A 144,179-nucleotide genomic window follows, 5' to 3' on the forward strand; every position below is an offset into this window, starting at 1 on the left:
CAACCTTAGGGACGGTGAATCTTGTCATTTTCGGTCGCGTCGTCCCTTTTAATGTGGTCGAGGATGATTTTCCCCTTAAACCAAGCGGGATCCTCGGCTCCGGGTTCTGTATGGACGCAGAAATCTCTTTTCCAAATAAAATAATCAAATGGAATGGTAAGAGAATTCCTTTCGAAGACGATATCGAAGCACTCGAGGAACCGTCACCGGACTCGAAAATAAAGCCTCTCCTATCGCCGAAACGTAAACAAGCGCCGCGCACGGAATCTATTCCCCCTCCGCCGCCGCGCCCGCCGCGTAAATCATCGCCTCCGCTGAAACGCGATGCAGCAACGAAATCGAAGCTTCGAACGCAAGACAAAGCAGCTTCTCCGAAGTCAGGAGACCGTATCTCCATTCCGCCGAGATCAAATATCGGTATCAAGGTCCGCGTAGTTAATTCGAATCTCGCGGAAGGTATAATTCCTCGTATCGATCTTGCGCCGGGCATATTTTTCGGAAACGCTCTCGTCAGAGTAATTCGGGGCAAAGCGGTAACTCGAATAATTAATTCATCCGACCGCGCCGTCGAAATCGCGTTACCAGAAATCGTACTTGAGCCCGCGCAAATCATGACTCCCCTCCATAAGGAGGAAAGTCCATCGCTCTATCCGGTTTTTTCTAAATCCAACGTATCCGCCGTTCCGATCGGCTCATCCCAAAAGGGAAAAACTTCTATTTCTTTCTCGAGTCAGACACCATATTCGACACTCGAAACTCCTCCTTCGCGTTGCAAAATCGCGAATGTTCAACAAATCTCCTATGCTCAGGCGGTTAAAAATAATGTACAACAAGCGCCGTTAAAACAAACATCGAAATCCGCCAATCCTTCGAAATCTCGCCTAGACCGAATTCTTAGTCTCCTCCGTCTCGACCACCTCAACGCAGAGGAAAGAGAGCACGTCGTCCGTCTCGTTCAAAGCACGCAGGAGCTTTTTCACATTGAGGGGGATAAATTAGGGCATACGTCAGCAACCACGCACAAGATTCCAACCGTCGACGACCGCCCCGTCAATGTGAAACAATACCGTTTCCCACCAGCTCATAAGGAGGAGATTCGACGACAAGTCGACAAATTTTTACAAAATGGTGTCATCTCTCCGTCCAAATCGCCATATAATTCGCCATTGTGGGTTGTCCCAAAGAAACCGGACTCCTTGGGCAACAAGCAATGGCGCGTCGTCATCGACTACCGCGCACTCAATGAGAAATCTGTCGCCGATGCCTATCCCCTCCCTTGCATTACCGAGATACTTGATCAGCTCGGGAGTGCGAAGTATTTTAGTACATTCGATCTCGCGAGCGGATTTCACCAGATCCCAATGGAGCCCGCCGATGCTCCCAAAACCGCTTTTTCGACGCCTCACGGGCATTATGAATTTAAAAGAATGCCATTCGGATTAAAAAATGCGCCAGCAACGTTCCAACGACTTATGGACAATGTCCTGTCCGGTCTCCAGGGGAACGAAATTTTCGTCTATTTGGACGACATTGTTATCTACGCTAGCTCTCTTCAAGAACATCGACTTAAATTCGATAAATTAACTCAACGGCTCAAAGAAGCTAATTTAGTATTGCAGCCGGATAAGTGCGAATTCTTGAGGAGAGAAGTAAGCTATTTGGGTCATATTATCAGTGAGCACGGTGTAAAACCTGACCCTGCGAAAATTAGCGCCGTCAAAAATTTTCCGCGCCCGCGCAACGCGAAACAGATCAAACAATTCCTCGGGCTCGCGGGATACTACAGGCGGTTCATCGCAAATTTTTCCAATATTGCTAAGCCTCTAACGAATTTGTTAAAAAAGGACGCGCCCTTTGTATGGCGTAACGAGCATGAGAATTCATTCGTCAAACTCCGAGATTGCCTATGCGAAGCGCCTATCTTGCAGTACCCCAACTTCAAACAACCATTCGTGATAACGACCGACGCGTCCGCCGAAGCTATTGGTGCTATCTTGAGTCAAGGACCAATAGGCCGCGACTTGCCAATCGCGTACACGTCGCGACTGTTAAACGCTGCGGAGAAAAACTACTCCACGATCGAGAAGGAGTGTCTGGCGATTGTCTACGCCGTCCATTACTTTCGTCCATACATATACGGTAATCAATTCAAACTCGTCACCGACCATCGACCGTTAGTGTGGATGAATTCGGTCAAGGACCCGTCAAGTAGACTCGTACGGTGGAGGCTTAAGTTAGCGGAATTTGACTACGAGATGGTCTATAAAAGTGGAAAAACGAACCTTAATGCGGACGCATTGTCGCGGAATCCCGCTCAAATTTTTCCGCTCTCGTATTCAGAAAACTCGGAGGACGACATCTTCGATGTGCCTCCGGAAACCCGTAAAAAGTATACCACACTAGCGCCTCCTCCTACTCCGGTAACATCAGAACCTGAATTACCGACTCCAGGCACGTCCTTCCGTACCAACACAGCACCACCTCCGCAAGTCGCCAGCGACAGCACCGACTTCTATACTCCTGCTCCAAATGAATTTTTCCGACGCGAACCTCTATTTAATTTCAGCCGTGACGCATTATCAACGCGACGAGACAATGTAGTTGTCTTCGTCGCGCAATCTGGGCACCCCTATGACACGGGCGCCAAAGATCTAGCAAACGCTGAAAAATTCCTCCTAAACAAAAATCACGTCCTTACCAAAGCCAAAGTCATACAAATCGGAAACGAATTCCAAATCCAGCTTCCAATCATCGAACATTCCACCAGATCAATCAATTTCCAGACCGTAATAGAAACATTCAGATCCTTGTGCGACGTTGTAAACGAATTACAATTACAAACATTTAGTATCGCACAAACCTATCTAGACTCCGTATCCTGGTCCCGAATCCAGAAAATCCTTCAAGACCTGTTTTACGAAACAACTGTCCAGATTACGGTCTGCCAGGGCCTCATTAAAACCCCTTCGGTCGAAGAGCGACTGAAAATAATAAGAGAAAACCACGACTCCCCTGTGGGAGGTCACAAAGGGGTTAATAAAACTTATTCTCGCATCAGACAACAATACTTTTGGCCAAACATGAAAACACAAATACAAGAATATATTGGCAAATGTAAAAGTTGTCAGACAGAGAAACTGGTCCGGGTAAAGACCAGACAGCCTCTCACTTTAACCGACACCCCTGGCAGGGCATTCGATAAGATTTCAATGGACGTAATGGGTCCTCTTCCCGAAACTTCCGACGGTTATACGAGTATCCTCACGATCCAAGATCTCCTCACTAAATACTCAGTCGCAGTTCCTCTCAAAACCACCACCGCAGTAGACATTGCCGAAGCTTTAATAAAAGAATTCATTTGTAAGTTCGGATGCCCGAAAGGCATACTCACGGACCAAGGTTCGAACTTTATAAATAGCTTGATTAAAGCCATAGCAATCAAATTCCGTATTAAGCAATACAAGTCCACTGCGTTCCATCCACAAACAAACGGGTCCGTTGAACGATCTCACCACGTCCTGGCCGAATATCTGAAGCATTACATAGAGTCGAGTAACGATTGGGTGAATTGGTTACCGTATGCAATGTTTTCATACAACACCAGTGTGCACGAGGGTACATTATACACCCCACACGAACTAGTGTTCGGCAGGATAGCTAGGACGCCGTCAGCCACTCCTTTTCAGGACAGCTCTGATAACGAAACTTATAGCGACTATCTTATACAACTTCAGGAGAAAATCTCGAAATCTCAGGATTTGGCTAAAGCCAATCTAGACAATGCGAAACGCCGTTCTAAATATTATTATGACCGAAATCTCAATGTCCAAAACTTCGAGGTAGGCCAATGGGTCTATCTTTTAAAAGAGCCGAACAAACATAAGTTCCAGGCACAGTATTCTGGACCGTACCGTATCCTCGAAATTTTGGGCAATTGTAATGTTAAGCTGAATGTAAAAGGGCGCCATAAAATTGTTCATACGAACAAAATCAAAATTTGTAAACGAATGCATAGTATGCAGAGTGTGGATGCTAGTGAAAGAAAAGTGCGAAAAACTGAAAATGAATTCAGTGAGAGCAGTGATATTCAAACGAACGCTGAAAGTGAAAGCGACGAAAGTGCCTGTAATCCGAAGGAAGCCCGCAGCCACGGTCCAAACTCCAAACGTTATCGCCAGGATCAACCAGGCGAAAAACCTCAGATTCCGCAGCATCCAGCCGACAGGACCAAGAGAAGGATCCAGCATCCCGAAATCTACCCAACAGACAAGAGATCTCGGCATGGCCGAGATTCTTTTTCCAAGGGGGGTGGTGTAACGTCAGGCGTACCGCCTGCCACCCTCCGGCGTCCACCTCATCATCCCCAGCATCCGTATCCGGAGCCCCTGCACACGGGCCACCCGCCGACTCGCCGTCCCTACAGAAGGAGACAAAGGTACGAGAGGGAAGAGGGATGCAGCATGCCGCGCCCACGCGCGATCTCCACACACGAGGGGGAGGACTTCACCCCGTATTACGAGGGCGAGGAGCTCTCCGACACATACTGGGTCGAATCCCCAGCGATCACGAAGCCCTATACGTACTTCTCGTACATGTGGGATTAGAATAAGCACACTACTCATATATGTACATACACACCAACACACACCTAGATTTAAGTAAATATATGTATATATTTTATTCATGCACGGTTATGTTCCGTGCACTCGCGCGCACACTCGACGCTCGCGGCTCACGCTTAACGCGGGCCGCGCCCCACTCCGAACGGCCGCCCCACCACGAGGGCCGAGCGGCCGCCCTACTCCGACCGTCCGCCCCACCGCGAGGGCCCAGCGACTCGCGCGCCGCGCGACCCGAGGAGGTCGCGGACGCGAGATCCGAGAGTCAGTTGCTAACTCATCTCCGAACTGGAGAGTTCCAATCTCATCTCCGAACTGGAGAGTTCGTATCTCATCTCCGAACCGAGGAGTTCTAATCCAGCATCCGAACGATGCACTTCCGAGCAATAGGCTCATTCGCAACGAGCAATTAGCTCTAATGCATTCGTCTCTATCCATACTCCCATAGCGGAGTCCATTCAATACTTTATACTATTTCTAATTCTCATTGTAATCGCTAGTCAGTAACTTAGAATTTAGTCAAGTGTATCTAGTATAGTGAAATCATAGAATATAGTTTATTTTTACCAGATTCAAAGTATCTTTATTCAAGTTCAAATACAATTCCTTAATTCTACTCCACGGGTACGCTCGCGATTATTCTATTTCTATATCTCATCTGCGATAGTCTTGAGGCTCGACGACTAGAGCGAACCAGCGCTTAGTTGCTCCATCCTCACTTCTACCGTGTACAGAATATCTTGCGCCCAGGTTGATCCCGGTAAGCTAGAGCGAACCAACGCTTAGCCGCGCCGTACTCGACCGAAGTTCAAGTATTCTCGACGAGCCTTGCACCTCCGACAAAGCGTACACGACGCGCGGGGAGGAGAGAGTTTATTCGTCGTCTCGCTCGGGAATACGTGGGTGATGCACCAGAATATTCCATTTCCTACGTTCGAGTCCTGGTTCCTGTGAAAGAGGTTTCCTTCGCCGCACGACCCGTACGAGTCGCCAATCGTCAGGGCCCAACGCCGATACCTGCCAGCCGGAGTCAACCCGCCTGGACGCTTATTCCCGTAGACGTACCTCCGTTCCAGCCGTACGCCGCCGCCATCCCGGTTGCGGATCCAAGGCGCTCCAGGTACCTGGAAAGAGAAATCAGACAGCGGAATCAAGCCTTCGCAAGGTAAGTTTCGTGTTAATTACCGTTTTATCGAGTCCGAAACGCCAACGAACCCGGTCCGGACGCAATTCGCGTTATTTTCGGGAACGGTTACGACTTTGTGCCACTGTTGCGAGCGCAACCGCACCTCGGGACGTGACATAAGAACTCTATTGCTACGATACGTAGACATCTGCAAACGCCATTTCCTAGCGAGGAAGTGTCGCATTCACATTCATTTGAAGTGTAGGCGAGGAATACATAACACTTCGCTAATCATGTTATATCTTACCATGAAACATAGAATTGATATGCGATATCGCGTTTTAAGAATCATATGAACTCTATTGCTTCGATACGTAGACATCTGCAAACGCTATTTCCTTGCAAGAAAGTGTCGCATTTACATTCATTTGAATCGTAGACCAGGAATGCATAACACTTCGTAATGAATATTATATCTTATCATGAAACATAGATATGAGATGCAATATCTCGTTTTAAGAAGCATTTGAACTCTATTGCTTCGATACGTAGATATGTGCAAACGCTATTTCCTTGCAAGGAAGTGTCGCATTTACATTCATTTGAAGTGTAGACGAGGAATACATAACACTTCGCAAATCATATTATATCTTACCATGAAACATAGAAATGAGATGCGATATCGCGTTTTAAGAAGCATTAGAACTCTATTGCTACGATACGGAGACATCTGCAAACGCTATTTCCTTGCAAGCAAGTGTCGCATTTACATTCATTTGAAGTGCAGACGAGGAATACATGACACTTCGCAAATCATATTATATCTTACCATGAAACATAGAAATGAGATGCGATATCGCGTTTTAAGAAGCATTAGAACTCTATTGCTACGATACCTAGACATCTTCAGACGCTATTTCCTAGCAAGGAAGTGTCGCATTTACATTCATTTGAAGTGTAGACGAGGAATACATGACACTTCGCATATCATATTATATCTTACCATGAAACATAGAAATGATATGCGATATCGCGTTTTAAGAATCATAAGAACTCTATTGCTACGATACGTAGACATCTGCAAACGCTATTTCCTAGCAAGGAAGTGTCGCATTCACATTCATTTGAAGTGTAGACGAGGAATACATAACACTTCGCAAATCATGTTATATCTTACCATGAAACATAGAAATGAGATGCGATATCGCGTTTTAAAAATCATAAGAACTCTATTGCTACGATACGTAGACATCTGCAAACGCCATTTCCTAGCGAGGAAGTGTCGCATTCACATTCATTTGAAGTGTAGGCGAGGAATACATAACACTTCGCAAATCATGTTATATCTTACCATGAAACATAGAATTGATATGCGATATCGCGTTTTAAGATTCATATGAACTCTATTGCTTCGATACGTAGACATCTGCAAACGCTATTTCCTTGCAAGGAAGTGTCGCATTTACATTCATTTGAATCGTAGACCAGGAATGCATAACACTTCGTAATGAATATTATATCTTATCATGAAACATAGATATGAGATGCAATATCTCGTTTTAAGAAGCATTTGAACTCTATTGCTTCGATACGTAGATATGTGCAAACGCTATTTCCTTGCAAGGAAGTGTCGCATTTACATTCATTTGAAGTGTAGACGAGGAATACATAACACTTCGCAAATCATATTATATCTTACCATGAAACATAGAAATGAGATGCGATATCGCGTTTTAAGAAGCATTAGAACTCTATTGCTACGATACCTAGACATCTTCAGACGCTATTTCCTAGCAAGGAAGTGTCGCATTTACATTCATTTGAAGTGTAGACGAGGAATACATGACACTTCGCATATCATATTATATCTTACCATGAAACATAGAAATGATATGCGATATCGCGCTTTAAGAATCATAAGAACTCTATTGCTACGATACGGAGACATCTGCAAACGCTATTTCCTTGCAAGCAAGTGTCGCATTTACATTCATTTGAAGTGCAGACGAGGAATACATGACACTTCGCAAATCATATTATACCTTACCATGAAACATAGAAATGAGATGCAATATCGCGTTTTAAGAATCATAAGAACTCTATTGCTACGATACGTAGACATCTGCAAGCGCTATTTCCATGCAAGGAAGTGTCGCATTCACATTCATTTGAAGTGTAGACGAGGAATACATAACACTTCGCAAATCATATTATACCTTACCATGAAACATAGAAATGAGATGCAATATCGCGTTTTAAGAATCATAAGAACTCTATTGCTACGATACGTAGACATCTGCAAACGCTATTTCCTTGCAAGGAAGTGTCGCATTTACATTCATTTGTATCGTAGACGAGGAATGCATAACACTTCGCAATGAATATTATATCTTATTATGAAACATAGAAATGAGATGCGATATCGCGTTTTAAGAAGCATTAGAACTCTATTGCTACGATACCTAGACATCTTCAGACGCTATTTCTTAGCAAGGAAGTGTCGCATTTACATTCATTTGAAGTGTAGACGAGGAATACATGACACTTCGCATATCATATTATATCTTACCATGAAACATAGAAATGATATGCGATATCGCGTTTTAAGAATCATAAGAACTCTATTGCTACGATACGGAGACATCTGCAAACGCTATTTCCTTGCAAGCAAGTGTCGCATTTACATTCATTTGAAGTGCAGACGAGGAATACATGACACTTCGCAAATCATATTATACCTTACCATGAAACATAGAAATGAGATGCAATATCGCGTTTTAAGAATCATAAGAACTCTATTGCTACGATACGTAGACATCTGCAAACGCTATTTCCTAGCAAGGAAGTGTCGCATTCACATTCATTTGAAGTGTAGACGTGGAATACATAACACTTCGCAAATCATGTTATATCTTACCATGAAACATAGAAATGAGATGCGATATCGCGTTTTAAGAAGCATTAGAACTCTATTGCTACGATACCTAGACATCTTCAGACGCTATTTCCTAGCAAGGAAGTGTCGCATTTACATTCATTTGAAGTGTAGACGAGGAATACATGACACTTCGCATATCATATTATATCTTACCATGAAACATAGAAATGAGATGCGATATCGCGTTTTAAGAATCATAAGAACTCTATTGCTACGATACGGAGACATCTGCAAACGCTATTTCCTTGCAAGCAAGTGTCGCATTTACATTCATTTGAATCGTAGACGAGGAATGCATAACACTTCGCAATGAATATTATATCTTATTATGAAACATAGATATGAGATGCAATATCTCGTTTTAAGAAGCATTTGAACTCTACTGCTTCGATACGTAGATATGTGCAAACGCTATTTCCTTGCAAGGGAGTGTCGCATTTACATTCATTTGAAGTGTAGACGAGGAATACATAACACTTCGCAATGAATATTATATCTTATTATGAAACATAGATATGAGATGCAATATCTCGTTTTAAGAAGCATTTGAACTCTATTGCTTCGATACGTAGACATCTGCAAACGCTACTTCCTTGCAAGGAAGTGTCGCATTTACATTCATTTGAATCGTAGACCAGGAATGCATAACACTTCGTAATGAATATTATATCTTATCATGAAACATAGATATGAGATGCAATATCTCGTTTTAAGAAGCATTTGAACTCTATTGCTTCGATACGTAGGCATCTGCAAACGCTATTTCCTAGCAAGGAAGTGTCGCATTTACATTCATTTGAAGTGTAGACGAGGAATACATAACACTTCGCAAATCATATTATATCTTACCATGAAACATAGAAATGAGATGCGATATCGCGTTTTAAGAAGCATTAGAACTCTATTGCTACGATACCTAGACATCTTCAGACGCTATTTCCTAGCAAGGAAGTGTCGCATTTACATTCATTTGAAGTGTAGACGAGGAATACATGACACTTCGCATATCATATTATATCTTACCATGAAACATAGAAATGAGATGCGATATCGCGTTTTAAGAATCATAAGAACTCTATTGCTACGATACGGAGACATCTGCAAACGCTATTTCCTTGCAAGCAAGTGTCGCACTTACATTCATTTGAAGTGCAGACGAGGAATACATGACACTTCGCAAATCATATCATACCTTACCATGAAACATAGATATGAGATGCAATATCTCGTTTTAAGAAGCATTTGAACTCTATTGCTTCGATACGTAGGCATCTGCAAACGCTATTTCCTTGCAAGGAAGTGTCGCATTTACATTCATTTGAAGCGTAGACGAGGAATGCATAACACTTCGCAATGAATATTATATCTTACCATGAAACATAGAAATGAGATGCGATATCGCGTTTTAAGAAGCATTAGAAATCTATTGCTACGATACGTAGACATCTGCAAACGCTATTTCCTAGCAAGGAAGTGTCGCATTCACATTCATTTGAAGTGTAGACGAGGAATACATAACACTTCGCAAATCATGTTATATCTTACCATGAAACATAGAAATGAGATGCGATATCGCGTTTTAAGAATCATAAGAACTCTATTGCTACGATACGTAGACATCTGCAAACGCTATTTCCTTGCAAGGAAGTGTCGCATTTACATTCATTTGAATCGTAGACGAGGAATGCATAACACTTCGCAATGAATATTATATCTTATTATGAAACATAGATATGAGATGCAATATCTCGTTTTAAGAAGCATTTGAACTCTATTGCTTCGATACGTAGACATCTGCAAACGCTATTTCCTTGCAAGGAAGTGTCGCATTTACATTCATTTGAATCGTAGACCAGGAATGCATAGCACTTCGTAATGATTATTATATCTTATCATGAAACATAGATATGAGATGCAATATCTCGTTTTAAGAAGCATTTGAACTCTACTGCTTCGATACGTAGATATGTGCAAACGCTATTTCCTAGCAAGGAAGTGTCGCATTTACATTCATTTGAAGTGTAGACGAGGAATACATGACACTTCGCATATCATATTATATCTTACCATGAAACATAGAAATGAGATGCGATATCGCGTTTTAAGAATCATAAGAACTCTATTGCTACGATACGGAGACATCTGCTAACGCTATTTCCTTGCAAGCAAGTGTCGCATTTACATTCATTTGAAGTGCAGACGAGGAATACATGACACTTCGCAAATCATATTATACCTTACCATGAAACATAGAAATGAGATGCAATATCGCGTTTTAAGAATCATAAGAACTCTATTGCTTCGATACGTAGACATCTGCAAACGCTATTTCCTTGCAAGGAAGTGTCGCATTTACATTCATTTGAATCGTAGACCAGGAATGCATAACACTTCGTAATGAATATTATATCTTATCATGAAACATAGATATGAGATGCAATATCTCGTTTTAAGAAGCATTTGAACTCTATTGCTTCGATACGTAGGCATCTGCAAACGCTATTTCCTTGCAAGGAAGTGTCGCATTTACGTTGATTTGAAGCGTAGACGAGGAATGCATAACACTTCGCAATGAATATTATATCTTACCATGAAACATAGAAATGAGATGCGATATTGCGTTTTAAGAAGCATTAGAAATCTATTGCTACGATACGTAGACATCTGCAAACGCTATTTCCTAGCAAGGAAGTGTCGCATTTACATTCATTTGAAGTGTAGACGAGGAATACATAACACTTCGCAAATCATATTATATCTTACCATGAAACATAGAAATGAGATGCGATATCGCGTTTTAAGAAGCATTAGAACTCTATTGCTACGATACCTAGACATCTTCAGACGCTATTTCCTATCAAGGAAGTGTCGCATTTACATTCATTTGAAGTGTAGACGAGGAATACATGACACTTCGCATATCATATTATATCTTACCATGAAACATAGAAATGAGATGCGATATCGCGTTTTAAGAATCATAAGAACTCTATTGCTACGATACGGAGACATCTGCAAACGCTATTTCCTTGCAAGCAAGTGTCGCACTTACATTCATTTGAAGTGCAGACGAGGAATACATGACACTTCGCAAATCATATCATACCTTACCATGAAACATAGATATGAGATGCAATATCTCGTTTTAAGAAGCATTTGAACTCTATTGCTTCGATACGTAGGCATCTGCAAACGCTATTTCCTTGCAAGGAAGTGTCGCATTTACATTCATTTGAAGCGTAGACGAGGAATGCATAACACTTCGCAATGAATATTATATCTTACCATGAAACATAGAAATGAGATGCGATATCGCGTTTTAAGAAGCATTAGAAATCTATTGCTACGATACGTAGACATCTGCAAACGCTATTTCCTAGCAAGGAAGTGTCGCATTCACATTCATTTGAAGTGTAGACGAGGAATACATAACACTTCGCAAATCATGTTATATCTTACCATGAAACATAGAAATGAGATGCGATATCGCGTTTTAAGAATCATAAGAACTCTATTGCTACGATACGTAGACATCTGCAAACGCTATTTCCTTGCAAGGAAGTGTCGCATTTACATTCATTTGAATCGTAGACGAGGAATGCATAACACTTCGCAATGAATATTATATCTTATTATGAAACATAGATATGAGATGCAATATCTCGTTTTAAGAAGCATTTGAACTCTATTGCTTCGATACGTAGACATCTGCAAACGCTATTTCCTTGCAAGGAAGTGTCGCATTTACATTCATTTGAATCGTAGACCAGGAATGCATAGCACTTCGTAATGATTATTATATCTTATCATGAAACATAGATATGAGATGCAATATCTCGTTTTAAGAAGCATTTGAACTCTACTGCTTCGATACGTAGATATGTGCAAACGCAATTTCCTAGCAAGGAAGTGTCGCATTTACATTCATTTGAAGTGTAGACGAGGAATACATGACACTTCGCATATCATATTATATCTTACCATGAAACATAGAAATGAGATGCGATATCGCGTTTTAAGAATCATAAGAACTCTATTGCTACGATACGGAGACATCTGCTAACGCTATTTCCTTGCAAGCAAGTGTCGCATTTACATTCATTTGAAGTGCAGACGAGGAATACATGACACTTCGCAAATCATATTATACCTTACCATGAAACATAGAAATGAGATGCAATATCGCGTTTTAAGAATCATAAGAACTCTATTGCTACGATACGTAGACATCTGCAAACGCTATTTCCTTGCAAGGAAGTGTCGCATTTACATTCATTTGAATCGTAGACCAGGAATGCATAACACTTCGTAATGAATATTATATCTTATCATGAAACATAGATATGAGATGCAATATCTCGTTTTAAGAAGCATTTGAACTCTATTGCTTCGATACGCAGATATGAGCAAACGCTATTTCCTTGCAAGGAAGTGTCGCATTTACATTCATTTGAAGTGTAGACGAGGAATACATAACACTTCGCAAATCATATTATATCTTACCATGAAACATAGAAATGAGATGCGATATCGCGTTTTAAGAAGCATTAGAACTCTATTGCTACGATACCTAGACATCTTCAGACGCTATTTCCTAGCAAGGAAGTGTCGCATTTACATTCATTTGAAGTGTAGACGAGGAATACATGACACTTCGCATATCATATTATATCTTACCATGAAACATAGAAATGATATGCGATATCGCGTTTTAAGAATCATAAGAACTCTATTGCTACGATACGTAGACATCTGCAAACGCTATTTCCTTGCAAGGAAGTGTCGCATTTACATTCATTTGAATCGTAGACCAGGAATGCATAACACTTCGTAATGAATATTATATCTTATCATGAAACATAGATATGAGATGCAATATCTCGTTTTAAGAAGCATTTGAACTCTATTGCTTCGATACGTAGATATGTGCAAACGCTATTTCCTTGCAAGGAAGTGTCGCATTTACATTCATTTGAAGTGTAGACGAGGAATACATAACACTTCGCAAATCATATTATATCTTACCATGAAACATAGAAATGAGATGCGATATCGCGTTTTAAGAAGCATTAGAACTCTATTGCTACGATACCTAGACATCTTCAGACGCTATTTCTTAGCAAGGAAGTGTCGCATTTACATTCATTTGAAGTGTAGACGAGGAATACATGACACTTCGCATATCATATTATATCTTACCATGAAACATAGAAATGATATGCGATATCGCGTTTTAAGAATCATAAGAACTCTATTGCTACGATACGGAGACATCTGCAAACGCTATTTCCTTGCAAGCAAGTGTCGCATTTACATTCATTTGAAGTGCAGACGAGGAATACATGACACTTCGCATATCATATTATATCTTACCATGAAACATAGAAATGAGATGCGATATCGAGTTTTAAGAAGCATTAGAACTCTATTGCTACGATACCTAGACATCTTCAGACGCTATTTCCTAGCAAGGAAGTGTCGCATTTACATTCATTTGAAGTGTAGACGAGGAATACATGACACTTCGCATATCATATTATATCTTACCATGAAACATAGAAATGAGATGCGATATCGCGTTTTAAGAATCATAAGAACTCTTTTGCTACGATACGTAGACATCTGCAAACGCTATTTCCTTGCAAGGAAGTGTCGCATTTACATTCATTTGAATCGTAGACGAGGAATGCATAACACTTCGCAATGAATATTATATCTTATTATGAAACATAGATATGAGATGCAATATCTCGTTTTAAGAAGCATTTGAACTCTATTGCTTCGATACGTAGACATCTGCAAACGCTATTTCCTTGCAAGGAAGTGTCGCATTTACATTCATTTGAATCGTAGACCAGGAATGCATAGCACTTCGTAATGATTATTATATCTTATCATGAAACATAGATATGAGATGCAATATCTCGTTTTAAGAAGCATTTGAACTCTACTGCTTCGATACGTAGATATGTGCAAACGCAATTTCCTAGCAAGGAAGTGTCGCATTTACATTCATTTGAAGTGTAGACGAGGAATACATGACACTTCGCATATCATATTATATCTTACCATGAAACATAGAAATGAGATGCGATATCGCGTTTTAAGAATCATAAGAACTCTATTGCTACGATACGGAGACATCTGCTAACGCTATTTCCTTGCAAGCAAGTGTCGCATTTACATTCATTTGAAGTGCAGACGAGGAATACATGACACTTCGCAAATCATATTATACCTTACCATGAAACATAGAAATGAGATGCAATATCGCGTTTTAAGAATCATAAGAACTCTATTGCTACGATACGTAGACATCTGCAAACGCTATTTCCTAGCAAGGAAGTGTCGCATTCACATTCATTTGAAGTGTAGACGAGGAATACATAACACTTCGCAAATCATGTTATATCTTACCATGAAACATAGAAATGAGATGCGATATCGCGTTTTAAGAATCATAAGAACTCTATTGCTACGATACGTAGACATCTGCAAACGCCATTTCCTAGCGAGGAAGTGTCGCAGTCACATTCATTTGAAGTGTAGGCGAGGACTACATAACACTTCGCAAATCATGTTATATCTTACCATGAAACATAGAATTGAGATGCGATATCGCGTTTTAAGTATCATATGAACTCTATTGCTTCGATACGTAGACATCTGCAAACGCTATTTCCTTGCAAGGAAGTGTCGCATTTACATTCATTTGAATCGTAGACCAGGAATGCATAACACTTCGTAATGAATATTATATCTTATCATGAAACATAGATATGAGATGCAATATCTCGTTTTAAGAAGCATTTGAACTCTATTGCTTCGATACGTAGATATGAGCAAACGCTATTTCCTTGCAAGGAAGTGTCGCATTTACATTCATTTGAAGTGTAGACGAGGAATACATAACACTTCGCAAATCATATTATATCTTACCATGAAACATAGAAATGAGATGCGATATCGCGTTTTAAGAAGCATTAGAACTCTATTGCTACGATACCTAGACATCTTCAGACGCTATTTCCTAGCAAGGAAGTGTCGCATTTACATTCATTTGAAGTGTAGACGAGGAATACATGACACTTCGCATATCATATTATATCTTACCATGAAACATAGAAATGATATGCGATATCGCGTTTTAAGAATCATAAGAACTCTATTGCTACGATACGTAGACATCTGCAAACGCTATTTCCTTGCAAGGAAGTGTCGCATTTACATTCATTTGAATCGTAGACCAGGAATGCATAACACTTCGTAATGAATATTATATCTTATCATGAAACATAGATATGAGATGCAATATCTCGTTTTAAGAAGCATTTGAACTCTATTGCTTCGATACGTAGATATGTGCAAACGCTATTTCCTTGCAAGGAAGTGTCGCATTTACATTCATTTGAAGTGTAGACGAGGAATACATAACACTTCGCAAATCATATTATATCTTACCATGAAACATAGAAATGAGATGCGATATCGCGTTTTAAGAAGCATTAGAACTCTATTGCTACGATACCTAGACATCTTCAGACGCTATTTCTTAGCAAGGAAGTGTCGCATTTACATTCATTTGAAGTGTAGACGAGGAATACATGACACTTCGCATATCATATTATATCTTACCATGAAACATAGAAATGATATGCGATATCGCGTTTTAAGAATCATAAGAACTCTATTGCTACGATCCGGAGACATCTGCAAACGCTATTTCCTTGCAAGCAAGTGTCGCATTTACATTCATTTGAAGTGCAGACGAGGAATACATGACACTTCGCATATCATATTATATCTTACCATGAAACATAGAAATGAGATGCGATATCGAGTTTTAAGAAGCATTAGAACTCTATTGCTACGATACCTAGACATCTTCAGACGCTATTTCCTAGCAAGGAAGTGTCGCATTTACATTCATTTGAAGTGTAGACGAGGAATACATGACACTTCGCATATCATATTATATCTTACCATGAAACATAGAAATGAGATGCGATATCGCGTTTTAAGAATCATAAGAACTCTATTGCTACGATACGGAGACATCTGCAAACGCTATTTCCTTGCAAGCAAGTGTCGCACTTACATTCATTTGAAGTGCACACGAGGAATACATGACACTTCGCAAATCATATCATACCTTACCACGAAACATAGATATGAGATGCAATATCTCGTTTTAAGAAGCATTTGAACTCTATTGCTTCGATACGTAGGCATCTGCAAACGCTATTTCCTTGCAAGGAAGTGTCGCATTTACATTCATTTGAAGCGTAGACGAGGAATGCATAACACTTCGCAATGAATATTATATCTTACCATGAAACATAGAAATGAGATGCGATATCGCGTTTTAAGAAGCATTAGAAATCTATTGCTACGATACGTAGACATCTGCAAACGCTATTTCCTAGCAAGGAAGTGTCGCATTCACATTCATTTGAAGTGTAGACGTGGAATACATAACACTTCGCAAATCATGTTATATCTTACCATGAAACATAGAAATGAGATGCGATATCGTGTTTTAAGAATCATAAGAACTCTATTGCTACGATACGTAGACATCTGCAAACGCTATTTCCTTGCAAGGAAGTGTCGCATTTACATTCATTTGAATCGTAGACGAGGAATGCATAACACTTCGCAATGAATATTATATCTTATTATGAAACATAGATATGAGATGCAATATCTCGTTTTAAGAAGCATTTGAACTCTATTGCTTCGATACGTAGACATCTGCAAACGCTATTTCCTTGCAAGGAAGTGTCGCATTTACATTCATTTGAATCGTAGACCAGGAATGCATAACACTTCGTAATGAATATTATATCTTATCATGAAACATAGATATGAGATGCAATATCTCGTTTTAAGAAGCATTTGAACTCTACTGCTTCGATACGTAGATATGTGCAAACGCTATTTCCTAGCAAGGAAGTGTCGCATTTACATTCATTTGAAGTGTAGACGAGGAATACATGACACTTCGCATATCATATTATATCTTACCATGAAACATAGAAATGAGATGCGATATCGCGTTTTAAGAATCATAAGAACTCTATTGCTACGATACGGAGACATCTGCAAACGCTATTTCCTTGCAAGCAAGTGTCGCATTTACATTCATTTGAAGTGCAGACGAGGAATACATGACACTTCGCAAATCATATTATACCTTACCATGAAACATAGAAATGAGATGCAATATCGCGTTTTAAGAATCATAAGAACTCTATTGCTACGATACGTAGACATCTGCAAACGCTATTTCCTTGCAAGGAAGTGTCGCATTTACATTCATTTGTATCGTAGACGAGGAATGCATAACACTTCGCAATGAATATTATATCTTATTATGAAACATAGATATGAGATGCAATATCTCGTTTTAAGAAGCATTTGAACTCTATTGCTTCGATACGTAGGCATCTGCAAACGCCATTTCCATGCAAGGAAGTGTCGCATTTACGTTGATTTGAAGCGTAGACGAGGAATGCATAACACTTCGCAATGAATATTATATCTTACCATGAAACATAGAAATGAGATGCGATATCGCGTTTTAAGAAGCATTAGAAATCTATTGCTACGATACGTAGACATCTGCAAACGCTATTTCCTAGCAAGGAAGTGTCGCATTTACATTCATTTGAAGTGTAGACGAGGAATACATAAAACTTCGCAAATCATATTATATCTTACCATGAAACATAGAAATGAGATGCGATATCGCGTTTTAAGAAGCATTAGAACTCTATTGCTACGATACCTAGACATCTTCAGACGCTATTTCCTAGCAAGGAAGTGTCGCATTTACATTCATTTGAAGTGTAGACGAGGAATACATGACACTTCGCATATCATATTATATCTTACCATGAAACATAGAAATGAGATGCGATATCGCGTTTTAAGAATCATAAGAACTCTATTGCTACGATACGTAGACATCTGCAAACGCTATTTCCTTGCAAGGAAGTGTCGCATTTACATTCATTTGAATCGTAGACGAGGAATGCATAACACTTCCCAATGAATATTATATCTTATTATGAAACATAGATATGAGATGCAATATCTCGTTTTAAGAAGCATTTGAACTCTATTGCTTCGATACGTAGGCATCTGCAAACGCTATTTCCTTGCAAGGAAGTGTCGCATTTACATTCATTTGAAGTGCAGACGAGGAATACATGACACTTCGCAAATCATATTATACCTTACCATGAAACATAGAAATGAGATGCAATATCGCGTTTTAAGAATCATAAGAACTCTATTGCTACGATACGTAGACATCTGCAAACGCTATTTCCTTGCAAGGAAGTGTCGCATTTACATTCACTTGAATCGTAGACGAGGAATGCATAACACTTCGCAATGAATATTATATCTTATTATGAAACATAGATATGAGATGCAATATCTCGTTTTAAGAAGGATTTGAACTCTATTGCTTCGATACGTAGGCATCTGCAAACGCTATTTCCTTGCAAGGAAGTGTCGCATTTACATTCATTTGAATCGTAGACCAGGAATGCATAACACTTCGTAATGAATATTATATCTTATCATGAAACATAGATATGAGATGCAATATCTCGTTTTAAGAAGCATTTGAACTCTATTGCTTCGATACGTAGATATGTGCAAACGCTATTTCCTTGCAAGGAAGTGTCGCATTTACATTCATTTGAAGTGTAGACGAGGAATACATAACACTTCGCAAATCATATTATATCTTACCATGAAACATAGAAATGAGATGCGAAATCGCGTTTTAAGCAGCATTAGAACTCTATTGCTACGATACCTAGACATCTTCAGACGCTATTTCTTAGCAAGGAAGTGTCGCATTTACATTCATTTGAAGTGTAGACGAGGAATACATAAAACTTCGCAAATCATATTATATCTTACCATGAAATATAGAAATGAGATGCGATATCGCGTTTTAAGAAGCATTAGAACTCTATTGCTACGATACCTAGACATCTTCAGACGCTATTTCCTAGCAAGGAAGCGTCGCATTTACATTCATTTGAAGTGTAGACGAGGAATACATGACACTTCGCATATCATATTATATCTTACCATGAAACATAGAAATGAGATGCGATATCGCGTTTTAAGAATCATAAGAACTCTATTGCTACGATACGTAGACATCTGCAAACGCTATTTCCTTGCAAGGAAGTGTCGCATTTACATTCATTTGAATCGTAGACGAGGAATGCATAACACTTCCCAATGAATATTATATCTTATTATGAAACATAGATATGAGATGCAATATCTCGTTTTAAGAAGCATTTGAACTCTATTGCTTCGATACGTAGGCATCTGCAAACGCTATTTCCTTGCAAGGAAGTGTCGCATTTACATTCATTTGAAGCGTAGACGAGGAATGCATAACACTTCGCAAATCATGTTATATCTTACCATGAAACATAGAAATGAGATGCGTTATCGCGTTTTAAGAAGCATTAGAACTCTATTGCTACGATACCTAGACATCTGCAAACGCTATTTCCTAGCAAGGAAGTGTCGCATTTACATTCATTTGAAGTGTAGACGAGGAATACATGACACTTCGCATATCATATTATATCTTACCATGAAACATAGAAATGATATGCGATATCGCGTTTTAAGAATCATAAGAACTCTATTGCTACGATACGGAGACACCTGCAAACGCTATTTCCTTGCAAGGAAGTGTCGCATTTACATTCACTTGAATCGTAGACGAGGAATGCATAACACTTCGCAATGAATATTATATCTTATTATGAAACATAGATATGAGATGCAATATCTCGTTTTAAGAAGGATTTGAACTCTATTGCTTCGATACGTAGGCATCTGCAAACGCTATTTCCTTGCAAGGAAGTGTCGCATTTACATTCATTTGAAGCGTAGACGAGGAATGCATAACACTTCGCAATGAATATTATATCTTACCATGACACATAGAAATGAGATGCGATATCGCGTTTTAAGAATCATAAGAACTCTATTGCTACGATACGTAGACATCTGCAAACGCTATTTCCTAGCAAGGAAGTGTCGCATTCACATTCATTTGAAGTGTAGACGAGGAATACATAACACTTCGCAAATCATGTTATATCTTACCATGAAACATAGAAATGAGATGCGATATCGCGTTTTAAGAATCATAAGAACTCTATTGCTACGATACGTAGACATCTGCAAACGCCATTTCCTAGCGAGGAAGTGTCGCAGTCACATTCATTTGAAGTGTAGGCGAGGACTACATAACACTTCGCAAATCATGTTATATCTTACCATGAAACATAGAATTGAGATGCGATATCGCGTTTTAAGTATCATATGAACTCTATTGCTTCGATACGTAGACATCTGCAAACGCTATTTCCTTGCAAGGAAGTGTCGCATTTACATTCATTTGAATCGTAGACCAGGAATGCATAACACTTCGTAATGAATATTATATCTTATCATGAAACATAGATATGAGATGCAATATCTCGTTTTAAGAAGCATTTGAACTCTATTGCTTCGATACGTAGATATGAGCAAACGCTATTTCCTTGCAAGGAAGTGTCGCATTTACATTCATTTGAAGTGTAGACGAGGAATACATAACACTTCGCAAATCATATTATATCTTACCATGAAACATAGAAATGAGATGCGATATCGCGTTTTAAGAAGCATTAGAACTCTATTGCTACGATACCTAGACATCTTCAGACGCTATTTCCTAGCAAGGAAGTGTCGCATTTACATTCATTTGAAGTGTAGACGAGGAATACATGACACTTCGCATATCATATTATATCTTACCATGAAACATAGAAATGATATGCGATATCGCGTTTTAAGAATCATAAGAACTCTATTGCTACGATACGTAGACATCTGCAAACGCTATTTCCTTGCAAGGAAGTGTCGCATTTACATTCATTTGAATCGTAGACCAGGAATGCATAACACTTCGTAATGAATATTATATCTTATCATGAAACATAGATATGAGATGCAATATCTCGTTTTAAGAAGCATTTGAACTCTATTGCTTCGATACGTAGATATGTGCAAACGCTATTTCCTTGCAAGGAAGTGTCGCATTTACATTCATTTGAAGTGTAGACGAGGAATACATAACACTTCGCAAATCATATTATATCTTACCATGAAACATAGAAATGAGATGCGATATCGCGTTTTAAGAAGCATTAGAACTCTATTGCTACGATACCTAGACATCTTCAGACGCTATTTCTTAGCAAGGAAGTGTCGCATTTACATTCATTTGAAGTGTAGACGAGGAATACATGACACTTCGCATATCATATTATATCTTACCATGAAACATAGAAATGATATGCGATATCGCGTTTTAAGAATCATAAGAACTCTATTGCTACGATCCGGAGACATCTGCAAACGCTATTTCCTTGCAAGCAAGTGTCGCATTTACATTCATTTGAAGTGCACACGAGGAATACATGACACTTCGCAAATCATATCATACCTTACCACGAAACATAGATATGAGATGCAATATCTCGTTTTAAGAAGCATTTGAACTCTATTGCTTCGATACGTAGGCATCTGCAAACGCTATTTCCTTGCAAGGAAGTGTCGCATTTACATTCATTTGAAGCGTAGACGAGGAATGCATAACACTTCGCAATGAATATTATATCTTACCATGAAACATAGAAATGAGATGCGATATCGCGTTTTAAGAAGCATTAGAAATCTATTGCTACGATACGTAGACATCTGCAAACGCTATTTCCTAGCAAGGAAGTGTCGCATTCACATTCATTTGAAGTGTAGACGTGGAATACATAACACTTCGCAAATCATGTTATATCTTACCATGAAACATAGAAATGAGATGCGATATCGTGTTTTAAGAATCATAAGAACTCTATTGCTACGATACGTAGACATCTGCAAACGCTATTTCCTTGCAAGGAAGTGTCGCATTTACATTCATTTGAATCGTAGACGAGGAATGCATAACACTTCGCAATGAATATTATATCTTATTATGAAACATAGATATGAGATGCAATATCTCGTTTTAAGAAGCATTTGAACTCTATTGCTTCGATACGTAGACATCTGCAAACGCTATTTCCTTGCAAGGAAGTGTCGCATTTACATTCATTTGAATCGTAGACCAGGAATGCATAACACTTCGTAATGAATATTATATCTTATCATGAAACATAGATATGAGATGCAATATCTCGTTTTAAGAAGCATTTGAACTCTACTGCTTCGATACGTAGATATGTGCAAACGCTATTTCCTAGCAAGGAAGTGTCGCATTTACATTCATTTGAAGTGTAGACGAGGAATACATGACACTTCGCATATCATATTATATCTTACCATGAAACATAGAAATGAGATGCGATATCGCGTTTTAAGAATCATAAGAACTCTATTGCTACGATACGGAGACATCTGCAAACGCTATTTCCTTGCAAGCAAGTGTCGCATTTACATTCATTTGAAGTGCAGACGAGGAATACATGACACTTCGCAAATCATATTATACCTTACCATGAAACATAGAAATGAGATGCAATATCGCGTTTTAAGAATCATAAGAACTCTATTGCTACGATACGTAGACATCTGCAAACGCTATTTCCTTGCAAGGAAGTGTCGCATTTACATTCATTTGTATCGTAGACGAGGAATGCATAACACTTCGCAATGAATATTATATCTTATTATGAAACATAGATATGAGATGCAATATCTCGTTTTAAGAAGCATTTGAACTCTATTGCTTCGATACGTAGGCATCTGCAAACGCCATTTCCATGCAAGGAAGTGTCGCATTTACGTTGATTTGAAGCGTAGACGAGGAATGCATAACACTTCGCAATGAATATTATATCTTACCATGAAACATAGAAATGAGATGCGATATCGCGTTTTAAGAAGCATTAGAAATCTATTGCTACGATACGTAGACATCTGCAAACGCTATTTCCTAGCAAGGAAGTGTCGCATTTACATTCATTTGAAGTGTAGACGAGGAATACATAAAACTTCGCAAATCATATTATATCTTACCATGAAACATAGAAATGAGATGCGATATCGCGTTTTAAGAAGCATTAGAACTCTATTGCTACGATACCTAGACATCTTCAGACGCTATTTCCTAGCAAGGAAGTGTCGCATTTACATTCATTTGAAGTGTAGACGAGGAATACATGACACTTCGCATATCATATTATATCTTACCATGAAACATAGAAATGAGATGCGATATCGCGTTTTAAGAATCATAAGAACTCTATTGCTACGATACGTAGACATCTGCAAACGCTATTTCCTTGCAAGGAAGTGTCGCATTTACATTCATTTGAATCGTAGACGAGGAATGCATAACACTTCCCAATGAATATTATATCTTATTATGAAACATAGATATGAGATGCAATATCTCGTTTTAAGAAGCATTTGAACTCTATTGCTTCGATACGTAGGCATCTGCAAACGCTATTTCCTTGCAAGGAAGTGTCGCATTTACATTCATTTGAAGTGCAGACGAGGAATACATGACACTTCGCAAATCATATTATACCTTACCATGAAACATAGAAATGAGATGCATTATCGCGTTTTAAGAATCATAAGAACTCTATTGCTACGATACGTAGACATCTGCAAACGCTATTTCCTTGCAAGGAAGTGTCGCATTTACATTCACTTGAATCGTAGACGAGGAATGCATAACACTTCGCAATGAATATTATATCTTATTATGAAACATAGATATGAGATGCAATATCTCGTTTTAAGAAGGATTTGAACTCTATTGCTTCGATACGTAGGCATCTGCAAACGCTATTTCCTTGCAAGGAAGTGTCGCATTTACATTCATTTGAATCGTAGACCAGGAATGCATAACACTTCGTAATGAATATTATATCTTATCATGAAACATAGATATGAGATGCAATATCTCGTTTTAAGAAGCATTTGAACTCTATTGCTTCGATACGTAGATATGTGCAAACGCTATTTCCTTGCAAGGAAGTGTCGCATTTACATTCATTTGAAGTGTAGACGTGGAATACATAACACTTCGCAAATCATATTATATCTTACCATGAAACATAGAAATGAGATGCGAAATCGCGTTTTAAGCAGCATTAGAACTCTATTGCTACGATACCTAGACATCTTCAGACGCTATTTCTTAGCAAGGAAGTGTCGCATTTACATTCATTTGAAGTGTAGACGAGGAATACATAAAACTTCGCAAATCATATTATATCTTACCATGAAATATAGAAATGAGATGCGATATCGCGTTTTAAGAAGCATTAGAACTCTATTGCTACGATACCTAGACATCTTCAGACGCTATTTCCTAGCAAGGAAGCGTCGCATTTACATTCATTTGAAGTGTAGACGAGGAATACATGACACTTCGCATATCATATTATATCTTACCATGAAACATAGAAATGAGATGCGATATCGCGTTTTAAGAATCATAAGAACTCTATTGCTACGATACGTAGACATCTGCAAACGCTATTTCCTTGCAAGGAAGTGTCGCATTTACATTCATTTGAATCGTAGACGAGGAATGCATAACACTTCCCAATGAATATTATATCTTATTATGAAACATAGATATGAGATGCAATATCTCGTTTTAAGAAGCATTTGAACTCTATTGCTTCGATACGTAGGCATCTGCAAACGCTATTTCCTTGCAAGGAAGTGTCGCATTTACATTCATTTGAAGCGTAGACGAGGAATGCATAACACTTCGCAAATCATGTTATATCTTACCATGAAACATAGAAATGAGATGCGTTATCGCGTTTTAAGAAGCATTAGAACTCTATTGCTACGATACCTAGACATCTGCAAACGCTATTTCCTAGCAAGGAAGTGTCGCATTTACATTCATTTGAAGTGTAGACGAGGAATACATGACACTTCGCATATCATATTATATCTTACCATGAAACATAGAAATGATATGCGATATCGCGTTTTAAGAATCATAAGAACTCTATTGCTACGATACGGAGACACCTGCAAACGCTATTTCCTTGCAAGGAAGTGTCGCATTTACATTCACTTGAATCGTAGACGAGGAATGCATAACACTTCGCAATGAATATTATATCTTATTATGAAACATAGATATGAGATGCAATATCTCGTTTTAAGAAGGATTTGAACTCTATTGCTTCGATACGTAGGCATCTGCAAACGCTATTTCCTTGCAAGGAAGTGTCGCATTTACATTCATTTGAAGCGTAGACGAGGAATGCATAACACTTCGCAATGAATATTATATCTTACCATGAAACATAGAAATGAGATGCGATATCGCGTTTTAAGAAGCATTAGAAATCTATTGCTACGATACGTAGACATCTGCAAACGCTATTTCCTAGCAAGGAAGTGTCGCATTCACATTCATTTGAAGTGTAGACGAGGAATACATAACACTTCGCAAATCATGTTATATCTTACCATGAAACATAGAAATGAGATGCGATATCGCGTTTTAAGAATCATAAGAACTCTATTGCTACGATACGTAGACATCTGCAAACGCTATTTCCTTGCAAGGAAGTGTCGCATTTACATTCATTTGAATCGTAGACCAGGAATGCATAACACTTCGTAATGAATATTATATCTTATCATGAAACATAGATATGAGATGCAATATCTCGTTTTAAGAAGCATTTGAACTCTATTGCTTCGATACGTAGATATGTGCAAACGCTATTTCCTTGCAAGGAAGTGTCGCATTTACATTCATTTGAAGTGTAGACGAGGAATACATAAAACTTCGCAAATCATATTATATCTTACCATGAAACATAGAAATGAGATGCGATATCGCGTTTTAAGAAGCATTAGAACTCTATTGCCACGATACCTAGACATCTTCAGACGCTATTTCCTAGCAAGGAAGTGTCGCATTTACATTCATTTGAAGTGTAGACGAGGAATACATGACACTTCGCATATCATATTATATCTTACCATGAAACATAGAAATGAGATGCGATATCGCGTTTTAAGAATCATAAGAACTTTATTGCTACGATACGTAGACATCTGCAAACGCTATTTCCTTGCAAGGAAGTGTCGCATTTACATTCATTTGAATCGTAGACGAGGAATGCATAACACTTCCCAATGAATATTATATCTTATTATGAAACATAGATATGAGATGCAATATCTCGTTTTAAGAAGCATTTGAACTCTATTGCTTCGATACGTAGGCATCTGCAAACGCTATATCCTTGCAAGGAAGTGTCGCATTTACATTCATTTGAAGCGTAGACGAGGAATGCATAACACTTCGCAATGAATATTATATCTTACCATGAAACATAGAAATGAGATGCGATATCGCGTTTTAAGAAGCATTAGAAATCTATTGCTACGATACGTAGACATCTGCAAACGCTATTTCCTAGCAAGGAAGTGTCGCATTCACATTCATTTGAAGTGTAGACGAGGAATACATAACACTTCGCAAATCATGTTATATCTTACCATGAAACATAGAAATGAGATGCGATATCGCGTTTTAAGAATCATAAGAACTCTATTGCTACGATACGTAGACATCTGCAAACGCTATTTCCTTGCAAGGAAGTGTCGCATTTACATTCATTTGAATCGTAGACCAGGAATGCATAACACTTCGTAATGAATATTATATCTTATCATGAAACATAGATATGAGATGCAATATCTCGTTTTAAGAAGCATTTGAACTCTATTGCTTCGATACGTAGATATGTGCAAACGCTATTTCCTTGCAAGGAAGTGTCGCATTTACATTCATTTGAAGTGTAGACGAGGAATACATAAAACTTCGCAAATCATATTATATCTTACCATGAAACATAGAAATGAGATGCGATATCGCGTTTTAAGAAGCATTAGAACTCTATTGCCACGATACCTAGACATCTTCAGACGCTATTTCCTAGCAAGGAAGTGTCGCATTTACATTCATTTGAAGTGTAGACGAGGAATACATGACACTTCGCATATCATATTATATCTTACCATGAAACATAGAAATGAGATGCGATATCGCGTTTTAAGAATCATAAGAACTTTATTGCTACGATACGTAGACATCTGCAAACGCTATTTCCTAGCAAGGAAGTGTCGCATTCACATTCATTTGAAGTGTAGACGAGGAATACATAACACTTCGCAAATCATATTATATCTTACCATGAAACATAGAAATGAGATGCGAAATCGCGTTTTAAGAAGCATTAGAACTCTATTGCTACGATACCTAGACATCTTCAGACGCTATTTCTTAGCAAGGAAGTGTCGCATTTACATTCATTTGAAGTGTAGACGAGGAATACATGACACTTCGCATATCATATTATATCTTACCATGAAACATAGAAATGATATGCGATATCGCGTTTTAAGAATCATAAGAACTCTATTGCTACGATACGGAGACATCTGCAAACGCTATTTCCTTGCAAGCAAGTGTCGCATTTACATTCATTTGAAGTGCAGACGAGGAATACATGACACTTCGCAAATCATATTATACCTTACCATGAAACATAGAAATGAGATGCAATATCGCGTTTTAAGAATCATAAGAACTCTATTGCTACGATACGTAGACATCTGCAAGCGCTATTTCCATGCAAGGAAGTGTCGCATTCACAATCATTTGAAGTGTAGACGAGGAATACATAACACTTCGCAAATCATATTATATCTTACCATGAAACATAGAAATGAGATGCGATATCGCGTTTTAAGAATCATAAGAACTCTATTGCTACGATACGTAGACATCTGCAAACGCTATTTCCTTGCAAGGAAGTGTCGCATTTACATTCATTTGAATCGTAGACGAGGAATGCATAACACTTCGCAATGAATATTATATCTTATTATGAAACATAGATATGAGATGCAATATCTCGTTTTAAGAAGCATTTGAACTCTATTGCTTCGATACGTAGGCATCTGCAAACGCTATTTCCTTGCAAGGAAGTGTCGCATTTACATTCATTTGAATCGTAGACGAGGAATGCATAACACTTCGCAATGAATATTATATCTTATTATGAAACATAGATATGAGATGCAATATCTCGTTTTAAGAAGCATTTGGACTCTACTGCTTCGATACGTAGATATGTGCAAACGCTATTTCCTTGCAAGGGAGTGTCGCATTTACATTCATTTGAAGTGTAGACGAGGAATACATAACACTTCGCAATGAATATTATATCTTATTATGAAACATAGATATGAGATGCAATATCTCGTTTTAAGAAGCATTTGAACTCTATTGCTTCGATACGTAGACATCTGCAAACGCTATTTCCTTGCAAGGAAGTGTCGCATTTACGTTGATTTGAAGCGTAGACGAGGAATGCATAACACTTCGCAATGAATATTATATCTTACCATGAAACATTGAAATGAGATGCGATATCGCGTTTTAAGAAGCATTAGAAATCTATTGCTACGATACGTAGACATCTGCAAACGCTATTTCCTTGCAAGGAAGTGTCGCATTTACATTCATTTGAATCGTAGACCAGGAATGCATAACACTTCGTAATGAATATTATATCTTATCATGAAACATAGATATGAGATGCAATATCTCGTTTTAAGAAGCATTTGAACTCTATTGCTTCGATACGTAGGCATCTGCAAACGCTATTTCCTTGCAAGGAAGTGTCGCATTTACGTTGATTTGAAGCGTAGACGAGGAATGCATAACACTTCGCAATGAATATTATATCTTACCATGAAACATAGAAATGAGATGCGATATCGCGTTTTAAGAAGCATTAGAAATCTATTGCTTCGATACGTAGGCATCTGCAAACGCTATTTCCTTGCAAGGAAGTGTCGCATTTACATTCATTTGAATCGTAGACGAGGAATGCATAACACTTCGCAATGAATATTATATCTTATTATGAAACATAGATATGAGATGCAATATCTCGTTTTAAGAAGCATTTGGACTCTACTGCTTCGATACGTAGATATGTGCAAACGCTATTTCCTTGCAAGGGAGTGTCGCATTTACATTCATTTGAAGTGTAGACGAGGAATACATAACACTTCGCAATGAATATTATATCTTATTATGAAACATAGATATGAGATGCAATATCTCGTTTTAAGAAGCATTTGAACTCTATTGCTTCGATACGTAGGCATCTGCAAACGCTATTTCCTTGCAAGGAAGTGTCGCATTTACATTCATTTGAAGCGTAGACGAGGAATGCATAACACTTCGCAATGAATATTATATCTTACCATGAAACATAGAAATGAGATGCGATATCGCGTTTTAAGAAGCATTAGAAATCTATTGCTACGATACGTAGACATCTGCAAACGCTATTTCCTTGCAAGGAAGTGTCGCATTTACATTCATTTGAATCGTAGACGAGGAATGCATAACACTTCGCAATGAATATTATATCTTATTATGAAACATAGATATGAGATGCAATATCTCGTTTTAAGAAGCATTTGAACTCTATTGCTTCGATACGTAGGCATCTGCAAACGCTATTTCCTTGCAAGGAAGTGTCGCATTTACATTCATTTGAAGCGTAGACGAGGAATGCATAACACTTCGCAATGAATATTATATCTTACCATGAAACATAGAAATGAGATGCGATATCGCGTTTTAAGAAGCATTAGAAATCTGTTGCTACGATACGTAGACATCTGCAAACGCTATTTCCTAGCAAGGAAGTGTCGCATTCACATTCATTTGAAGTGTAGACGAGGAATACATAACACTTCGCAAATCATATTATATCTTACCATGAAACATAGAAATGAGATGCGAAATCGCGTTTTAAGAAGCATTAGAACTCTATTGCTACGATACCTAGACATCTTCAGACGCTATTTCTTAGCAAGGAAGTGTCGCATTTACATTCATTTGAAGTGTAGACGAGGAATACATGACACTTCGCATATCATATTATATCTTACCATGAAACATAGAAATGATATGCGATATCGCGTTTTAAGAATCATAAGAACTCTATTGCTACGATACGGAGACATCTGCAAACGCTATTTCCTTGCAAGCAAGTGTCGCATTTACATTCATTTGAAGTGCAGACGAGGAATACATGACACTTCGCAAATCATATTATACCTTACCATGAAACATAGAAATGAGATGCAATATCGCGTTTTAAGAATCATAAGAACTCTATTGCTACGATACGTAGACATCTGCAAGCGCTATTTCCATGCAAGGAAGTGTCGCATTCACAATCATTTGAAGTGTAGACGAGGAATACATAACACTTCGCAAATCATATTATATCTTACCATGAAACATAGAAATGAGATGCGATATCGCGTTTTAAGAATCATAAGAACTCTATTGCTACGATACGTAGACATCTGCAAACGCTATTTCCTTGCAAGGAAGTGTCGCATTTACATTCATTTGAATCGTAGACGAGGAATGCATAACACTTCGCAATGAATATTATATCTTATTATGAAACATAGATATGAGATGCAATATCTCGTTTTAAGAAGCATTTGAACTCTATTGCTTCGATACGTAGGCATCTACAAACGCTATTTCCTTGCAAGGAAGTGTCGCATTTACATTCATTTGAATCGTAGACGAGGAATGCATAACACTTCGCAATGAATATTATATCTTATTATGAAACATAGATATGAGATGCAATATCTCGTTTTAAGAAGCATTTGGACTCTACTGCTTCGATACGTAGATATGTGCAAACGCTATTTCCTTGCAAGGGAGTGTCGCATTTACATTCATTTGAATCGTAGACCAGGAATGCATAACACTTCGTAATGAATATTATATCTTATCATGAAACATAGATATGAGATGCAATATCTCGTTTTAAGAAGCATTTGAACTCTATTGCTTCGATACGTAGGCATCTGCAAACGCTATTTCCTTGCAAGGAAGTGTCGCATTTACATTCATTTGAATCGTAGACGAGGAATGCATAACACTTCGCAAATCATGTTATATCTTACCATGAAACATAGAAATGAGATGCGTTATCGCGTTTTAAGAAGCATTAGAACTCTATTGCTACGATACCTAGACATCTGCAAACGCTATTTCCTAGCAAGGAAGTGTCGCATTTACATTCATTTGAAGTGTAGACGAGGAATACATGACACTTCGCATATCATATTATATCTTACCATGAAACATAGAAATGATATGCGATATCGCGTTTTAAGAATCATAAGAACTCTATTGCTACGATACGGAGACATCTGCAAACGCTATTTCCTTGCAAGCAAGTGTCGCATTTACATTCATTTGAAGTGCAGACGAGGAATACATGACACTTCGCAAATCATATTATATCTTACCATGAAACATAGAAATGAGATGCGATATCGCGTTTTAAGAATCATAAGAACTCTATTGCTACGATACGTAGACATCTGCAAACGCTATTTCCTTGCAAGGAAGTGTCGCATTTACATTCATTTGAATCGTAGACGAGGAATGCATAACACTTCGCAATGAATATTATATCTTATTATGAAACATAGATATGAGATGCAATATCTCGTTTTAAGAAGCATTTGAACTCTATTGCTTCGATACGTAGGCATCTGCAAACGCTATTTCCTTGCAAGGATGTGTCGCATTTACATTCATTTGAAGCGTAGACGAGGAATGCATAACACTTCGCAATGAATATTATATCTTACCATGAAACATAGAAATGAGATGCGATATCGCGTTTTAAGAAGCATTAGAAATCTATTGCTGCGATACGTAGACATCTGCAAACGCTATTTCCTAGCAAGGAAGTGTCGCATTCACATTCATTTGAAGTGTAGACGAGGAATACATAACACTTCGCAATGAATATTATATCTTATTATGAAACATAGATATGAGATGCAATATCTCGTTTTAAGAAGCATTTGAACTCTATTGCTTCGATACGTAGGCATCTGCAAACGCTACTTCCTTGCAAGGAAGTGTCGCATTTACATTCATTTGAATCGTAGACGAGGAATGCATAACACTTCGCAATGAATATTATATCTTATTATGAAACATAGATATGAAATGCAATATCTCGTTTTAAGAAGCATTTGGACTCTACTGCTTCGATACGTAGATATGTGCAAACGCTATTTCCTTGCAAGGGAGTGTCGCATTTACATTCATTTGAAGTGTAGACGAGGAATACATAACACTTCGCAATGAATATTATATCTTATTATGAAACATAGATATGAGATGCAATATCTCGTTTTAAGAAGCATTTGAACTCTATTGCTTCGATACGTAGACATCTGCAAACGCTATTTCCTTGCAAGGAAGTGTCGCATTTACATTCATTTGAATCGTAGACCAGGAATGCATAACACTTCGTAATGAATATTATATCTTATCATGAAACATAGATATGAGATGCAATATCTCGTTTTAAGAAGCATTTGAACTCTATTGCTTCGATACGTAGGCATCTGCAAACGCTATTTCCTTGCAAGGAAGTGTCGCATTTACGTTGATTTGAAGCGTAGACGAGGAATGCATAACACTTCGCAATGAATATTATATCTTACCATGAAACATAGAAATGAGATGCGATATCGGGTTTTAAGAAGCATTAGAAATCTATTGCTACGATACGTAGACATCTGCATACGCTATTTCCTAGCAAGGAAGTGTCGCATTTACATTCATTTGAAGTGTAGACGATGAATACATAACACTTCGCAAATCATATTATATCTTACCATGAAACATAGAAATGAGATGCGATATCGCGTTTTAAGAAGCATTAGAACTCTATTGCTACGATACCTAGACATCTTCAGACGCTATTTCCTAGCAAGGAAATGTCGCATTTACATTCATTTGAAGTGTAGACGAGGAATACATGACACTTCGCATATCATATTATATCTTACCATGAAACATAGAAATGAGATGCGATATCGCGTTTTAAGAATCATAAGAACTCTATTGCTACGATACGTAGACATCTGCAAACGCTATTTCCTTGCAAGGAAGTGTCGCATTTACATTCATTTGAATCGTAGACGAGGAATGCATAACACTTCGCAATGAATATTATATCTTATTATGAAACATAGATATGAGATGCAATATCTCGTTTTAAGAAGCATTTGAACTCTATTGCTTCGATACGTAGGCATCTGCAAACGCTATTTCCTTGCAAGGAAGTGTCGCATTTACATTCATTTGAATCGTAGACGAGGAATGCATAACACTTCGCAAATCATGTTATATCTTACCATGAAACATAGAAATGAGATGCGTTATCGCGTTTTAAGAAGCATTAGAACTCTATTGCTACGATACCTAGACATCAGCAAACGCTATTTCCTAGCAAGGAAGTGTCGCATTTACATTCATTTGAAGTGTAGACGAGGAATACATGACACTTCGCATATCATATTATATCTTACCATGAAACATAGAAATGATATGCGATATCGCGTTTTAAGAATCATAAGAACTCTTTTGCTACGATACGGAGACATCTGCAAACGCTATTTCCTTGCAAGCAAGTGTCGCATTTACATTCATTTGAAGTGCAGACGAGGAATACATGACACTTCGCAAATCATATTATATCTTACCATGAAACATAGAAATGAGATGCGATATCGCGTTTTAAGAATCATAAGAACTCTATTGCTACGATACGTAGACATCTGCAAACGCTATTTCCTTGCAAGGAAGTGTCGCATTTACATTCATTTGAATCGTAGACGAGGAATGCATAACACTTCGCAATGAATATTATATCTTATTATGAAACATAGATATGAGATGCAATATCTCGTTTTAAGAAGCATTTGAACTCTATTGCTTCGATACGTAGGCATCTGCAAACGCTATTTCCTTGCAAGGATGTGTCGCATTTACATTCATTTGAAGCGTAGACGAGGAATGCATAACACTTCGCAATGAATATTATATCTTACCATGAAACATAGAAATGAGATGCGATATCGCGTTTTAAGAAGCATTAGAAATCTATTGCTACGATACGTAGACATCTGCAAACGCTATTTCCTAGCAAGGAAGTGTCGCATTCACATTCATTTGAAGTGTAGACGAGGAATACATAACACTTCGCAATGAATATTATATCTTATTATGAAACATAGATATGAGATGCAATATCTCGTTTTAAGAAGCATTTGAACTCTATTGCTTCGATACGTAGGCATCTGCAAACGCTATTTCCTTGCAAGGAAGTGTCGCATTTACATTCATTTGAATCGTAGACGAGGAATGCATAACACTTCGCAATGAATATTATATCTTATTATGAAACATAGATATGAGATGCAATATCTCGTTTTAAGAAGCATTTGGACTCTACTGCTTCGATACGTAGATATGTGCAAACGCTATTTCCTTGCAAGGGAGTGTCGCATTTACATTCATTTGAAGTGTAGACGAGGAATACATAACACTTCGCAATGAATATTATATCTTATTATGAAACATAGATATGAGATGCAATATCTCGTTTTAAGAAGCATTTGAACTCTATTGCTTCGATACGTAGGCATCTGCAAACGCTATTTCCTTGCAAGGAAGTGTCGCATTTACATTCATTTGAATCGTAGACGAGGAATGCATAACACTTCGCAAATCATGTTATATCTTACCATGAAACATAGAAATGAGATGCGTTATCGCGTTTTAAGAAGCATTAGAACTCTATTGCTACGATACCTAGACATCTGCAAACGCTATTTCCTAGCAAGGAAGTGTCGCATTTACATTCATTTGAAGTGTAGACGAGGAATACATGACACTTCGCATATCATATTATATCTTACCATGAAACATAGAAATGATATGCGATATCGCGTTTTAAGAATCATAAGAACTCTATTGCTACGATACGGAGACATCTGCAAACGCTATTTCCTTGCAAGCAAGTGTCGCATTTACATTCATTTGAAGTGCAGACGAGGAATACATGACACTTCGCAAATCATATTATATCTTACCATGAAACATAGAAATGAGATGCGATATCGCGTTTTAAGAATCATAAGAACTCTATTGCTACGATACGTAGACATCTGCAAACGCTATTTCCTTGCAAGGAAGTGTCGCATTTACATTCATTTGAATCGTAGACGAGGAATGCATAACACTTCGCAATGAATATTATATCTTATTATGAAACATAGATATGAGATGCAATATCTCGTTTTAAGAAGCATTTGAACTCTATTGCTTCGATACGTAGGCATCTGCAAACGCTATTTCCTTGCAAGGAAGTGTCGCATTTACATTCATTTGAAGCGTAGACGAGGAATGCATAACACTTCGCAATGAATATTATATCTTACCATGAAACATAGAAATGAGATGCGATATCGCGTTTTAAGAAGCATTAGAAATCTATTGCTACGATACGTAGACATCTGCAAACGCTATTTCCTAGCAAGGAAGTGTCGCATTCACATTCATTTGAAGTGTAGACGAGGAATACATAACACTTCGCAAATCATGTTATATCTTACCATGAAACATAGAAATGAGATGCGATATCGCGTTTTAAGAATCATAAGAACTCTATTGCTACGATACGTAGACATCTGCAAACGCTATTTCCTTGCAAGGAAGTGTCGCATTTACATTCATTTGAATCGTAGACGAGGAATGCATAACACTTCGCAATGAATATTATATCTTATTATGAAACATAGATATGAGATGCAATATCTCGTTTTAAGAAGCATTTGAACTCTACTGCTTCGATACGTAGATATGTGCAAACGCTATTTCCTTGCAAGGGAGTGTCGCATTTACATTCATTTGAAGTGTAGACGAGGAATACATAACACTTCGCAATGAATATTATATCTTATTATGAAACATAGATATGAGATGCAATATCTCGTTTTAAGAAGCATTTGAACTCTATTGCTTCGATACGTAGGCATCTGCAAACGCTACTTCCTTGCAAGGAAGTGTCGCATTTACATTCATTTGAATCGTAGACGAGGAATGCATAACACTTCGCAATGAATATTATATCTTATTATGAAACATAGATATGAGATGCAATATCTCGTTTTAAGAAGCATTTGGACTCTACTGCTTCGATACGTAGATATGTGCAAACGCTATTTCCTTGCAAGGGAGTGTCGCATTTACATTCATTTGAAGTGTAGACGAGGAATACATAACACTTCGCAATGAATATTATATCTTATTATGAAACATAGATATGAGATGCAATATCTCGTTTTAAGAAGCATTTGAACTCTATTGCTTCGATACGTAGACATCTGCAAACGCTATTTCCTTGCAAGGAAGTGTCGCATTTACATTCATTTGAATCGTAGACCAGGAATGCATAACACTTCGTAATGAATATTATATCTTATCATGAAACATAGATATGAGATGCAATATCTCGTTTTAAGAAGCATTTGAACTCTATTGCTTCGATACGTAGGCATCTGCAAACGCTATTTCCTTGCAAGGAAGTGTCGCATTTACGTTGATTTGAAGCGTAGACGAGGAATGCATAACACTTCGCAATGAATATTATATCTTACCATGAAACATAGAAATGAGATGCGATATCGCGTTTTAAGAAGCATTAGAAATCTATTGCTACGATACGTAGACATCTGCAAACGCTATTTCCTAGCAAGGAAGTGTCGCATTTACATTCATTTGAAGTGTAGACGAGGAATACATGACACTTCGCATATCATATTATATCTTACCATGAAACATAGAAATGATATGCGATATCGCGTTTTAAGAATCATAAGAACTCTATTGCTACGATACGGAGACATCTGCAAACGCTATTTCCTTGCAAGCAAGTGTCGCATTTACATTCATTTGAAGTGCAGACGAGGAATACATGACACTTCGCAAATCATATTATATCTTACCATGAAACATAGAAATGAGATGCGATATCGCGTTTTAAGAATCATAAGAACTCTATTGCTACGATACGTAGACATCTGCAAACGCTATTTCCTTGCAAGGAAGTGTCGCATTCACATTCATTTGAAGTGTAGACGAGGAATACATAACACTTCGCAAATCATGTTATATCTTACCATGAAACATAGAAATGAGATGCGATATCGCGTTTTAAGAATCATAAGAACTCTATTGCTACGATACGTAGACATCTGCAAACGCTATTTCCTTGCAAGGAAGTGTCGCATTTACATTCATTTGAATCGTAGACGAGGAATGCATAACACTTCGCAATGAATATTATATCTTATTATGAAACATAGATATGAGATGCAATATCTCGTTTTAAGAAGCATTTGAACTCTATTGCTTCGATACGTAGGCATCTGCAAACGCTATTTCCTTGCAAGGAAGTGTCGCATTTACATTCATTTGAAGCGTAGACGAGGAATGCATAACACTTCGCAATGAATATTATATCTTACCATGAAACATAGAAATGAGATGCGATATCGCGTTTTAAGAAGCATTAGAAATCTATTGCTACGATACGTAGACATCTGCAAACGCTATTTCCTAGCAAGGAAGTGTCGCATTCACATTCATTTGAAGTGTAGACGAGGAATACATAACACTTCGCAAATCATGTTATATCTTACCATGAAACATAGAAATGAGATGCGATATCGCGTTTTAAGAATCATAAGAACTCTATTGCTACGATACGTAGACATCTGCAAACGCTATTTCCTTGCAAGGAAGTGTCGCATTTACATTCATTTGAATCGTAGACGAGGAATGCATAACACTTCGCAATGAATATTATATCTTATTATGAAACATAGATATGAGATGCAATATCTCGTTTTAAGAAGCATTTGAACTCTACTGCTTCGATACGTAGATATGTGCAAACGCTATTTCCTTGCAAGGGAGTGTCGCATTTACATTCATTTGAAGTGTAGACGAGGAATACATAACACTTCGCAATGAATATTATATCTTATTATGAAACATAGATATGAGATGCAATATCTCGTTTTAAGAAGCATTTGAACTCTATTGCTTCGATACGTAGGCATCTGCAAACGCTACTTCCTTGCAAGGAAGTGTCGCATTTACATTCATTTGAATCGTAGACGAGGAATGCATAACACTTCGCAATGAATATTATATCTTATTATGAAACATAGATATGAGATGCAATATCTCGTTTTAAGAAGCATTTGGACTCTACTGCTTCGATACGTAGATATGTGCAAACGCTATTTCCTTGCAAGGGAGTGTCGCATTTACATTCATTTGAAGTGTAGACGAGGAATACATAACACTTCGCAATGAATATTATATCTTATTATGAAACATAGATATGAGATGCAATATCTCGTTTTAAGAAGCATTTGAACTCTATTGCTTCGATACGTAGACATCTGCAAACGCTATTTCCTTGCAAGGAAGTGTCGCATTTACATTCATTTGAATCGTAGACCAGGAATGCATAACACTTCGTAATGAATATTATATCTTATCATGAAACATAGATATGAGATGCAATATCTCGTTTTAAGAAGCATTTGAACTCTATTGCTTCGATACGTAGGCATCTGCAAACGCTATTTCCTTGCAAGGAAGTGTCGCATTTACGTTGATTTGAAGCGTAGACGAGGAATGCATAACACTTCGCAATGAATATTATATCTTACCATGAAACATAGAAATGAGATGCGATATCGCGTTTTAAGAAGCATTAGAAATCTATTGCTACGATACGTAGACATCTGCAAACGCTATTTCCTAGCAAGGAAGTGTCGCATTTACATTCATTTGAAGTGTAGACGAGGAATACATAACACTTCGCAAATCATATTATATCTTACCATGAAACATAGAAATGAGATGCGATATCGCGTTTTAAGAAGCATTAGAACTCTATTGCTACGATACCTAGACATCTTCAGACGCTATTTCCTAGCAAGGAAGTGTCGCATTTACATTCATTTGAAGTGTAGACGAGGAATACATGACACTTCGCATATCATATTATATCTTACCATGAAACATAGAAATGATATGCGATATCGCGCTTTAAGAATCATAAGATCTCTATTGCTACGATACGGAGACATCTGCAAACGCTATTTCCTTGCAAGCAAGTGTCGCATTTACATTCATTTGAAGTGCAGACGAGGAATACATGACACTTCGCAAATCATATTATACCTTACCATGAAACATAGAAATGAGATGCAATATCGCGTTTTAAGAATCATAAGAACTCTATTGCTACGATACGTAGACATCTGCAAGCGCTATTTCCATGCAAGGAAGTGTCGCATTCACATTCATTTGAAGTGTAGACGAGGAATACATAACACTTCGCAAATCATATTATATCTTACCATGAAACATAGAAATGAGATGCGATATCGCGTTTTAAGAATCATAAGAACTCTATTGCTACGACACGTAGACATCTGCAAACGCTATTTCCTTGCAAGGAAGTGTCGCATTTACATTCATTTGAATCGTAGACCAGGAATGCATAACACTTCGTAATGAATATTATATCTTATCATGAAACATAGATATGAGATGCAATATCTCGTTTTAAGAAGCATTTGAACTCTATTGCTTCGATACGTAGATATGTGCAAACGCTATTTCCTTGCAAGGAAGTGTCGCATTTACATTCATTTGAAGTGTAGACGAGGAATACATAACACTTCGCAATGAATATTATATCTTATTATGAAACATAGATATGAGATGCAATATCTCGTTTTAAGAAGCATTTGAACTCTATTGCTTCGATACGTAGGCATCTGCAAACGCTATTTCCTTGCAAGGAAGTGTCGCATTTACATTCATTTGAATCGTAGACGAGGAATGCATAACACTTCGCAATGAATATTATATCTTATTATGAAACATAGATATGAGATGCAATATCTCGTTTTAAGAAGCATTTGAACTCTATTGCTTCGATACGTAGGCATCTGCAAACGCTATTTCCTTGCAAGGAAGTGTCGCATTTACATTCATTTGAATCGTAGACGAGGAATGCATAACACTTCGCAAATCATGTTATATCTTACCATGAAACATAGAAATGAGATGCGTTATCGCGTTTTTAGAAGCATTAGAACTCTATTGCTACGATACCTAGACATCTGCAAACGCTATTTCCTAGCAAGGAAGTGTCGCATTTACATTCATTTGAAGTGTAGACGAGGAATACATGACACTTCGCATATCATATTATATCTTACCATGAAACATAGAAATGATATGCGATATCGCGTTTTAAGAATCATAAGAACTCTATTGCTACGATACGGAGACATCTGCAAACGCTATTTCCTTGCAAGCAAGTGTCGCATTTACATTCATTTGAAGTGCAGACGAGGAATACATGACACTTCGCAAATCATATTATATCTTACCATGAAACATAGAAATGAGATGCGATATCGCGTTTTAAGAATCATAAGAACTCTATTGCTACGATACGTAGACATCTGCAAACGCTATTTCCTTGCAAGGAAGTGTCGCATTTACATTCATTTGAATCGTAGACGAGGAATGCATAACACTTCGCAATGAATATTATATCTTATTATGAAACATAGATATGAGATGCAATATCTCGTTTTAAGAAGCATTTGAACTCTATTGCTTCGATACGTAGGCATCTGCAAACGCTATTTCCTTGCAAGGAAGTGTCGCATTTACATTCATTTGAAGCGTAGACGAGGAATGCATAACACTTCGCAATGAATATTATATCTTACCATGAAACATAGAAATGAGATGCGATATCGCGTTTTAAGAAGCATTAGAAATCTATTGCTACGATACATAGACATCTGCAAACGCTATTTCCTAGCAAGGAAGTGTCGCATTCACATTCATTTGAAGTGTAGACGAGGAATACATAACACTTCGCAAATCATGTTATATCTTACCATGAAACATAGAAATGAGATGCGATATCGCGTTTTAAGAATCATAAGAACTCTATTGCTACGATACGTAGACATCTGCAAACGCTATTTCCTTGCAAGGAAGTGTCGCATTTACATTCATTTGAATCGTAGACGAGGAATGCATAACACTTCGCAATGAATATTATATCTTATTATGAAACATAGATATGAGATGCAATATCTCGTTTTAAGAAGCATTTGAACTCTACTGCTTCGATACGTAGATATGTGCAAACGCTATTTCCTTGCAAGGGAGTGTCGCATTTGCATTCATTTGAAGTGTAGACGAGGAATACATAACACTTCGCAATGAATATTATATCTTATTATGAAACATAGATATGAGATGCAATATCTCGTTTTAAGAAGCATTTGAACTCTATTGCTTCGATACGTAGGCATCTGCAAACGCTACTTCCTTGCAAGGAAGTGTCGCATTTACATTCATTTGAATCGTAGACGAGGAATGCATAACACTTCGCAATGAATATTATATCTTATTATGAAACATAGATATGAGATGCAATATCTCGTTTTAAGAAGCATTTGGACTCTACTGCTTCGATACGTAGATATGTGCAAACGCTATTTCCTTGCAAGGGAGTGTCGCATTTACATTCATTTGAAGTGTAGACGAGGAATACATAACACTTCGCAATGAATATTATATCTTATTATGAAACATAGATATGAGATGCAATATCTCGTTTTAAGAAGCATTTGAACTCTATTGCTTCGATACGTAGACATCTGCAAACGCTATTTCCTTGCAAGGAAGTGTCGCATTTACATTCATTTGAATCGTAGACCAGGAATGCATAACACTTCGTAATGAATATTATATCTTATCATGAAACATAGATATGAGATGCAATATCTCGTTTTAAGAAGCATTTGAACTCTATTGCTTCGATACGTAGGCATCTGCAAACGCTATTTCCTTGCAAGGAAGTGTCGCATTTACGTTGATTTGAAGCGTAGACGAGGAATGCATAACACTTCGCAATGAATATTATATCTTACCATGAAACATAGAAATGAGATGCGATATCGCGTTTTAAGAAGCATTAGAAATCTATTGCTACGATACGTAGACATCTGCAAACGCTATTTCCTAGCAAGGAAGTGTCGCATTTACATTCATTTGAAGTGTAGACGAGGAATACATAACACTTCGCAAATCATATTATATCTTACCATGAAACATAGAAATGAGATGCGATATCGCGTTTTAAGAAGCATTAGAACTCTATTGCTACGATACCTAGACATCTTCAGACGCTATTTCCTAGCAAGGAAGTGTCGCATTTACATTCATTTGAAGTGTAGACGAGGAATACATGACACTTCGCATATCATATTATATCTTACCATGAAACATAGAAATGATATGCGATATCGCGCTTTAAGAATCATAAGATCTCTATTGCTACGATACGGAGACATCTGCAAACGCTATTTCCTTGCAAGCAAGTGTCGCATTTACATTCATTTGAAGTGCAGACGAGGAATACATGACACTTCGCAAATCATATTATATCTTACCATGAAACATAGAAATGAGATGCGATATCGCGTTTTAAGAATCATAAGAACTCTATTGCTACGATACGTAGACATCTGCAAACGCTATTTCCTTGCAAGGAAGTGTCGCATTTACATTCATTTGAATCGTAGACGAGGAATGCATAACACTTCGCAATGAATATTATATCTTATTATGAAACATAGATATGAGATGCAATATCTCGTTTTAAGAAGCATTTGAACTCTATTGCTTCGATACGTAGGCATCTGCAAACGCTATTTCCTTGCAAGGAAGTGTCGCATTTACATTCATTTGAAGCGTAGACGAGGAATGCATAACACTTCGCAATGAATATTATATCTTACCATGAAACATAGAAATGAGATGCGATATCGCGTTTTAAGAAGCATTAGAAATCTATTGCTACGATACGTAGACATCTGCAAACGCTATTTCCTAGCAAGGAAGTGTCGCATTCACATTCATTTGAAGTGTAGACGAGGAATACATAACACTTCGCAAATCATGTTATATCTTACCATGAAACATAGAAATGAGATGCGATATCGCGTTTTAAGAATCATAAGAACTCTATTGCTACGATACGTAGACATCTGCAAACGCTATTTCCTTGCAAGGAAGTGTCGCATTTACATTCATTTGAATCGTAGACGAGGAATGCATAACACTTCGCAATGAATATTATATCTTATTATGAAACATAGATATGAGATGCAATATCTCGTTTTAAGAAGCATTTGAACTCTACTGCTTCGATACGTAGATATGTGCAAACGCTATTTCCTTGCAAGGGAGTGTCGCATTTACATTCATTTGAAGTGTAGACGAGGAATACATAACACTTCGCAATGAATATTATATCTTATTATGAAACATAGATATGAGATGCAATATCTCGTTTTAAGAAGCATTTGAACTCTATTGCTTCGATACGTAGGCATCTGCAAACGCTATTTCCTTGCAAGGATGTGTCGCATTTACATTCATTTGAAGCGTAGACGAGGAATGCATAACACTTCGCAATGAATATTATATCTTACCATGAAACATAGAAATGAGATGCGATATCGCGTTTTAAGAAGCATTAGAAATCTATTGCTACGATACGTAGACATCTGCAAACGCTATTTCCTAGCAAGGAAGTGTCGCATTTACATTCATTTGAAGTGTAGACGAGGAATACCTAACACTTCGCAAATCATATTATATCTTACCATGAAACATAGAAATGAGATGCGATATCGCGTTTTAAGAAGCATTAGAACTCTATTGCTACGATACCTAGACATCTTCAGACGCTATTTCCTAGCAAGGAAGTGTCGCATTTACATTCATTTGAAGTGTAGACGAGGAATACATGACACTTCGCATTTCATATTATATCTTACCATGAAACATAGAAATGAGATGCGATATCGCGTTTTAAGAATCATAAGAACTCTATTGCTACGATACGTAGACATCTGCAAACGCTATTTCCTTGCAAGGAAGTGTCGCATTTACATTCACTTGAATCGTAGACGAGGAATGCATAACACTTCGCAATGAATATTATATCTTATTATGAAACATAGATATGAGATGCAATATCTCGTTTTAAGAAGGATTTGAACTCTATTGCTTCGATACGTAGGCATCTGCAAACGCTATTTCCTTGCAAGGAAGTGTCGCATTTACATTCATTTGAAGCGTAGACGAGGAATGCATAACACTTCGCAAATCATGTTATATCTTACCATGAAACATAGAAATGAGATGCGTTATCGCGTTTTAAGAAGCATTAGAACTCTATTGCTACGATACCTAGACATCTGCAAACGCTATTTCCTAGCAAGGAAGTGTCGCATTTACATTCATTTGAAGTGTAGACGAGGAATACATGACACTTCGCATATCATATTATATCTTACCATGAAACATAGAAATGATATGCGATATCGCGTTTTAAGAATCATAAGAACTCTATTGCTACGATACGTAGACATCTGCAAACGCTATTTCCTTGCAAGGAAGTGTCGCATTTACATTCATTTGAATCGTAGACGAGGAATGCATAACACTTCGCAATGAATATTATATCTTATTATGAAACATAGATATGAGATTCAATATCTCGTTTTAAGAAGCATTTGAACTCTACTGCTTCGATACGTAGATATGTGCAAACGCTATTTCCTTGCAAGGGAGTGTCGCATTTACATTCATTTGAAGTGTAGACGAGGAATACATAACACTTCGCAATGAATATTATATCTTATTATGAAACATAGATATGAGATGCAATATCTCGTTTTAAGAAGCATTTGAACTCTATTGCTTCGATACGTAGACATCTGCAAACGCTATTTCCTTGCAAGGAAGTGTCGCATTTACATTCATTTGAATCGTAGACCAGGAATGCATAACACTTCGTAATGAATATTATATCTTATCATGAAACATAGATATGAGATGCAATATCTCGTTTTAAGAAGCATTTGAACTCTATTGCTTCGATACGTAGGCATCTGCAAACGCTATTTCCTTGCAAGGAAGTGTCGCATTTACGTTGATTTGAAGCGTAGACGAGGAATGCATAACACTTCGCAATGAATATTATATCTTACCATGAAACATAGAAATGAGATGCGATATCTCGTTTTAAGAAGCATTTGAACTCTATTGCTTCGATACGTAGACATCTGCAAACGCTATTTCCTTGCAAGGAAGTGTCGCGTTTACATTGTCACGTCCGGCGAAACTATTTTCCGTTGCTCCGGAGGCTTTACGACACGAGCCTATTTTTCGGTAATTCGGTCCGCGGGAACGCGTTAAGACCGGGTCCGACAATTTCGGCTGACGCGACACTAGCGAAAACACTCGCGATAATAAGAGAATGACCCTACCTTTCGATGATTTCTCTCTCGATCTGTACGTAGAAGCGGCGTCGAGGATCGTTCGCTGGGATCGTAGCGGAGCTCGGTCGGTTGGCTGCTACGGAAATCTCGATCAGTCGCCAGTGAAGAGAAGGACGGCAGTCGGAATTCAGCGGTGATGCAGAGGCTCCGGCGGTAATTGTAGCAGCTTCGGCTGCGAAAGTGGCAGAATCGGCGTGATGCGTCGTGGTGTCTGGATCGAAAGCGTTGACGGTCGCTTCGGAAAGCGGCGGCTGGGCTGGTGCGAAGGCCGGTCGCTGGTATACGAGGATTCTCGGAACGTCCTCCAAATATTCACGTACAAGTGATCGTAAGAAATTCTTCCTACCCGCACGTCGCGTTCTTCGCAAACCGGAAGCACGATTCATTCACCAGGTTTTTCTGTACTTTCGACTAAGATCTGAAGGATAAGCGGCGGTCCGCTCTATCTCAACGTCACCAAGCCGATTTCTATACTCCTTCAAGGTGATGAAGAGCAACCCCAGTTGTATGGAAGAACCCGTGGAAGAATTCGTAGTTAAATGTAATGTTAAAAGTAGAACTAGTATTATAAACACTTGATAAAATTAAAGGATATGGAAATAGTAAACTTGGTAAAAGAACTTGTACTTGGATATAGTAAAAATAAAAATAAAATATATTCTAAGTTTAAAGTATACAAGAATTGGAATTATTCTAAGACTAAGACTAAGTTAAAATGGAAATAGAAACGCGATGCCTGAACCCCACATTGAGGCGGCTAATGATCTAGAACTAGAAGTTTCGACTAATCGGTAGGAGATCTCGAGTCAGAGTGTCGCTCTGGAGACGCGTCTCGGACCTCCTCGGTTCGCGAGGCGCTACGGTCGCGGACGCTTGTGGTAGGGAGATCGCGGTCCCGCGAGTGGGGGACTCGCGTCTCGTGGAGGGGAGCTCGCGGTCCAGCGAGTGGGGACTCGCGGCTCGTGGTGGGGCTAGCGGCGCATGTCGCTGGCCGGACGCATCTTACGCGTTTGACTTATGAGCTAATACAATATGGACTTAGAATTATGTGTGTGTTGTTTGTGTCTTACATTCGTGTCGTGTATAACTTAGATCTAGGAATTCTTATATAAAGATATATGCGTCATGATATAGTATGTATGTACTAGCTTAGAAGTAATATACAGGTTCTAGCAGATCCTGTTCCCGGAATTGGAAAAGTCCCCATTCAGGTGATGGGCTGCGGCTACGTCTTCCTGCAGGACGGAATCCTCGGTGCGAGGGAGATAGGGCTGCCTGTCCTTGGTGCGGGCGAGACAGGTATACTCGGCGGTGCGAGTGAGACAATGGTGCCTGGTGCGAGCGAGACAGGTATACTCGGCGGTGCGAGTGAGACAATGGTGCCTGGTGCGAGCGAGACAGGTATACCCGGCGGTGCGAGTGAGGCAGCGGAACTTGGTGAGCGCGTGCAGGTATGCGCGCGCGAACACTTCCAGTTGCTGGTTCTGCAGACCAGTTTGGCTGGTTGCATGCGTCCAGGGGTTGATGCTGGGGGGTGCGAGGAGGTTGATGGGTGGCAGGCGGTACGCCTGACGTCACACCTCCCCCCATTGAGAAAGAATTTCGGCAATGCCGAAATCTCTGGACTGTAGCTGGATCGTTGCGTTGTCTCGTTCGAATGGCGAATTGTGGGTGGATGCCTTCCTTTCCATGGCCCTTGTCCTGCCTTTGTTCTCGTAATTTCTCTGGATACGGAGAGTGCGGTGGATGCTGCGGTTGCAGCGGATGCTGTGCTGCTGATGTGCTGGCCCTGTTGCATGGCACTACACTGGGGGCACTTGTTTCACTTTGCTCTTTTGACGAGTCTTTAGGGGTATCTTTTACATATAGTTTATCATGATTTTCAGTTTTTGTGTTTGGGGTGCACTGTACACTACTACTGCTTTCATTGTTCGTACTTTCGATCATGCTTACAGTGTTTTTCTGCAAACGCTTGCAGATTTTCAACTTATTACTATGTACTACCTTAGGTCTACCTTTTACATTAATCTTAACATTATGGTTGCTTAGAACTTCCAAGACTTTGTATGGGCCTGTGTACTGGGACTGAAATTTGTGTTTCAGTGGTTCTCGAAGTAAGTACACCCATTGTCCTACTTGGAATTTCTGTACATTCAACTTCTTATCATAATAGAATTTAGCACGGACTTTCGCTCCGTCGAGATTTTGTTTTGCGATTTCTTGTGACGTTCTTATTCGGTCTGTTAATTCGTCGAGGTAATTGGCATATGATTCATTTTCTGATGTATCGCGGAACGGTATTGATGAGGGGAGTCTGGCGACCTTACCGTATACGAGCTCGTACGGAGTGTATCGTGTACCTTCGTGCGTGCTCGTGTTATATGAGAGCATCGCGAATGGGAGCCATTTCTCCCAGTTGTTACGATTCCCGATAAATTGCTTTAAGTACTCTGCGAGTACGTGATGTGACCTTTCGACAGAGCCATTGGTCTGAGGGTGAAATGCTGTTGTCTTAAATTGTTGGATTTTGAACCTTTTCGCGATCGTTTTCATCAGTGAATTAATAAAGTTTGATCCCTGGTCCGTAAGGATACCTTTGGGACATCCGAATTGACATATGAATTGTGTTATAAAGGCGTCGGCGATGTCTACGGCTGTGGTCCGTTTGAGTGGAATGGCCAGGGAATATTTAGTTAGGAGGCATTGTATGGTGAGAATGTTATTGAATCCGTCTGGAGTTGGGGGTAAGGGACCCATAACATCCATAGATATTTTCTCGAAAGCGGTGCCGGGAGTGTCTGTAAGCGTAAGGGGTTGTCGTGTCTTTACTCGTGTTAGTTTTTGTTTTTGACATTGGTCGCAGTTTTCTATGTGTGTTTGTATGTCCGTTTTCATGTTAGGCCAAAAATGTCTTTCGCGTATTCTAGAGTAAGTTTTATTTATTCCTTTATGTCCACCGATTGGCGTGTCATGATTCTCCCGGATTATTTGCTGTCTTTGCTCCGGTGGTGGGATTTGTACTAAACCTTGACAAACGGTTATTTGTACGTTTGACTCGAAAAATAGATCTAGTAAGATTCTTTTAATTTGTAAAAATGCTACGGTTCCTATTGCACCCTGAGAGATACTAAATGTTTGAATTTGGAGCTCTGTAACAACATCATATAGTGATCTCAATGCTTCTAATAGTATTTCATTGTCTATTCCTTTTTTCTCATGTTCGGTTACTGGTAATGAGATTTGGTAATAACCACCGTTTTCGTTCACTTTAGCTCTCGCTAGTGTGATGTGGTCCCTATGTTGAAAGAATTTGTCCAATTTTTGAAGTTCTAGGGCGCCTCGATCATATGGGCGGCCTCCCTTGGTTATGAAAATGACTAAGTTATCGCGACGTGCTGCAATGGGGTCCCTAGTCGGTACAAACAGTGGGCGTTGACGTACGTTCGGGTCGTTATCAGTTGTCGGTAATTCCGCGGGTGATGTCGATAAAGTAGGCTGTCTTTCTTCTGTCGGTCGGTAAGAAGTACTGATGTTTTCGGAAGAGGATACTGGCGTTGGAGGTGGTGCAAGAAGATTTGAGGATGAGGATGGTCGACGGATATCGAAAAGATCGTCTTCGGAATCTATAGGATTGGAAATTGGTTGGACTGTGACGGGATTGCGAGACAACGCGTCAGCGTTCATGTTGATCTTTCCCGGTTTATAAACAATTTCGTATTCATATTCAGCTAATTTAAGACGCCAACGAATTAATCTGCTTGATGGATCCTTTACCGAATTCATCCAAACTAGTGGCCTGTGATCGGTCACCAGCTTGAATGACTTACCGTATATGTATGGCCTGAAGAAATGTACCGCGTATATAATCGCCAGACACTCCTTTTCAATTGTTGAGTAATTCCTCTCGGCGCTATTTAATAATCGAGAAGTATAGGCGATTGGTAGATCTCTTCCTATTGGGCCTTGACTTAACACGGCGCCAATTGCGTCGGCGGATGCATCTGATGTTATTATAAATGGTTTGGTAAAGTCGGGGTATTGTAATATTGGCGCTTCACAGAGCATATCACGGAGTGTTACAAACGCATCTTCGTGGTTATTACGCCATATAAATTTTGCATCCTTTTTTAACAAATTAGTCAACGGTTTAGCCAGTGCAGAAAAATTCGCAATGAATCGGCGGTAGTAGCCGGCGAGACCTAGAAATTGTTTCACCTGTTTCGGATTTTGCGGTCTTGGGAAATCTTTTACGGCGCGAACTTTGTTTGGGTCTGGTTTGACGCCATTTTCACTGATAACGTGACCTAGGTAATTGACTTCTCGACGCAAGAATTCGCATTTATCCGGTTGTAATACGAGGTTAGCGGCTCGTAGTCGTTCCGCGAGTTTGTTGAATTTTGTCTTATGTTCCTGTAATGAGCTAGCGTAAAGGACGATATCGTCTAAATAAACGAACATTTCGTTTCCTTGCAGTCCGGTCAACACACTATCCATAAGCCGTTGGAACGTGGCTGGGGCATTGCGTAATCCGAATGGCATTCGTTGGAATTCAAAATGTCCGTGTGGAGTGGAAAACGCGGTTTTCGCGGCATCAGAAGGATGCATCGGAATCTGGTGGAAACCACTGGCCAGATCAAAAGTGCTAAAGTATTTTGCACTGCCCAGTTGGTCCAGAATTTCCGTTATGCAGGGGAGAGGGTATGCATCGGCAATTGATCGTTCGTTTAATCCGCGGTAATCAATTACGACGCGCCACCTCTTGTTTCCTGCGGAATCCGGTTTTTTAGGAACAACCCAGAGCGGGGAATTGTATGGCGATTTGGAAGGCTTAATGATTTCATCGTTTAGAAGTTGCTCTATTTGTTTTTGTATCTCCTGCTTATGAATCGGTGGAAATCTATATTGCTTAACGTTAACCGGTTGATCATTGACTGTTGGAATGCGATGAGACGTAACATTAGTATACCCTAATTTGTCGCCGGGTAAGTGGAACAAGTCTTGCGTGTCGAAAATTAATTTGTGGATGTCGTTTCTCTCTTCCTCGTTGAGGTGGTCGAGACGCAAAGCGGAGACTATCTTATCGAACCTGGTTTCGGGTTGCGTAGCACTTGAGACGTTTCGTTCTATCGCTGGTTTCGAATTTCGCGTGAGAATATCGGCGTACGTTGGTTTGTTTATGTTCCCAGCTCTGGGGTTCTTAGAATTGACTTTATCTGCTATGCAATGGTGTTGAATATTTACTCGACGGTTCGAGTGTCTATTGGTATTTGAAAAAAAATCTGTGGGTTTTTGAGACTCGGCGTTGGCAGATTTAGCGTAATTGGATGCAGTGTTTTGTACTTTTGGATCTGGAAATGTCTTTTTCGAGTCGGAATTGGAAAACAGAGGATACAGAGATGGATTTAGCTTTTGTATTGAATCGGATACAGGGAGAGGATCTATGTGTACGCTAGGTACAGGGATAGTTACCTCGCTATCAGTAGCGTTAATTATACGCGTTACCGCGTATCCTCTTCGGACACGAACAATTGCGTTTCCGAAGTATACTCCCTTCGCGAGTTCAATTCTGGGGATAATTCCTTGTTCGACGTCAGAGTTAATTACCCGGACGCGTATGCCGGAATTTGTTCGCGGAGGAAGTATTATATTTTCTATAATATCCTTTTGGCTTGCGAACGGTATACGGTTACCGTGCCAAAGGATGTACTTATTCTTAAAAGATATATCTGCATCCGCGCAGAAACTAGAGCCTAAAATACCGGCGGTTTTAATTGGAAAATTAGAGCTTACAACGTTAAATGGTACGTCGCGCGAAAATATTTGTAAGGTGACCGTTCCTAGCGTGGCAACGGTGCCTTCGGTAACCCCGGTGATCGTTAATTGTTCGGCTCGGTTTACCTGAATATTTTCCCTAAGGGCGTTCTCTTTAATTACGTTAATTTCAGCTCCCGTATCTATCATCATAATCACGGATTGCGTTAGAGACTTTGAGTTAATTACTACTGTCGGGACGCTGGTCTTGCCGGTGATATTTACAGCGGCTCTATGTTTTCTATCTCCTCGTGGTCTTTCGTTAACGCGAGAACATGTCTTTTGAATGCGGCCTCGCGTACCGTCTCGCGGCTGGTTGGGAGGCCGTTCGCGTTTCCCTGTTGCGGGCGGATATTATTTTCGATCGCTCTATTGTTAATAGCGTTGTTAAATTGACGCTTTCGGCACTCCTCTATCGTATGGCCTGAAAATTTGCAGTACCTGCACACGAGTCCGGAGCGGTCACGGGGCGCGTATTGACCGCGCGGCGGTCCCGTTACTTGGGGTTTTTCCTCGCGATAGCGGCGTACGTCCCTCGGTGGTTCCTCGCGAGGGTAAGTAATGGACGGTCTAGGGCTATTGTCATTATACCTGCATTCGCGCGTGGTATGGTTTCTACTGTTACATTTACTACATGAAATACCGGTATGATGTTCGAAGGTTGGTGTTTCGTTACGGGGACGCGGAACAACGAGCCTTTCCTTGTCCAATTCGTAACGACGGTAAAGCTCCTTCGCATGGGCAAACGCATCATTAAGGGATTCGTAAATTCGAGAATTCATAGACAACCTTATCTCGGGGATCAGTCCATCGCAAAAACATCTTAGAGCGAGTGCATCTATTCCCGAGCGCGAATTGATAAGTTCGATCGTGTCATAGCGTTCACAGTCGATCGCGGCGTTCCTTAAATCTTTGATACGACCGATAAAATCAAGAATGTGTTCGTTGGGGCGCATAAACGTATTTGTTAATTCGCCACGGTAATGGTCTGTCGACTTAGTAGACCCGAAAACTGCGCGCAATATATCCCCTAATTGTCTAATTGTAGTGCAAGCCTCGTCCTCGACGGCCAGGTATGCGCGACCCCTCAGTCTATTAATAATAACCTTGGTAAGGGACGGTTCGCTTTCGGGTGAAACTAACTCCTTCGCCCGTTTGCAAGCACGGATAAATTGTAATACCGATATATTCTTTCCGTCAAATATTGGAACGCTTTCTATTGCTTCGCGAAATGAAAGCTTATCTGTTTGAGGCGTTAATACTTCTGATGCGGACGATGCAAATGTATGCGTACGCGGTGTACCCAAAGAGATAGCTTCGGCGTTGCTAGGTTGACTGGCGCGTATAGAATCTAATTCTTGGCGTAATAAATCAATCTGTCGGCTTAAATGAGCTATCGTTTGATCCTTATCGTGGTTTGCGGATGTCGAGGGTATAGGATTTGCGGGCGCGGCGGCGGCGTCTGTGGCGACCGCATCGTGAAATTCAAGAGTTCGGCGGTGTTCTGTTTCGTTCGCGGCGTCTCTTTGGAGTTGTAATCGCGTGCGTTTCGTTGGCGTGCGCGTTGCCATGGCTGTTCACGTACCTTTACAGCGGAATTTCCGAAAGGTAAGCGCGATAATCCCACCGCTGTCACCAAGTATATGTCACGTCCGGCGAAACTATTTTCCGTTGCTCCGGAGGCTTTACGACACGAGCCTATTTTTCGGTAATTCGGTCCGCGGGAACGCGTTAAGACCGGGTCCGACAATTTCGGCTGACGCGACACTAGCGAAAACACTCGCGATAATAAGAGAATGACCCTACCTTTCGATGATTTCTCTCTCGATCTGTACGTAGAAGCGGCGTCGAGGATCGTTCGCTGGGATCGTAGCGGAGCTCGGTCGGTTGGCTGCTACGGAAATCTCGATCAGTCGCCAGTGAAGAGAAGGACGGCAGTCGGAATTCAGCGGTGATGCAGAGGCTCCGGCGGTAATTGTAGCAGCTTCGGCTGCGAAAGTGGCAGAATCGGCGTGATGCGTCGTGGTGTCTGGATCGAAAGCGTTGACGGTCGCTTCGGAAAGCGGCGGCTGGGCTGGTGCGAAGGCCGGTCGCTGGTATACGAGGATTCTCGGAACGTCCTCCAAATATTCACGTACAAGTGATCGTAAGAAATTCTTCCTACCCGCACGTCGCGTTCTTCGCAAACCGGAAGCACGATTCATTCACCAGGTTTTTCTGTACTTTCGACTAAGATCTGAAGGATAAGCGGCGGTCCGCTCTATCTCAACGTCACCAAGCCGATTTCTATACTCCTTCAAGGTGATGAAGAGCAACCCCAGTTGTATGGAAGAACCCGTGGAAGAATTCGTAGTTAAATGTAATGTTAAAAGTAGAACTAGTATTATAAACACTTGATAAAATTAAAGGATATGGAAATAGTAAACTTGGTAAAAGAACTTGTACTTGGATATAGTAAAAATAAAAATAAAATATATTCTAAGTTTAAAGTATACAAGAATTGGAATTATTCTAAGACTAAGACTAAGTTAAAATGGAAATAGAAACGCGATGCCTGAACCCCACATTGAGGCGGCTAATGATCTAGAACTAGAAGTTTCGACTAATCGGTAGGAGATCTCGAGTCAGAGTGTCGCTCTGGAGACGCGTCTCGGACCTCCTCGGTTCGCGAGGCGCTACGGTCGCGGACGCTTGTGGTAGGGAGATCGCGGTCCCGCGAGTGGGGGACTCGCGTCTCGTGGAGGGGAGCTCGCGGTCCAGCGAGTGGGGACTCGCGGCTCGTGGTGGGGCTAGCGGCGCATGTCGCTGGCCGGACGCATCTTACGCGTTTGACTTATGAGCTAATACAATATGGACTTAGAATTATGTGTGTGTTGTTTGTGTCTTACATTCGTGTCGTGTATAACTTAGATCTAGGAATTCTTATATAAAGATATATGCGTCATGATATAGTATGTATGTACTAGCTTAGAAGTAATATACAGGTTCTAGCAGATCCTGTTCCCGGAATTGGAAAAGTCCCCATTCAGGTGATGGGCTGCGGCTACGTCTTCCTGCAGGACGGAATCCTCGGTGCGAGGGAGATAGGGCTGCCTGTCCTTGGTGCGGGCGAGACAGGTATACTCGGCGGTGCGAGTGAGACAATGGTGCCTGGTGCGAGCGAGACAGGTATACTCGGCGGTGCGAGTGAGACAATGGTGCCTGGTGCGAGCGAGACAGGTATACCCGGCGGTGCGAGTGAGGCAGCGGAACTTGGTGAGCGCGTGCAGGTATGCGCGCGCGAACACTTCCAGTTGCTGGTTCTGCAGACCAGTTTGGCTGGTTGCATGCGTCCAGGGGTTGATGCTGGGGGGTGCGAGGAGGTTGATGGGTGGCAGGCGGTACGCCTGACGTCACAACATTCATTTGAATCGTAGACCAGGAATGCGTAACACTTCGTAATGAATATTATATCTTATCATGAAACATAGATATGAGATGCAATATCTCGTTTTAAGAAGCATTTGAACTCTACTGCTTCGATACGTAGATATGTGCAAACGCTATTTCCTAGCAAGGAAGTGTCGCATTTACATTCATTTGAAGTGTAGACGAGGAATACATGACACTTCGCATATCATATTATATCTTACCATGAAACATAGAAATGAGATGCGATATCGCGTTTTAAGAATCATAAGAACTCTATTGCTACGATACGGAGACATCTGCAAACGCTATTTCCTTGCAAGCAAGTGTCGCATTTACATTCATTTGAAGTGCAGACGAGGAATACATGACACTTCGCAATTCATATTATACCTTACCATGAAACATAGAAATGAGATGCAATATCGCGTTTAAAGAATCATAAGAACTCTATTGCGACGATACGTAGACATCTGCAAACGCTATTTCCTTGCAAGGAAGTGTCGCATTTACATTCATTTGAATCGTAGACGAGGAATGCATAACACTTCGCAATGAATATTATATCTTATTATGAAACATAGATATGAGATGCAATATCTCGTTTTAAGAAGCATTTGAACTCTATTGCTTCGATACGTAGGCATCTGCAAACGCTATTTCCTTGCAAGGAAGTGTCGCATTTACATTCATTTGAAGCGTAGACGAGGAATGCATAACACTTCGCATATCATATTATATCTTACCATGAAACATAGAAATGAGATGCGATATCGCGTTTTAAGAATCATAAGAACTCTATTGCTACGATACGGAGACATCTGCAAACGCTATTTCCTTGCAAGCAAGTGTCGCATTTACATTCATTTGAAGTGCAGACGAGGAATACATGACACTTCGCAAATCATATTATACCTTACCATGAAACATAGAAATGAGATGCAATATCGCGTTTAAAGAATCATAAGAACTCTATTGCTACGATACGTAGACATCTGCAAACGCTATTTCCTTGCAAGGAAGTGTCGCATTTACATTCATTTGAATCGTAGACGAGGAATGCATAACACTTCGCAATGAATATTATATCTTATTATGAAACATAGATATGAGATGCAATATCTCGTTTTAAGAAGCATTTGAACTCTATTGCTTCGATACGTAGGCATCTGCAAACGCTATTTCCTTGCAAGGAAGTGTCGCATTTACATTCATTTGAAGCGTAGACGAGGAATGCATAACACTTCGCAATGAATATTATATCTTACCATGAAACATAGAAATGAGATGCGATATCGCGTTTTAAGAAGCATTAGAAATCTATTGCTACGATACGTAGGCATCTGCAAACGCTATTTCCTTGCAAGGAAGTGTCGCATTTACATTCATTTGAAGCGTAGACGAGGAATGCATAACACTTCGCAATGAATATTATATCTTACCATGAAACATAGAAATGAGATGCGATATCGCGTTTTAAGAAGCATTAGAAATCTATTGCTACGATACCTAGACATCTTCAGACGCTATTTCCTAGCAAGGAAGTGTCGCATTTACATTCATTTGAAGTGTAGACGAGGAATACATGACACTTCGCATATCATATTATATCTTACCATGAAACATAGAAATGATATGCGATATCGCGTTTTAAGAATCATAAGAACTCTATTGCTACGATACGGAGACATCTGCAAACGCTATTTCCTTGCAAGCAAGTGTCGCATTTACATACATTTGAAGTGCAGACGAGGAATACATGACACTTCGCAAATCATATTATACCTTACCATGAAACATAGAAATGAGATGCAATATCGCGTTTTAAGAATCATAAGAACTCTATTGCTACGATACGTAGACATCTGCAAGCGCTATTTCCATGCAAGGAAGTGTCGCATTCACATTCATTTGAAGTGTAGACGAGGAATACATAACACTTCGCAAATCATATTATATCTTACCATGAAACATAGAAATGAGATGCGATATCGCGTTTTAAGAATCATAAGAACTCTATTGCTACGATACGTACACATCTGCAAACGCTATTTCCTTGCAAGGAAGTGTCGCATGTACATTCAATTGAATCGTAGACCAGGAATGCATAACACTTCGTAATGAATATTATATCTTATCATGAAACATAGATATGAGATGCAATATCTCGTTTTAAGAAGCATTTGAACTCTATTGCTTCGATACGTAGGCATCTGCAAACGCTATTTCCTTGCAAGGAAGTGTCGCATTTACATTCATTTGAAGCGTAGACGAGGAATGCATAACACTTCGCAAATCATGTTATATCTTACCATGAAACATAGAAATGAGATGCGTTATCGCGTTTTAAGAAGCATTAGAACTCTATTGCTACGATACCTAGACATCTGCAAACGCTATTTCCTAGCAAGGAAGTGTCGCATTTACATTCATTTGAAGTGTAGACGAGGAATACATGACACTTCGCATATCATATTATATCTTACCATGAAACATAGAAATGATATGCGATATCGCGTTTTAAGAATCATAAGAACTCTATTGCTACGATACGGAGACATCTGCAAACGCTATTTCCTTGCAAGGAAGTGTCGCATTTACATTCATTTGAATCGTAGACGAGGAATGCATAACACTTCGCAATGAATATTATATCTTATTATGAAACATAGATATGAGATGCAATATCTCGTTTTAAGAAGCATTTGAACTCTACTGCTTCGATACGTAGATATGTGCAAACGCTATTTCCTTGCAAGGGAGTGTCGCATTTACATTCATTTGAAGTGTAGACGAGGAATACATAACACTTCGCAAATCATATTATATCTTACCATGAAACATAGAAATGAGAAGCGATATCGCGTTTTAAGAATCATAAGAACTCTATTGCTACGATACGTAGACATCTGCAAACGCTATTTCCTTGCAAGGAAGTGTCGCATTTACATTCATTTGAATCGTAGACGAGGAATGCATAACACTTCGCAATGAATATTATATCTTATTATGAAACATAGATATGAGATGCAATATCTCGTTTTAAGAAGCATTTGAACTCTATTGCTTCGATACGTAGACATCTGCAAACGCTATTTCCTTGCAAGGAAGTGTCGCATTTACATTCATTTGAATCGTAGACCAGGAATGCATAACACTTCGTAATGAATATTATATCTTATCATGAAACATAGATATGAGATGCAATATCTCGTTTTAAGAAGCATTTGAACTCTATTGCTTCGATACGTAGGCATCTGCAAACGCTATTTCCTTGCAAGGAAGTGTCGCATTTACGTTGATTTGAAGCGTAGACGAGGAATGCATAACACTTCGCAATGAATATTATATCTTACCATGAAACATAGAAATGAGATGCGATATCGCGTTTTAAGAAGCATTAGAAATCTATTGCTACGATACGTAGACATCTGCAAACGCTATTTCCTAGCAAGGAAGTGTCGCATTTACATTCATTTGAAGTGTAGACGAGGAATACATAACACTTCGCAAGTCATATTATATCTTACCATGAAACATAGAAATGAGATGCGATATCGCGTTTTAAGAAGCATTAGAACTCTATTGCTACGATACCTAGACATCTTCAGACGCTATTTCCTAGCAAGGAAGTGTCGCATTTACATTCATTTGAAGTGTAGACGAGGAATACATGACACTTCGCATATCATATTATATCTTACCATGAAACATAGAAATGAGATGCGATATCGCGTTTTAAGAATCATAAGTACTCTATTGCTACGATACGGAGACATCTGCAAACGCTATTTCCTTGCAAGCAAGTGTCGCATTTACATTCATTTGAAGTGCAGACGAGGAATACATGACACTTCGCAAATCATATTATACCTTACCATGAAACATAGAAATGAGATGCAATATCGCGTTTAAAGAATCATAAGAACTCTATTGCTACGATACGTAGACATCTGCAAACGCTATTTCCTTGCAAGGAAGTGTCGCATTTACATTCATTTGAATCGTAGACGAGGAATGCATAACACTTCGCAATGAATATTATATCTTATTATGAAACATAGATATGAGATGCAATATCTCGTTTTAAGAAGCATTTGAACTCTATTGCTTCGATACGTAGACATCTGCAAACGCTATTTCCTTGCAAGGAAGTGTCGCATTTACATTCATTTGAAGCGTAGACGAGGAATGCATAACACTTCGCAATGAATATTATATCTTACCATGAAACATAGAAATGAGATGCGATATCGCGTTTTAAGAAGCATTAGAAATCTATTGCTACGATACGTAGATATGTGCAAACGCTATTTCCTAGCAAGGAAGTGTCGCATTTACATTCATTTGAAGTGTAGACGAGGAATACATGACACTTCGCATATCATATTATATCTTACCATGAAACATAGAAATGAGATGCGATATCGCGTTTTAAGAATCATAAGAACTCTATTGCTACGATACGGAGACATCTGCAAACGCTATTTCCTTGCAAGCAAGTGTCGCATTCACATTCATTTGAAGTGTAGACGAGGAATACATAACACTTCGCAAATCATGTTATATCTTACCATGAAACATAGAAATGAGGTGCGATATCGCGTTTTAAGAATCATAAGAACTCTATTGCTACGATACGTAGACTGTCACGTCCCGGGGTGTGATTTCACTCGAAACTATGACACGACGTCGTAGCCGTTCCCGAAACGAACGCGAATTGCGCCTGGACCGGGTTCGTTGGCGTTCTGGACTCTAATTACCGAATATTTAACGCGGCACTTACCTTTCGATGTCTTGATTTTACCGCTGTGACTCTCGTTCCAGGTATCGAGAGCGCCTTGGATCCGTGACCGGTATTGCTGCGGCGTACGGCTGGAACGGTTGTACGGTCACAGGGATGAGTTTCCAGACGGGCTGACCCTGGCTGGCGGGTACGGGCGCTGGGACAGGACGATCCTGGGCACGAACGGGCCGGACGGCGGAAAAGGTATCCTTCGCAGGAACAGGAACTCGAGTGCAGAGATCGATGTATCCAGGAACACTGCCCACGTATTCGCGAATCAGACGACGCATGAACTCCTTCCTCCCCGCGCGTCGTGTACGCTTTTTCGGAGTCTCGAAGTTCATCAAGAGCACTTGTACTTCGGAAGATAACGGCACGGCTAAGCGCTGGTTCGCTCTAGCGGTACAGTGTCAGCCTGGGCGCAAGATGCTCGATTACGGCAGGGCTGAAGAAAGAGCGGCTAAGCGTTGGTTCGCTCTAGCTGTCTACCTTCAGGACTATCGCAGATGAATTGTAGAAACGTATAATATTCGCGAGCGTACCCGTGGAATTGAGTTGAGGAACTTGTAATTGAAATAAAGAAGATTTGTATCTGGTATAAACTACGTATATTCTTTAAACTTCCCTATGTTACTACACTTGACTAATTCTAAGTTATTAAACTAAGATTATAACAAGAAATTGAAATGGACTAAGTTACGTTACGGACTCCGCTAACGGAGATGAGATAGAGACGAAGGCATTGAGCTGGTAGCTCGTTGCTTATGAGCCAATTGCTCGAGTCGGAGAGAACTCCTCGGTTCGGAGTCGAGACTAGATGTGTCTCGTTCGGAGGCGCGATTAGAAGTGTCTATCAGATCTCGCATCCGCGACCTCCTCGGGTCGCGCGGCGCGCGAGTCGCTGGGCCCTCGCGGTGGGGCGGACGGTTGGAGTAGGGCAGCCGCTCGGCCCTAGCGGTGGGGCGGCCGGTCGGAGTGGGGAGCGGCTCGCGTTGAGCGTGAGCCGCGAGCGTCGAGTGCGCGCGCGAGCGCATCGCAACTTATCTCTAGCGTAACGACTAGGCGGCGTATGTACATGTATGTATTTAAATCTAGATGTGTGTTGTGGTGTATGTACAGAAATGAGTAGTGTACTTATACTATGATCGCATATACGAGAAGAGGGTGTACGGGTGCGTGATCGCCGGTGACTCGATGCGGTACGTGGTGTGGTGCTCCTCGCCCTCGTAACGTGGGGTGAGATCTTCCCTGACGTGTGTCGAGTACCCTTCCTCTCTCTCGTATCGTCGTCTCTGAATACTGGAGCGGCGTGTCGGCGGGTGGCCCGCGTACAGGGGCTCTGGATACGGATGCCGCTGGAGAAGAGGTTGACGCCGGAGGGTGGCAGGCGGTACGCCTGACGTCACAAGACATCTGCAAACGCCATTTCCTAGCGAGGAAGTGTCGCATTCACATTCATTTGAAGTGTAGACGAGGAATACATAACACTTCGCAAATCATGTTATATCTTACCATGAAACATAGAATTGAGATGCGATATCGCGTTTTAAGAATCATATGAACTCTATTGCTTCGATACGTAGACATCTGCAAACGCTATTTCCTTGCAAGGAAGTGTCGCATTTACATTCATTTGAATCGTAGACCAGGAATGCATAACACTTCGTAATGAATATTATATCTTATCATGAAACATAGATATGAGATGCAATATCTCGTTTTAAGAAGCATTTGAACTCTATTGCTTCGATACGTAGATATGTGCAAACGCTATTTCCTTGCAAGGAAGTGTCGCATTTACATTCATTTGAAGTGTAGACGAGGAATACATAACACTTAGCAAATCATATTATATCTTACCATGAAACATAGAAATGAGATGCGATATCGCGTTTTAAGAAGCATTAGAACTCTATTGCTACGATACCTAGACATCTTCAGACGCTATTTCCTAGCAAGGAAGTGTCGCATTTACATTCACTTGAAGTGTAGACGAGGAATACATGACACTTCGCATATCATATTATATCTTACCATGAAACATAGAAATGATATGCGATATCGCGTTTTAAGAATCATAAGAACTCTATTGCTACGATACGGAGACATCTGCAAACGCTATTTCCTTGCAAGTAAGTGTCGCATTTACATTCATTTGAAGTGCAGACGAGGAATACATGACACTTCGCAAATCATATTATACCTTACCATGAAACATAGAAATGAGATGCAATATCGCGTTTTAAGAATCATAAGAACTCTATTGCTTCGATACGTAGACATCTGCAAACGCTATTTCCTTGCAAGGAAGTTTCGCATTTATATTCATTTGAATCGTAGACCAGGAATGCATGACACTTCGCAATGAATATTATATCTTACCATGAAACATAGAAATGAGATGCGATATCGCGTTTTAAGAAGCATTAGAAATCTATTGCTACGATACGTAGATATGTGCAAACGCTATTTCCTAGCAAGGAAGTGTCGCATTTACATTCATTTGAAGTGTAGACGAGGAATACATGACACTTCGCATATCATATTATATCTTACCATGAAACATAGAAATGAGATGCGATATCGCGTTTTAAGAATCATAAGAACTCTATTGCTACGATACGGAGACATCTGCAAACGCTATTTCCTTGCAAGGAAGTGTCGCATTTACATTCATTTGAATCGTAGACGAGGAATGCATAACACTTCGCAATGAATATTATATCTTATTATGAAACATAGATATGAGATGCAATATCTCGTTTTAAGAAGCATTTGAAATCTATTGCTTCGATACGTAGACATCTGCAAACGCTATTTCCTTGCAAGGAAGTGTCGCATTTACATTCATTTGAATCGTAGACCAGGAATGCATAACACTTCGTAATGAATATTATATCATGAAACATAGATATGAGATGCAATATCTCGTTTTAAGAAGCATTTGAACTCTACTGCTTCGATACGTAGATATGTGCAAACGCTATTTCCTAGCAAGGAAGTGTCGCATTTACATTCATTTGAAGTGTAGACGAGGAATACATGACACTTCGCATATCATATTATATCTTACCATGAAACATAGAAATGAGATGCGATATCGCGTTTTAAGAATCATAAGAACTCTATTGCTACGATACGGAGACATCTGCAAACGCTATTTCCTTGCAAGCAAGTGTCGCATTCACATTCATTTGAAGTGTAGACGAGGAATACATAACACTTCGCAAATCATGTTATATCTTACCATGAAACATAGAAATGAGATGCGATATCGCGTTTTAAGAATCATAAGAACTCTATTGCTACGATACGTAGACATCTGCAAACGCCATTTCCTAGCGAGGAAGTGTCGCATTCACATTCATTTGAAGTGTAGACGAGGAATACATAACACTTCGCAAATCATGTTATATCTTACCATGAAACATAGAATTGAGATGCGATATCGCGTTTTAAGAATCATATGAACTCTATTGCTTCGATACGTAGACATCTGCAAACGCTATTTCCTTGCAAGGAAGTGTCGCATTTACATTCATTTGAATCGTAGACCAGGAATGCATAACACTTCGTAATGAATATTATATCTTATCATGAAACATAGATATGAGATGCAATATCTCGTTTTAAGAAGCATTTGAACTCTATTGCTTCGATACGTAGATATGTGCAAACGCTATTTCCTTGCAAGGAAGTGTCGCATTTACATTCATTTGAAGTGTAGACGAGGAATACATAACACTTAGCAAATCATATTATATCTTACCATGAAACATAGAAATGAGATGCGATATCGCGTTTTAAGAAGCATTAGAACTCTATTGCTACGATACCTAGACATCTTCAGACGCTATTTCCTAGCAAGGAAGTGTCGCATTTACATTCATTTGAAGTGTAGACGAGGAATACATGACACTTCGCATATCATATTATATCTTACCATGAAACATAGAAATGAGATGCGATATCGCGTTTTAAGAATCATAAGAACTCTATTGCTACGATACGGAGACATCTGCAAACGCTATTTCCTTGCAAGTAAGTGTCGCATTTACATTCATTTGAAGTGCAGACGAGGAATACATGACACTTCGCAAATCATATTATACCTTACCATGAAACATAGAAATGAGATGCAATATCGCGTTTTAAGAATCATAAGAACTCTATTGCTACGATACGTAGACATCTGCAAGCGCTATTTCCACGCAAGGAAGTGTCGCATTCACATTCATTTGAAGTGTAGACGAGGAATACATAACACTTCGCAAATCATATTATATCTTACCATGAAACATAGAAATGAGATGCGATATCGCGTTTTAAGAATCATAAGAACTCTATTGCTACGATACGTAGACATCTGCAAACGCTATTTCCTTGCAAGGAAGTGTCGCATTTACATTCATTTGAATCGTAGACGAGGAATGCATAACACTTCGCAATGAATATTATATCTTATTATGAAACATAGATATGAGATGCAATATCTCGTTTTAAGAAGCATTTGAACTCTATTGCTTCGATACGTAGGCATCTGCAAACGCTATTTCCTTGCAAGGAAGTGTCGCATTTACATTCATTTGAAGCGTAGACGAGGAATGCATAACACTTCGCAATGAATATTATATCTTACCATGAAACATAGAAATGAGATGCGATATCGCGTTTTAAGAAGCATTAGAAATCTATTGCTACGATACGTAGACATCTGCAAACGCTATTTCCTAGCAAGGAAGTGTCGCATTTACATTCATTTGAAGTGTAGACGAGGAATACATAACACTTCGCAAATCATATTATATCTTACCATGAAACATAGAAATGAGATGCGATATCGCGTTTTAAGAAGCATTAGAACTCTATTGCTACGATACCTAGACATCTTCAGACGCTATTTCCTAGCAAGGAAGTGTCGCATTTACATTCATTTGAAGTGTAGACGAGGAATACATGACACTTCGCATGTCATATTATATCTTACCATGAAACATAGAACTGATATGCGATATCGCGTTTTAAGAATCATAAGAACTCTATTGCTACGATACGGAGACATTTGCAAACGCTATTTCCTTGCAAGCAAGTGTCGCATTTACATTCATTTGAAGTGCAGACGAGGAATACATGACACTTCGCAAATCATATTATACCTTACCATGAAACATAGAAATGAGATGCAATATCGCGTTTTAAGATTCATAAGAACTCTATTGCTACGATACGTAGACATCTGCAAGCGCTATTTCCATGCAAGGAAGTGTCGCATTCACATTCATTTGAAGTGTAGACGAGGAATACATAACACTTCGCAAATCAAATTATATCTTACCATGAAACATAGAAATGAGATGCGATATCGCGTTTTAAGAATCATAAGAACTCTATTGCTACGATACGTAGACATCTGCAAACGCTATTTCCTTGCAAGGAAGTGTCGCATGTACATTCATTTGAATCGTAGACCAGGAATGCATAACACTTCGTAATGAATATTATATCTTATCATGAAACATAGATATGAGATGCAATATCTCGTTTTAAGAAGCATTTGAACTCTATTGCTTCGATACGTAGATATGTGCAAACGCTATTTCCTTGCAAGGAAGTGTCGCATTTACATTCATTTGAAGTGTAGACGAGGAATACATAACACTTCGCAAATCATATTATATCTTACCATGAAACATAGAAATGAGATGCGATATCGCGTTTTAAGAAGCATTAGAACTCTATTGCTACGATACCTAGACATCTTCAGACGCTATTTCCTAGCAAGGAAGTGTCGCATTTACATTCATTTGAAGTGTAGACGAGGAATACATGACACTTCGCATATCATATTATATCTTACCATGAAACATAGAATTGAGATGCGATATCGCGTTTTAAGAATCATATGAACTCTATTGCTTCGATACGTAGACATCTGCAAACGCTATTTCCTTGCAAGGAAGTGTCGCATTTACATTCATTTGAATCGTAGACCAGGAATGCATAACACTTCGTAATGAATATTATATCTTATCATGAAACATAGATATGAGATGCAATATCTCGTTTTAAGAAGCATTTGAACTCTATTGCTTCGATACGTAGATATGTGCAAACGCTATTTCCTTGCAAGGAAGTGTCGCATTTACATTCATTTGAAGTGTAGACGAGGAATACATAACACTTAGCAAATCATATTATATCTTACCATGAAACATAGAAATGAGATGCGATATCGCGTTTTAAGAAGCATTAGAACTCTATTGCTACGATACCTAGACATCTTCAGACGCTATTTCCTAGCAAGGAAGTGTCGCATTTACATTCATTTGAAGTGTAGACGAGGAATACATGACACTTCGCATATCATATTATATCTTACCATGAAACATAGAAATGAGATGCGATATCGCGTTTTAAGAATCATAAGAACTCTATTGCTACGATACGGAGACATCTGCAAACGCTATTTCCTTGCAAGTAAGTGTCGCATTTACATTCATTTGAAGTGCAGACGAGGAATACATGACACTTCGCAAATCATATTATACCTTACCATGAAACATAGAAATGAGATGCAATATCGCGTTTTAAGAATCATAAGAACTCTATTGCTACGATACGTAGACATCTGCAAGCGCTATTTCCACGCAAGGAAGTGTCGCATTCACATTCATTTGAAGTGTAGACGAGGAATACATAACACTTCGCAAATCATATTATATCTTACCATGAAACATAGAAATGAGATGCGATATCGCGTTTTAAGAATCATAAGAACTCTATTGCTACGATACGTAGACATCTGCAAACGCTATTTCCTTGCAAGGAAGTGTCGCATTTACATTCATTTGAATCGTAGACGAGGAATGCATAACACTTCGCAATGAATATTATATCTTATTATGAAACATAGATATGAGATGCAATATCTCGTTTTAAGAAGCATTTGAACTCTATTGCTTCGATACGTAGGCATCTGCAAACGCTATTTCCTTGCAAGGAAGTGTCGCATTTACATTCATTTGAAGCGTAGACGAGGAATGCATAACACTTCGCAATGAATATTATATCTTACCATGAAACATAGAAATGAGATGCGATATCGCGTTTTAAGAAGCATTAGAAATCTATTGCTACGATACGTAGACATCTGCAAACGCTATTTCCTAGCAAGGAAGTGTCGCATTTACATTCATTTGAAGTGTAGACGAGGAATACATAACACTTCGCAAATCATATTATATCTTACCATGAAACATAGAAATGAGATGCGATATCGCGTTTTAAGAAGCATTAGAACTCTATTGCTACGATACCTAGACATCTTCAGACGCTATTTCCTAGCAAGGAAGTGTCGCATTTACATTCATTTGAAGTGTAGACGAGGAATACATGACACTTCGCATGTCATATTATATCTTACCATGAAACATAGAACTGATATGCGATATCGCGTTTTAAGAATCATAAGAACTCTATTGCTACGATACGGAGACATTTGCAAACGCTATTTCCTTGCAAGCAAGTGTCGCATTTACATTCATTTGAAGTGCAGACGAGGAATACATGACACTTCGCAAATCATATTATACCTTACCATGAAACATAGAAATGAGATGCAATATCGCGTTTTAAGATTCATAAGAACTCTATTGCTACGATACGTAGACATCTGCAAGCGCTATTTCCATGCAAGGAAGTGTCGCATTCACATTCATTTGAAGTGTAGACGAGGAATACATAACACTTCGCAAATCAAATTATATCTTACCATGAAACATAGAAATGAGATGCGATATCGCGTTTTAAGAATCATAAGAACTCTATTGCTACGATACGTAGACATCTGCAAACGCTATTTCCTTGCAAGGAAGTGTCGCATGTACATTCATTTGAATCGTAGACCAGGAATGCATAACACTTCGTAATGAATATTATATCTTATCATGAAACATAGATATGAGATGCAATATCTCGTTTTAAGAAGCATTTGAACTCTATTGCTTCGATACGTAGATATGTGCAAACGCTATTTCCTTGCAAGGAAGTGTCGCATTTACATTCATTTGAAGTGTAGACGAGGAATACATAACACTTCGCAAATCATATTATATCTTACCATGAAACATAGAAATGAGATGCGATATCGCGTTTTAAGAAGCATTAGAACTCTATTGCTACGATACCTAGACATCTTCAGACGCTATTTCCTAGCAAGGAAGTGTCGCATTTACATTCATTTGAAGTGTAGACGAGGAATACATGACACTTCGCATATCATATTATATCTTACCATGAAACATAGAATTGAGATGCGATATCGCGTTTTAAGAATCATATGAACTCTATTGCTTCGATACGTAGACATCTGCAAACGCTATTTCCTTGCAAGGAAGTGTCGCATTTACATTCATTTGAATCGTAGACCAGGAATGCATAACACTTCGTAATGAATATTATATCTTATCATGAAACATAGATATGAGATGCAATATCTCGTTTTAAGAAGCATTTGAACTCTATTGCTTCGATACGTAGATATGTGCAAACGCTATTTCCTTGCAAGGAAGTGTCGCATTTACATTCATTTGAAGTGTAGACGAGGAATACATAACACTTAGCAAATCATATTATATCTTACCATGAAACATAGAAATGAGATGCGATATCGCGTTTTAAGAAGCATTAGAACTCTATTGCTACGATACCTAGACATCTTCAGACGCTATTTCCTAGCAAGGAAGTGTCGCATTTACATTCATTTGAAGTGTAGACGAGGAATACATGACACTTCGCATATCATATTATATCTTACCATGAAACATAGAAATGAGATGCGATATCGCGTTTTAAGAATCATAAGAACTCTATTGCTACGATACGGAGACATCTGCAAACGCTATTTCCTTGCAAGTAAGTGTCGCATTTACATTCATTTGAAGTGCAGACGAGGAATACATGACACTTCGCAAATCATATTATACCTTACCATGAAACATAGAAATGAGATGCAATATCGCGTTTTAAGAATCATAAGAACTCTATTGCTACGATACGTAGACATCTGCAAGCGCTATTTCCACGCAAGGAAGTGTCGCATTCACATTCATTTGAAGTGTAGACGAGGAATACATAACACTTCGCAAATCATATTATATCTTACCATGAAACATAGAAATGAGATGCGATATCGCGTTTTAAGAATCATAAGAACTCTATTGCTACGATACGTAGACATCTGCAAACGCTATTTCCTTGCAAGGAAGTGTCGCATTTACATTCATTTGAATCGTAGACGAGGAATGCATAACACTTCGCAATGAATATTATATCTTATTATGAAACATAGATATGAGATGCAATATCTCGTTTTAAGAAGCATTTGAACTCTATTGCTTCGATACGTAGGCATCTGCAAACGCTATTTCCTTGCAAGGAAGTGTCGCATTTACATTCATTTGAAGCGTAGACGAGGAATGCATAACACTTCGCAATGAATATTATATCTTACCATGAAACATAGAAATGAGATGCGATATCGCGTTTTAAGAAGCATTAGAAATCTATTGCTACGATACGTAGACATCTGCAAACGCTATTTCCTAGCAAGGAAGTGTCGCATTTACATTCATTTGAAGTGTAGACGAGGAATACATAACACTTCGCAAATCATATTATATCTTACCATGAAACATAGAAATGAGATGCGATATCGCGTTTTAAGAAGCATTAGAACTCTATTGCTACGATACCTAGACATCTTCAGACGCTATTTCCTAGCAAGGAAGTGTCGCATTTACATTCATTTGAAGTGTAGACGAGGAATACATGACACTTCGCATGTCATATTATATCTTACCATGAAACATAGAACTGATATGCGATATCGCGTTTTAAGAATCATAAGAACTCTATTGCTACGATACGGAGACATTTGCAAACGCTATTTCCTTGCAAGCAAGTGTCGCATTTACATTCATTTGAAGTGCAGACGAGGAATACATGACACTTCGCAAATCATATTATACCTTACCATGAAACATAGAAATGAGATGCAATATCGCGTTTTAAGATTCATAAGAACTCTATTGCTACGATACGTAGACATCTGCAAGCGCTATTTCCATGCAAGGAAGTGTCGCATTCACATTCATTTGAAGTGTAGACGAGGAATACATAACACTTCGCAAATCAAATTATATCTTACCATGAAACATAGAAATGAGATGCGATATCGCGTTTTAAGAATCATAAGAACTCTATTGCTACGATACGTAGACATCTGCAAACGCTATTTCCTTGCAAGGAAGTGTCGCATGTACATTCATTTGAATCGTAGACCAGGAATGCATAACACTTCGTAATGAATATTATATCTTATCATGAAACATAGATATGAGATGCAATATCTCGTTTTAAGAAGCATTTGAACTCTATTGCTTCGATACGTAGATATGTGCAAACGCTATTTCCTTGCAAGGAAGTGTCGCATTTACATTCATTTGAAGTGTAGACGAGGAATACATAACACTTCGCAAATCATATTATATCTTACCATGAAACATAGAAATGAGATGCGATATCGCGTTTTAAGAAGCATTAGAACTCTATTGCTACGATACCTAGACATCTTCAGACGCTATTTCCTAGCAAGGAAGTGTCGCATTTACATTCATTTGAAGCGTAGACGAGGAATGCATAACACTTCGCAATGAATATTATATCTTACCATGAAACATAGAAATGAGATGCGATATCGCGTTTTAAGAATCATAAGAACTCTATTGCTACGATACGTAGACATCTGCAGACGCTATTTCCTAGCAAGGAAGTGTCGCATTCACATTCATTTGAAGTGTAGACGAGGAATACATAACACTTCGCAAATCATGTTATATCTTACCATGAAACATAGAAATGAGATGCGATATCGCGTTTTAAGAATCATAAGAACTCTATTGCTACGATACGTAGACATCTGCAAACGCTATTTCCTTGCAAGGAAGTGTCGCATTTACATTCATTTGAATCGTAGACGAGGAATGCATAACACTTCGCAATGAATATTATATCTTATTATGAAACATAGATATGAGATGCAATATCTCGTTTTAAGAAGCATTTGAACTCTATTGCTTCGATACGTAGACATCTGCAAACGCTATTTCCTTGCAAGGAAGTGTCGCATTTACATTCATTTGAATCGTAGACCAGGAATGCATAACACTTCGTAATGAATATTATATCTTATCATGAAACATAGATATGAGATGCAATATCTCGTTTTAAGAAGCATTTGAACTCTATTGCTTCGATACATAGGCATCTGCAAACGCTATTTCCTTGCAAGGAAGTGTCGCATTTACGTTGATTTGAAGCGTAGACGAGGAATGCATAACACTTCGCAATGAATATTATGTCTTACCATGAAACATAGAAATGAGATGCGATATCGCGTTTTAAGAAGCATTAGAAATCTATTGCTACGATACGTAGACATCTGCAAACGCTATTTCCTAGCAAGGAAGTGTCGCATTTACATTCATTTGAAGTGTAGACGAGGAATACATAACACTTCGCAAATCATATTATATCTTACCATGAAACATAGAAATGAGATGCGATATCGCGTTTTAAGAAGCATTAGAACTCTATTGCTACGATACCTAGACATCTTCAGACGCTATTTCCTAGCAAGGAAGTGTCGCATTTACATTCATTTGAATCGTAGACCAGGAATGCATAACACTTCGTAATGAATATTATATCTTATCATGAAACATAGATATGAGATGCAATATCTCGTTTTAAGAAGCATTTGAACTCTATTGCTACGATACGTAGACATCTGCAAACGCTATTTCCTAGCAAGGAAGTGTCGCATTTACATTCATTTGAAGTGTAGACGAGGAATACATAACACTTCGCAAATCATATTATATCTTACCATGAAACATAGAAATGAGATGCGATATCGCGTTTTAAGAAGGATTAGAACTCTATTGCTACGATACCTAGACATCTTCAGACGCTATTTCCTAGCAAGGAAGTGTCGCATTTACATTCATTTGAAGTGTAGACGAGGAATACATGACACTTCGCATATCATATTATATCTTACCATGAAACATAGAACTGATATGCGATATCGCGTTTTAAGAATCATAAGAACTCTATTGCTACGATACGGAGACATTTGCAAACGCTATTTCCTTGCAAGCAAGTGTCGCATTTACATTCATTTGAAGTGCAGACGAGGAATACATGACACTTCGCAAATCATATTATACCTTACCATGAAACATAGAAATGAGATGCAATATCGCGTTTTAAGAATCATAAGAACTCTATTGCTACGATACGTAGACATCTGCAAGCGCTATTTCCATGCAAGGAAGTGTCGCATTCACATTCATTTGAAGTGTAGACGAGGAATTCATAACACTTCGCAAATCATATTATATCTTACCATGAAACATAGAAATGAGATGCGATATCGCGTTTTAAGAATCATAAGAACTCTATTGCTAAGATACGTAGACATCTGCAAACGCTATTTCCTTGCAAGGAAGTGTCGCATGTACATTCATTTGAATCGTAGACCAGGAATGCATAACACTTCGTAATGAATATTATATCTTATCATGAAACATAGATATGAGATGCAATATCTCGTTTTAAGAAGCATTTGAACTCTATTGCTTCGATACGTAGGCATCTGCAAACGCTATTTCCTTGCAAGGAAGTGTCGCATTTACATTCATTTGAAGCGTAGACGAGGAATGCATAACACTTCGCAATGAATATTATATCTTACCATGAAACATAGAAATGAGATGCGATATCGCGTTTTAAGAATCATAAGAACTCTATTGCTACGATACGTAGACATCTGCAAACGCTATTTCCTAGCAAGGAAGTGTCGCATTCACATTCATTTGAAGTGTAGACGAGGAATACATAACACTTCGCAAATCATGTTATATCTTACCATGAAACATAGAAATGAGATGCGATATCGCGTTTTAAGAATCATAAGAACTCTATTGCTACGATACGTAGACATCTGCAAACGCTATTTCCTTGCAAGGAAGTGTCGCATTTACATTCATTTGAATCGTAGACGAGGAATGCATAACACTTCGCAATGAATATTATATCTTATTATGAAACATAGATATGAGATGCAATATCTCGTTTTAAGAAGCATTTGAACTCTATTGCTTCGATACGTAGACATCTGCAAACGCTATTTCCTTGCAAGGAAGTGTCGCATTTACATTCATTTGAATCGTAGACCAGGAATGCATAACACTTCGTAATGAATATTATATCTTATCATGAAACATAGATATGAGATGCAATATCTCGTTTTAAGAAGCATTTGAACTCTATTGCTTCGATACATAGGCATCTGCAAACGCTATTTCCTTGCAAGGAAGTGTCGCATTTACGTTGATTTGAAGCGTAGACGAGGAATGCATAACACTTCGCAATGAATATTATGTCTTACCATGAAACATAGAAATGAGATGCGATATCGCGTTTTAAGAAGCATTAGAAATCTATTGCTACGATACGTAGACATCTGCAAACGCTATTTCCTAGCAAGGAAGTGTCGCATTTACATTCATTTGAAGTGTAGACGAGGAATACATAACACTTCGCAAATCATATTATATCTTACCATGAAACATAGAAATGAGATGCGATATCGCGTTTTAAGAAGCATTAGAACTCTATTGCTACGATACCTAGACATCTTCAGACGCTATTTCCTAGCAAGGAAGTGTCGCATTTACATTCATTTGAAGTGTAGACGAGGAATACATGACACTTCGCATATCATATTATATCTTACCATGAAACATAGAACTGATATGCGATATCGCGTTTTAAGAATCATAAGAACTCTATTGCTACGATACGGAGACATTTGCAAACGCTATTTCCTTGCAAGCAAGTGTCGCATTTACATTCATTTGAAGTGCAGACGAGGAATACATGACACTTCGCAAATCATATTATACCTTACCATGAAACATAGAAATGAGATGCAATATCGCGTTTTAAGAATCATAAGAACTCTATTGCTACGATACGTAGACATCTGCAAGCGCTATTTCCATGCAAGGAAGTGTCGCATTCACATTCATTTGAAGTGTAGACGAGGAATACATAACACTTCGCAAATCATATTATATCTTACCATGAAACATAGAAATGAGATGCGATATCGCGTTTTAAGAATCATAAGAACTCTATTGCTACGATACGTAGACATCTGCAAACGCTATTTCCTTGCAAGGAAGTGTCGCATGTACATTCATTTGAATCGTAGACCAGGAATGCATAACACTTCGTAATGAATATTATATCTTATCATGAAACATAGATATGAGATGCAATATCTCGTTTTAAGAAGCATTTGAACTCTATTGCTTCGATACGTAGGCATCTGCAAACGCTATTTCCTTGCAAGGAAGTGTCGCATTTACGTTGATTTGAAGCGTAGACGAGGAATGCATAACACTTCGCAATGAATATTATGTCTTACCATGAAACATAGAAATGAGATGCGATATCGCGTTTTAAGAAGCATTAGAAATCTATTGCTACGATACGTAGACATCTGCAAACGCTATTTCCTAGCAAGGAAGTGTCGCATTTACATTCATTTGAAGTGTAGACGAGGAATACATAACACTTCGCAAATCATATTATATCTTACCATGAAACATAGAAATGAGATGCGATATCGCGTTTTAAGAAGCATTAGAACTCTATTGCTACGATACCTAGACATCTTCAGACGCTATTTCCTAGCAAGGAAGTGTCGCATTTACATTCATTTGAAGTGTAGACGAGGAATACATGACACTTCGCATATCATATTATATCTTACCATGAAACATAGAACTGATATGCGATATCGCGTTTTAAGAATCATAAGAACTCTATTGCTACGATACGGAGACATTTGCAAACGCTATTTCCTTGCAAGCAAGTGTCGCATTTACATTCATTTGAAGTGCAGACGAGGAATACATGACACTTCGCAAATCATATTATACCTTACCATGAAACATAGAAATGAGATGCGATATCGCGTTTTAAGAATCATAAGAACTCTATTGCTACGATACGTAGACATCTGCAAACGCTATTTCCTTGCAAGGAAGTGTCGCATTTACATTCATTTGAATCGTAGACGAGGAATGCATAACACTTCCCAATGAATATTATATCTTATTATGAAACATAGATATGAGATGCAATATCTCGTTTTAAGAAGCATTTGAACTCTATTGCTTCGATACGTAGGCATCTGCAAACGCTATTTCCTTGCAAGGAAGTGTCGCATTTACATTCATTTGAAGCGTAGACGAGGAATGCATAACACTTCGCAAATCATGTTATATCTTACCATGAAACATAGAAATGAGATGCGTTATCGCGTTTTAAGAAGCATTAGAACTCTATTGCTACGATACCTAGACATCTGCAAACGCTATTTCCTAGCAAGGAAGTGTCGCATTTACATTCATTTGAAGTGTAGACGAGGAATACATGACACTTCGCATATCATATTATATCTTACCATGAAACATAGAAATGATATGCGATATCGCGTTTTAAGAATCATAAGAACTCTATTGCTACGATACGGAGACATCTGCAAACGCTATTTCCTTGCAAGGAAGTGTCGCATTTACATTCACTTGAATCGTAGACGAGGAATGCATAACACTTCGCAATGAATATTATATCTTATTATGAAACATAGATATGAGATGCAATATCTCGTTTTAAGAAGGATTTGAACTCTATTGCTTCGATACGTAGGCATCTGCAAACGCTATTTCCTTGCAAGGAAGTGTCGCATTTACATTCATTTGAAGCGTAGACGAGGAATGCATAACACTTCGCAATGAATATTATGTCTTACCATGAAACATAGAAATGAGATGCGATATCGCGTTTTAAGAAGCATTAGAAATCTATTGCTACGATACGTAGACATCTGCAAACGCTATTTCCTAGCAAGGAAGTGTCGCATTTACATTCATTTGAAGTGTAGACGAGGAATACATAACACTTCGCAAATCATATTATATCTTACCATGAAACATAGAAATGAGATGCGATATCGCGTTTTAAGAAGCATTAGAACTCTATTGCTACGATACCTAGACATCTTCAGACGCTATTTCCTAGCAAGGAAGTGTCGCATTTACATTCATTTGAATCGTAGACCAGGAATGCATAACACTTCGTAATGAATATTATATCTTATCATGAAACATAGATATGAGATGCAATATCTCGTTTTAAGAAGCATTTGAACTCTATTGCTACGATACGTAGACATCTGCAAACGCTATTTCCTAGCAAGGAAGTGTCGCATTTACATTCATTTGAAGTGTAGACGAGGAATACATAACACTTCGCAAATCATATTATATCTTACCATGAAACATAGAAATGAGATGCGATATCGCGTTTTAAGAAGGATTAGAACTCTATTGCTACGATACCTAGACATCTTCAGACGCTATTTCCTAGCAAGGAAGTGTCGCATTTACATTCATTTGAAGTGTAGACGAGGAATACATGACACTTCGCATATCATATTATATCTTACCATGAAACATAGAACTGATATGCGATATCGCGTTTTAAGAATCATAAGAACTCTATTGCTACGATACGGAGACATTTGCAAACGCTATTTCCTTGCAAGCAAGTGTCGCATTTACATTCATTTGAAGTGCAGACGAGGAATACATGACACTTCGCAAATCATATTATACCTTACCATGAAACATAGAAATGAGATGCAATATCGCGTTTTAAGAATCATAAGAACTCTATTGCTACGATACGTAGACATCTGCAAGCGCTATTTCCATGCAAGGAAGTGTCGCATTCACATTCATTTGAAGTGTAGACGAGGAATTCATAACACTTCGCAAATCATATTATATCTTACCATGAAACATAGAAATGAGATGCGATATCGCGTTTTAAGAATCATAAGAACTCTATTGCTAAGATACGTAGACATCTGCAAACGCTATTTCCTTGCAAGGAAGTGTCGCATGTACATTCATTTGAATCGTAGACCAGGAATGCATAACACTTCGTAATGAATATTATATCTTATCATGAAACATAGATATGAGATGCAATATCTCGTTTTAAGAAGCATTTGAACTCTATTGCTTCGATACGTAGGCATCTGCAAACGCTATTTCCTTGCAAGGAAGTGTCGCATTTACATTCATTTGAAGCGTAGACGAGGAATGCATAACACTTCGCAATGAATATTATATCTTACCATGAAACATAGAAATGAGATGCGATATCGCGTTTTAAGAATCATAAGAACTCTATTGCTACGATACGTAGACATCTGCAAACGCTATTTCCTAGCAAGGAAGTGTCGCATTCACATTCATTTGAAGTGTAGACGAGGAATACATAACACTTCGCAAATCATGTTATATCTTACCATGAAACATAGAAATGAGATGCGATATCGCGTTTTAAGAATCATAAGAACTCTATTGCTACGATACGTAGACATCTGCAAACGCTATTTCCTTGCAAGGAAGTGTCGCATTTACATTCATTTGAATCGTAGACGAGGAATGCATAACACTTCGCAATGAATATTATATCTTATTATGAAACATAGATATGAGATGCAATATCTCGTTTTAAGAAGCATTTGAACTCTATTGCTTCGATACGTAGACATCTGCAAACGCTATTTCCTTGCAAGGAAGTGTCGCATTTACATTCATTTGAATCGTAGACCAGGAATGCATAACACTTCGTAATGAATATTATATCTTATCATGAAACATAGATATGAGATGCAATATCTCGTTTTAAGAAGCATTTGAACTCTATTGCTTCGATACATAGGCATCTGCAAACGCTATTTCCTTGCAAGGAAGTGTCGCATTTACGTTGATTTGAAGCGTAGACGAGGAATGCATAACACTTCGCAATGAATATTATGTCTTACCATGAAACATAGAAATGAGATGCGATATCGCGTTTTAAGAAGCATTAGAAATCTATTGCTACGATACGTAGACATCTGCAAACGCTATTTCCTAGCAAGGAAGTGTCGCATTTACATTCATTTGAAGTGTAGACGAGGAATACATAACACTTCGCAAATCATATTATATCTTACCATGAAACATAGAAATGAGATGCGATATCGCGTTTTAAGAAGCATTAGAACTCTATTGCTACGATACCTAGACATCTTCAGACGCTATTTCCTAGCAAGGAAGTGTCGCATTTACATTCATTTGAAGTGTAGACGAGGAATACATGACACTTCGCATATCATATTATATCTTACCATGAAACATAGAACTGATATGCGATATCGCGTTTTAAGAATCATAAGAACTCTATTGCTACGATACGGAGACATTTGCAAACGCTATTTCCTTGCAAGCAAGTGTCGCATTTACATTCATTTGAAGTGCAGACGAGGAATACATGACACTTCGCAAATCATATTATACCTTACCATGAAACATAGAAATGAGATGCAATATCGCGTTTTAAGAATCATAAGAACTCTATTGCTACGATACGTAGACATCTGCAAGCGCTATTTCCATGCAAGGAAGTGTCGCATTCACATTCATTTGAAGTGTAGACGAGGAATACATAACACTTCGCAAATCATATTATATCTTACCATGAAACATAGAAATGAGATGCGATATCGCGTTTTAAGAATCATAAGAACTCTATTGCTACGATACGTAGACATCTGCAAACGCTATTTCCTTGCAAGGAAGTGTCGCATGTACATTCATTTGAATCGTAGACCAGGAATGCATAACACTTCGTAATGAATATTATATCTTATCATGAAACATAGATATGAGATGCAATATCTCGTTTTAAGAAGCATTTGAACTCTATTGCTTCGATACGTAGGCATCTGCAAACGCTATTTCCTTGCAAGGAAGTGTCGCATTTACGTTGATTTGAAGCGTAGACGAGGAATGCATAACACTTCGCAATGAATATTATGTCTTACCATGAAACATAGAAATGAGATGCGATATCGCGTTTTAAGAAGCATTAGAAATCTATTGCTACGATACGTAGACATCTGCAAACGCTATTTCCTAGCAAGGAAGTGTCGCATTTACATTCATTTGAAGTGTAGACGAGGAATACATAACACTTCGCAAATCATATTATATCTTACCATGAAACATAGAAATGAGATGCGATATCGCGTTTTAAGAAGCATTAGAACTCTATTGCTACGATACCTAGACATCTTCAGACGCTATTTCCTAGCAAGGAAGTGTCGCATTTACATTCATTTGAAGTGTAGACGAGGAATACATGACACTTCGCATATCATATTATATCTTACCATGAAACATAGAACTGATATGCGATATCGCGTTTTAAGAATCATAAGAACTCTATTGCTACGATACGGAGACATTTGCAAACGCTATTTCCTTGCAAGCAAGTGTCGCATTTACATTCATTTGAAGTGCAGACGAGGAATACATGACACTTCGCAAATCATATTATACCTTACCATGAAACATAGAAATGAGATGCGATATCGCGTTTTAAGAATCATAAGAACTCTATTGCTACGATACGTAGACATCTGCAAACGCTATTTCCTTGCAAGGAAGTGTCGCATTTACATTCATTTGAATCGTAGACGAGGAATGCATAACACTTCCCAATGAATATTATATCTTATTATGAAACATAGATATGAGATGCAATATCTCGTTTTAAGAAGCATTTGAACTCTATTGCTTCGATACGTAGGCATCTGCAAACGCTATTTCCTTGCAAGGAAGTGTCGCATTTACATTCACTTGAATCGTAGACGAGGAATGCATAACACTTCGCAATGAATATTATATCTTATTATGAAACATAGATATGAGATGCAATATCTCGTTTTAAGAAGGATTTGAACTCTATTGCTTCGATACGTAGGCATCTGCAAACGCTATTTCCTTGCAAGGAAGTGTCGCATTTACATTCATTTGAAGCGTAGACGAGGAATGCATAACACTTCGCAATGAATATTATATCTTACCATGAAACATAGAAATGAGATGCGATATCGCGTTTTAAGAAGCATTAGAAATCTATTGCTACGATACGTAGACATCTGCAAACGCTATTTCCTAGCAAGGAAGTGTCGCATTCACATTCATTTGAAGTGTAGACGAGGAATACATAACACTTCGCAAATCATGTTATATCTTACCATGAAACATAGAAATGAGATGCGATATCGCGTTTTAAGAATCATAAGAACTCTATTGCTACGATACGTAGACATCTGCAAACGCTATTTCCTTGCAAGGAAGTGTCGCATTTACATTCATTTGAATCGTAGACCAGGAATGCATAACACTTCGTAATGAATATTATATCTTATCATGAAACATAGATATGAGATGCAATATCTCGTTTTAAGAAGCATTTGAACTCTATTGCTTCGATACGTAGATATGTGCAAACGCTATTTCCTTGCAAGGAAGTGTCGCATTTACATTCATTTGAAGTGTAGACGAGGAATACATAAAACTTCGCAAATCATATTATATCTTACCATGAAACATAGAAATGAGATGCGATATCGCGTTTTAAGAAGCATTAGAACTCTATTGCTACGATACCTAGACATCTTCAGACGCTATTTCCTAGCAAGGAAGTGTCGCATTTACATTCATTTGAAGTGTAGACGAGGAATACATGACACTTCGCATATCATATTATATCTTACCATGAAACATAGAAATGAGATGCGATATCGCGTTTTAAGAATCATAAGAACTCTATTGCTACGATACGTAGACATCTGCAAACGCTATTTCCTTGCAAGGAAGTGTCGCATTTACATTATTTTGAATCGTAGACGAGGAATGCATAACACTTCCCAATGAATATTATATCTTATTATGAAACATAGATATGAGATGCAATATCTCGTTTTAAGAAGCATTTGAACTCTATTGCTTCGATACGTAGGCATCTGCAAACGCTATTTCCTTGCAAGGAAGTGTCGCATTTACATTCATTTGAAGCGTAGACGAGGAATGCATAACACTTCGCAAATCATGTTATATCTTACCATGAAACATAGAAATGAGATGCGTTATCGCGTTTTAAGAAGCATTAGAACTCTATTGCTACGATACCTAGACATCTGCAAACGCTATTTCCTAGCAAGGAAGTGTCGCATTTACATTCATTTGAAGTGTAGACGAGGAATACATGACACTTCGCATATCATATTATATCTTACCATGAAACATAGAAATGATATGCGATATCGCGTTTTAAGAATCATAAGAACTCTATTGCTACGATACGGAGACATCTGCAAACGCTATTTCCTTGCAAGGAAGTGTCGCATTTACATTCACTTGAATCGTAGACGAGGAATGCATAACACTTCGCAATGAATATTATATCTTATTATGAAACATAGATATGAGATGCAATATCTCGTTTTAAGAAGGATTTGAACTCTATTGCTTCGATACGTAGGCATCTGCAAACGCTATTTCCTTGCAAGGAAGTGTCGCATTTACATTCATTTGAAGCGTAGACGAGGAATGCATAACACTTCGCAATGAATATTATATCTTACCATGAAACATAGAAATGAGATGCGATATCGCGTTTTAAGAAGCATTAGTGTGACGTCAGGCGTACCGCCTGCCACCCATCAACCTCCTCGCACCCCCCAGCATCAACCCCTGGACGCATGCAACCAGCCAAACTGGTCTGCAGAACCAGCAACTGGAAGTGTTCGCGCGCGCATACCTGCACGCGCTCACCAAGTTCCGCTGCCTCACTCGCACCGCCGGGTATACCTGTCTCGCTCGCACCAGGCACCATTGTCTCACTCGCACCGCCGAGTATACCTGTCTCGCTCGCACCAGGCACCATTGTCTCACTCGCACCGCCGAGTATACCTGTCTCGCCCGCACCAAGGACAGGCAGCCCTATCTCCCTCGCACCGAGGATTCCGTCCTGCAGGAAGACGTAGCCGCAGCCCATCACCTGAATGGGGACTTTTCCAATTCCGGGAACAGGATCTGCTAGAACCTGTATATTACTTCTAAGCTAGTACATACATACTATATCATGACGCATATATCTTTATATAAGAATTCCTAGATCTAAGTTATACACGACACGAATGTAAGACACAAACAACACACACATAATTCTAAGTCCATATTGTATTAGCTCATAAGTCAAACGCGTAAGATGCGTCCGGCCAGCGACATGCGCCGCTAGCCCCACCACGAGCCGCGAGTCCCCACTCGCTGGACCGCGAGCTCCCCTCCACGAGACGCGAGTCCCCCACTCGCGGGACCGCGATCTCCCTACCACAAGCGTCCGCGACCGTAGCGCCTCGCGAACCGAGGAGGTCCGAGACGCGTCTCCAGAGCGACACTCTGACTCGAGATCTCCTACCGATTAGTCGAAACTTCTAGTTCTAGATCATTAGCCGCCTCAATGTGGGGTTCAGGCATCGCGTTTCTATTTCCATTTTAACTTAGTCTTAGTCTTAGAATAATTCCAATTCTTGTATACTTTAAACTTAGAATATATTTTATTTTTATTTTTACTATATCCAAGTACAAGTTCTTTTACCAAGTTTACTATTTCCATATCCTTTAATTTTATCAAGTGTTTATAATACTAGTTCTACTTTTAACATTACATTTAACTACGAATTCTTCCACGGGTTCTTCCATACAACTGGGGTTGCTCTTCATCACCTTGAAGGAGTATAGAAATCGGCTTGGTGACGTTGAGATAGAGCGGACCGCCGCTTATCCTTCAGATCTTAGTCGAAAGTACAGAAAAACCTGGTGAATGAATCGTGCTTCCGGTTTGCGAAGAACGCGACGTGCGGGTAGGAAGAATTTCTTACGATCACTTGTACGTGAATATTTGGAGGACGTTCCGAGAATCCTCGTATACCAGCGACCGGCCTTCGCACCAGCCCAGCCGCCGCTTTCCGAAGCGACCGTCAACGCTTTCGATCCAGACACCACGACGCATCACGCCGATTCTGCCACTTTCGCAGCCGAAGCTGCTACAATTACCGCCGGAGCCTCTGCATCACCGCTGAATTCCGACTGCCGTCCTTCTCTTCACTGGCGACTGATCGAGATTTCCGTAGCAGCCAACCGACCGAGCTCCGCTACGATCCCAGCGAACGATCCTCGACGCCGCTTCTACGTACAGATCGAGAGAGAAATCATCGAAAGGTAGGGTCATTCTCTTATTATCGCGAGTGTTTTCGCTAGTGTCGCGTCAGCCGAAATTGTCGGACCCGGTCTTAACGCGTTCCCGCGGACCGAATTACCGAAAAATAGGCTCGTGTCGTAAAGCCTCCGGAGCAACGGAAAATAGTTTCGCCGGACGTGACATATACTTGGTGACAGCGGTGGGATTATCGCGCTTACCTTTCGGAAATTCCGCTGTAAAGGTACGTGAACAGCCATGGCAACGCGCACGCCAACGAAACGCACGCGATTACAACTCCAAAGAGACGCCGCGAACGAAACAGAACACCGCCGAACTCTTGAATTTCACGATGCGGTCGCCACAGACGCCGCCGCCGCGCCCGCAAATCCTATACCCTCGACATCCGCAAACCACGATAAGGATCAAACGATAGCTCATTTAAGCCGACAGATTGATTTATTACGCCAAGAATTAGATTCTATACGCGCCAGTCAACCTAGCAACGCCGAAGCTATCTCTTTGGGTACACCGCGTACGCATACATTTGCATCGTCCGCATCAGAAGTATTAACGCCTCAAACAGATAAGCTTTCATTTCGCGAAGCAATAGAAAGCGTTCCAATATTTGACGGAAAGAATATATCGGTATTACAATTTATCCGTGCTTGCAAACGGGCGAAGGAGTTAGTTTCACCCGAAAGCGAACCGTCCCTTACCAAGGTTATTATTAATAGACTGAGGGGTCGCGCATACCTGGCCGTCGAGGACGAGGCTTGCACTACAATTAGACAATTAGGGGATATATTGCGCGCAGTTTTCGGGTCTACTAAGTCGACAGACCATTACCGTGGCGAATTAACAAATACGTTTATGCGCCCCAACGAACACATTCTTGATTTTATCGGTCGTATCAAAGATTTAAGGAACGCCGCGATCGACTGTGAACGCTATGACACGATCGAACTTATCAATTCGCGCTCGGGAATAGATGCACTCGCTCTAAGATGTTTTTGCGATGGACTGATCCCCGAGATAAGGTTGTCTATGAATTCTCGAATTTACGAATCCCTTAATGATGCGTTTGCCCATGCGAAGGAGCTTTACCGTCGTTACGAATTGGACAAGGAAAGGCTCGTTGTTCCGCGTCCCCGTAACGAAACACCAACCTTCGAACATCATACCGGTATTTCATGTAGTAAATGTAACAGTAGAAACCATACCACGCGCGAATGCAGGTATAATGACAATAGCCCTAGACCGTCCATTACTTACCCTCGCGAGGAACCACCGAGGGACGTACGCCGCTATCGCGAGGAAAAACCCCAAGTAACGGGACCGCCGCGCGGTCAATACGCGCCCCGTGACCGCTCCGGACTCGTGTGCAGGTACTGCAAATTTTCAGGCCATACGATAGAGGAGTGCCGAAAGCGTCAATTTAACAACGCTATTAACAATAGAGCGATCGAAAATAATATCCGCCCGCAACAGGGAAACGCGAACGGCCTCCCAACCAGCCGCGAGACGGTACGCGAGGCCGCATTCAAAAGACATGTTCTCGCGTTAACGAAAGACCACGAGGAGATAGAAAACATAGAGCCGCTGTAAATATCACCGGCAAGACCAGCGTCCCGACAGTAGTAATTAACTCAAAGTCTCTAACGCAATCCGTGATTATGATGATAGATACGGGAGCTGAAATTAACGTAATTAAAGAGAACGCCCTTAGGGAAAATATTCAGGTAAACCGAGCCGAACAATTAACGATCACCGGGGTTACCGAAGGCACCGTTGCCACGCTAGGAACGGTCACCTTACAAATATTTTCGCGCGACGTACCATTTAACGTTGTAAGCTCTAATTTTCCAATTAAAACCGCCGGTATTTTAGGCTCTAGTTTCTGCGCGGATGCAGATATATCTTTTAAGAATAAGTACATCCTTTGGCACGGTAACCGTATACCGTTCGCAAGCCAAAAGGATATTATAGAAAATATAATACTTCCTCCGCGAACAAATTCCGGCATACGCGTCCGGGTAATTAACTCTGACGTCGAACAAGGAATTATCCCCAGAATTGAACTCGCGAAGGGAGTATACTTCGGAAACGCAATTGTTCGTGTCCGAAGAGGATACGCGGTAACGCGTATAATTAACGCTACTGATAGCGAGGTAACTATCCCTGTACCTAGCGTACACATAGATCCTCTCCCTGTATCCGATTCAATACAAAAGCTAAATCCATCTCTGTATCCTCTGTTTTCCAATTCCGACTCGAAAAAGACATTTCCAGATCCAAAAGTACAAAACACTGCATCCAATTACGCTAAATCTGCCAACGCCGAGTCTCAAAAACCCACAGATTTTTTTTCAAATACCAATAGACACTCGAACCGTCGAGTAAATATTCAACACCATTGCATAGCAGATAAAGTCAATTCTAAGAACCCCAGAGCTGGGAACATAAACAAACCAACGTACGCCGATATTCTCACGCGAAATTCGAAACCAGCGATAGAACGAAACGTCTCAAGTGCTACGCAACCCGAAACCAGGTTCGATAAGATAGTCTCCGCTTTGCGTCTCGACCACCTCAACGAGGAAGAGAGAAACGACATCCACAAATTAATTTTCGACACGCAAGACTTGTTCCACTTACCCGGCGACAAATTAGGGTATACTAATGTTACGTCTCATCGCATTCCAACAGTCAATGATCAACCGGTTAACGTTAAGCAATATAGATTTCCACCGATTCATAAGCAGGAGATACAAAAACAAATAGAGCAACTTCTAAACGATGAAATCATTAAGCCTTCCAAATCGCCATACAATTCCCCGCTCTGGGTTGTTCCTAAAAAACCGGATTCCGCAGGAAACAAGAGGTGGCGCGTCGTAATTGATTACCGCGGATTAAACGAACGATCAATTGCCGATGCATACCCTCTCCCCTGCATAACGGAAATTCTGGACCAACTGGGCAGTGCAAAATACTTTAGCACTTTTGATCTGGCCAGTGGTTTCCACCAGATTCCGATGCATCCTTCTGATGCCGCGAAAACCGCGTTTTCCACTCCACACGGACATTTTGAATTCCAACGAATGCCATTCGGATTACGCAATGCCCCAGCCACGTTCCAACGGCTTATGGATAGTGTGTTGACCGGACTGCAAGGAAACGAAATGTTCGTTTATTTAGACGATATCGTCCTTTACGCTAGCTCATTACAGGAACATAAGACAAAATTCAACAAACTCGCGGAACGACTACGAGCCGCTAACCTCGTATTACAACCGGATAAATGCGAATTCTTGCGTCGAGAAGTCAATTACCTAGGTCACGTTATCAGTGAAAATGGCGTCAAACCAGACCCAAACAAAGTTCGCGCCGTAAAAGATTTCCCAAGACCGCAAAATCCGAAACAGGTGAAACAATTTCTAGGTCTCGCCGGCTACTACCGCCGATTCATTGCGAATTTTTCTGCACTGGCTAAACCGTTGACTAATTTGTTAAAAAAGGATGCAAAATTTATATGGCGTAATAACCACGAAGATGCGTTTGTAACACTCCGTGATATGCTCTGTGAAGCGCCAATATTACAATACCCCGACTTTACCAAACCATTTATAATAACATCAGATGCATCCGCCGACGCAATTGGCGCCGTGTTAAGTCAAGGCCCAATAGGAAGAGATCTACCAATCGCCTATACTTCTCGATTATTAAATAGCGCCGAGAGGAATTACTCAACAATTGAAAAGGAGTGTCTGGCGATTATATACGCGGTACATTTCTTCAGGCCATACATATACGGTAAGTCATTCAAGCTGGTGACCGATCACAGGCCACTAGTTTGGATGAATTCGGTAAAGGATCCATCAAGCAGATTAATTCGTTGGCGTCTTAAATTAGCTGAATATGAATACGAAATTGTTTATAAACCGGGAAAGATCAACATGAACGCTGACGCGTTGTCTCGCAATCCCGTCACAGTCCAACCAATTTCCAATCCTATAGATTCCGAAGACGATCTTTTCGATATCCGTCGACCATCCTCATCCTCAAATCTTCTTGCACCACCTCCAACGCCAGTATCCTCTTCCGAAAACATCAGTACTTCTTACCGACCGACAGAAGAAAGACAGCCTACTTTATCGACATCACCCGCGGAATTACCGACAACTGATAACGACCCGAACGTACGTCAACGCCCACTGTTTGTACCGACTAGGGACCCCATTGCAGCACGTCGCGATAACTTAGTCATTTTCATAACCAAGGGAGGCCGCCCATATGATCGAGGCGCCCTAGAACTTCAAAAATTGGACAAATTCTTTCAACATAGGGACCACATCACACTAGCGAGAGCTAAAGTGAACGAAAACGGTGGTTATTACCAAATCTCATTACCAGTAACCGAACATGAGAAAAAAGGAATAGACAATGAAATACTATTAGAAGCATTGAGATCACTATATGATGTTGTTACAGAGCTCCAAATTCAAACATTTAGTATCTCTCAGGGTGCAATAGGAACCGTAGCATTTTTACAAATTAAAAGAATCTTACTAGATCTATTTTTCGAGTCAAACGTACAAATAACCGTTTGTCAAGGTTTAGTACAAATCCCACCACCGGAGCAAAGACAGCAAATAATCCGGGAGAATCATGACACGCCAATCGGTGGACATAAAGGAATAAATAAAACTTACTCTAGAATACGCGAAAGACATTTTTGGCCTAACATGAAAACGGACATACAAACACACATAGAAAACTGCGACCAATGTCAAAAACAAAAACTAACACGAGTAAAGACACGACAACCCCTTACGCTTACAGACACTCCCGGCACCGCTTTCGAGAAAATATCTATGGATGTTATGGGTCCCTTACCTCCAACTCCAGACGGATTCAATAACATTCTCACCATACAATGCCTCCTAACTAAATATTCCCTGGCCATTCCACTCAAACGGACCACAGCCGTAGACATCGCCGACGCCTTTATAACACAATTCATATGTCAATTCGGATGTCCCAAAGGTATCCTTACGGACCAGGGATCAAACTTTATTAATTCACTGATGAAAACGATCGCGAAAAGGTTCAAAATCCAACAATTTAAGACAACAGCATTTCACCCTCAGACCAATGGCTCTGTCGAAAGGTCACATCACGTACTCGCAGAGTACTTAAAGCAATTTATCGGGAATCGTAACAACTGGGAGAAATGGCTCCCATTCGCGATGCTCTCATATAACACGAGCACGCACGAAGGTACACGATACACTCCGTACGAGCTCGTATACGGTAAGGTCGCCAGACTCCCCTCATCAATACCGTTCCGCGATACATCAGAAAATGAATCATATGCCAATTACCTCGACGAATTAACAGACCGAATAAGAACGTCACAAGAAATCGCAAAACAAAATCTCGACGGAGCGAAAGTCCGTGCTAAATTCTATTATGATAAGAAGTTGAATGTACAGAAATTCCAAGTAGGACAATGGGTGTACTTACTTCGAGAACCACTGAAACACAAATTTCAGTCCCAGTACACAGGCCCATACAAAGTCTTGGAAGTTCTAAGCAACCATAATGTTAAGATTAATGTAAAAGGTAGACCTAAGGTAGTACATAGTAATAAGTTGAAAATCTGCAAGCGTTTGCAGAAAAACACTGTAAGCATGATCGAAAGTACGAACAATGAAAGCAGTAGTAGTGTACAGTGCACCCCAAACACAAAAACTGAAAATCATGATAAACTATATGTAAAAGATACCCCTAAAGACTCGTCAAAAGAGCAAAGTGAAACAAGTGCCCCCAGTGTAGTGCCATGCAACAGGGCCAGCACATCAGCAGCACAGCATCCGCTGCAACCGCAGCATCCACCGCACTCTCCGTATCCAGAGAAATTACGAGAACAAAGGCAGGACAAGGGCCATGGAAAGGAAGGCATCCACCCACAATTCGCCATTCGAACGAGACAACGCAACGATCCAGCTACAGTCCAGAGATTTCGGCATTGCCGAAATTCTTTCTCAATGGGGGGAGGTGTGACGTCAGGCGTACCGCCTGCCACCCATCAACCTCCTCGCACCCCCCAGCATCAACCCCTGGACGCATGCAACCAGCCAAACTGGTCTGCAGAACCAGCAACTGGAAGTGTTCGCGCGCGCATACCTGCACGCGCTCACCAAGTTCCGCTGCCTCACTCGCACCGCCGGGTATACCTGTCTCGCTCGCACCAGGCACCATTGTCTCACTCGCACCGCCGAGTATACCTGTCTCGCTCGCACCAGGCACCATTGTCTCACTCGCACCGCCGAGTATACCTGTCTCGCCCGCACCAAGGACAGGCAGCCCTATCTCCCTCGCACCGAGGATTCCGTCCTGCAGGAAGACGTAGCCGCAGCCCATCACCTGAATGGGGACTTTTCCAATTCCGGGAACAGGATCTGCTAGAACCTGTATATTACTTCTAAGCTAGTACATACATACTATATCATGACGCATATATCTTTATATAAGAATTCCTAGATCTAAGTTATACACGACACGAATGTAAGACACAAACAACACACACATAATTCTAAGTCCATATTGTATTAGCTCATAAGTCAAACGCGTAAGATGCGTCCGGCCAGCGACATGCGCCGCTAGCCCCACCACGAGCCGCGAGTCCCCACTCGCTGGACCGCGAGCTCCCCTCCACGAGACGCGAGTCCCCCACTCGCGGGACCGCGATCTCCCTACCACAAGCGTCCGCGACCGTAGCGCCTCGCGAACCGAGGAGGTCCGAGACGCGTCTCCAGAGCGACACTCTGACTCGAGATCTCCTACCGATTAGTCGAAACTTCTAGTTCTAGATCATTAGCCGCCTCAATGTGGGGTTCAGGCATCGCGTTTCTATTTCCATTTTAACTTAGTCTTAGTCTTAGAATAATTCCAATTCTTGTATACTTTAAACTTAGAATATATTTTATTTTTATTTTTACTATATCCAAGTACAAGTTCTTTTACCAAGTTTACTATTTCCATATCCTTTAATTTTATCAAGTGTTTATAATACTAGTTCTACTTTTAACATTACATTTAACTACGAATTCTTCCACGGGTTCTTCCATACAACTGGGGTTGCTCTTCATCACCTTGAAGGAGTATAGAAATCGGCTTGGTGACGTTGAGATAGAGCGGACCGCCGCTTATCCTTCAGATCTTAGTCGAAAGTACAGAAAAACCTGGTGAATGAATCGTGCTTCCGGTTTGCGAAGAACGCGACGTGCGGGTAGGAAGAATTTCTTACGATCACTTGTACGTGAATATTTGGAGGACGTTCCGAGAATCCTCGTATACCAGCGACCGGCCTTCGCACCAGCCCAGCCGCCGCTTTCCGAAGCGACCGTCAACGCTTTCGATCCAGACACCACGACGCATCACGCCGATTCTGCCACTTTCGCAGCCGAAGCTGCTACAATTACCGCCGGAGCCTCTGCATCACCGCTGAATTCCGACTGCCGTCCTTCTCTTCACTGGCGACTGATCGAGATTTCCGTAGCAGCCAACCGACCGAGCTCCGCTACGATCCCAGCGAACGATCCTCGACGCCGCTTCTACGTACAGATCGAGAGAGAAATCATCGAAAGGTAGGGTCATTCTCTTATTATCGCGAGTGTTTTCGCTGGTGTCGCGTCAGCCGAAATTGTCGGACCCGGTCTTAACGCGTTCCCGCGGACCGAATTACCGAAAAATAGGCTCGTGTCGTAAAGCCTCCGGAGCAACGGAAAATAGTTTCGCCGGACGTGACATTCGATACGTAGACATCTGCAAACGCTATTTCCTTGCAAGGAAGTGTCGCATTTACATTCATTTGTATCGTAGACGAGGAATGCATAACACTTCGCAATGAATATTATATCTTATTATGAAACATAGATATGAGATGCAATATCTCGTTTTAAGAAGCATTTGAACTCTATTGCTTCGATACGTAGGCATCTGCAAACGCTATTTCCTTGCAAGGAAGTGTCGCATTTACATTCATTTGAAGCGTAGACGAGGAATGCATAACACTTCGCAATGAATATTATATCTTACCATGAAACATAGAAATGAGATGCGATATCGCGTTTTAAGAAGCATTAGAAATCTATTGCTACGATACGTAGACATCTGCAAACGCTATTTCCTAGCAAGGAAGTGTCGCATTCACATTCATTTGAAGTGTAGACGAGGAATACATAACACTTCGCAAATCATGTTATATCTTACCATGAAACATAGAAATGAGATGCGATATCGCGTTTTAAGAATCATAAGAACTCTATTGCTACGATACGTAGACATCTGCAAACGCTATTTCCTTGCAAGGAAGTGTCGCATTTACATTCATTTGAAGTGTAGACGAGGAATACATAACACTTCGCAAATCATATTATATCTTACCATGAAACATAGAAATGAGATGCGATATCGCGTTTTAAGAAGCATTAGAACTCTATTGCTACGATACCTAGACATCTTCAGACGCTATTTCCTAGCAAGGAAGTGTCGCATTTACATTCATTTGAAGTGTAGACGAGGAATACATGACACTTCGCATATCATATTATATCTTACCATGAAACATAGAAATGATATGCGATATCGCGTTTTAAGAATCATAAGAACTCTATTGCTACGATACGGAGACATCTGCAAACGCTATTTCCTTGCAAGCAAGTGTCGCATTTACATTCATTTGAAGTGCAGACGAGGAATACATGACACTTCGCAAATCATATTATACCTTACCATGAAACATAGAAATGAGATGCAATATCGCGTTTTAAGAATCATAAGAACTCTATTGCTACGATACGTAGACATCTGCAAGCGCTATTTCCATGCAAGGAAGTGTCGCATTCACATTCATTTGAAGTGTAGACGAGGAATACATAACACTTCGCAAATCATATTATATCTTACCATGAAACATAGAAATGAGATGCGATATCGCGTTTTAAGAATCATAAGAACTCTATTGCTACGATACGTAGACATCTGCAAACGCTATTTCCTTGCAAGGAAGTGTCGCATTCACATTCATTTGAAGTGTAGACGAGGAATACATAACACTTCGCAAATCATGTTATATCTTACCATGAAACATAGAAATGAGATGCGATATCGCGTTTTAAGAATCATAAGAACTCTATTGCTACGATACGTAGACATCTGCAAACGCTATTTCCTTGCAAGGAAGTGTCGCATTTACATTCATTTGAATCGTAGACGAGGAATGCATAACACTTCGCAATGAATATTATATCTTATTATGAAACATAGATATGAGATGCAATATCTCGTTTTAAGAAGCATTTGAACTCTACTGCTTCGATACGTAGATATGTGCAAACGCTATTTCCTTGCAAGGAAGTGTCGCATTTACATTCATTTGAAGTGTAGACGAGGAATACATAACACTTCGCAAATCATATTATATCTTACCATGAAACATAGAAATGAGATGCGATATCGCGTTTTAAGAAGCATTAGACCTCTATTGCTACGATACCTAGACATCTTCAGACGCTATTTCCTAGCAAGGAAGTGTCGCATTTACATTCATTTGAAGTGTAGACGAGGAATACATGACACTTCGCATATCATATTATATCTTACCATGAAACATAGAAATGATATGCGATATCGCGTTTTAAGAATCATAAGAACTCTATTGCTACGATACGGAGACATCTGCAAACGCTATTTCCTTGCAAGCGAGTGTCGCATTTACATTCATTTGAAGTGCAGACGAGGAATACATGACACTTCGCAAATCATATTATACCTTACCATGAAACATAGAAATGAGATGCAATATCGCGTTTTAAGAATCATAAGAACTCTATTGCTACGATACGTAGACATCTGCAAGCGCTATTTCCATGCAAGGAAGTGTCGCATTCACATTCATTTGAAGTGTAGACGAGGAATACATAACACTTCGCAAATCATATTATATCTTACCATGAAACATAGAAATGAGATGCGATATCGCGTTTTAAGAATCATAAGAACTCTATTGCTACGATACGTAGACATCTGCAAGCGCTATTTCCATGCAAGGAAGTGTAGCATTCACATTCATTTGAAGTGTAGACGAGGAATACATAACACTTCGCAAATCATATTATATCTTACCATGAAACATAGAAATGAGATGCGATATCGCGTTTTAAGAATCATAAGAACTCTATTGCTACGATACGTAGACATCTGCAAACGCTATTTCCTTGCATGGAAGTGTCGCATTTACATTCATTTGAATCGTAGACGAGGAATGCATAACACTTCGCAATGAATATTATATCTTATTATGAAACATAGATATGAGATGCAATATCTCGTTTTAAGAAGCATTTGAACTCTATTGCTTCGATACGTAGGCATCTGCAAACGCTATTTCCTTGCAAGGAAGTGTCGCATTTACATTCATTTGAAGCGTAGACGAGGAATGCATAACACTTCGCAATGAATATTATATCTTACCATGAAACATAGAAATGAGATGCGATATCGCGTTTTAAGAAGCATTAGAACTCTATTGCTACGATACCTAGACATCTTCAGACGCTATTTCCTAGCAAGGAAGTGTCGTATTTACATTCATTTGAAGTGTAGACGAGGAATACATGACACTTCGCATATCATATTATATCTTACCATGAAACATAGAAATGAGATGCGATATCGCGTTTTAAGAATCATAAGAACTCTATTGCTACGATACGGAGACATCTGCATACGCTATTTCCTTGCAAGCAAGTGTCGCACTTACATTCATTTGAAGTGCAGACGAGGAATACATGACACTTCGCAAATCATATCATACCTTACCATGAAACATAGATATGAGATGCAATATCTCGTTTTAAGAAGCATTTGAACTCTATTGCTTCGATACGTAGGCATCTGCAAACGCTATTTCCTTGCAAGGAAGTGTCGCATTTACATTCATTTGAAGCGTAGACGAGGAATGCATAACACTTCGCAATGAATATTATATCTTACCATGAAACATAGAAATGAGATGCGATATCGCGTTTTAAGAAGCATTAGAAATCTATTGCTACGATACGTAGACATCTGCAAACGCTATTTCCTAGCAAGGAAGTGTCGCATTCACATTCATTTGAAGTGTAGACGAGGAATACATAACACTTCGCAAATCATGTTATATCTTACCATGAAACATAGAAATGAGATGCGATATCGCGTTTTAAGAATCATAAGAACTCTATTGCTACGATACGTAGACATCTGCAAACGCTATTTCCTTGCAAGGAAGTGTCGCATTTACATTCATTTGAATCGTAGACGAGGAATGCATAACACTTCGCAATGAATATTATATCTTATTATGAAACATAGATATGAGATGCAATATCTCGTTTTAAGAAGCATTTGAACTCTATTGCTTCGATACGTAGACATCTGCAAACGCTATTTCCTTGCAAGGAAGTGTCGCATTTACATTCATTTGTATCGTAGACGAGGAATGCATAACACTTCGCAATGAATATTATATCTTATTATGAAACATAGATATGAGATGCAATATCTCGTTTTAAGAAGCATTTGAACTCTATTGCTTCGATACGTAGGCATCTGCAAACGCTATTTCCTTGCAAGGAAGTGTCGCATTTACATTCATTTGAAGCGTAGACGAGGAATGCATAACACTTCGCAATGAATATTATATCTTACCATGAAACATAGAAATGAGATGCGATATCGCGTTTTAAGAAGCATTAGAAATCTATTGCTACGATACGTAGACATCTGCAAACGCTATTTCCTAGCAAGGAAGTGTCGCATTCACATTCATTTGAAGTGTAGACGAGGAATACATAACACTTCGCAAATCATGTTATATCTTACCATGAAACATAGAAATGAGATGCGATATCGCGTTTTAAGAATCATAAGAACTCTATTGCTACGATACGTAGACATCTGCAAACGCTATTTCCTTGCAAGGAAGTGTCGCATTTACATTCATTTGTATCGTAGACGAGGAATGCATAACACTTCGCAATGAATATTATATCTTATTATGAAACATAGATATGAGATGCAATATCTCGTTTTAAGAAGCATTTGAACTCTATTGCTTCGATACGTAGGCATCTGCAAACGCTATTTCCTTGCAAGGAAGTGTCGCATTTACATTCATTTGAAGCGTAGACGAGGAATGCATAACACTTCGCAATGAATATTATATCTTACCATGAAACATAGAAATGAGATGCGATATCGCGTTTTATGAAGCATTAGAAATCTATTGCTACGATACGTAGACATCTGCAAACGCTATTTCCTAGCAAGGAAGTGTCGCATTCACATTCATTTGAAGTGTAGACGAGGAATACATAACACTTCGCAAATCATGTTATATCTTACCATGAAACATAGAAATGAGATGCGATATCGCGTTTTAAGAATCATAAGGAACTCTATTGCTACGATACGTAGACATCTGCAAACGCCATTTCCTAGCGAGGAAGTGTCGCATTCACATTCATTTGAAGTGTAGGCGAGGAATACATAACACTTCGCAAATCATGTTATATCTTACCATGAAACATAGAATTGAGATGCGATATCGCGTTTTAAGAATCATATGAACTCTATTGCTTCGATACGTAGACATCTGCAAACGCTATTTCCTTGCAAGGAAGTGTCGCATTTACATTCATTTGAATCGTAGACCAGGAATGCATAACACTTCGTAATGAATATTATATCTTATCATGAAACATAGATATGAGATGCAATATCTCGTTTTAAGAAGCATTTGAACTCTATTGCTTCGATACGTAGATATGTGCAAACGCTATTTCCTTGCAAGGAAGTGTCGCATTTACATTCATTTGAAGTGTAGACGAGGAATACATAACACTTCGCAAATCATATTATATCTTACCATGAAACATAGAAATGAGATGCGATATCGCGTTTTAAGAAGCATTAGAACTCTATTGCTACGATACCTAGACATCTTCAGACGCTATTTCCTAGCAAGGAAGTGTCGCATTTACATTCATTTGAAGTGTAGACGAGGAATACATGACACTTCGCATATCATATTATATCTTACCATGAAACATAGAAATGATATGCGATATCGCGTTTTAAGAATCATAAGAACTCTATTGCTACGATACGGAGACATCTGCAAACGCTATTTCCTTGCAAGCAAGTGTCGCATTTACATTCATTTGAAGTGCAGACGAGGAATACATGACACTTCGCAAATCATATTATACCTTACCATGAAACATAGAAATGAGATGCAATATCGCGTTTTAAGAATCATAAGAACTCTATTGCTACGATACGTAGACATCTGCAAGCGCTATTTCCATGCAAGGAAGTGTCGCATTCACATTCATTTGAAGTGTAGACAAGGAATACATAACACTTCGCAAATCATATTATATCTTACCATGAAACATAGAAATGAGATGCGATATCGCGTTTTAAGAATCATAAGAACTCTATTGCTACGATACGTAGACATCTGCAAACGCTATTTCCTTGCAAGGAAGTGTCGCATTCACATTCATTTGAAGTGTAGACGAGGAATACATAACACTTCGCAAATCATGTTATATCTTACCATGAAACATAGAAATGAGATGCGATATCGCGTTTTAAGAATCATAAGAACTCTATTGCTACGATACGTAGACATCTGCAAACGCTATTTCCTTGCAAGGAAGTGTCGCATTTACATTCATTTGAATCGTAGACGAGGAATGCATAACACTTCGCAATGAATATTATATCTTATTATGAAACATAGATATGAGATGCAATATCTCGTTTTAAGAAGCATTTGAACTCTACTGCTTCGATACGTAGATATGTGCAAACGCTATTTCCTTGCAAGGGAGTGTCGCATTTACATTCATTTGAAGTGTAGACGAGGAATACATAACACTTCGCAATGAATATTATATCTTATTATGAAACATAGAAATGAGATGCGATATCGCGTTTTAACAAGCATTAGAAATCTATTGCTACGATACGTAGACATCTGCAAACGCTATTTCCTAGCAAGGAAGTGTCGCATTCACATTCATTTGAAGTGTAGGCGAGGAATACATAACACTTCGCAAATCATGTTATATCTTACCATGAAACATAGAATTGAGATGCGATATCGCGTTTTAAGAATCATATGAACTCTATTGCTTCGATACGTAGACATCTGCAAACGCTATTTCCTTGCAAGGAAGTGTCGCATTTACATTCATTTGTATCGTAGACGAGGAATGCATAACACTTCGCAATGAATATTATATCTTATTATGAAACATAGATATGAGATGCAATATCTCGTTTTAAGAAGCATTTGAACTCTATTGCTTCGATACGTAGGCATCTGCAAACGCTATTTCCTTGCAAGGAAGTGTCGCATTTACATTCATTTGAAGCGTAGACGAGGAATGCATAACACTTCGCAATGAATATTATATCTTACCATGAAACATAGAAATGAGATGCGATATCGCGTTTTAAGAAGCATTAGAAATCTATTGCTACGATACGTAGACATCTGCAAACGCTATTTCCTAGCAAGGAAGTGTCGCATTCACATTCATTTGAAGTGTAGACGAGGAATACATAACACTTCGCAAATCATGTTATATCTTACCATGAAACATAGAAATGAGATGCGATATCGCGTTTTAAGAATCATAAGAACTCTATTGCTACGATACGTAGACATCTGCAAACGCTATTTCCTTGCAAGGAAGTGTCGCATTTACATTCATTTGTATCGTAGACGAGGAATGCATAACACTTCGCAATGAATATTATATCTTATTATGAAACATAGATATGAGATGCAATATCTCGTTTTAAGAAGCATTTGAACTCTATTGCTTCGATACGTAGGCATCTGCAAACGCTATTTCCTTGCAAGGAAGTGTCGCATTTACATTCATTTGAAGCGTAGACGAGGAATGCATAACACTTCGCAATGAATATTATATCTTACCATGAAACATAGAAATGAGATGCGATATCGCGTTTTATGAAGCATTAGAAATCTATTGCTACGATACGTAGACATCTGCAAACGCTATTTCCTAGCAAGGAAGTGTCGCATTCACATTCATTTGAAGTGTAGACGAGGAATACATAACACTTCGCAAATCATGTTATATCTTACCATGAAACATAGAAATGAGATGCGATATCGCGTTTTAAGAATCATAAGGAACTCTATTGCTACGATACGTAGACATCTGCAAACGCCATTTCCTAGCGAGGAAGTGTCGCATTCACATTCATTTGAAGTGTAGGCGAGGAATACATAACACTTCGCAAATCATGTTATATCTTACCATGAAACATAGAATTGAGATGCGATATCGCGTTTTAAGAATCATATGAACTCTATTGCTTCGATACGTAGACATCTGCAAACGCTATTTCCTTGCAAGGAAGTGTCGCATTTACATTCATTTGAATCGTAGACCAGGAATGCATAACACTTCGTAATGAATATTATATCTTATCATGAAACATAGATATGAGATGCAATATCTCGTTTTAAGAAGCATTTGAACTCTATTGCTTCGATACGTAGATATGTGCAAACGCTATTTCCTTGCAAGGAAGTGTCGCATTTACATTCATTTGAAGTGTAGACGAGGAATACATAACACTTCGCAAATCATATTATATCTTACCATGAAACATAGAAATGAGATGCGATATCGCGTTTTAAGAAGCATTAGAACTCTATTGCTACGATACCTAGACATCTTCAGACGCTATTTCCTAGCAAGGAAGTGTCGCATTTACATTCATTTGAAGTGTAGACGAGGAATACATGACACTTCGCATATCATATTATATCTTACCATGAAACATAGAAATGATATGCGATATCGCGTTTTAAGAATCATAAGAACTCTATTGCTACGATACGGAGACATCTGCAAACGCTATTTCCTTGCAAGCAAGTGTCGCATTTACATTCATTTGAAGTGCAGACGAGGAATACATGACACTTCGCAAATCATATTATACCTTACCATGAAACATAGAAATGAGATGCAATATCGCGTTTTAAGAATCATAAGAACTCTATTGCTACGATACGTAGACATCTGCAAGCGCTATTTCCATGCAAGGAAGTGTCGCATTCACATTCATTTGAAGTGTAGACAAGGAATACATAACACTTCGCAAATCATATTATATCTTACCATGAAACATAGAAATGAGATGCGATATCGCGTTTTAAGAATCATAAGAACTCTATTGCTACGATACGTAGACATCTGCAAACGCTATTTCCTTGCAAGGAAGTGTCGCATTCACATTCATTTGAAGTGTAGACGAGGAATACATAACACTTCGCAAATCATGTTATATCTTACCATGAAACATAGAAATGAGATGCGATATCGCGTTTTAAGAATCATAAGAACTCTATTGCTACGATACGTAGACATCTGCAAACGCTATTTCCTTGCAAGGAAGTGTCGCATTTACATTCATTTGAATCGTAGACGAGGAATGCATAACACTTCGCAATGAATATTATATCTTATTATGAAACATAGATATGAGATGCAATATCTCGTTTTAAGAAGCATTTGAACTCTACTGCTTCGATACGTAGATATGTGCAAACGCTATTTCCTTGCAAGGGAGTGTCGCATTTACATTCATTTGAAGTGTAGACGAGGAATACATAACACTTCGCAATGAATATTATATCTTATTATGAAACATAGAAATGAGATGCGATATCGCGTTTTAACAAGCATTAGAAATCTATTGCTACGATACGTAGACATCTGCAAACGCTATTTCCTAGCAAGGAAGTGTCGCATTCACATTCATTTGAAGTGTAGGCGAGGAATACATAACACTTCGCAAATCATGTTATATCTTACCATGAAACATAGAATTGAGATGCGATATCGCGTTTTAAGAATCATATGAACTCTATTGCTTCGATACGTAGACATCTGCAAACGCTATTTCCTTGCAAGGAAGTGTCGCATTTACATTCATTTGAATCGTAGACCAGGAATGCATAACACTTCGTAATGAATATTATATCTTATCATGAAACATAGATATGAGATGCAATATCTCGTTTTAAGAAGCATTTGAACTCTATTGCTTCGATACGTAGATATGTGCAAACGCTATTTCCTTGCAAGGAAGTGTCGCATTTACATTCATTTGAAGTGTAGACGAGGAATACATAACACTTCGCAAATCATATTATATCTTACCATGAAACATAGAAATGAGATGCGATATCGCGTTTTAAGAAGCATTAGAACTCTATTGCTACGATACCTAGACATCTTCAGACGCTATTTCCTAGCAAGGAAGTGTCGCATTTACATTCATTTGAAGTGTAGACGAGGAATACATGACACTTCGCATATCATATTATATCTTACCATGAAACATAGAAATGATATGCGATATCGCGTTTTAAGAATCATAAGAACTCTATTGCTACGATACGGAGACATCTGCAAACGCTATTTCCTTGCAAGCAAGTGTCGCATTTACATTCATTTGAAGTGCAGACGAGGAATACATGACACTTCGCAAATCATATTATACCTTACCATGAAACATAGAAATGAGATGCAATATCGCGTTTTAAGAATCATAAGAACTCTATTGCTACGATACGTAGACATCTGCAAACGCTATTTCCTAGCAAGGAAGTGTCGTATTTACATTCATTTGAAGTGTAGACGAGGAATACATGACACTTCGCATATCATATTATATCTTACCATGAAACATAGAAATGAGATGCGATATCGCGTTTTAAGAATCATAAGAACTCTATTGCTACGATACGGAGACATCTGCAAACGCTATTTCCTTGCAAGCAAGTGTCGCACTTACATTCATTTGAAGTGCAGACGAGGAATACATGACACTTCGCAAATCATATCATACCTTACCATGAAACATAGATATGAGATGCAATATCTCGTTTTAAGAAGCATTTGAACTCTATTGCTTCGATACGTAGGCATCTGCAAACGCTATTTCCTTGCAAGGAAGTGTCGCATTTACATTCATTTGAAGCGTAGACGAGGAATGCATAACACTTCGCAATGAATATTATATCTTACCATGAAACATAGAAATGAGATGCGATATCGCGTTTTAAGAAGCATTAGAAATCTATTGCTACGATACGTAGACATCTGCAAACGCTATTTCCTAGCAAGGAAGTGTCGCATTCACATTCATTTGAAGTGTAGACGAGGAATACATAACACTTCGCAAATCATGTTATATCTTACCATGAAACATAGAAATGAGATGCGATATCGCGTTTTAAGAATCATAAGAACTCTATTGCTACGATACGTAGACATCTGCAAACGCTATTTCCTTGCAAGGAAGTGTCGCATTTACATTCATTTGTATCGTAGACGAGGAATGCATAACACTTCGCAATGAATATTATATCTTATTATGAAACATAGATATGAGATGCAATATCTCGTTTTAAGAAGCATTTGAACTCTATTGCTTCGATACGTAGGCATCTGCAAACGCTATTTCCTTGCAAGGAAGTGTCGCATTTACATTCATTTGAAGCGTAGACGAGGAATGCATAACACTTCGCAATGAATATTATATCTTACCATGAAACATAGAAATGAGATGCGATATCGCGTTTTATGAAGCATTAGAACTCTATTGCTACGATACGTAGACATCTGCAAACGCTATTTCCTAGCAAGGAAGTGTCGCATTCACATTCATTTGAATCGTAGACGAGGAATGCATAACACTTCGCAATGAATATTATATCTTATTATGAAACATAGATATGAGATGCAATATCTCGTTTTAAGAAGCATTTGAACTCTATTGCTACGATACGTAGACATCTGCAAACGCCATTTCCTAGCGAGGAAGTGTCGCATTCACATTCATTTGAAGTGTAGGCGAGGAATACATAACACTTCGCAAATCATGTTATATCTTACCATGAAACATAGAATTGAGATGCGATATCGCGTTTTAAGAATCATATGAACTCTATTGCTTCGATACGTAGACATCTGCAAACGCTATTTCCTTGCAAGGAAGTGTCGCATTTACATTCATTTGAATCGTAGACCAGGAATGCATAACACTTCGTAATGAATATTATATCTTATCATGAAACATAGATATGAGATGCAATATCTCGTTTTAAGAAGCATTTGAACTCTATTGCTTCGATACGTAGATATGTGCAAACGCTATTTCCTTGCAAGGAAGTGTCGCATTTACATTCATTTGAAGTGTAGACGAGGAATACATAACACTTCGCAAATCATATTATATCTTACCATGAAACATAGAAATGAGATGCGATATCGCGTTTTAAGAAGCATTAGAACTCTATTGCTACGATACCTAGACATCTTCAGACGCTATTTCCTAGCAAGGAAGTGTCGCATTTACATTCATTTGAAGTGTAGACGAGGAATACATGACACTTCGCATATCATATTATATCTTACCATGAAACATAGAAATGATATGCGATATCGCGTTTTAAGAATCATAAGAACTCTATTGCTACGATACGGAGACATCTGCAAACGCTATTTCCTTGCAAGCAAGTGTCGCATTTACATTCATTTGAAGTGCAGACGAGGAATACATGACACTTCGCAAATCATATTATACCTTACCATGAAACATAGAAATGAGATGCAATATCGCGTTTTAAGAATCATAAGAACTCTATTGCTACGATACGTAGACATCTGCAAGCGCTATTTCCATGCAAGGAAGTGTCGCATTCACATTCATTTGAAGTGTAGACGAGGAATACATAACACTTCGCAAATCATATTATATCTTACCATGAAACATAGAAATGAGATGCGATATCGCGTTTTAAGAATCATAAGAACTCTATTGCTACGATACGTAGACATCTGAAACGCTATTTCCTTGCAAGGAAGTGTCGCATTTACATTCATTTGAATCGTAGACGAGGAATGCATAACACTTCGCAATGAATATTATATCTTATTATGAAACATAGATATGAGATGCAATATCTCGTTTTAAGAAGCATTTGAACACTATTGCTTCGATACGTAGGCATCTGCAAACGCTATTTCCTTGCAAGGAAGTGTCGCATTTACATTCATTTGAAGCGTAGACGAGGAATGCATAACACTTCGCAATGAATATTATATCTTACCATGAAACATAGAAATGAGATGCGATATCGCGTTTTAAGAAGCATTAGAAATCTATTGCTACGATACGTAGACATCTGCAAACGCTATTTCCTTGCAAGGAAGTGTCGCATTTACATTCATTTGAATCGTAGACGAGGAATGCATAACACTTCGCAATGAATATTATATCTTATTATGAAACATAGATATGAGATGCAATATCTCGTTTTAAGAAGCATTTGAACACTATTGCTTCGATACGTAGGCATCTGCAAACGCAATTTCCATGCAAGGAAGTGTCGCATTCACATTCATTTGAAGTGTAGACGAGGAATACATAACACTTCGCAAATCATGTTATATCTTACCATGAAACATAGAAATGAGATGCGATATCGCGTTTTAAGAATCATAAGAACTCTATTGCTACGATACGTAGACATCTGCAAACGCTATTTCCTTGCAAGGAAGTGTCGCATTTACATTCATTTGAATCGTAGACGAGGAATGCATAACACTTCGCAATGAATATTATATCTTATTATGAAACATAGATATGAGATGCAATATCTCGTTTTAAGAAGCATTTGAACTCTATTGCTTCGATACGTAGACATCTGCAAACGCTATTTCCTTGCAAGGAAGTGTCGCATTTACATTCATTTGAATCGTAGACCAGGAATGCATAACACTTCGTAATGAATATTATATCTTATCATGAAACATAGATATGAGATGCAATATCTCGTTTTAAGAAGCATTTGAACTCTACTGCTTCGATACGTAGAGATGTGCAAACGCTATTTCCTAGCAAGGAAGTGTCGCATTTACATTCATTTGAAGTGTAGACGAGGAATACATGACACTTCGCATATCATATTATATCTTACCATGAAACATAGAAATGAGATGCGATATCGCGTTTTAAGAATCATAAGAACTCTATTGCTACGATACGGAGACATCTGCAAACGCTATTTCCTTGCAAGCAAGTGTCGCATTTACATTCATTTGAAGTGCAGACGAGGAATACATGACACTTCGCAAATCATATTATACCTTACCATGAAACATAGAAATGAGATGCAATATCGCGTTTTAAGAATCATAAGAACTCTATTGCTACGATACGTAGACATCTGCAAACGCTATTTCCTTGCAAGGAAGTGTCGCATTTACATTCATTTGTATCGTAGACGAGGAATGCATAACACTTCGCAATGAATATTATATCTTATTATGAAACATAGATATGAGATGCAATATCTCGTTTTAAGAAGCATTTGAACTCTATTGCTTCGATACGTAGGCATCTGCAAACGCTATTTCCTTGCAAGGAAGTGTCGCATTTACATTCATTTGAAGCGTAGACGAGGAATGCATAACACTTCGCAATGAATATTATATCTTACCATGAAACATAGAAATGAGATGCGATATCGCGTTTTATGAAGCATTAGAAATCTATTGCTACGATACGTAGACATCTGCAAACGCTATTTCCTAGCAAGGAAGTGTCGCATTCACATTCATTTGAAGTGTAGACGAGGAATACATAACACTTCGCAAATCATGTTATATCTTACCATGAAACATAGAAATGAGATGCGATATCGCGTTTTAAGAATCATAAGGAACTCTATTGCTACGATACGTAGACATCTGCAAACGCCATTTCCTAGCGAGGAAGTGTCGCATTCACATTCATTTGAAGTGTAGGCGAGGAATACATAACACTTCGCAAATCATATTATATCTTACCATGAAACATAGAAATGAGATGCGATATCGCGTTTTAAGAAGCATTAGAACTCTATTGCTACGATACCTAGACATCTTCAGACGCTATTTCCTAGCAAGGAAGTGTCGCATTTACATTCATTTGAAGTGTAGACGAGGAATACATGACACTTCGCATATCATATTATATCTTACCATGAAACATAGAAATGAGATGCGATATCGCGTTTTAAGAATCATAAGAACTCTATTGCTACGATACGGAGACATCTGCAAACGCTATTTCCTTGCAAGCAAGTGTCGCACTTACATTCATTTGAAGTGCAGACGAGGAATACATGACACTTCGCAAATCATATCATACCTTACCATGAAACATAGATATAAGATGCAATATCTCGTTTTAAGAAGCATTTGAACTCTATTGCTTCGATACGTAGGCATCTGCAAACGCTATTTCCTTGCAAGGAAGTGTCGCATTTACATTCATTTGAAGCGTAGACGAGGAATGCATAACACTTCGCAATGAATATTATATCTTACCATGAAACATAGAAATGAGATGCGATATCGCGTTTTAAGAAGCATTAGAAATCTATTGCTACGATACGTAGACATCTGCAAACGCTATTTCCTAGCAAGGAAGTGTCGCATTCACATTCATTTGAAGTGTAGACGAGGAATACATAACACTTCGCAAATCATGTTATATCTTACCATGAAACATAGAAATGAGATGCGATATCGCGTTTTAAGAATCATAAGAACTCTATTGCTACGATACGTAGACATCTTCAAACGCTATTTCCTTGCAAGGAAGTGTCGCATTTACATTCATTTGAATCGTAGACGAGGAATGCATAACACTTCGCAATGAATATTATATCTTATTATGAAACATAGATATGAGATGCAATATCTCGTTTTAAGAAGCATTTGAACTCTATTGCTTCGATACGTAGACATCTGCAAACGCTATTTCCTTGCAAGGAAGTGTCGCATTTACATTCATTTGAATCGTAGACCAGGAATGCATAACACTTCGTAATGAATATTATATCTTATCATGAAACATAGATATGAGATGCAATATCTCGTTTTAAGAAGCATTTGAACTCTACTGCTTCGATACGTAGAGATGTGCAAACGCTATTTCCTAGCAAGGAAGTGTCGCATTTACATTCATTTGAAGTGTAGACGAGGAATACATGACACTTCGCATATCATATTATATCTTACCATGAAACATAGAAATGAGATGCGATATCGCGTTTTAAGAATCATAAGAACTCTATTGCTACGATACGGAGACATCTGCAAACGCTATTTCCTTGCAAGCAAGTGTCGCATTTACATTCATTTGAAGTGCAGACGAGGAATACATGACACTTCGCAAATCATATTATACCTTACCATGAAACATAGAAATGAGATGCAATATCGCGTTTTAAGAATCATAAGAACTCTATTGCTACGATACGTAGACATCTGCAAACGCTATTTCCTTGCAAGGAAGTGTCGCATTTACATTCATTTGTATCGTAGACGAGGAATGCATAACACTTCGCAATGAATATTATATCTTATTATGAAACATAGATATGAGATGCAATATCTCGTTTTAAGAAGCATTTGAACTCTATTGCTTCGATACGTAGGCATCTGCAAACGCTATTTCCTTGCAAGGAAGTGTCGCATTTACATTCATTTGAAGCGTAGACGAGGAATGCATAACACTTCGCAATGAATATTATATCTTACCATGAAACATAGAAATGAGATGCGATATCGCGTTTTATGAAGCATTAGAAATCTATTGCTACGATACGTAGACATCTGCAAACGCTATTTCCTAGCAAGGAAGTGTCGCATTAACATTCATTTGAAGTGTAGACGAGGAATACATAACACTTCGCAAATCATGTTATATCTTACCATGAAACATAGAAATGAGATGCGATATCGCGTTTTAAGAATCATAAGGAACTCTATTGCTACGATACGTAGACATCTGCAAACGCCATTTCCTAGCGAGGAAGTGTCGCATTCACATTCATTTGAAGTGTAGGCGAGGAATACATAACACTTCGCAAATCATATTATATCTTACCATGAAACATAGAAATGAGATGCGATATCGCGTTTTAAGAAGCATTAGAACTCTATTGCTACGATACCTAGACATCTTCAGACGCTATTTCCTAGCAAGGAAGTGTCGCATTTACATTCATTTGAAGTGTAGACGAGGAATACATGACACTTCGCATATCATATTATATCTTACCATGAAACATAGAAATGAGATGCGATATCGCGTTTTAAGAATCATAAGAACTCTATTGCTACGATACGGAGACATCTGCAAACGCTATTTCCTTGCAAGCAAGTGTCGCACTTACATTCATTTGAAGTGCAGACGAGGAATACATGACACTTCGCAAATCATATCATACCTTACCATGAAACATAGATATGAGATACAATATCTCGTTTTAAGAAGCATTTGAACTCTATTGCTTCGATACGTAGGCATCTGCAAACGCTATTTCCTTGCAAGGAAGTGTCGCATTTACATTCATTTGAAGCGTAGACGAGGAATGCATAACACTTCGCAATGAATATTATATCTTACCATGAAACATAGAAATGAGATGCGATATCGTGTTTTAAGAAGCATTAGAAATCTATTGCTACGATACGTAGACATCTGCAAACGCTATTTCCTAGCAAGGAAGTGTCGCATTCACATTCATTTGAAGCGTAGACGAGGAATGCATAACACTTCGCAATGAATATTATATCTTACCATGAAACATAGAAATGAGATGCGATATCGCGTTTTATGAAGCATTAGAAATCTATTGCTACGATACGTAGACATCTGCAAACGCTATTTCCTAGCAAGGAAGTGTCGCATTCACATTCATTTGAAGTGTAGACGAGGAATACATAACACTTCGCAAATCATGTTATATCTTACCATGAAACATAGAAATGAGATGCGATATCGCGTTTTAAGAATCATAAGGAACTCTATTGCTACGATACGTAGACATCTGCAAACGCCATTTCCTAGCGAGGAAGTGTCGCATTCACATTCATTTGAAGTGTAGGCGAGGAATACATAACACTTCGCAAATCATATTATATCTTACCATGAAACATAGAAATGAGATGCGATATCGCGTTTTAAGAAGCATTAGAACTCTATTGCTACGATACCTAGACATCTTCAGACGCTATTTCCTAGCAAGGAAGTGTCGCATTTACATTCATTTGAAGTGTAGACGAGGAATACATGACACTTCGCATATCATATTATATCTTACCATGAAACATAGAAATGAGATGCGATATCGCGTTTTAAGAATCATAAGAACTCTATTGCTACGATACGGAGACATCTGCAAACGCTATTTCCTTGCAAGCAAGTGTCGCACTTACATTCATTTGAAGTGCAGACGAGGAATACATGACACTTCGCAAATCATATCATACCTTACCATGAAACATAGATATAAGATGCAATATCTCGTTTTAAGAAGCATTTGAACTCTATTGCTTCGATACGTAGGCATCTGCAAACGCTATTTCCTTGCAAGGAAGTGTCGCATTTACATTCATTTGAAGCGTAGACGAGGAATGCATAACACTTCGCAATGAATATTATATCTTACCATGAAACATAGAAATGAGATGCGATATCGCGTTTTAAGAAGCATTAGAAATCTATTGCTACGATACGTAGACATCTGCAAACGCTATTTCCTAGCAAGGAAGTGTCGCATTCACATTCATTTGAAGTGTAGACGAGGAATACATAACACTTCGCAAATCATGTTATATCTTACCATGAAACATAGAAATGAGATGCGATATCGCGTTTTAAGAATCATAAGAACTCTATTGCTACGATACGTAGACATCTTTAAACGCTATTTCCTTGCAAGGAAGTGTCGCATTTACATTCATTTGAATCGTAGACGAGGAATGCATAACACTTCGCAATGAATATTATATCTTATTATGAAACATAGATATGAGATGCAATATCTCGTTTTAAGAAGCATTTGAACTCTATTGCTTCGATACGTAGACATCTGCAAACGCTATTTCCTTGCAAGGAAGTGTCGCATTTACATTCATTTGAATCGTAGACCAGGAATGCATAACACTTCGTAATGAATATTATATCTTATCATGAAACATAGATATGAGATGCAATATCTCGTTTTAAGAAGCATTTGAACTCTACTGCTTCGATACGTAGAGATGTGCAAACGCTATTTCCTAGCAAGGAAGTGTCGCATTTACATTCATTTGAAGTGTAGACGAGGAATACATGACACTTCGCATATCATATTATATCTTACCATGAAACATAGAAATGAGATGCGATATCGCGTTTTAAGAATCATAAGAACTCTATTGCTACGATACGGAGACATCTGCAAACGCTATTTCCTTGCAAGCAAGTGTCGCATTTACATTCATTTGAAGTGCAGACGAGGAATACATGACACTTCGCAAATCATATTATACCTTACCATGAAACATAGAAATGAGATGCAATATCGCGTTTTAAGAATCATAAGAACTCTATTGCTACGATACGTAGACATCTGCAAACGCTATTTCCTTGCAAGGAAGTGTCGCATTTACATTCATTTGTATCGTAGACGAGGAATGCATAACACTTCGCAATGAATATTATATCTTATTATGAAACATAGATATGAGATGCAATATCTCGTTTTAAGAAGCATTTGAACTCTATTGCTTCGATACGTAGGCATCTGCAAACGCTATTTCCTTGCAAGGAAGTGTCGCATTTACATTCATTTGAAGCGTAGACGAGGAATGCATAACACTTCGCAATGAATATTATATCTTACCATGAAACATAGAAATGAGATGCGATATCGCGTTTTATGAAGCATTAGAAATCTATTGCTACGATACGTAGACATCTGCAAACGCTATTTCCTAGCAAGGAAGTGTCGCATTAACATTCATTTGAAGTGTAGACGAGGAATACATAACACTTCGCAAATCATGTTATATCTTACCATGAAACATAGAAATGAGATGCGATATCGCGTTTTAAGAATCATAAGGAACTCTATTGCTACGATACGTAGACATCTGCAAACGCCATTTCCTAGCGAGGAAGTGTCGCATTCACATTCATTTGAAGTGTAGGCGAGGAATACATAACACTTCGCAAATCATATTATATCTTACCATGAAACATAGAAATGAGATGCGATATCGCGTTTTAAGAAGCATTAGAACTCTATTGCTACGATACCTAGACATCTTCAGACGCTATTTCCTAGCAAGGAAGTGTCGCATTTACATTCATTTGAAGTGTAGACGAGGAATACATGACACTTCGCATATCATATTATATCTTACCATGAAACATAGAAATGAGTTGCGATATCGCGTTTTAAGAATCATAAGAACTCTATTGCTACGATACGGAGACATCTGCAAACGCTATTTCCTTGCAAGCAAGTGTCGCACTTACATTCATTTGAAGTGCAGACGAGGAATACATGACACTTCGCAAATCATATCATACCTTACCATGAAACATAGATATGAGATACAATATCTCGTTTTAAGAAGCATTTGAACTCTATTGCTTCGATACGTAGGCATCTGCAAACGCTATTTCCTTGCAAGGAAGTGTCGCATTTACATTCATTTGAAGCGTAGACGAGGAATGCATAACACTTCGCAATGAATATTATATCTTACCATGAAACATAGAAATGAGATGCGATATCGTGTTTTAAGAAGCATTAGAAATCTATTGCTACGATACGTAGACATCTGCAAACGCTATTTCCTAGCAAGGAAGTGTCGCATTCACATTCATTTGAAGTGTAGACGAGGAATACATAACACTTCGCAAATCATGTTATATCTTACCATGAAACATAGAAATGAGATGCGATATCGCGTTTTAAGAATCATAAGAACTCTATTGCTACGATACGTAGACATCTGCAAACGCTATTTCCTTGCAAGGAAGTGTCGCATTTACATTCATTTGAATCGTAGACGAGGAATGCATAACACTTCGTAATGAATATTATATCTTATCATGAAACATAGATATGAGATGCAATATCTCGTTTTAAGAAGCATTTGAACTCTACTGCTTCGATACGTTGATATGTGCAAACGCTATTTCCTTGCAAGGAAGTGTCGCATTTACATTCATTTGAATCGTAGACCAGGAATGCATAACACTTCGTAATGAATATTATATCTTATCATGAAACATAGATATGAGATGCAATATCTCGTTTTAAGAAGCATTTGAACTCTATTGCTTCGATACGTAGGCATCTGCAAACGCTATTTCCTTGCAAGGAAGTGTCGCATTTACGTTGATTTGAAGCGTAGACGAGGAATGCATAACACTTCGCAATGAATATTATATCTTACCATGAAACATAGAAATGAGATGCGATATCTCGTTTTAAGAAGCATTTGAACTCTATTGCTTCGATACGTAGACATCTGCAAACGCTATTTCCTTGCAAGGAAGTGTCGCATTTACATTCATTTGAATCGTAGACCAGGAATGCATAACACTTCGTAATGAATATTATATCTTATCATGAAACATAGATATGAGATGCAATATCTCGTTTTAAGAAGCATTTGAACTCTATTGCTTCGATACGTAGATATGTGCAAACGCTATTTCCTTGCAAGGAAGTGTCGCATTTACATTCATTTGAAGTGTAGACGAGGAATACATAACACTTCGCAAATCATATTATATCTTACCATGAAACATAGAAATGAGATGCGATATCGCGTTTTAAGAAGCATTAGAACTCTATTGCTACGATACCTAGACATCTTCAGACGCTATTTCCTAGCAAGGAAGTGTCGCATTTACATTCATTTGAAGTGTAGACGAGGAATACATGACACTTCGCATATCATATTATATCTTACCATGAAACATAGAAATGATATGCGATATCGCGTTTTAAGAATCATAAGAACTCTATTGCTACGATACGGAGACATCTGCAAACGCTATTTCCTTGCAAGCAAGTGTCGCATTTACATTCATTTGAAGTGCAGACGAGGAATACATGACACTTCGCAAATCATATTATACCTTACCATGAAACATAGAAATGAGATGCAATATCGCGTTTTAAGAATCATAAGAACTTTATTGCTACGATACGTAGACATCTGCAAGCGCTATTTCCATGCAAGGAAGTGTCGCATTCACATTCATTTGAAGTGTAGACGAGGAATACATAACACTTCGCAAATCATATTATATCTTACCATGAAACATAGAAATGAGATGCGATATCGCGTTTTAAGAATCATAAGAACTCTATTGCTACGATACGTAGACATCTGCAATCGCTATTTCCTTGCAAGGAAGTGTCGCATTTACATTCATTTGAATCGTAGACCAGGAATGCATAACACTTCGTAATGAATATTATATCTTATCATGAAACATAGATATGAGATGCAATATCTCGTTTTAAGAAGCATTTGAACTCTATTGCTTCGATACGTAGATATGTGCAAACGCTATTTCCTTGCAAGGAAGTGTCGCATTCACATTCATTTGAAGTGTAGACGAGGAATACATAACACTTCGCAAATCATATTATATCTTACCATGAAACATAGAAATGAGATGCGATATCGCGTTTTAAGAAGCATTAGAACTCTATTGCTACGATACCTAGACATCTTCAGACGCTATTTCTTAGCAAGGAAGTGTCGCATTTACATTCATTTGAAGTGTAGACGAGGAATACATGACACTTCGCATATCATATTATATCTTACCATGAAACATAGAAATGATATGCGATATCGCGTTTTAAGAATCATAAGAACTCTATTGCTACGATACGGAGACATCTGCAAACGCTATTTCCTTGCAAGCAAGTGTCGCATTTACATTCATTTGAAGTGCAGACGAGGAATACATGACACTTCGCAAATCATATTATACCTTACCATGAAACATAGAAATGAGATGCAATATCGCGTTTTAAGAATCATAAGAACTCTATTGCTACGATACGTAGACATCTGCAAACGCTATTTCCATGCAAGGAAGTGTCGCATTCACATTCATTTGAAGTGTAGACGAGGAATACATAACACTTCGCAAATCATATTATATCTTACCATGAAACATAGAAATGAGATGCGATATCGCGTTTTAAGAATCATAAGAACTCTATTGCTACGATACGTAGACATCTGCAAACGCTATTTCCTTGCAAGGAAGTGTCGCATTTACATTCATTTGAATCGTAGACCAGGAATGCATAACACTTCGTAATGAATATTATATCTTATCATGAAACATAGATATGAGATGCAATATCTCGTTTTAAGAAGCATTTGAACTCTATTGCTTCGATACGTAGATATGTGCAAACGCTATTTCCATGCAAGGAAGTGTCGCATTTACATTCATTTGAAGTGTAGACGAGGAATACATAACACTTCGCAAATCATATTATATCTTACCATGAAACATAGAAATGAGATGCGATATCGCGTTTTAAGAAGCATTAGAACTCTATTGCTACGATACCTAGACATCTTCAGACGCTATTTCTTAGCAAGGAAGTGTCGCATTTACATTCATTTGAAGTGTAGACGAGGAATACATGACACTTCGCATATCATATTATATCTTACCATGAAACATAGAAATGATATGCGATATCGCGTTTTAAGAATCATAAGAACTCTATTGCTACGATACGGAGACATCTGCAAACGCTATTTCCTTGCAAGCAAGTGTCGCATTTACATTCATTTGAAGTGCAGACGAGGAATACATGACACTTCGCAAATCATATTATACCTTACCATGAAACATAGAAATGAGATGCAATATCGCGTTTTAAGAATCATAAGAACTCTATTGCTACGATACGTAGACATCTGCAAACGCTATTTCCTTGCAAGGAAGTGTCGCATTTACATTCATTTGAATAGTAGACGAGGAATGCATAACACTTCGCAATGAATATTATATCTTATTATGAAACATAGATACGAGATGCAATATCTCGTTTTAAGAAGCATTTGAACTCTATTGCTTCGATACGTAGGCATCTGCAAACGCTATTTCCTTGCAAGGAAGTGTCGCATTTACGTTGATTTGAAGCGTAGACGAGGAATGCATAACACTTCGCAATGAATATTATATCTTACCATGAAACATAGAAATGAGATGCGATATCTCGTTTTAAGAAGCATTTGAACTCTATTGCTTCGATACGTAGACATCTGCAAACGCTATTTCCTTGCAAGGAAGTGTCGCATTTACATTCATTTGAATCGTAGACCAGGAATGCATAACACTTCGTAATGAATATTATATCTTATCATGAAACATAGATATGAGATGCAATATCTCGTTTTAAGAAGCATTTGAACTCTATTGCTTCGATACGTAGATATGTGCAAACGCTATTTCCTTGCAAGGAAGTGTCGCATTTACATTCATTTGAAGTGTAGACGAGGAATACATAACACTTCGCAAATCATATTATATCTTACCATGAAACATAGAAATGAGATGCGATATCGCGTTTTAAGAAGCATTAGAACTCTATTGCTACGATACCTAGACATCTTCAGACGCTATTTCCTAGCAAGGAAGTGTCGCATTTACATTCATTTGAAGTGTAGACGAGGAATACATGACACTTCGCATATCATATTATATCTTACCATGAAACATAGAAATGATATGCGATATCGCGTTTTAAGAATCATAAGAACTCTATTGCTACGATACGGAGACATCTGCAAACGCTATTTCCTTGCAAGCAAGTGTCGCATTTACATTCATTTGAAGTGCAGACGAGGAATACATGACACTTCGCAAATCATATTATACCTTACCATGAAACATAGAAATGAGATGCAATATCGCGTTTTAAGAATCATAAGAACTTTATTGCTACGATACGTAGACATCTGCAAGCGCTATTTCCATGCAAGGAAGTGTCGCATTCACATTCATTTGAAGTGTAGACGAGGAATACATAACACTTCGCAAATCATATTATATCTTACCATGAAACATAGAAATGAGATGCGATATCGCGTTTTAAGAATCATAAGAACTCTATTGCTACGATACGTAGACATCTGCAAACGCTATTTCCTTGCAAGGAAGTGTCGCATTTACATTCATTTGAATCGTAGACCAGGAATGCATAACACTTCGTAATGAATATTATATCTTATCATGAAACATAGATATGAGATGCAATATCTCGTTTTAAGAAGCATTTGAACTCTATTGCTTCGATACGTAGATATGTGCAAACGCTATTTCCTTGCAAGGAAGTGTCGCATTCACATTCATTTGAAGTGTAGACGAGGAATACATAACACTTCGCAAATCATATTATATCTTACCATGAAACATAGAAATGAGATGCGATATCGCGTTTTAAGAAGCATTAGAACTCTATTGCTACGATACCTAGACATCTTCAGACGCTATTTCTTAGCAAGGAAGTGTCGCATTTACATTCATTTGAAGTGTAGACGAGGAATACATGACACTTCGCATATCATATTATATCTTACCATGAAACATAGAAATGATATGCGATATCGCGTTTTAAGAATCATAAGAACTCTATTGCTACGATACGGAGACATCTGCAAACGCTATTTCCTTGCAAGCAAGTGTCGCATTTACATTCATTTGAAGTGCAGACGAGGAATACATGACACTTCGCAAATCATATTATACCTTACCATGAAACATAGAAATGAGATGCAATATCGCGTTTTAAGAATCATAAGAACTCTATTGCTACGATACGTAGACATCTGCAAACGCTATTTCCTTGCAAGGAAGTGTCGCATTTACATTCATTTGAATAGTAGACGAGGAATGCATAACACTTCGCAATGAATATTATATCTTATTATGAAACATAGATACGAGATGCAATATCTCGTTTTAAGAAGCATTTGAACTCTATTGCTTCGATACGTAGGCATCTGCAAACGCTATTTCCTTGCAAGGAAGTGTCGCATTTACGTTGATTTGAAGCGTAGACGAGGAATGCATAACACTTCGCAATGAATATTATATCTTACCATGAAACATAGAAATGAGATGCGATATCTCGTTTTAAGAAGCATTTGAACTCTATTGCTTCGATACGTAGACATCTGCAAACGCTATTTCCTTGCAAGGAAGTGTCGCATTTACATTCATTTGAATCGTAGACCAGGAATGCATAACACTTCGTAATGAATATTATATCTTATCATGAAACATAGATATGAGATGCAATATCTCGTTTTAAGAAGCATTTGAACTCTATTGCTTCGATACGTAGATATGTGCAAACGCTATTTCCTTGCAAGGAAGTGTCGCATTTACATTCATTTGAAGTGTAGACGAGGAATACATAACACTTCGCAAATCATATTATATCTTACCATGAAACATAGAAATGAGATGCGATATCGCGTTTTAAGAAGCATTAGAACTCTATTGCTACGATACCTAGACATCTTCAGACGCTATTTCCTAGCAAGGAAGTGTCGCATTCACATTCATTTGAAGTGTAGGCGAGGAATACATAACACTTCGCTAATCATGTTATATCTTACCATGAAACATAGAATTGATATGCGATATCGCGTTTTAAGAATCATATGAACTCTATTGCTTCGATACGTAGACATCTGCAAACGCTATTTCCTTGCAAGAAAGTGTCGCATTTACATTCATTTGAATCGTAGACCAGGAATGCATAACACTTCGTAATGAATATTATATCTTATCATGAAACATAGATATGAGATGCAATATCTCGTTTTAAGAAGCATTTGAACTCTACTGCTTCGATACGTAGAGATGTGCAAACGCTATTTCCTAGCAAGGAAGTGTCGCATTTACATTCATTTGAAGTGTAGACGAGGAATACATGACACTTCGCATATCATATTATATCTTACCATGAAACATAGAAATGAGATGCGATATCGCGTTTTAAGAATCATAAGAACTCTATTGCTACGATACGGAGACATCTGCAAACGCTATTTCCTTGCAAGCAAGTGTCGCATTTACATTCATTTGAAGTGCAGACGAGGAATACATGACACTTCGCAAATCATATTATACCTTACCATGAAACATAGAAATGAGATGCAATATCGCGTTTTAAGAATCATAAGAACTCTATTGCTACGATACGTAGACATCTGCAAACGCTATTTCCTTGCAAGGAAGTGTCGCATTTACATTCATTTGTATCGTAGACGAGGAATGCATAACACTTCGCAATGAATATTATATCTTATTATGAAACATAGATATGAGATGCAATATCTCGTTTTAAGAAGCATTTGAACTCTATTGCTTCGATACGTAGGCATCTGCAAACGCTATTTCCTTGCAAGGAAGTGTCGCATTTACATTCATTTGAAGCGTAGACGAGGAATGCATAACACTTCGCAATGAATATTATATCTTACCATGAAACATAGAAATGAGATGCGATATCGCGTTTTATGAAGCATTAGAAATCTATTGCTACGATACGTAGACATCTGCAAACGCTATTTCCTAGCAAGGAAGTGTCGCATTCACATTCATTTGAAGTGTAGACGAGGAATACATAACACTTCGCAAATCATGTTATATCTTACCATGAAACATAGAAATGAGATGCGATATCGCGTTTTAAGAATCATAAGGAACTCTATTGCTACGATACGTAGACATCTGCAAACGCCATTTCCTAGCGAGGAAGTGTCGCATTCACATTCATTTGAAGTGTAGGCGAGGAATACATAACACTTCGCAAATCATATTATATCTTACCATGAAACATAGAAATGAGATGCGATATCGCGTTTTAAGAAGCATTAGAACTCTATTGCTACGATACCTAGACATCTTCAGACGCTATTTCCTAGCAAGGAAGTGTCGCATTTACATTCATTTGAAGTGTAGACGAGGAATACATGACACTTCGCATATCATATTATATCTTACCATGAAACATAGAAATGAGATGCGATATCGCGTTTTAAGAATCATAAGAACTCTATTGCTGCGATACGGAGACATCTGCAAACGCTATTTCCTTGCAAGCAAGTGTCGCACTTACATTCATTTGAAGTGCAGACGAGGAATACATGACACTTCGCAAATCATATCATACCTTACCATGAAACATAGATATGAGATGCAATATCTCGTTTTAAGAAGCATTTGAACTCTATTGCTTCGATACGTAGGCATCTGCAAACGCTATTTCCTTGCAAGGAAGTGTCGCATTTACATTCATTTGAAGCGTAGACGAGGAATGCATAACACTTCGCAATGAATATTATATCTTACCATGAAACATAGAAATGAGATGCGATATCGTGTTTTAAGAAGCATTAGAAATCTATTGCTACGATACGTAGACATCTGCAAACGCTATTTCCTAGCAAGGAAGTGTCGCATTCACATTCATTTGAAGTGTAGACGAGGAATACATAACACTTCGCAAATCATGTTATATCTTACCATGAAACATAGAAATGAGATGCGATATCGCGTTTTAAGAATCATAAGAACTCTATTGCTACGATACGTAGACATCTGCAAACGCTATTTCCTTGCAAGGAAGTGTCGCATTTACATTCATTTGAATCGTAGACGAGGAATGCATAACACTTCGCAATGAATATTATATCTTATTATGAAACATAGATATGAGATGCAATATCTCGTTTTAAGAAGCATTTGAACTCTATTGCTTCGATACGTAGACATCTGCAAACGCTATTTCCTTGCAAGGAAGTGTCGCATTTACATTCATTTGAATCGTAGACCAGGAATGCATAACACTTCGTAATGAATATTATATCTTATCATGAAACATAGATATGAGATGCAATATCTCGTTTTAAGAAGCATTTGAACTCTACTGCTTCGATACGTTGATATGTGCAAACGCTATTTCCTTGCAAGGAAGTGTCGCATTTACATTCATTTGAATCGTAGACCAGGAATGCATAACACTTCGTAATGAATATTATATCTTATCATGAAACATAGATATGAGATGCAATATCTCGTTTTAAGAAGCATTTGAACTCTATTGCTTCGATACGTAGGCATCTGCAAACGCTATTTCCTTGCAAGGAAGTGTCGCATTTACGTTGATTTGAAGCGTAGACGAGGAATGCATAACACTTCGCAATGAATATTATATCTTACCATGAAACATAGAAATGAGATGCGATATCTCGTTTTAAGAAGCATTTGAACTCTATTGCTTCGATACGTAGACATCTGCAAACGCTATTTCCTTGCAAGGAAGTGTCGCATTTACATTCATTTGAATCGTAGACCAGGAATGCATAACACTTCGTAATGAATATTATATCTTATCATGAAACATAGATATGAGATGCAATATCTCGTTTTAAGAAGCATTTGAACTCTATTGCTTCGATACGTAGACATCTGCAAACGCTATTTCCTTGCAAGGAAGTGTCGCATTTACATTCATTTGAATCGTAGACCAGGAATGCATAACACTTCGTAATGAATATTATATCTTATCATGAAACATAGATATGAGATGCAATATCTCGTTTTAAGAAGCATTTGAACTCTACTGCTTCGATACGTAGAGATGTGCAAACGCTATTTCCTAGCAAGGAAGTGTCGCATTTACATTCATTTGAAGTGTAGACGAGGAATACATGACACTTCGCATATCATATTATATCTTACCATGAAACATAGAAATGAGATGCGATATCGCGTTTTAAGAATCATAAGAACTCTATTGCTACGATACGGAGACATCTGCAAACGCTATTTCCTTGCAAGCAAGTGTCGCATTTACATTCATTTGAAGTGCAGACGAGGAATACATGACACTTCGCAAATCATATTATACCTTACCATGAAACATAGAAATGAGATGCAATATCGCGTTTTAAGAATCATAAGAACTCTATTGCTACGATACGTAGACATCTGCAAACGCTATTTCCTTGCAAGGAAGTGTCGCATTTACATTCATTTGTATCGTAGACGAGGAATGCATAACACTTCGCAATGAATATTATATCTTACCATGAAACATAGAAATGAGATGCGATATCGCGTTTTATGAAGCATTAGAAATCTATTGCTACGATACGTAGACATCTGCAAACGCTATTTCCTAGCAAGGAAGTGTCGCATTCACATTCATTTGAAGTGTAGACGAGGAATACATAACACTTCGCAAATCATGTTATATCTTACCATGAAACATAGAAATGAGATGCGATATCGCGTTTTAAGAATCATAAGGAACTCTATTGCTACGATACGTAGACATCTGCAAACGCCATTTCCTAGCGAGGAAGTGTCGCATTCACATTCATTTGAAGTGTAGGCGAGGAATACATAACACTTCGCAAATCATATTATATCTTACCATGAAACATAGAAATGAGATGCGATATCGCGTTTTAAGAAGCATTAGAACTCTATTGCTACGATACCTAGACATCTTCAGACGCTATTTCCTAGCAAGGAAGTGTCGCATTTACATTCATTTGAAGTGTAGACGAGGAATACATGACACTTCGCATATCATATTATATCTTACCATGAAACATAGAAATGAGATGCGATATCGCGTTTTAAGAATCATAAGAACTCTATTGCTACGATACGGAGACATCTGCAAACGCTATTTCCTTGCAAGCAAGTATCGCACTTACATTCATTTGAAGTGCAGACGAGGAATACATGACACTTCGCAAATCATATCATACCTTACCATGAAACATAGATATGAGATGCAATATCTCGTTTTAAGAAGCATTTGAACTCTATTGCTTCGATACGTAGGCATCTGCAAACGCTATTTCCTTGCAAGGAAGTGTCGCATTTACATTCATTTGAAGCGTAGACGAGGAATGCATAACACTTCGCAATGAATATTATATCTTACCATGAAACATAGAAATGAGATGCGATATCGTGTTTTAAGAAGCATTAGAAATCTATTGCTACGATACGTAGACATCTGCAAACGCTATTTCCTAGCAAGGAAGTGTCGCATTCACATTCATTTGAAGTGTAGACGAGGAATACATAACACTTCGCAAATCATGTTATATCTTACCATGAAACATAGAAATGAGATGCGATATCGCGTTTTAAGAATCATAAGAACTCTATTGCTACGATACGTAGACATCTGCAAACGCTATTTCCTTGCAAGGAAGTGTCGCATTTACATTCATTTGAATCGTAGACGAGGAATGCATAACACTTCGTAATGAATATTATATCTTATCATGAAACATAGATATGAGATGCAATATCTCGTTTTAAGAAGCATTTGAACTCTACTGCTTCGATACGTTGATATGTGCAAACGCTATTTCCTTGCAAGGAAGTGTCGCATTTACATTCATTTGAATCGTAGACCAGGAATGCATAACACTTCGTAATGAATATTATATCTTATCATGAAACATAGATATGAGATGCAATATCTCGTTTTAAGAAGCATTTGAACTCTATTGCTTCGATACGTAGGCATCTGCAAACGCTATTTCCTTGCAAGGAAGTGTCGCATTTACGTTGATTTGAAGCGTAGACGAGGAATGCATAACACTTCGCAATGAATATTATATCTTACCATGAAACATAGAAATGAGATGCGATATCTCGTTTTAAGAAGCATTTGAACTCTATTGCTTCGATACGTAGACATCTGCAAACGCTATTTCCTTGCAAGGAAGTGTCGCATTTACATTCATTTGAATCGTAGACCAGGAATGCATAACACTTCGTAATGAATATTATATCTTATCATGAAACATAGATATGAGATGCAATATCTCGTTTTAAGAAGCATTTGAACTCTATTGCTTCGATACGTAGATATGTGCAAACGCTATTTCCTTGCAAGGAAGTGTCGCATTTACATTCATTTGAAGTGTAGACGAGGAATACATAACACTTCGCAAATCATATTATATCTTACCATGAAACATAGAAATGAGATGCGATATCGCGTTTTAAGAAGCATTAGAACTCTACTGCTACGATACCTAGACATCTTCAGACGCTATTTCCTAGCAAGGAAGTGTCGCATTTACATTCATTTGAAGTGTAGACGAGGAATACATGACACTTCGCATATCATATTATATCTTACCATGAAACATAGAAATGATATGCGATATCGCGTTTTAAGAATCATAAGAACTCTATTGCTACGATACGGAGACATCTGCAAACGCTATTTCCTTGCAAGCAAGTGTCGCATTTACATTCATTTGAAGTGCAGACGAGGAATACATGACACTTCGCAAATCATATTATACCTTACCATGAAACATAGAAATGAGATGCAATATCGCGTTTTAAGAATCATAAGAACTTTATTGCTACGATACGTAGACATCTGCAAGCGCTATTTCCATGCAAGGAAGTGTCGCATTCACATTCATTTGAAGTGTAGACGAGGAATACATAACACTTCGCAAATCATATTATATCTTACCATGAAACATAGAAATGAGATGCGATATCGCGTTTTAAGAATCATAAGAACTCTATTGCTACGATACGTAGACATCTGCAAACGCTATTTCCTTGCAAGGAAGTGTCGCATTTACATTCATTTGAATCGTAGACCAGGAATGCATAACACTTCGTAATGAATATTATATCTTATCATGAAACATAGATATGAGATGCAATATCTCGTTTTAAGAAGCATTTGAACTCTATTGCTTCGATACGTAGATATGTGCAAACGCTATTTCCTTGCAAGGAAGTGTCGCATTTACATTCATTTGAAGTGTAGACGAGGAATACATAACACTTCGCAAATCATATTATATCTTACCATGAAACATAGAAATGAGATGCGATATCGCGTTTTAAGAAGCATTAGAACTCTATTGCTACGATACCTAGACATCTTCAGACGCTATTTCTTAGCAAGGAAGTGTCGCATTTACATTCATTTGAAGTGTAGACGAGGAATACATGACACTTCGCATATCATATTATATCTTACCATGAAACATAGAAATGATATGCGATATCGCGTTTTAAGAATCATAAGAACTCTATTGCTACGATACGGAGACATCTGCAAACGCTATTTCCTTGCAAGCAAGTGTCGCATTTACATTCATTTGAAGTGCAGACGAGGAATACATGACACTTCGCAAATCATATTATACCTTACCATGAAACATAGAAATGAGATGCAATATCGCGTTTTAAGAATCATAAGAACTCTATTGCTACGATACGTAGACATCTGCAAACGCTATTTCCATGCAAGGAAGTGTCGTATTCACATTCATTTGAAGTGTAGACGAGGAATACATAACACTTCGCAAATCATATTATATCTTACCATGAAACATAGAAATGAGATGCGATATCGCGTTTTAAGAATCATAAGAACTCTATTGCTACGATACGTAGACATCTGCAAACGCTATTTCCTTGCAAGGAAGTGTCGCATTTACATTCATTTGAATCGTAGACCAGGAATGCATAAAACTTCGTAATGAATATTATATCTTATCATGAAACATAGATATGAGATGCAATATCTCGTTTTAAGAAGCATTTGAACTCTATTGCTTCGATACGTAGATATGTGCAAACGCTATTTCCATGCAAGGAAGTGTCGCATTTACATTCATTTGAAGTGTAGACGAGGAATACATAACACTTCGCAAATCATATTATATCTTACCATGAAACATAGAAATGAGATGCGATATCGCGTTTTAAGAAGCATTAGAACTCTATTGCTACGATACCTAGACATCTTCAGACGCTATTTCTTAGCAAGGAAGTGTCGCATTTACATTCATTTGAAGTGTAGACGAGGAATACATGACACTTCGCATATCATATTATATCTTACCATGAAACATAGAAATGATATGCGATATCGCGTTTTAAGAATCATAAGAACTCTATTGCTACGATACGGAGACATCTGCAAACGCTATTTCCTTGCAAGCAAGTGTCGCATTTACATTCATTTGAAGTGCAGACGAGGAATACATGACACTTCGCAAATCATATTATACCTTACCATGAAACATAGAAATGAGATGCAATATCGCGTTTTAAGAATCATAAGAACTCTATTGCTACGATACGTAGACATCTGCAAACGCTATTTCCTTGCAAGGAAGTGTCGCATTTACATTCATTTGAATAGTAGACGAGGAATGCATAACACTTCGCAATGAATATTATATCTTATTATGAAACATAGATACGAGATGCAATATCTCGTTTTAAGAAGCATTTGAACTCTATTGCTTCGATACGTAGGCATCTGCAAACGCTATTTCCTTGCAAGGAAGTGTCGCATTTACATTCATTTGAAGCGTAGACGAGGAATGCATAACACTTCGCAATGAATATTATATCTTACCATGAAACATAGAAATGAGATGCGATATCGCGTTTTATGAAGCATTAGAAATCTATTGCTACGATACGTAGACATCTGCAAACGCTATTTCCTAGCAAGGAAGTGTCGCATTCACATTCATTTGAAGTGTAGACGAGGAATACATAACACTTCGCAAATCATGTTATATCTTACCATGAAACATAGAAATGAGATGCGATATCGCGTTTTAAAAATCATAAGAACTCTATTGCTACGATACGTAGACATCTGCAAACGCCATTTCCTAGCGAGGAAGTGTCGCATTCACATTCATTTGAAGTGTAGGCGAGGAATACATAACACTTCGCTAATCATGTTATATCTTACCATGAAACATAGAATTGATATGCGATATCGCGTTTTAAGAATCATATGAACTCTATTGCTTCGATACGTAGACATCTGCAAACGCTATTTCCTTGCAAGAAAGTGTCGCATTTACATTCATTTGAATCGTAGACCAGGAATGCATAACACTTCGTAATGAATATTATATCTTATCATGAAACATAGATATGAGATGCAATATCTCGTTTTAAGAAGCATTTGAACTCTACTGCTTCGATACGTAGAGATGTGCAAACGCTATTTCCTAGCAAGGAAGTGTCGCATTTACATTCATTTGAAGTGTAGACGAGGAATACATGACACTTCGCATATCATATTATATCTTACCATGAAACATAGAAATGAGATGCGATATCGCGTTTTAAGAATCATAAGAACTCTATTGCTACGATACGGAGACATCTGCAAACGCTATTTCCTTGCAAGCAAGTGTCGCATTTACATTCATTTGAAGTGCAGACGAGGAATACATGACACTTCGCAAATCATATTATACCTTACCATGAAACATAGAAATGAGATGCAATATCGCGTTTTAAGAATCATAAGAACTCTATTGCTACGATACGTAGACATCTGCAAACGCTATTTCCTTGCAAGGAAGTGTCGCATTTACATTCATTTGTATCGTAGACGAGGAATGCATAACACTTCGCAATGAATATTATATCTTATTATGAAACATAGATATGAGATGCAATATCTCGTTTTAAGAAGCATTTGAACTCTATTGCTTCGATACGTAGGCATCTGCAAACGCTATTTCCTTGCAAGGAAGTGTCGCATTTACATTCATTTGAAGCGTAGACGAGGAATGCATAACACTTCGCAATGAATATTATATCTTACCATGAAACATAGAAATGAGATGCGATATCGCGTTTTATGAAGCATTAGAAATCTATTGCTACGATACGTAGACATCTGCAAACGCTATTTCCTAGCAAGGAAGTGTCGCATTCACATTCATTTGAAGTGTAGACGAGGAATACATAACACTTCGCAAATCATGTTATATCTTACCATGAAACATAGAAATGAGATGCGATATCGCGTTTTAAGAATCATAAGGAACTCTATTGCTACGATACGTAGACATCTGCAAACGCCATTTCCTAGCGAGGAAGTGTCGCATTCACATTCATTTGAAGTGTAGGCGAGGAATACATAACACTTCGCAAATCATATTATATCTTACCATGAAACATAGAAATGAGATGCGATATCGCGTTTTAAGAAGCATTAGAACTCTATTGCTACGATACCTAGACATCTTCAGACGCTATTTCCTAGCAAGGAAGTGTCGCATTTACATTCATTTGAAGTGTAGACGAGGAATACATGACACTTCGCATATCATATTATATCTTACCATGAAACATAGAAATGAGATGCGATATCGCGTTTTAAGAATCATAAGAACTCTATTGCTACGATACGGAGACATCTGCAAACGCTATTTCCTTGCAAGCAAGTGTCGCACTTACATTCATTTGAAGTGCAGACGAGGAATACATGACACTTCGCAAATCATATCATACCTTACCATGAAACATAGATATGAGATGCAATATCTCGTTTTAAGAAGCATTTGAACTCTATTGCTTCGATACGTAGGCATCTGCAAACGCTATTTCCTTGCAAGGAAGTGTCGCATTTACATTCATTTGAAGCGTAGACGAGGAATGCATAACACTTCGCAATGAATATTATATCTTACCATGAAACATAGAAATGAGATGCGATATCGTGTTTTAAGAAGCATTAGAAATCTATTGCTACGATACGTAGACATCTGCAAACGCTATTTCCTAGCAAGGAAGTGTCGCATTCACATTCATTTGAAGTGTAGACGAGGAATACATAACACTTCGCAAATCATGTTATATCTTACCATGAAACATAGAAATGAAATGCGATATCGCGTTTTAAGAATCATAAGAACTCTATTGCTACGATACGTAGACATCTGCAAACGCTATTTCCTTGCAAGGAAGTGTCGCATTTACATTCATTTGAATCGTAGACGAGGAATGCATAACACTTCGCAATGAATATTATATCTTATTATGAAACATAGATATGAGATGCAATATCTCGTTTTAAGAAGCATTTGAACTCTATTGCTTCGATACGTAGACATCTGCAAACGCTATTTCCTTGCAAGGAAGTGTCGCATTTACATTCATTTGAATCGTAGACCAGGAATGCATAACACTTCGTAATGAATATTATATCTTATCATGAAACATAGATATGAGATGCAATATCTCGTTTTAAGAAGCATTTGAACTCTACTGCTTCGATACGTTGATATGTGCAAACGCTATTTCCTTGCAAGGAAGTGTCGCATTTACATTCATTTGAATCGTAGACCAGGAATGCATAACACTTCGTAATGAATATTATATCTTATCATGAAACATAGATATGAGATGCAATATCTCGTTTTAAGAAGCATTTGAACTCTATTGCTTCGATACGTAGGCATCTGCAAACGCTATTTCCTTGCAAGGAAGTGTCGCATTTACGTTGATTTGAAGCGTAGACGAGGAATGCATAACACTTCGCAATGAATATTATATCTTACCATGAAACATAGAAATGAGATGCGATATCTCGTTTTAAGAAGCATTTGAACTCTATTGCTTCGATACGTAGACATCTGCAAACGCTATTTCCTTGCAAGGAAGTGTCGCATTTACATTCATTTGAATCGTAGACCAGGAATGCATAACACTTCGTAATGAATATTATATCTTATCATGAAACATAGATATGAGATGCAATATCTCGTTTTAAGAAGCATTTGAACTCTATTGCTTCGATACGTAGATATGTGCAAACGCTATTTCCTTGCAAGGAAGTGTCGCATTTACATTCATTTGAAGTGTAGACGAGGAATACATAACACTTCGCAAATCATATTATATCTTACCATGAAACATAGAAATGAGATGCGATATCGCGTTTTAAGAAGCATTAGAACTCTATTGCTACGATACCTAGACATCTTCAGACGCTATTTCCTAGCAAGGAAGTGTCGCATTTACATTCATTTGAAGTGTAGACGAGGAATACATGACACTTCGCATATCATATTATATCTTACCATGAAACATAGAAATGATATGCGATATCGCGTTTTAAGAATCATAAGAACTCTATTGCTACGATACGGAGACATCTGCAAACGCTATTTCCTTGCAAGCAAGTGTCGCATTTACATTCATTTGAAGTGCAGACGAGGAATACATGACACTTCGCAAATCATATTATACCTTACCATGAAACATAGAAATGAGATGCAATATCGCGTTTTAAGAATCATAAGAACTTTATTGCTACGATACGTAGACATCTGCAAGCGCTATTTCCATGCAAGGAAGTGTCGCATTCACATTCATTTGAAGTGTAGACGAGGAATACGTAACACTTCGCAAATCATATTATATCTTACCATGAAACATAGAAATGAGATGCGATATCGCGTTTTAAGAATCATAAGAACTCTATTGCTACGATACGTAGACATCTGCAAACGCTATTTCCTTGCAAGGAAGTGTCGCATTTACATTCATTTGAATCGTAGACCAGGAATGCATAACACTTCGTAATGAATATTATATCTTATCATGAAACATAGATATGAGATGCAATATCTCGTTTTAAGAAGCATTTGAACTCTATTGCTACGATACGTAGACATCTGCAAAAGCTATTTCCTTGCAAGGAAGTGTCGCATTTACATTCATTTGAATAGTAGACGAGGAATGCATAGCACTTCGCAATGAATATTATATCTTATTATGAAACATAGATACGAGATGCAATATCTCGTTTTAAGAAGCATTTGAACTCTATTGCTTCGATACGTAGGCATCTGCAAACGCTATTTCCTTGCAAGGAAGTGTCGCATTTACATTCATTTGAAGCGTAGACGAGGAATGCATAACACTTCGCAATGAATATTATATCTTACCATGAAACATAGAAATGAGATGCGATATCGCGTTTTATGAAGCATTAGAAATCTATTGCTACGATACGTAGACATCTGCAAACGCTATTTCCTAGCAAGGAAGTGTCGCATTCACATTCATTTGAAGTGTAGACGAGGAATACATAACACTTCGCAAATCATGTTATATCTTACCATGAAACATAGAAATGAGATGCGATATCGCGTTTTAAAAATCATAAGAACTCTATTGCTACGATACGTAGACATCTGCAAACGCCATTTCCTAGCGAGGAAGTGTCGCATTCACATTCATTTGAAGTGTAGGCGAGGAATACATAACACTTCGCTAATCATGTTATATCTTACCATGAAACATAGAATTGATATGCGATATCGCGTTTTAAGAATCATATGAACTCTATTGCTTCGATACGTAGACATCTGCAAACGCTATTTCCTTGCAAGAAAGTGTCGCATTTACATTCATTTGAATCGTACACCAGGAATGCATAACACTTCGTAATGAATATTATATCTTATCATGAAACATAGATATGAGATGCAATATCTCGTTTTAAGAAGCATTTGAACTCTATTGCTTCGATACGTAGATATGTGCAAACGCTATTTCCTTGCAAGGAAGTGTCGCATTTACATTCATTTGAAGTGTAGACGAGGAATACATAACACTTCGCAAATCATATTATATCTTACCATGAAACATAGAAATGAGATGCGATATCGCGTTTTAAGAAGCATTAGAACTCTATTGCTACGATACCTAGACATCTTCAGACGCTATTTCCTAGCAAGGAAGTGTCGCATTTACATTCATTTGAAGTGTAGACGAGGAATACATGACACTTCGCATATCATATTATATCTTACCATGAAACATAGAAATGATATGCGATATCGCGCTTTAAGAATCATAAGATCTCTATTGCTACGATACGGAGACATCTGCAAACGCTATTTCCTAGCAAGGAAGTGTCGCATTCACATTCATTTGAAGTGTAGACGAGGAATACATAACACTTCGCAAATCATATTATATCTTACGATGAAACATAGAAATGAGATGCGATATCGCGTTTTAAGAAGCATTAGAACTCTATTGCTACGATACCTAGACATCTTCAGACGCTATTTCCTAGCAAGGAAGTGTCGCATTTACATTCATTTGAAGTGTAGACGAGGAATACATGACACTTCGCATATCATATTATATCTTACCATGAAACATAGAAATGAAATGCGATATCGCGTTTTAAGAATCATAAGAACTCTATTGCTACGATACGTAGACATCTGCAAACGCTATTTCCTTGCAAGGAAGTGTCGCATTTACATTCATTTGAATCGTAGACCAGGAATGCATAACACTTCGTAATGAATATTATATCTTATCATGAAACATAGATATGAGATGCAATATCTCGTTTTAAGAAGCATTTGAACTCTATTGCTTCGATACGTAGATATGTGCAAACGCTATTTCCTTGCAAGGAAGTGTCGCATTTACATTCATTTGAAGTGTAGACGAGGAATACATAACACTTCGCAAATCATATTATATCTTACCATGAAACATAGAAATGAGATGCGATATCGCGTTTTAAGAAGCATTAGAACTCTATTGCTACGATACCTAGACATCTTCAGACGCTATTTCTTAGCAAGGAAGTGTCGCATTTACATTCATTTGAAGTGTAGACGAGGAATACATGACACTTCGCATATCATATTATATCTTACCATGAAACATAGAAATGATATGCGATATCGCGTTTTAAGAATCATAAGAACTCTATTGCTACGATACGGAGACATCTGCAAACGCTATTTCCTTGCAAGCAAGTGTCGCATTTACATTCATTTGAAGTGCAGACGAGGAATACATGACACTTCGCAAATCATATTATACCTTACCATGAAACATAGAAATGAGATGCAATATCGCGTTTTAAGAATCATAAGAACTCTATTGCTACGATACGTAGACATCTGCAAACGCTATTTCCTTGCAAGGAAGTGTCGCATTTACATTCATTTGAATAGTAGACGAGGAATGCATAACACTTCGCAATGAATATTATATCTTATTATGAAACATAGATACGAGATGCAATATCTCGTTTTAAGAAGCATTTGAACTCTATTGCTTCGATACGTAGGCATCTGCAAACGCTATTTCCTTGCAAGGAAGTGTCGCATTTACATTCATTTGAAGCGTAGACGAGGAATGCATAACACTTCGCAATGAATATTATATCTTACCATGAAACATAGAAATGAGATGCGATATCGCGTTTTATGAAGCATTAGAAATCTATTGCTACGATACGTAGATATCTGCAAACGCTATTTCCTAGCAAGGAAGTGTCGCATTCACATTCATTTGAAGTGTAGACGAGGAATACATAACACTTCGCAAATCATGTTATATCTTACCATGAAACATAGAAATGAGATGCGATATCGCGTTTTAAAAATCATAAGAACTCTATTGCTACGATACGTAGACATCTGCAAACGCCATTTCCTAGCGAGGAAGTGTCGCATTCACATTCATTTGAAGTGTAGGCGAGGAATACATAACACTTCGCTAATCATGTTATATCTTACCATGAAACATAGAATTGATATGCGATATCGCGTTTTAAGAATCATATGAACTCTATTGCTTCGATACGTAGACATCTGCAAACGCTATTTCCTTGCAAGAAAGTGTCGCATTTACATTCATTTGAATCGTAGACCAGGAATGCATAACACTTCGTAATGAATATTATATCTTATCATGAAACATAGATATGAGATGCAATATCTCGTTTTAAGAAGCATTTGAACTCTACTGCTTCGATACGTAGAGATGTGCAAACGCTATTTCCTAGCAAGGAAGTGTCGCATTTACATTCATTTGAAGTGTAGACGAGGAATACATGACACTTCGCATATCATATTATATCTTACCATGAAACATAGAAATGAGATGCGATATCGCGTTTTAAGAATCATAAGAACTCTATTGCTACGATACGGAGACATCTGCAAACGCTATTTCCTTGCAAGCAAGTGTCGCATTTACATTCATTTGAAGTGCAGACGAGGAATACATGACACTTCGCAAATCATATTATACCTTACCATGAAACATAGAAATGAGATGCAATATCGCGTTTTAAGAATCATAAGAACTCTATTGCTACGATACGTAGACATCTGCAAACGCTATTTCCTTGCAAGGAAGTGTCGCATTTACATTCATTTGTATCGTAGACGAGGAATGCATAACACTTCGCAATGAATATTATATCTTATTATGAAACATAGATATGAGATGCAATATCTCGTTTTAAGAAGCATTTGAACTCTATTGCTTCGATACGTAGGCATCTGCAAACGCTATTTCCTTGCAAGGAAGTGTCGCATTTACATTCATTTGAAGCGTAGACGAGGAATGCATAACACTTCGCAATGAATATTATATCTTACCATGAAACATAGAAATGAGATGCGATATCGCGTTTTATGAAGCATTAGAAATCTATTGCTACGATACGTAGACATCTGCAAACGCTATTTCCTAGCAAGGAAGTGTCGCATTCACATTCATTTGAAGTGTAGACGAGGAATACATAACACTTCGCAAATCATGTTATATCTTACCATGAAACATAGAAATGAGATGCGATATCGCGTTTTAAGAATCATAAGGAACTCTATTGCTACGATACGTAGACATCTGCAAACGCCATTTCCTAGCGAGGAAGTGTCGCATTCACATTCATTTGAAGTGTAGGCGAGGAATACATAACACTTCGCAAATCATATTATATCTTACCATGAAACATAGAAATGAGATGCGATATCGCGTTTTAAGAAGCATTAGAACTCTATTGCTACGATACCTAGACATCTTCAGACGCTATTTCCTAGCAAGGAAGTGTCGCATTTACATTCATTTGAAGTGTAGACGAGGAATACATGACACTTCGCATATCATATTATATCTTACCATGAAACATAGAAATGAGATGCGATATCGCGTTTTAAGAATCATAAGAACTCTATTGCTACGATACGGAGACATCTGCAAACGCTATTTCCTTGCAAGCAAGTGTCGCACTTACATTCATTTGAAGTGCAGACGAGGAATACATGACACTTCGCAAATCATATCATACCTTACCATGAAACATAGATATGAGATGCAATATCTCGTTTTAAGAAGCATTTGAACTCTATTGCTTCGATACGTAGGCATCTGCAAACGCTATTTCCTTGCAAGGAAGTGTCGCATTTACATTCATTTGAAGCGTAGACGAGGAATGCATAACACTTCGCAATGAATATTATATCTTACCATGAAACATAGAAATGAGATGCGATATCGTGTTTTAAGAAGCATTAGAAATCTATTGCTACGATACGTAGACATCTGCAAACGCTATTTCCTAGCAAGGAAGTGTCGCATTCACATTCATTTGAAGTGTAGACGAGGAATACATAACACTTCGCAAATCATGTTATATCTTACCATGAAACATAGAAATGAAATGCGATATCGCGTTTTAAGAATCATAAGAACTCTATTGCTACGATACGTAGACATCTGCAAACGCTATTTCCTTGCAAGGAAGTGTCGCATTTACATTCATTTGAATCGTAGACGAGGAATGCATAACACTTCGCAATGAATATTATATCTTATTATGAAACATAGATATGAGATGCAATATCTCGTTTTAAGAAGCATTTGAACTCTATTGCTTCGATACGTAGACATCTGCAAACGCTATTTCCTTGCAAGGAAGTGTCGCATTTACATTCATTTGAATCGTAGACCAGGAATGCATAACACTTCGTAATGAATATTATATCTTATCATGAAACATAGATATGAGATGCAATATCTCGTTTTAAGAAGCATTTGAACTCTACTGCTTCGATACGTTGATATGTGCAAACGCTATTTCCTTGCAAGGAAGTGTCGCATTTACATTCATTTGAATCGTAGACCAGGAATGCATAACACTTCGTAATGAATATTATATCTTATCATGAAACATAGATATGAGATGCAATATCTCGTTTTAAGAAGCATTTGAACTCTATTGCTTCGATACGTAGGCATCTGCAAACGCTATTTCCTTGCAAGGAAGTGTCGCATTTACGTTGATTTGAAGCGTAGACGAGGAATGCATAACACTTCGCAATGAATATTATATCTTACCATGAAACATAGAAATGAGATGCGATATCTCGTTTTAAGAAGCATTTGAACTCTATTGCTTCGATACGTAGACATCTGCAAACGCTATTTCCTTGCAAGGAAGTGTCGCATTTACATTCATTTGAATCGTAGACCAGGAATGCATAACACTTCGTAATGAATATTATATCTTATCATGAAACATAGATATGAGATGCAATATCTCGTTTTAAGAAGCATTTGAACTCTATTGCTTCGATACGTAGATATGTGCAAACGCTATTTCCTTGCAAGGAAGTGTCGCATTTACATTCATTTGAAGTGTAGACGAGGAATACATAACACTTCGCAAATCATATTATATCTTACCATGAAACATAGAAATGAGATGCGATATCGCGTTTTAAGAAGCATTAGAACTCTATTGCTACGATACCTAGACATCTTCAGACGCTATTTCCTAGCAAGGAAGTGTCGCATTTACATTCATTTGAAGTGTAGACGAGGAATACATGACACTTCGCATATCATATTATATCTTACCATGAAACATAGAAATGATATGCGATATCGCGTTTTAAGAATCATAAGAACTCTATTGCTACGATACGGAGACATCTGCAAACGCTATTTCCTTGCAAGCAAGTGTCGCATTTACATTCATTTGAAGTGCAGACGAGGAATACATGACACTTCGCAAATCATATTATACCTTACCATGAAACATAGAAATGAGATGCAATATCGCGTTTTAAGAATCATAAGAACTTTATTGCTACGATACGTAGACATCTGCAAGCGCTATTTCCATGCAAGGAAGTGTCGCATTCACATTCATTTGAAGTGTAGACGAGGAATACGTAACACTTCGCAAATCATATTATATCTTACCATGAAACATAGAAATGAGATGCGATATCGCGTTTTAAGAATCATAAGAACTCTATTGCTACGATACGTAGACATCTGCAAACGCTATTTCCTTGCAAGGAAGTGTCGCATTTACATTCATTTGAATCGTAGACCAGGAATGCATAACACTTCGTAATGAATATTATATCTTATCATGAAACATAGATATGAGATGCAATATCTCGTTTTAAGAAGCATTTGAACTCTATTGCTACGATACGTAGACATCTGCAAAAGCTATTTCCTTGCAAGGAAGTGTCGCATTTACATTCATTTGAATAGTAGACGAGGAATGCATAGCACTTCGCAATGAATATTATATCTTATTATGAAACATAGATACGAGATGCAATATCTCGTTTTAAGAAGCATTTGAACTCTATTGCTTCGATACGTAGGCATCTGCAAACGCTATTTCCTTGCAAGGAAGTGTCGCATTTACATTCATTTGAAGCGTAGACGAGGAATGCATAACACTTCGCAATGAATATTATATCTTACCATGAAACATAGAAATGAGATGCGATATCGCGTTTTATGAAGCATTAGAAATCTATTGCTACGATACGTAGACATCTGCAAACGCTATTTCCTAGCAAGGAAGTGTCGCATTCACATTCATTTGAAGTGTAGACGAGGAATACATAACACTTCGCAAATCATGTTATATCTTACCATGAAACATAGAAATGAGATGCGATATCGCGTTTTAAAAATCATAAGAACTCTATTGCTACGATACGTAGACATCTGCAAACGCCATTTCCTAGCGAGGAAGTGTCGCATTCACATTCATTTGAAGTGTAGGCGAGGAATACATAACACTTCGCTAATCATGTTATATCTTACCATGAAACATAGAATTGATATGCGATATCGCGTTTTAAGAATCATATGAACTCTATTGCTTCGATACGTAGACATCTGCAAACGCTATTTCCTTGCAAGAAAGTGTCGCATTTACATTCATTTGAATCGTACACCAGGAATGCATAACACTTCGTAATGAATATTATATCTTATCATGAAACATAGATATGAGATGCAATATCTCGTTTTAAGAAGCATTTGAACTCTATTGCTTCGATACGTAGATATGTGCAAACGCTATTTCCTTGCAAGGAAGTGTCGCATTTACATTCATTTGAAGTGTAGACGAGGAATACATAACACTTCGCAAATCATATTATATCTTACCATGAAACATAGAAATGAGATGCGATATCGCGTTTTAAGAAGCATTAGAACTCTATTGCTACGATACCTAGACATCTTCAGACGCTATTTCCTAGCAAGGAAGTGTCGCATTTACATTCATTTGAAGTGTAGACGAGGAATACATGACACTTCGCATATCATATTATATCTTACCATGAAACATAGAAATGATATGCGATATCGCGCTTTAAGAATCATAAGATCTCTATTGCTACGATACGGAGACATCTGCAAACGCTATTTCCTAGCAAGGAAGTGTCGCATTCACATTCATTTGAAGTGTAGACGAGGAATACATAACACTTCGCAAATCATATTATATCTTACGATGAAACATAGAAATGAGATGCGATATCGCGTTTTAAGAAGCATTAGAACTCTATTGCTACGATACCTAGACATCTTCAGACGCTATTTCCTAGCAAGGAAGTGTCGCATTTACATTCATTTGAAGTGTAGACGAGGAATACATGACACTTCGCATATCATATTATATCTTACCATGAAACATAGAAATGAAATGCGATATCGCGTTTTAAGAATCATAAGAACTCTATTGCTACGATACGTAGACATCTGCAAACGCTATTTCCTTGCAAGGAAGTGTCGCATTTACATTCATTTGAATCGTAGACCAGGAATGCATAACACTTCGTAATGAATATTATATCTTATCATGAAACATAGATATGAGATGCAATATCTCGTTTTAAGAAGCATTTGAACTCTATTGCTTCGATACGTAGATATGTGCAAACGCTATTTCCTTGCAAGGAAGTGTCGCATTTACATTCATTTGAAGTGTAGACGAGGAATACATAACACTTCGCAAATCATATTATATCTTACCATGAAACATAGAAATGAGATGCGATATCGCGTTTTAAGAAGCATTAGAACTCTATTGCTACGATACCTAGACATCTTCAGACGCTATTTCTTAGCAAGGAAGTGTCGCATTTACATTCATTTGAAGTGTAGACGAGGAATACATGACACTTCGCATATCATATTATATCTTACCATGAAACATAGAAATGATATGCGATATCGCGTTTTAAGAATCATAAGAACTCTATTGCTACGATACGGAGACATCTGCAAACGCTATTTCCTTGCAAGCAAGTGTCGCATTTACATTCATTTGAAGTGCAGACGAGGAATACATGACACTTCGCAAATCATATTATACCTTACCATGAAACATAGAAATGAGATGCAATATCGCGTTTTAAGAATCATAAGAACTCTATTGCTACGATACGTAGACATCTGCAAACGCTATTTCCTTGCAAGGATGTGTCGCATTTACATTCATTTGAATAGTAGACGAGGAATGCATAACACTTCGCAATGAATATTATATCTTATTATGAAACATAGATACGAGATGCAATATCTCGTTTTAAGAAGCATTTGAACTCTATTGCTTCGATACGTAGGCATCTGCAAACGCTATTTCCTTGCAAGGAAGTGTCGCATTTACATTCATTTGAAGCGTAGACGAGGAATGCATAACACTTCGCAATGAATATTATATCTTACCATGAAACATAGAAATGAGATGCGATATCGCGTTTTATGAAGCATTAGAAATCTATTGCTACGATACGTAGATATCTGCAAACGCTATTTCCTAGCAAGGAAGTGTCGCATTCACATTCATTTGAAGTGTAGACGAGGAATACATAACACTTCGCAAATCATGTTATATCTTACCATGAAACATAGAAATGAGATGCGATATCGCGTTTTAAAAATCATAAGTGTAACGTCAGGCGTACCGCCTGCCACCCTCCGGCGTCCACCTCATCATCCCCAGCATCCGTATCCGGAGCCCCTGCACACGGGCCACCCGCCGACTCGCCGTCCCTACAGAAGGAGACAAAGGTACGAGAGGGAAGAGGGATGCAGCATGCCGCGCCCACGCGCGATCTCCACACACGAGGGGGAGGACTTCACCCCGTATTACGAGGGCGAGGAGCTCTCCGACACATACTGGGTCGAATCCCCAGCGATCACGAAGCCCTATACGTACTTCTCGTACATGTGGGATTAGAATAAGCACACTACTCATATATGTACATACACACCAACACACACCTAGATTTAAGTAAATATATGTATATATTTTATTCATGCACGGTTATGTTCCGTGCACTCGCGCGCACACTCGACGCTCGCGGCTCACGCTTAACGCGGGCCGCGCCCCACTCCGAACGGCCGCCCCACCACGAGGGCCGAGCGGCCGCCCTACTCCGACCGTCCGCCCCACCGCGAGGGCCCAGCGACTCGCGCGCCGCGCGACCCGAGGAGGTCGCGGACGCGAGATCCGAGAGTCAGTTGCTAATTCATCTCCGAACTGGAGAGTTCCAATCTCATCTCCGAACTGGAGAGTTCGTATCTCATCTCCGAACCGAGGAGTTCTAATCCAGCATCCGAACGATGCACTTCCGAGCAATAGGCTCATTCGCAACGAGCAATTAGCTCTAATGCATTCGTCTCTATCCATACTCCCATAGCGGAGTCCATTCAATACTTTATACTATTTCTAATTCTCATTGTAATCGCTAGTCAGTAACTTAGAATTTAGTCAAGTGTATCTAGTATAGTGAAATCATAGAATATAGTTTATTTTTACCAGATTCAAAGTATCTTTATTCAAGTTCAAATACAATTCCTTAATTCTACTCCACGGGTACGCTCGCGATTATTCTATTTCTATATCTCATCTGCGATAGTCTTGAGGCTCGACGACTAGAGCGAACCAGCGCTTAGTTGCTCCATCCTCACTTCTACCGTGTACAGAATATCTTGCGCCCAGGTTGATCCCGGTAAGCTAGAGCGAACCAACGCTTAGCCGCGCCGTACTCGACCGAAGTTCAAGTATTCTCGACGAGCCTTGCACCTCCGACAAAGCGTACACGACGCGCGGGGAGGAGAGAGTTTATTCGTCGTCTCGCTCGGGAATACGTGGGTGATGCACCAGAATATTCCATTTCCTACGTTCGAGTCCTGGTTCCTGTGAAAGAGGTTTCCTTCGCCGCACGACCCGTACGAGTCGCCAATCGTCAGGGCCCAACGCCGATACCTGCCAGCCGGAGTCAACCCGCCTGGACGCTTATTCCCGTAGACGTACCTCCGTTCCAGCCGTACGCCGCCGCCATCCCGGTTGCGGATCCAAGGCGCTCCAGGTACCTGGAAAGAGAAATCAGACAGCGGAATCAAGCCTTCGCAAGGTAAGTTTCGTGTTAATTACCGTTTTATCGAGTCCGAAACGCCAACGAACCCGGTCCGGACGCAATTCGCGTTATTTTCGGGAACGGTTACGACTTTGTGCCACCGTTGCGAGCGCAACCGCACCTCGGGACGTGACACGAAAGTTATTTTTGGTGACAGCGGTGGGATAGCCACGCGTTTCCTCCGGAAATTCCGCCGAAAGGAACCGCGAAACTAGATATGGCAACCCGGACTCCGACAAAAACGCGCCAGCAGACACAGCGAGCCGCCGCGATGGCCGATTCCGAACGCGAAAAACGCACTAGCAGAACGCTCGACTTCCAGGACGCTATCGCCGAGCCTCTTCCTAGTACCGCACAACAAAATACTTCCGCGAAAAATACGAAAGCGACCGATCCGAGTAATGCCGCGTTGCTCCAGCAAATAGAAATTTTACGCCGTGAATTAGAATCTATTCGCAGAACGCCTGATTTAACGCGCGACGATACCGCTTCGCTGGATATTCCTCGGGGAAATCCGCTCTACGCACATAATTCGAGCTCTGATTTTAATACAAATAGTTCGCAACACGACGAGCTATCGCTTAAGCAGGCCCTCGAAGCCGTGCCGACATTCGATGGTCAGAACATTCCCATTCTTCAGTTTACCCGAGCGTGTAAACGCGCTTATGAGCTTATCCCTAATGGGTGCGAGCGAACCTTCACACGCCTGCTTAAGGGAAAACTCAAGGGTCGTGCCTATGCCGCGCTAGAAGACGAGCCATGTTACACAATACTCGAATTAACGGACGTTCTTCGCAGCACATTTTGCTCCGTAAAATCAGCTCATCATTATCGGGGTGAACTTGCCAATATATTTATGCGCGCGAACGAGCACATTCTAGATTACATCGGTCGAGTAAAAGATCTTAGAACCGCTATAATTGATTGCGAGAGGCTTGCTCGACGAGACACACCGGAATCGCTCGACGACGTAGACGCGCTCACTCTACAATGTTTTAAAGACGGTCTCATTCCGGAAATTCGAATGCAAATGACTGTAAATTCATTCGGTACATTGCGAGAAACGTTCGCTCGAGCGCGAGAGCTTTACCAAATGCACGAACGTGATTGCAACCGACTAGGTAGATCGCGTGCCGCGCGACCAGAATCGCGCGAAAAACCAGCCGAAATTATTTGCCGAAAATGCAATAATATCGGACATTACGCGACCGAGTGTCGGCTCAGACCGCCATCGCCGTACCGACCGCAGGAATACTTGCGATCCAGGGACGTACCGCCTCCTACTCGAGGCCCCGCGTACGAACAACCGAGACAAATCGTAGCCAGGGACGCGCCCAAATTTTGTCGTTATTGCAAGACCCCGGGGCACGAAATAGGCGAGTGCCGCAAAAGGCAGTACAACAACGCGGTAAATAAAAATTCGGGAAACGACAATGGCCTCCGCACCCGCCGCGAGACAGGTGGCGAGGCCGCGCACCAAGTCCGTCCTCTCGCCGCGAACAACTCCAACGCGGAAATCGACGAAACGCCGCGATAAACATAACCGGAAAAACTAGCACGCCAAACGTAATTTTAAAATCCGATCTTCTAATTTCACCAACTCGCTTCATGGTGGACACTGGGGCGGAAATAAATATTATAAAACGTTCGGCTCTAAAAGCATCCGCGCGAATCGATAAGTCCGAGATCGTAATAATAACAGGGGTAACCGATGGCAAAACCGCAACCTTAGGGACGGTGAATCTTGTCATTTTCGGTCGCGTCGTCCCTTTTAATGTGGTCGAGGATGATTTTCCCCTTAAACCAAGCGGGATCCTCGGCTCCGGGTTCTGTATGGACGCAGAAATCTCTTTTCCAAATAAAATAATCAAATGGAATGGTAAGAGAATTCCTTTCGAAGACGATATCGAAGCACTCGAGGAACCGTCACCGGACTCGAAAATAAAGCCTCTCCTATCGCCGAAACGTAAACAAGCGCCGCGCACGGAATCTATTCCCCCTCCGCCGCCGCGCCCGCCGCGTAAATCATCGCCTCCGCTGAAACGCGATGCAGCAACGAAATCGAAGCTTCGAACGCAAGACAAAGCAGCTTCTCCGAAGTCAGGAGACCGTATCTCCATTCCGCCGAGATCAAATATCGGTATCAAGGTCCGCGTAGTTAATTCGAATCTCGCGGAAGGTATAATTCCTCGTATCGATCTTGCGCCGGGCATATTTTTCGGAAACGCTCTCGTCAGAGTAATTCGGGGCAAAGCGGTAACTCGAATAATTAATTCATCCGACCGCGCCGTCGAAATCGCGTTACCAGAAATCGTACTTGAGCCCGCGCAAATCATGACTCCCCTCCATAAGGAGGAAAGTCCATCGCTCTATCCGGTTTTTTCTAAATCCAACGTATCCGCCGTTCCGATCGGCTCATCCCAAAAGGGAAAAACTTCTATTTCTTTCTCGAGTCAGACACCATATTCGACACTCGAAACTCCTCCTTCGCGTTGCAAAATCGCGAATGTTCAACAAATCTCCTATGCTCAGGCGGTTAAAAATAATGTACAACAAGCGCCGTTAAAACAAACATCGAAATCCGCCAATCCTTCGAAATCTCGCCTAGACCGAATTCTTAGTCTCCTCCGTCTCGACCACCTCAACGCAGAGGAAAGAGAGCACGTCGTCCGTCTCGTTCAAAGCACGCAGGAGCTTTTTCACATTGAGGGGGATAAATTAGGGCATACGTCAGCAACCACGCACAAGATTCCAACCGTCGACGACCGCCCCGTCAATGTGAAACAATACCGTTTCCCACCAGCTCATAAGGAGGAGATTCGACGACAAGTCGACAAATTTTTACAAAATGGTGTCATCTCTCCGTCCAAATCGCCATATAATTCGCCATTGTGGGTTGTCCCAAAGAAACCGGACTCCTTGGGCAACAAGCAATGGCGCGTCGTCATCGACTACCGCGCACTCAATGAGAAATCTGTCGCCGATGCCTATCCCCTCCCTTGCATTACCGAGATACTTGATCAGCTCGGGAGTGCGAAGTATTTTAGTACATTCGATCTCGCGAGCGGATTTCACCAGATCCCAATGGAGCCCGCCGATGCTCCCAAAACCGCTTTTTCGACGCCTCACGGGCATTATGAATTTAAAAGAATGCCATTCGGATTAAAAAATGCGCCAGCAACGTTCCAACGACTTATGGACAATGTCCTGTCCGGTCTCCAGGGGAACGAAATTTTCGTCTATTTGGACGACATTGTTATCTACGCTAGCTCTCTTCAAGAACATCGACTTAAATTCGATAAATTAACTCAACGGCTCAAAGAAGCTAATTTAGTATTGCAGCCGGATAAGTGCGAATTCTTGAGGAGAGAAGTAAGCTATTTGGGTCATATTATCAGTGAGCACGGTGTAAAACCTGACCCTGCGAAAATTAGCGCCGTCAAAAATTTTCCGCGCCCGCGCAACGCGAAACAGATCAAACAATTCCTCGGGCTCGCGGGATACTACAGGCGGTTCATCGCAAATTTTTCCAATATTGCTAAGCCTCTAACGAATTTGTTAAAAAAGGACGCGCCCTTTGTATGGCGTAACGAGCATGAGAATTCATTCGTCAAACTCCGAGATTGCCTATGCGAAGCGCCTATCTTGCAGTACCCCAACTTCAAACAACCATTCGTGATAACGACCGACGCGTCCGCCGAAGCTATTGGTGCTATCTTGAGTCAAGGACCAATAGGCCGCGACTTGCCAATCGCGTACACGTCGCGACTGTTAAACGCTGCGGAGAAAAACTACTCCACGATCGAGAAGGAGTGTCTGGCGATTGTCTACGCCGTCCATTACTTTCGTCCATACATATACGGTAATCAATTCAAACTCGTCACCGACCATCGACCGTTAGTGTGGATGAATTCGGTCAAGGACCCGTCAAGTAGACTCGTACGGTGGAGGCTTAAGTTAGCGGAATTTGACTACGAGATGGTCTATAAAAGTGGAAAAACGAACCTTAATGCGGACGCATTGTCGCGGAATCCCGCTCAAATTTTTCCGCTCTCGTATTCAGAAAACTCGGAGGACGACATCTTCGATGTGCCTCCGGAAACCCGTAAAAAGTATACCACACTAGCGCCTCCTCCTACTCCGGTAACATCAGAACCTGAATTACCGACTCCAGGCACGTCCTTCCGTACCAACACAGCACCACCTCCGCAAGTCGCCAGCGACAGCACCGACTTCT

This window comes from Xylocopa sonorina, unplaced genomic scaffold (genome assembly GCF_050948175.1).
Source record: "Xylocopa sonorina isolate GNS202 unplaced genomic scaffold, iyXylSono1_principal scaffold0059, whole genome shotgun sequence".
Taxonomy (NCBI): Eukaryota; Metazoa; Arthropoda; class Insecta; order Hymenoptera; family Apidae; genus Xylocopa; species Xylocopa sonorina.